General features: G+C 37.7%; 2 pseudogenes; both read left to right on the top strand.

Moving 5' to 3' along the window:
• The first annotated feature begins 64,432 nt into the window (after positions 1–64,432).
• LOC123583718 lies at positions 64,433–83,870 on the top strand (annotated as a pseudogene).
• Positions 83,871–89,496: 5,626 nt separating this feature from the next.
• On the top strand, positions 89,497–120,937 carry LOC123583717 (annotated as a pseudogene).
• The last annotated feature ends 23,242 nt before the right edge of the window (positions 120,938–144,179 follow it).

Below are 144,179 nucleotides of genomic sequence, written 5' to 3'. Positions count from 1 at the left end.
AAACACTGTCCACAAAAGACAAAGAGAACACATGCTGACAACTAGCCTAAAGGATAAAGTAGCCAGGACAAAACAGCAGAGCACATGCAGCACACATTGAAGATACTCTCTCAAGTGCCAGGCCCTGGGAAACAGGGGATGATACACTGCAGGGCACTACAGGACCTCTTCTTCAAAAGACCATTAACCTCAAGGACAGGAGAAGTAGGTGACTTTCCTAACACATAAAAAGAGGCAGAGACTTAGACGAAATGAGAAGACAGAGGAATTTGTCCCAAAAGAAAGAACAGGACAAGGTCGCAGCCAGAGATCTAAGTGAAACAGATGTAAGTAACATGTATGATAGAGAATTTAAAGTATTGATCATAAAGATATTCACTGGATTTAAAAGAGTGGAAGACATCAGTGAGACCCTTAACACAGAGTTAAGAACATAAAGGGCTCAATAAATGAAATGAGAAACATGCTTGATGGAATGAAAAGCAGGCTGGAAGAAGAAGAGGAACAAATTAATGACCTAGAAAACAAAGCAATGGAAAGTAATTCAAGTGAACAAAAGAGAGAAAAAAGTATTATGCAAAATGAGGACAGCCTTAGGGAACTCAGTGACTCCATCAAACCTACTAACATTTACATTATAGGAGTCCTAGAAGAAGAGAAACAAAGGGGGCAGAAAATTTATTTGAAGAAATAATAGCTGAAAACTTTCCTAATCTGCGTAAGGAAATAGCCAGCCATATTCAGGACGCAAAGAGAACCCCCCCAAAAATCAACAAAAGCAGATCCACACCAAGATATATTGTCATTAAAATGGAAAAAATCTAGTGAGAAAGAAAAAAACTTTTAGAGCTGCAAAAGAAGACAGTTATATAAAAGGAAAACCCCATAATGTTATCAGAGGCTTTTTTAGCAGAAACTTTCTAAGCCAGAAGGGGGTGACATGATATACTCAAAGTGCTGAATGGGAAAAATTTACAACCAAGAATACTGTATCTAGCAGGGCTATCATTCAGGATAGAAGGAGAGATAGAGTTTCCAAGACAAACAAGAGTTCATGATCACTAAACCAGCCCTGCCAGAAAGACTAAAGGGGAGGTCAAATAACACACGCCTAAACAATGAATTGGTCAACCATGAAATAATGAAAGAATTAAAAAGTACATGGAAACAAATGAAAATCAAAACACAACAGTTCAAAACCTTTGGGATGCAGCAAAAGTGGTTCTAAGAGGAAAGTCTATAGCAATATAGTCTACCTCAAGAAGAAAAATATCAAATAAACAACCTAACCTTATACTTAAAGGAGTCAGAAAAAGAACAACAAAACGAAAATCCAGAAAAAGGAAGTAAATAATAAAGATTAGAGCAGAAATAAGTGATACACAAATTTATAAAAATAGATCAATAAAACCAGGATCTCGTCCTTTGAAAAAAAAAAATCACAAAATTGATAAACCTCTAGTGAGACTTATCAAGAAAGAGAAAGGACTTAATAAAATTAAAAAGGAGAGAGGAGAAATAAAAACCAATGTCACAGACATAAAATTACAAGAGAATATTATAAAAACTTATTCATCAACAAATTGGACAACTATATATCAACAAATTGGGCAACAGAGGAAATGGACAAATTCCTAGATATACACAAACTACCAAAAGGTAGAAATAGGAAGACATAGAAAATTTGAATGGACCAATTACCAGAAAAGAAATTGAATCAGTTATCAAAAAACTCCCAACAAACAAAAGTCCAGAATCAGATGGCTTCACAGGCAAATTCTACCAAATAATCAAAGAAAAGTTAATACCTATTCTTCTGAAACTATTCCAAAACATAGAAAAGGAAAGAAAACTTCCAAATTCATTCTATGAGGCCATCATCTCCCTGATATTGAAACCAAAACCAAAACAAACAAACAAAAAAAAGACAACTGCAGGCCAGTATCTCTGATGGAACATAGATGCAAAAATCCTCAACAAAATAATAGCAAGTTGAATCCAATAATACTATAAAGAATCATTCAGAATGATCAAGTGGGATTTATTCCTGGGTTGCAAGGGAGTTCAATATTAGCAAATCAATCAACATGACACATCACATCAGTAAGACAAAGGATAAGAACCATATGGTCATTTCAATAGACACAGAAAAAGCACTTGACAAAGTGCAACACCCATTCATGATAAAAAACCCTCCGGAAAGTAGATTTAAAGGGAACATACCTCAACATAATAAAGGTCATTTGTGAAAAACCCACAGTTAACAAAATTCTTAACGGAGAAAAACTAGAAATTTTTCCATAATGTAAGGAACAAGACAAGGATGTCCACTTTCACCACTTTCATTCAACAGAGTACTGGAAATCCTAGCCGTAGCAATCAGAAAACCAAAAGAAATGAAAGGCATCCAACTTGGCAAGGAAGAAGTAACTTGCAGATGACATGATACCATAGATAGAAAATCCTAAAGACTACACCAAAAACTGCTAGAACTGAATTCAGTAAACTCACAGGTTACAAAATTAATGTCTAGAAATCTGCATTTCTATATACCAATAATAAAGCAGCAGAAAGAAATTAAGAAGCAATCTCATTTACAATTGCACTAAAATTAATAAGATACCTCAGAATAAACCTAATGAAAAAAGGTAGAAGATCTGTACTCTGAAAACTAGAATAGAAAGCACTCACGAAAGAAATTGAAGATGACAAAGAAATAGCAAAACATTCCATGCTCATGGATTGGAAGAACAGATATTGTTAAAATGTCTGTATTATTCAAAGCAATTTACAAATTTAATACCAAAAGTATTTTCATGGTACTAAAATAATTCTAAAAAATTTGTATGGAACCACTGAAGACTATGAATAACCAAAGCAATTTTGTTTTTCTTTTTTTTTCAATATATGAAGTTTATTGTCAAATTGGTTTCCATACAACACCCAGTGCTCATCCCAAAAGGTGCCCTCCTCAATACCCATCACCCATCCTCCCCCCCCTCCTACCCCCCATCAACCCTCAGTTTGTTCTCAGTTTTTAAGAGTCTCTTATGCTTTTAACCAAAGCAATTCTGAAAAAGAAAAGCAAATCTCAAGGCATCACAATTCTGGATTTCAAGCTATTTTTCAAAGCTATATAAAACAGTATGGTACTGGCACAAAATAGACCTAGATCAACAGAACAGAAAACCCAAAAATAAACCTACAATTATACAGTCAATCTTTGACAAAGCAGGAAAGAATATGCAATGGGTAAGGACAACAAATGGTGTTGGGAAACCTGGACAGCAACATGCAAAAGAATGGAACTGGACCACTTTCTTTCACCATACACAAAAATAAATTCAAAATGGATTAAAGACCTAAATATGAAACCTGAAACCATAAAAACCCTAGAAAAGAACACAGTCCATGACTTCTTTGACATTGACCACAGCAATCGGGGTAGATTACCTGAGGCAAGGTAAATAAAAGTGAAAATAAACTATTGGGACTACATCAAAATAAAAATTTCTGCACAGAGAAGGAAACAATCAACAAAACTAAAAGACAACCTACTAAATTGGAGAAGATATTTGCAAATGACATATTGGATAAAGAGTATCCAAAATCTATAAAGAACTTATCAAACTCAATACCCAAAAGAGAATCTAGTTAAAAATTGGGCAGAAGATATGAATAGACTTTTCTCCAAAGATGACACATTAATGGCCAACAGACACATGGAAAGATGCTCATCATCACTTATTGTCATGGAAATGTAAATCAAAGCTACAATGAGATATTATCTCCTACCTGTTAGGATGGCTAAAATCAACAACACAAGAAAAAGTGTTGGAAAGGATGTGGAGAAAAAGGAATCCTTATGCATTGTTGGCGGGAATACAAACTGGTGCAACTCCCGTGGAAAACAGTATGGAGGTTCCTCAAAAAGTTAAAAATAGAACTACCCTGAGATCCAGCAATCACACTACTGGGTATTTACCCAAGGAATACAAAATACACACACACACACACACACACACACACACACACACACACACACACATATATATACATATATACATACACATATGTATATGCACATAATGGAATATAATTCAGCATTTAAAAAGGAACGAAATCTTGCTACTTGCAACAACATGGATGGAGCTACAGAGTATAATGCTAAGTGAAATAAGTCTGTCAGAGAAAGACAAGTACTGTATGATTTCATTCCTATGTGGAATTTAAGAAACAAATGAACCTGGAGTGGGGGAAAGGAAAGCAAAGAAACACACTCTTAACTACAGGGAACAAACTGATGGTTACTAGATGGGAGGTGGGTGAGAGGATAGGTTAAATAGGTGATGGTCTGCACTACGGAGCGCACTTGTAATGAGCACCAGGTAATGTATGGAATTGTTGAATCACTACATTATACACCTGAAACTAATATAATGCTGTGGATTAACGGGAATTAAAATGAAAACTTAAACTTCCATTAGCCTTCAGTTGAGCAAAATTATCTAAAACGACATCTATTTTATAATAAAGTGTTGAATATCTCATGTAACTTACTGAAAATGGTGCTGAAAGCACAAAACAGAATGCTTGTATGGATACCAAAATGGCTGTAATGGGTTGTTCAGCTTCACAGCTGACTGGGAGCTGCAACCTCTCCACCACTGCTCGACATCACAAGAGAGTACTGTACCTTCATATCGCTAGCCCAGGAAAATATCAAAATTCAAAATCTGAAGTATGGTTTCCACTGAATGTGTATTGCTTTCTCATCGTTGTAAAGTTGAAAAATCCAAAGTTGAAGCATAATAAATTGGGGACCATCTATATAATTACCTGCCAAAGAGATGGGTCTTAAAGATTCACTGCTAAGTGACTATATTTTTACTTTTTTTGTATTTCTCTATTTGTCTAACATTTTAATTAGATGCAGTAGGGAAAGGGAATAGAGGAAATGTTTTTATTATCAAAGTTCAGTTACCAGCTTTCCTCTTCATAACTACATAAATAAGGACATTTTAATACTCTAATTAATATCCATTTTTAACTCTATGCCATGTTTTTATTGCCATCCTCTCATTAAAAATCTAATGAACATTAGCATACTGACAAGGATGATAAATGCCAACAATTCATATCCAGTTATTAAAGCTAATGGTTTTCCCATTGGAATGTAATATATGTTTCAGCTTTTTTGCCAAAAGCTCAATGATACTTTTATCTCCAGCCGACCAATTGCACATTTAATTTAATACCTATTAAATGCAAACAGCAACCCAGAAATTACATTAGAGTTGTTACCTGAGCCATCAAGAGCCAGTGAAGATTAGGTAAAGGACTAATACTAGTTGCAGACTGGAAATGATAAACAAATTCCTGCCTCAGCAAAGTGGCTTATTTGAGAAGACAAAATAAGTCATATGACAGACTGTAAGCCCAACAGCAGGACAGATGTTACTGCTTCTTATGCAAAGCTGAGAGAAGTATCATTTTAAACATGCTTGTTTTTAAGAACCTTTTCAATGAGCAAGTCTTACCTCTGAATCCTATTTAGTTTTCCAACAATTACAACATTTTTCTTTGTTACACTAGTTCTCTGATTTGCTAATTTGACACCTTCTTTCAAAAGGAAGGGAATTTTTTTTAATAAAATTAATTAGAAAAGCTGAAGAAATTTATTTGGACCCTTAAGAAAGACTTCCTACCTGAAAAGTAGAAAAGCTTGTTGGACATGATATTAAGAAAGGTGTCAAAGAGTGTATTGGTTACTGACAAAGACATACTGCCTGTCTAAAATCTAGACAATACCACATGTCTATTTGTTCTTCAATATTGTGATGCAGCCATTGGTTTGGCATTTGCATATTGCAAAAAGTATAAAGTGAATTTTTATACTTTTCTTCACAACGCTTTGTTTTCTTTGAAATGAGCAGTATCGGGGCGCCTGGGTGGCGCAGTCGGTTGGGCGTCCGACTTCAGCCAGGTCACGATCTCGCGGTCCGTGAGTTCGAGCCCCGCGTCGGGCTCTGGGCTGATGGCTCAGAGCCTGGAGCCTGTTTCCGATTCTGTGTCTCCCTCTCTCTCTGCCCCTCCCCCGTTCATGCTCTGTCTCTCTCTGTCCCAAAAATAAATAAACGTTGAAAAAAAAACATTTTAAAAAAAAAGAAATGAGCAGTATCATGATCAATAAAGCCTAGATGTCATTTTTGGACTCAGAGTCTAGAAATGTCAAAGAAATTTCAAAATTTTTCTAAATATTTTGAATTGTCTCCTTACTTTATAAATCAATATACACAGCATTAGAATATAAATTCAGGAAAACATAAGACTTGTTTTTATCTTTATAAAATCAATACATTTAAACAAAAATCATTTTCGTAATAAGCATAAGATATTAGTGAAAGACTTAAGATCGCTAAGATTTGAGGTGAGTGAATTTGGAGATGAAGGTTGTTGGGAGAGATAGTCATCTTGGACTCTTGCTTGTTGGCATATCTTGCTGGGTATTCCAAGATTCCAAGGCCCAGACCACTCTTTTACCCAATCCATTACTCACGTTATGTACCTGATTACTTGAAAGCATAAGTAATTTATCCTCTCCCCTGCTCCGACAAAGACTAGCTTACTCTTGCTATAAACCAGAGTGGATTCCCCAAGCTCAGTATTGCTCAACTGCAGCACAAACCTATTATGTGTAGCTCATCTATCACTCCCCATGGAACTTCAGCAGAAGAGCAACCAATACAAATACAATGATGCTCATGTGCCATGAGTAATAAGGTATTTGGTCTCTGACCCAGGAGTCTCATACCTTCAGCCAGCACCTATGAAACATTAACAACCTAACTTCTTACTTCTGAAAAGGGCAAAATCAAATCCAAGATCTGACAAAGTTACTTAAGATAAAGCTAATTAAACTCCCTAAGCATTAGTGTCCCAATATGTAAAAAAGGGCACATGATAATGCCCATCTCAAGTTTTTAAGAGTATTGAATAGTATACCTGTGAGGTCTCTAATACAAAGAAAATGCTCAGCAAATGTTTGCTTTTAAGTATTGCCACATAAAGGACTATTTAAAACCATGTCAAAAGAAGGGGAAGTTCATTCTAGCTATTTACATTGTCCACATTTACCCAAGTGCAACTTCCAGTCCTTAGAAACCTTTTACAGAAATTTAATACTGAATCACACTACACCATCATACTGAATTCTATTTGATCTCATTAGAGTATTTCTTTAATATATGGCTTCATTATAATTTAATGCTATTAAAAATATTTTTAAATGTGTTCTCTATATTCATAAATTATATCAGTATGCAATTTTCTGTTAGATTTTATAAAATAAGAGATTTCTTATTAATTCTATATATTTTAAAAGACTTTGATAAAGACTGGAATTATTTTTTTTACATTTATTTATTTGAGAGAGAGAGAGAGAGAGAGAGAGAGAAAGAGTGCTTGAGCAGGAGAGGGGCAGAGAGAGAGGGAGGAGGAGAATCCCAAGCAGTCTCTGCACCATCAGTACACAGCCCAATGTGGGGATTAAACCCATGAACCGTGAGATCATGACCTGAGCCAAAACCAAGAGTCAGATGCTTAACCAAGTGAGCCACCCAGGTGCCCCTATCTTATTTCTTTAAAATGTGTATTGGGGGAACTCTACATCTTTCTGTGATTCATGCTTTTATGAGGGGATAGTTCTTGCACAGATTTCTCCATTGCCTTCACTATTGTTGCTATTTGTCTGGATTCCTGTGGGGACAAACTGGCAGTAATTTTGCCCACATTCCCTTTCTCACTCCTACTATAGAGGCTAGCAAGGGGACATATTTCCTTTCTATCCTCTTTTGCATTTCAGTGGGGCCATGTTGTCCCAGTTATATTTGAGGCCTGAAAAGAAAACCCAATGTTTGTTATGGTAGATTGAAGATAGACCAAAGAGAACCTCCTCTCACAACACATCCTTATCTACCCTTATTACTGGTCCATTACAGCACATTCAGCCTTACAATCCCACCTTTATTGTCAAAGGAAGCTTCAGGGTAAACAACACCCCCTCCCACGATCAGTTAGGATCTGGTAAAGTCCCCAATCTTTGGTGTGTTAACTGCTTCTCCACCATTCTCTCAGCCTTTGCAAGTCTGACTTGAGTGGTTCACTGTGCTCTTGTGGAAGCCCACTTATTTTGCCTGGTTCTTTCCTTTACCTCTGTTGAATCATAGACAAAATGGAACTTCCTTCAGTCCAAGTCTATCTTCACTATGCTTTCCACAATTTCTTCAAAATCATTTCTCTGTTACAGCACTAACAGCACATATAACCTGCCCCCCACATGCATACATATATGCAGGCTTACATGAATTTTGGTCATTTCAATGAGATTAGGGGAAAATAGTTCCAAGTAATTAGACTGAAACAAATATGTCTACCATATAATTTAACTCAAAAATGGTTAAAGATTAAAGAGGTCAAGAATAACCCTGGGGCAGAGAAAACTGCTAGAAAACTATTATACAAAATTCACACGAGGCAATTGCTATAAAACTAAGGCTATCTCTGATGAGAAAAATACACTGTGGAAGAAGTGACAGGATCTATTATAGGAATGGATTGGATATAGGAAATGATGAAAAAAGAAATTAAAAGTAAGATTATTTCAGTCCTGTAGGAGACTTTAGAAAAAGAGGCAAATATACAGTGGAGGAGGGAAACCCTAAGTGTAAAATACAAGGTAAATAGCGAAGAGTTTTAAGAGTTTTGAGTTTGATATGAATACAGAATCCTAAAAGAGAATATATACCATTGATGGATAGAGATATAGGACCCAACCTTTGAGCTGGTATTGCAGACCTGAGAGAAGTTAACAACCCAGATGTGTTCTCTGAAGTCTCCAGAATAGATCGCTTTTCTGGGAGAGAGAAAGGGAAAGGGGATGGGACCAAGACCTGAGTTCTCATTTGGAATCACAAGGAAAAAGATCAAGAATAGAAGAAACTTGGACCATTTCAAGTATTGGTTTCCACCCTTCCTTTAAGTTATCTTTTGTTGTCCTAACTAAAATACTATCCTCTTCGTTTTAATCCCATTTTTCCACATTGACTCTTTTTTGTTCTGTAATGATATTTATAGCAATTCACAAAAACATCCTTAAATTTCAAGATTTTAGTGATATTTTCTATTGTTATTCAAGTATACATATATCTAAACTGAAATTTTCATCCATTTCCAGTTCCATAACATTCATAAAAATGTTATGAAAAATTCAATGCTAAGGTGTGGTTTTGTTTGTTTTTTTTTTTTTTTTTTTTTTTTTTTTTTTTTTTTTTTTTTTGTCTGTTTTTAGAGAGAGCATGCATGAGCAGGGAAGAGCGGCAGAGGTAGAGAGTTTCAAGCAGGCCCCATGCTCAGGGCAGAACCTGACATGGGCTCAATGCCACGACCCTGTGATCGTGATCTGAGCCAAAATCAAAAGTTGGACATTCAACTGACTGAGCCACCCAAACACCCAACAAAGCTGAGCTTTCAATTAACTATAATCTAGACTACCTACTTCAACATATAATATGTACTATTATCTGGTTTGTGATACTTCGGCCAATTTTGTATCTAATTTTTGATGTTTCTAGCCTAGTCATTTTAATTTATTTAGTAAGTGAAATTTCAGGGGATTATCTACCATACACTTTACTGAAAACCAATACTCCCACATGCTTTTTCTTTATTTAATAACTTCTACATTTGGTCATCCAAATAATTTAAATGCTGGTTTACTCTCTCTATTCTCCTTTCTATCACAAGTCTTCTGACATTGTAAAAGGCAGTAAACACAAGATTATTTTAAATATGATCATGTCCTAATGAAATCAGAAGTAATAAAATCTAATAACAGTATATAAAAAAACAATGAAAATTAGTAAGCAATATAGTTTAAAGAAAACAAGACTATAATGGTAACAGGAAAATATTTAAGTCAGTAGTAAAAATGGATTATTTCATTAACCTAAAAATGATTGTATTTCAAGTTCTTCCCTGAGAATTCTGGTTTGGATGGTTATGTTCAAAGACCCAATATATTTGTAAAATCTGTATGCCTTCAGCAAGAAAAGAACAGAAAAGAGAACATGGCAGCGGAGTGGGTAAAGCATGCTAAGATTATCCTGCTAAATCCAGTGCATAGGATTAAAACACTGTATTTTAAATCTCAAAATCAAGTTACTGCACTTCATAGCAAAGGTTCAAAAGACATCATTAAGCAGGGAAACGCAAATCTTACCAAAGGCAGTATGGGATTAAACTAAAAGTACTAAAAAGCAAGAAATACAATTCTATCTACCAGAGGGAGGATGCCTCCTGAAACAAGGGGTGGAGTGGGAGGGGGGGGCCTGTTGTACTAAATAAAAGTAAACAAAACCGTAAGTTTTATATCAATAACATGGAACATTGTTTTTTATTTTGTTTTTTAAATAAAATTAGATGGATACTTGCTGTTGTGGAGATCTTAGGGAAATAGATCTATAAGCAAACAGAATATGCTAAACATGCATGATCACCTACCTCTACCAACCTCTAATTCTACAGGCCTTTGAAGTGGGTGTAGTCCTTAGAGGGTACCAAAAGTTGGTTTTGTTTTCTCATTTAAAATGGGAATGGGCTCAGCACTATGCTATGCACTGGGCCACAAGGATGCCCTCTTTGAGTGTGGAGTCCAGAGAAGAAAACAGTGAAGCAGTACTGTGTGGCACAACAATGCAACTGTGATACAAGACGCCAAGGAGGTCATTAGAAGTGATGCTCCCTCCAGAGACAAGAGACTGAAAAGGCTTTTTGATTGGGAAGCAAAAGTCCAGGTGAGAAAGGAGAGTTAGAAGGTAGCCAGGTGAAAAAGGGCACAGCCCGTGAAAGTCCAGAAGGAAGAACACACAGAATGCTCAAGGGAATGAAAGGAGTTCAGCATTGCCAGGGAGTAAATGTTATTGGGGAGTAGCATGAAAAGCCCTCAGAAAAAATGGCATTCCTGGGTTTTGTTTGTTTTGTGTTACAGATTTTTTCAAACAATCATAGTCCTCATTTTTGATGAAATGATAAATGCAGTCTTTATTTTTTTATATAATGGGATCTTAGAATATATCCTGAGATATATTATCCTTAGAATATATCCTAAGAAAACAATCAAGTCAACCTGAAAATATATGATTCTGGCAAAAATAAAGTATTTTTTTTTAAATGAACAAAGTGGGTATGTTGGCTATAAGCATGGTTAATCAGAGAGCCCCCACCCACCCCCTTCCAAAAAAACTACCTACACAAGTCCCATCAGAGAACAAGAGAGGGAGGAAGAAAAGCCTACAAATTAAATTTGAATAGTTCATTTTGTAAATGAAACTGGGGAGAAATTTCATAATTTAAATTTGATTTGAATTTATTATATAAAAAGAAATCATATGTATGGATAAAAGTGCCAAAAGAAAAAAAAAGGTAGACACCTAGATAATAGAAGTGGGGGGAAAGTCCTGGGAGGGAAGGATCCAGAGAGAGAGAAAACATGAATATGTTCTCTGGATTAGTATTAACGATGGGTTGTCAGTGATTAGCTACCAAAGGCAGATCATCAGCTCATCTTCTGTTCTTTTCCTATGCCCAAAGTGCTTTTCCTTTATAGTCTGAGTTAATTTTTAAAATGACTCTCTGATAGGAGTTACCATCTCAGTTTTATAAACAAGTAAAATGAGGCTTAGAGAACTTCTAAAACTAGCCCCAGTTACCCAGGCATTTTCTGACCCCTAAGCCTGTATAAGGTACTCATCCCCACTGGAAGAGAACATATCACTGAGAAGAGGGATTAAAGAGATTATCTGAATATCTGGCCTAAATGCTTCTCTATAACATGCCACACAAGGAAGAGAGCATGAATTTTTTATAAACCTTTTGGGGACATCCTTGACTGATTGGTGCAATTTAGCATTCTTTGCTAACACAAGCAAAGACCCGGATTTAATTCTTGCTCAATCCAGTTGTCTTCACAGATCACAAATTCTAACACTGGTCAGCTGTCTTGTACATATATACTGATATTCACAAGGGATGTTGGGTGACAGTAAATGCAAATAAGCCATTTCTTCATCTCAGTCCAAAGTCCACAGGGAGGCCAAAAGCCTCTTTTTGTATAGAGAATTAACTGTGGTGATCATGGTCACCAGTCTCCTTCAGACTCTATCCACGTCCATCATTCTCAATATACCCCCAGAAATTCTGATTCAACTAATCTTGGTGTAGCCCAAGCATTGATTTTTTTTTTTTTTTAATTTCATCATGCTAAAGTGCATCCAGGGTTGAGAACCACAAAAATCAAACCAATCAAGATAATCCCATTTCCACATAGCTTGTGATTGCTTTAGGAAGGGGCAGGAGACTCAACATGGCCCAATTAAACAGAAGAGAAATATTTTAGATCAACTCTGGAAAAACCTTCCTAGCTCTTAAAAATAAAAACCAAAGAAAGATGCATTTCTTCTTCTGGACTTTGTCATGTATGAATTGGTACATGGATCTACAATAAACTTCTTGGGATCCCCAAAAAACAACTATAAGATAAAAATATTGAGGACAAGAAAATGAAGATTAAAGGAAACAAGGGTCACATATTATTAATTTCTGGGATCCATCTTGCCTCTGGACTTCTAATTATGAAAAACAATAAATTCCCTTATTGTTTTAACCCTATTTGAGTCAGGGTTACCTATTACTTGTCCCCCATTACTGATCTAGCTCATGATACTGATAATTATATCTCATATTTGGGTGACAAAACAAGCCTGACAGTATATTAAAAAGTTACTTCAGTTTTTAATATTATTGTTCAAGATTAATTATGTCATTGTTACCAACATTTTGCAGATCATTCAAGTTTAAGAATAAAGACATTTTTTTCTGAGTTTATTCCATTATACCCATCTAGCCTAGCCCAATTCTTAATACTATAATAGCTACAAATTGTTCTAAGAACCTACTAACCATAAGTAATCCTGCTTCTTCCTTATTATCTGTTCAGATAGTCAACAAATGCTTAGTTTTTTATAGATCAGATGCCATGCTTCTGTTGGGATACATATATTTTAAAACATGTTACTTTCTCTGGAAAAGCTCATCGTCTAGTAAGAGAAACAAATTTATGAATAGATAATTATAAAAGCATATGATTAATTTCATCATAGAAACTAAAAAGTTAATTTTTGTATAAGAGCCAAGGCAGGTTTGCAAACAAGCAAAAAAAAAAAAAAAAAAGAGAGACTTATCAGTTCTTACTCTTATGAAATCTCCAAATGTCTCTGCTTTTAAATAACTTCAATAGCTCCTAATAAAATAGGAAAACATAAATTAAAAGTTCAGTGGCCAAGACAAATAAAGGACAAAAATGAAATACCTCAATTGTAGAGTCAGGAGCCTAATTTCAATGGATTTTTTTTTTCTACGTTTATTTTTTTTATTTTTGGGACAGAGAGAGACAGAGCATGAACGGGGGAGGGGCAGAGAGAGAGGGAGACACAGAATCGGAAACAGGCTCCAGGCTCCGAGCCATCAGCCCAGAGCCCGACACGGGGCTCGAACTCACGGGTGAGTTCCTGGCTGAAGATCGGACCTGGCTGAAGTCGGACGCTTAACCGACTGCGCCACCCAGGCACCCCATCAGGAGCCTAATTTCAAAACAAGTACTGAAACTTTGACAGATGGATTTTTTTTTTTTTTTAACATCAGGGGAAGTTGTTCTCGAAACTGAATATTTTGCACAACTGTTTTATTTGAAGCAGAAGGACACTAATGAAATTGCCTTTTCTGAAAGTCATAAATAAGAGCAAAATATCCCTATATCCTTAGGTATCAATTTTCTACATCAGTCATCTCTGTTTTGCTAGCGTTTTTCCCATTCCCTAGTAATCTTGATTTTGCATAATAGGACTTCAGAAACAACTGTCAAAAATACAACTGATTTGATTATACCCAGATTTCTAAGTCCAACTAAACAAGCATTTTATAGAAAAAGTACATTTTATAAAGCTCCAATGTTTTCTTCTATTTTTCTTCTCACACATAATAGGTAAAATACTGACCGTGGGAAAGAACTAATAGACTGTACTTGGTTTTCAGATGCAGATGTTCTTTGATACAATTTTAGATCCTAATATATGAATCCCCAAATCCTCTTGTCAGTTCATGAAAATATTTAATCAGACAATTGAGCCTAAGCAATAAAATGGTGTATGTATTTAGTAGCAATTAATATCCCAATATCTTGCCTAATTTTATATAGTTTTACATGATTAACAAAACAGTATCTTGATTATGCGTGTATTTGGTTATTCTAACCTCAAAAAATACTCTAAAAATTGTAACTTAAATTGATTGGTTGTCATTTCAAAATAATGTTGTATTTGCAAAATGCCTTTTGCCTGAATATGTGTCTTAGTAGTAAATTTGATTATTTAATGTTATCTGGTATTCTTCCAGGAAAAAAAATGGTTAGAAAATTTGATTCTCCAATTAAAAATTATTTTACTGAAATCCTTCTCTTCCTAAAAATCCTAATTCTGAACCTTTAAAAAGACCAAAGAAGATTTATAACCTGGCCCTGATAAGGATGATTTGCAATTATCCCAGCCAATCTTCTGAGTACCTGGATTGATATGCAGGTGTTGAGGAATCTAGCAAGGCTACAAGCTAGACTACTGAAGTTGTCCTAAGTTTCTTTTATCTGGAAGATTCAATTAGGTTTATGACAAATCCATTAAATGCAGGAAATAAACTCCATTCTGGAGCTGTCAAAATAGGAACAGAGGATAAGCTAGTTTAGGGAGCCTTGGGCACACCTGACACTAGTCCAATTTCATTGTCAGGTGATGGTCCCAGGAGTTTTATGGACTCAATCCCTGATTGACAGCTCATTGGTGGACCTTTCAGTGGGGGAATGGTATACTAGAGTTCCAGGGATGATGGGTATAACTCGATCATCAACTCACTACCCCTTTTATACAGTTCTGTAGATTTTCAACTCTACAAACTAAAGATTACCTAATGGCTTCCTTTACACTGGACAGAGACCATGTGTGCTATTAACTTTTATGATAGACACTAGGATTTGCCTTGTATTTGCCTTTAAAGACCCTTGATGTCAACTAATTCATGATTTAAAAGCTTTTGACACTCCACTTTTAGTATTTTCCCATGAAAACTTTTGATATTTTGTGTTATTTTTAAAAATTCTATTTAATAGCCCATGCAACTTTATCTCTGGTAAATAAATCATCTTACACACAGAACTACTTTTTGAAGTACTAAAAATAACTCAGACCTTACCTTTCCAAACACACACACCCACACATACATCTCTGTTTTCAAGAAGTCCCAAGAGTCCAGAATAAGAATCTTAAAATGTTCACTGAAACTGGCTAAAGAATATCTTGTAATTTTTATATTGTTTATGTACTCATACAGGAAATTTATACCAAAAATCAAAGTAGTTTTATAATTTATTATATCTTTCTAATGTCCTTGTGAATTGGTAGAATCACTTCACAGTACTAGAATTATGTTCAAACCACAGTCTTAAGATTTAGATTTTTAAGGAAACCTTCCCCCTACAGCCACTCATAACCCAGGCAGAGGTAAGATTCCTAGTAATTTTCAGCACATTTTGCTGCTGGGATCTCAGTCTCACTCCGCTTTCTTCAGAGTCCTTCCCAACACAATAATTCTCTAATCCACTTCACCACAGGAGCACAGTCCTAGTTGATGCTTTCTGCTTTGGTTTTCATTTCTACCTTCATTTCTGGCAGCTGGAGATGTCTCTTTCTTTAACATTTAGCTATGAATTTAAGGAAATTTCTTCAGAATATTTTATTCATCATTACTAGGATATGAATTCGGAGGACCTTATGTTATTTTTATTAACTTGATTTAAAACAAGAAAAGTCCGTCTTGATATTTTACCATATTGATGCATCACTTAAACAATTGAAAAATAATTTATAAAAAGGAACATGCTTCATTGTGTTGCCTGATATTTTCCCATTTAAACTTTACCTTAGATTCTTTGAAAAAACAAAAAGGCCAAATAGTTCATTATTTAATATTAAAAAGCATCAATATTTTTCAAACATACATAATAACCTAGAAACAAGGTAAAACCCCAAAAAAAAATCCATATTTATCAATGGATTGATTCCTCAGCTTTAGTGGCCCATTTAACTCCCTGATCCTGCATTCTTCCTATCCTACTGCTGAGGTCATGTAGCTCTCATTTTTCACAACTAACCTCTTCACATTCTTGGGGATTTGTTTCCCAACTGAAGGTCTTGACTCTGGTAAATTTCAACACTGGTGCCTCTGAGACCTTCTTTCCTAAACTGCCATCTCCCACTGCACACTCTAATTCCCACTGGCTGTGAGCCTGACAATAGCCCAGGATATGCTTCTGAATCATGGCCTCTGTGATTAGATCACACATCTGCCATCAGATGTCCCAGATACAATACTCCATCCCAATCCCATGCCCACTGATGACTCTTTTTAATTCACTCATGCTGAACCTTTATTTCTGAAATGATTTTTAGGTATAGGCTATCAAGGCCTCATCCCTAGAGAGTGTACACATATGTGTGTACACATATGTACACATATATGTGCTTCACATATATGACCAGCCTCCCTACACTGCCTACCTGGTCTGGCTCACTGATGGCCTCCGCATCCCAAGTAGTGGCATGCACTTCCTCAGGCAAATATCATCATGTCACTTCAAAGCAGGGCACAATTTCTGAATCTGATTTAAATGACATTTCAAAGTTAGCATTGTTCTACAAATATACTTCACAAAACAAAAGGCCGCTACACAAGGGAAAGGCAATTTTCTCAAGCTGAAGGGAAAAGTCCCTTCTCACTGATAAAATTGCTAACATCTAAAACTATTAACTCAAAGGAAAAAAAATAATTAAAGTCAGGGTGAGAAGAATGAGGATTTGTTCCCGGCTCTGCCCCCTTGCTGGCCACGAAAAAAAAAAAAAAAAAAAAAAAATCAAAATTTAACCTCAAAGAATCTCAGTTTTATTACCTGCCTAAGATTCAGCTGGGAAATTTTTAAATAATGCATGTGAAAATAGATGTATAAAAGTTAATGTGTCAAATTAACATAAAGTATGAGATCATCGACACACTTATTACTAGACCTCTTGGGCAGGGAAGAAAATTCATGAAAGATATGCAAAATTTGTTCTAAGAATTTGAAAAGTTGGCCATATTCAACAAAGAATAATCTCACCTCTTTAATAATGGATGAATCCATATACCTTCAAAATTAAGTAAAATGGGAAAGAGTTCATAAACCAGAGATTTTCACATCTACTGCTCATCTGAAATTAGATTAACTTTACCCCAAAATGTGTATTTCTTTCCTCTATACTTTCAAACTATCCCCAGGATAAGGTGTGAGATGTTGGATGGTTAAAATGGGCAATACTCTATGATGAGCTCATATTGTAGAATGAGTGATTAGAAGAAATATTATAGGTGATTTGATCCACCAATCCAACCCAAGTTAAATTTAAATTCTTCTGCAGTTTCAAAGGAGCCTTCAACCTGAACTTGAGCATAGTGAGAGAAAAGTTCTTACTACGACAAAACCACCCCATGCTTTCATTAGCTTGAAATGTACTGCCTAATGCCAAAAATTCTACCATAAAAATCTAATGGAGGGGAAAGAATAGGGAAACAACTGGACAAGAAAACCAGTAATAATATACATTTTTAGGGACAACTGGGTGGCATAGTCAGTTTAGCGTCCAACTTCAGCTCAGGTCATCATCTTACCATTCAGGAGTTCCAGCCTCACATCGGGCTCTATGTTGCAGCTCAGAGCCTGAAGCCTGCTTCAGATTATGTGTCTCCTCTGTCTCTGCCCCTCCCCCGCTCACACTCTCTCTGTCTCTCTGTCAAAAATAAACATTAAAAAAAATTTTTTTAATATATACTTTTAAGTTTTATGGTTGTGTTTATGAAAACAACCCCAACCAAGTATTGCAGAAGCTCAGAAAAGTGATGTAATGATGAAATTAGACAAATGATGAATATTTTTGTTTGGAGAGTGAACGTGCTACAAATGTGATACTTAAAGCAGAACTGAATGTAAAGGAGATTTAAAAAAGAACACTTTAATTGAATCAATAAATTAACAGTTTAAAGAAAAAGCAATTCTAAGCCCTCCCCTGTTAATTTGTTCCAGGTCTCCTTGTCTCCGAGGTAAACATCCTCTGGTTCAAATATTCTTTTTGTGATATGGTTTTGAGTTCTTTGGCTATTTCAGACATCATTCTTTGAACACACTCCAGATTATCTCTGCTATTTAAAATGTGGTACTCAACATTGTAATCAAAACACCTTCAAAGTGGTATAACCAGTCATCTTTGTATTTTCAATCCTACTAGCAACATACTTTGGTTAAGCAGTTTAGGATTGTGTTATTGCTTGTTTATTCATGACTACATACTCCTAACTCATATTGAGCTATCTGGTAATTAAAATTCCTTAATCTTTCTATATTTACTTTTTTATATATCCTACATGCAGCACTCGTTCATTTGAGTTTGGGGATATGTATTAAGGGTCTTAAACATATTCCTGAAAATACTTAAACAAAAGTCCAGTCTTAAAATAACATGGATACTGGGATCGTAGAGGGGGGCAAGGGTATAAGTATGGCCACCTGCCATCAATCAAAATCCTGTCATGCAAAATCTGTTTTCTATTGTCTAGCTTATTCTGCCTAGCTTATCTGATGACTTAGATTTCTATACCCATATCCAAGTAGTTAAAAGCTAACATTTTTGAGCATTTACCAGGTATTAGTGGCTTGATACCCACTTTACATTATGTATCCCATTTAATCTTCACAAGAACCCAATGAAAGATAGTATTGCCATTTCAAAGATGAAGAAATTGTGCCTTATAGAGATTCAGTAACCTGCCTAAGCTTATACACTCTAATAAGTAGTGGAATCAGGATGTGAGCTCAGATAGTCTAAGCCCTAATCACTGTAACTACATATATCATGTTGCTTCTATCATTTAAAAAATGGATATAATAGGCTCAAGGACAGAATTCTAAGATATGCCTTCATGAAAACTGCCTGATGACACTGATACACTGAATAATCCTCTTTGGATATAGTCTTTCAAACATTCATCTAATATTATGAACACTTAGTCATTCACCATCTTTACACAAAGGTAGCTTGAAAGATTTGGCCAGTGTCTTGCTTTAGCCCAAATACACTACTTTGTGCATTCCTCTGACTTACTGATGTAATAACTCCCTCAAAGAAGGGAGCTGGATTACTTTGATGACATTTCTTCTTAATAAACACATACTAGTCTCCAGGTATCATGGCTTCCTTTGTTAGCTATTCACCATTTCTTTAAGTATAAATTCTAAAATCTTACATATTTGCCTAGACCATAGTTTATGGGAAACTTCTTGTCCCTTAAAAATTAAGGAGCATTTACCTATCTTCATTCTTCCAATACTAATCCTATTCTTTGCAATGAAAATTTTTGGAGAGAAGAAAACCTTACACCAGTCTGTTTCAAATTTGTTGTACTTTAAAGCACTAGATGACTGGGAATGTAGCTAATTTTGTGTTATCAGTACATAAAATGTGTATTTTGAAGTAATAAAAAGATGGCAATGAGAACTATAACATTCATATTTGTAAAATAAAGTAATGAAATGTAAATTATTACTACATCTGAATTCATGAAATTCCTTTCTATAAAACCTGTGCTTGAAAGTAAGTGCTTATGGCACACTCCAGCTATTGATTTCTGCAAGTTAATAATTTCTACTAGTGGTATACAATCCCTAGATGGCTGGTAAAACATCTGTCAGCCTATGTCATGTTCCAAACAGTCAGTCAGTGGGTCAATAAAATTTGTGAGTGTCTTTGGTGTGGAGACCATTCTAGAAGATGCAGTGGGGAAATGTAAAGTAAAGAAAGTATGAATCTATTAAGGGACCAATGAATCTCAATGACAGCACTCTGGATGAGAAAATAGAAAGTAAAATTTAGAGCAATTTAATGTTCCTCTTGGAACAGACACAAAGTTTTCCTGAAATGACAAGTTAGTTTAAATCTATATATTCTCACTTACATTTTTCCTGGTAATGGAAAAACATGTTTTAAAAGATGTCATATTTTACTTTAGTGATATATCCTACACCCTTTGGGTTTTAGGCTCTTTCTTCAGGCATAAGGATGTTTACTGAGTAACCAAAGGAGTGGCAAGATGTCTACGAAATCACCCTTTGTGTCATTCCAGCAGAGAAGACAGTGTGGGAGGTACACCCAGGGGAATACAACCAGGCACTCAGCTCAAAAGTAGAGGTAGGAAGAATAAGAAAGGCTACTCTTAAGTAAACATTTGGTAACAGGTTTCTGAGAACCCAAGGGATCATGATCATATTTCAAGAAAACTCTCAGTAAACACAGAAACAAAGATTAAGAACTGCACAGGCTGGTATAAAACAAGAAATAGGAAATTAACAGTGTTTGGACAAAGCAAGGAAAGAAATCCAGATCTTAATAAAATAGATCATTCCCTACGCCAGGTCTGGATAAGTGGTCTGGTTCAGATTGTTCTGAACACAATAGATTAGTCTCTGAACAGAGCCTTGAGAAGGAAAAACTGATGTGAGTCATCAAAATCTTATTAGTAAAGTTATTTCAACACAGCTTTTAAGCTATCTTCATTTTTTAAAAAATCTTCCAGACATAACATAAAAAGACATGAATCAAGTGGCTACTAACAGATATTGTTATTAATACTCTGGGTCCTAACAGAATGTTGCTGGCTTAAGGTTACTTTTTTTCTCTCACTGTGGAAACAGCTCCCAAAACACCAAAAGAAGATTGAATTACCAAGGTATTTTAACTCTTGCACCCTATATGCTTACTACATAAAACCTTAATAATATTTAATTAGTCAGCAGATAATCATAAATATTTTTATATTCTAACTCAGTTTTATGTGACCTCCATTTCCAGATCTCCCAGACTGCATTAAATGCACTTGTTTCAGACCAAGAAGAGCTTCCAAAACAGAACCTCCAATGGAGTGAGCCAAGGAATCTAAGTTTAAAACTATTTTGCTGTCAAACTAGGTTCTGCTATTTACTTGCCTTGTGATCTTGGGCAAGTCTCATTAGTTCTCTAAGCCTCAGCACCCTCAGCCACAAAGCTATGTGCAGAATAGTACCTCGTCCTAAGGCTGCTGGGAGGATGGCAAGAAATCACAATCATCAAGTACACAGCACCATGCCTGCCATCTACTTAGTACAAAGGAAAGGAGTTATAATTAGCAAATGCCACATGGAGTTAATGACAGAAGACAGATCATTTTGGTCCCGCCCCCCAATAATCACCAATCACAATCATTACCAGTTAGATATTATTAAATACCAACCATGCACTAAACAGAGTCCAGGATAGACACCTTACAAATGCCAATATAGTTGCAATGAACTCAGCATTATACCTATTGCACAGAAACAAGCCTCCCAAGTCTTCATAGTTATAGAATGCCAAAGCTGTTCTTTTCACCCAGACATGAGGCTCAAAGTCAGTGGCCTGCCTCTGAATCCCAAAGATGTGTATATATATAAACGTTTTATTATGTAGTAAATAGCCTACATCTTAAAAATGAATGTTTTCCTTCTGAAAAAAAAAATGAGTTTTTCTGAAAGAAACGAGTTTTAAGTTTCCTTAAAACTCTCAAGGGTAAAATTTTTGAGTGTGTGACAACCAATATTAAAATTTTGATTATCTTTTCATACTCTTATTTATAGTCCATGAGAACATCCTGAATAAGAAGTTCACTGGCAAGGCTGTCTTGATTAAGATCTCATGGATAGATGTTATCCTCTGATTTGTTGTGCTTTAAAGCAATAGGCAACTGAGAGTTTAGCTAATTTTGTATCAGCTGTACATAAATGTGTGCTTTGAAATAAAAAGATGGCAAAAACACTCGTGTCTAGATAAAAAACACTTGTTAACAACTGAAATACATTATCTTGGAATTTCTTTCTGAGGCTATTTTTACAAACAAGATCATTTTGGGCCAATAAGTGGGTCAATAATATTTATTGAGCATCTGCTAAATGTGTGTGTCTGGAAGGGCATATTGGTTCCGTACTTTGTAATTAAATTGCAGTCTTAGTGATCCAGGAAAAAAAAAAAGCTTTCTCACTCAATAATTTAACATTTCTTGATATAACTTTATATGGAGTCCTATATTTTTATAATTTACTGTCATTTTCTCTTTTTATCCATTAGGTAGTGAGAAACTCCCACGTTACAATCTTCCACTGTTTTGTTTTTTGGATTTTTTTTTTTTGTAGCATTTGAGCTCAGTACCTTTATTATTTTCAGTAAGTTTTTTAAAATTTATTTTTGTTTTAATCTAAGATTCAAAGTATCTACAGAACAATAAAATGAAATGCCTTTACTGGGCAAATGAAGGCTATTAAACTAAGCAAGTGACTTCTTAGGTCAGTCCTCTCCAGGATAAGGTAAATCCTTCATTCAATTTCATATTTGAATCATTTATATATGAATTTAAAGGCTCTGTATATTACACCTCACTCCTAGTCCCTTCTTTGTCATAAAAATTCTGGTTGAATGACTCCTTGGGTAAAGTGAAGTTCTAGTTTGTTTTTTTCCATTAGCTTCATGGGTTCCAAGAAAGATACGGAATATTGAGTAGGGTTGGAATTAGCTGGAATTTATGAACTGGCATCAAGGACACTACTCAACCATGGGTCCCCAGATGGGAATATCATTAGTTGGGCAGCATAACTTCTCTGGGACATAAGTTGACTGAAGATGGCAAAGAAAAATTCACAATGTAAGTTGACACTACTCCTCTTTGCTACATCTCCTTTACCCAGCTTTCCCCACGGAACACAATGCAGTAGTCAGAGCCTTTTCTCATTGAAGACACAGCTTAAAAACAGGGATGAGAGGGGCACCTGGGTGGCTCAGTCAGTTGGGTGTCCAACTTTTGCTCAGGTCATGATCTCACAATTCCTGGGTTCGAGCCCGTGTCCAGCTCTGTGCTGACAGCTCAGAGCCTGCGTCAGGTCCTGTGTCTCCCTCTCTCTCAAAAATAAACAAACATTAAAAAAAGAAATTTTAATTAAAAACAAAACAAAACAGGGCTGAGAGTGCTGCCTGATGGACCTGCTGTTGTGTAGCCCTGAGGTTTCCTTTTAGCTTTCAGTTTCTTTCATATTAGAAATGAATACTGATGCAACAATCCAGGTGCTACAGCTCTCATTAGAATGTGAGAAAGAGCAGTGGTTTAAAAAAATAAAAATAAAAAAAAAAAAGAGCTTGCATTTGAACTCCTAACCTGACAAATCTTGTTTGCAGAACAAATGGACCTAAGGGAACACAGAGCACCTCCTTGGTCAGGGAGAGCATTTTACCGGTGCCTCTATTCCAGCTTAAAGTCTGACAGTCTATGAAAGGCTTAACAAGGCAACAAACTAACCTTTAGTAATGTTTATACTCTGAAGGTACTTCTGCTAAAGAGGCTTGCTCTGAAACACACAAGATGTTTTACAAATTCAAACTTTGATCCATTCATGTCACAAGTATTTGTTGAGGCACCTAAAGAAGAAGAGAGTGAACTGTGTGAAGCACCACAGGGAAGGAGACAGGGAAATCTCATAGGGAAAGATGGTCATAACCTGGCCTCACAGAACTTACAGTTTTATGTAGAAGACAAATCATCAATACTACAAGTTACAACAATAATATATGATACATTTTATCTTTGGAAGAGAAGTATAAGAGACCATGAGAACATACTGGAAGAATTTAATTTTTATCTCAGCATCAGGGAAAGCTCCCCCAAGAAGTGACCTGAGCTAATCCCTGTGGGATAAGTAGGGGTTACCCAATGTGTACCCTTTTAAGCACAATTTCAGATGCTCTCAACCTCACCCAGCTCTTGTTCCAGCTGCCACAGAGATGACCAGCTCTTGACAGGCTCTGACCAACTTCTCAACCTCAACTGCTTCACCTCAGCCCTGCAAGTTTCAGCTCCCATTCTAGGGCTTCCCTGCTGATCACTTGGAACACACTCTCTGACTATATACATACAACCTGAAGTATGTAGGATTTAAGAGCACATGAGGTGATACTCTGTCCAGTGAAAAAGACCCTATGGACTTTCCTAAAAGGAGTTAGCTTCTCAGAGGGCTGTCTAGTCTTAGTACTTCTGAGCAACCAACCCCCTGAAGAGAGATTTCAGTTCACTTCTTTGTTTGGATCTCCCTCTTTCTTCTCCTTTTCACCCTCATTCCTGCTCCCCTGTGGGGAAGGAAGGAAGCTCATTAGTCTTTGTTTTAGACTAGTTTTCAGGAGAACTTAAGCAAAAATACCCTGATAGAGGAATTACATTCTAGATAGGGACTATAAGTATAAAACTCAGTTCTGAGAGCCCATAATTAAAAACAAAGAGTAGAAGAAAAAGGTGACTAAGCAACTATTTGAGGGGTCAGACACAGAAAGAGCGGATATGTTGGCTGAAAGAGTATAGGCATACACTATCCAATATGGTAGCCTTCAACTACCTGTGGCTATCGGGTACTTGAAGTGTGGTTAGTCCAAACTGACGTTACTTGTATGTGTAAAATACACACAGGATTTCAAAGACTTACTAAAACAAGTTTGTACTATCTTAATTTTTGACATTGGTTACTTATCAAATTGGTAATAAGTTTTATTTAATCCATTATATCTGAAATATTAAAATTTTACCTGTGTTTTAGTTTTTAGATGTGGCCACTAGAAATTTTAAGTTACATATGTGGTTCTCATATTTCTATTGGACAGTGCTGGTTTAGTGCTGGTTCCATTTCTTAAGGAAAATGGAATGCCACATAGATTTAAGTAGGGTAGTAACATAATTAAAGATTTGTCTTTTTGTAATATCACTCTGGCTATAGTACAAAGAATGAATTGGGGAAAAATCTAGATGCAGAGACCAGTGAGAAGACTGCAAAATAATTCAGAAGAAGGGAAGGAGGGAGGGAAGGAAGAAAGGAAGAGAGGAAGGGAGGAAGGAAGAGGAAGGAAGGAAGAGGAAGGAAGGAAGAGAGGAAGGAAGGAAGGAAGGGAGGAAGGGAGGAAGGAAGGGAGGAAGGAAGGAAGAGAGGAAGGAAGGAAGGAAGGGAGGAAGGAAGGAAGGGAGGAAGGAAGGAAGGGAGGAAGGAAGAGAGGAAGGAAGGAAGGAAGGGAGGAAGGAAGGAAGGGAGGAAGGAAGAGAGGAAGGGAGGAAGGAAGAGAGGAAGGGAGGAAGGGAGGAAGGAAGGGAGGAAGGGAGGAAGGGAGGAAGGAAGGGAGGAAGGAAGAGAGGAAGGAAGGAAGGAAGGGAGGAAGGAAGGAAGGGAGGAAGGAAGAGAGGAAGGGAGGAAGGAAGAGAGGAAGGGAGGAAGGGAGGAAGGAAGGGAGGAAGGGAGGAAGGGAGGAAGGAAGGAAGGAAGGGAGGAAGGGAGGAAGGAAGGGAGGAAGGAAGGAAGGGAGGAAGGAAGAGAGGAAGGGAGGAAGGAAGAGAGGAAGGAAGGAAGGACGGAAGGAAGGAAGAGAGGAAGGAAGGAAGGAAGGGAGGAAGGAAGAGAGGAAGGAAGGAAGGAAGGGAGGAAGGAAGGAAGGGAGGAAGGAAGAGAGGAAGGGAGGAAGGAAGAGAGGAAGGGAGGAAGGGAGGAAGGAAGGGAGGAAGGGAGGAAGGGAGGAAGGAAGGGAGGAAGGGAGGAAGGAAGGGAGGAAGGAAGGAAGAGAGGAAGGAAGGAAGAGAGGAAGGAAGGAAGGAAGGGAGGAAGGAAGGGAGGAAGGAAGGAAGGGAGGAAGGAAGAGAGGAAGGGAGGAAGGAAGAGAGGAAGGGAGGAAGGAAGAGAGGAAGGAAGGAAGGACGGAAGGAAGGGAGGAAGGGAGGAAGGGAGGAAGGAAGAGAGGAAGAGAGGAAGAGAGGAAGAGAGGAAGGAAGGGAGGAAGAGAGGAAGGGAGGAAGAGAGGAAGGGAGGAAGGGAGGAAGAGAGGAAGGAAGGAAGGGAGGAAGAGAGGAAGGGAGGAAGGGAGGAAGGCAGGAAGGGAGGAAGAGAGGAAGGCAGGAAGGGAGGAAGGGAGAAAGGGAGGAAGGGAGGAAGGGAGGAAGGGAGGAAGAGAGGAAGGAAGGAAGGGAGGAAGAGAGGAAGAGAGGGAGGGAGGAAGGGAGGGAGGGAGGGAGGGAGGGAGGGAGGGAGGAAGGAAGGAAGGAAGGAAGGAAGGAAGGAAGGAAGGAAGGAAGGAAGGAAGGAAGCGAGACGGGAGGGCGAGACGGGAGGGCGAGACGGGAGGGCGAGACGGGAGGGCGAGACGGGAGGGCGAGACGGGAGGGCGAGACGGGAGGGCGAGACGGGAGGGCGAGACGGGAGGGCGAGACGGGAGGGCGAGACGGGAAGAAGAAGAAAAGGAAGGAAAAGAGGAAGGGAGGGAGGGAGAGGGAGGGAAGAATTTTGTCCTGGACTAAAAGTGGTGGCAGTGAGATTAGATTCACGAAACAGAACTGACAGGAATTGATGAAAAACTGGATACAGGAGTAAAATAAATGCCAAGTATTTTACAGTGGATTTGGTGTGTGCAACTGGGCTGATGGTAGCATTATACAATTATAGAATAGTGAAGGAGAGAAAAGCCAAGCATGATTTCACATTTAGAAATGTTAATTTTGAGATGACTAGGGAACATCAAATGAAGATGTTCAGCAAGCAGGTTATCAGGTCTGGAGGAGCTCAAAAGATTGTCTTGAGCTAGAGATCTAGTATTGCAAATTGTTTACATTGTAATTGAAACAATGGGAGTAGATAGGATTTTCTACAGACAGAATATAGAGGAGGAGAAAAAAAGACATACAACCTCCTCATGAGAACTGAAACCCGACTGTCCGTCAAGGCAGTATTTTTCCTTCGTAGTGACTTCAAGGGGAAGCTGTTTATTCTCATACATCCCTTATTCCTTGAGGTCCAACAGTGATTCAGAATCACCCATGTGCCTTATTTCCACTTTTAGACTATTTTATTAAAACTTTTGTTCTCCTGAGGCTCACATTTTTTTATTTAACATACCTTATTTCTCCTCATTGCTATCATCTACCTCACCTCCTAGACCTCCCCCTCATTTACTGAAGAGTTTTCAGGTAGGTGTTATTTAGCAAATCTCATTTCCATCCCAGCTCATATGATCCTGAGAGACTTTAAGGTATAGCACTATGACCACTTGGTTTCTTGACCACCTCATCTTTAACAATATCGCAGCAACTCATTCTCATAAGCACACCGTGAATCTGGCTATCACCTCAGAAATAATGCATTAAAGATTTTACTTTCCAACTACAGTTTTCTACATTTCTTTCTGCAAAGCTACCTCTCCCCTTGATCACATTAGCACTTCTGTCTTGTTCTGCCTTCTCCACTTCTCATCCCCTTCCTTATCCTGCTTATATGCCATCATTTCAATGCCCCTAACCTCAACTTTTTCCTTCCTCAAACCTGTCTTGTGAAAACTCACACCTTCATGAGCCCAAATATGGGCCTCTTGCTGCCAGCCCCAAGGAACCTGTGTACTATGGGCAGAAACCACTGAACTAATCATAGGGCAGATTGATGGCTCTATATATTTGTGGCCATCAACTCACCTGAGCCCTCAATGTTGCCTTTAAATAGGACTACTGTCTTTAGGTAATATTTTCCCCATTGTCCGAGAGATATTTCAAACTCTCTCCAGTGTCCTGAAATCTACCTCACCCTTCATTTCTCAAATGATCTCCTGCTCTTCTTCACAGAAAAATTATGGCCATATAGACACTCCCTTGACTTCACATCATAAAACAAAACCTAAGAACATTCACACAGCGACCAGAGGAGAGACACTCTGTTCCTCCCAGATAAGACCCACCCCTCCACATATACTCTTGCTCCTCCAACCTTTTCCAGAACTCATACTATAAATACTTCCTTTGATGTTCTATATCAGCCCTCTATGCCTTTCTAATCAACCTGTCAGGTGCCTTAAGCATCAAGTTCCTCACATCTTAAAACCCTTAAAACCCTTCCTCTTAATTCTCAAATAATCATCTTTATTTCTTCATTTTTTCCCCTTTTAAGTTTCCATTTATATATTTTGAGAAAGAGAAAGAGAGAGAGAAAGTGCACAGGGGAGGGGCAGAGAAAGAATCCCAAGTAGGCTCTGTGCTGTTGGTGCAGAGCCAAACATACGGAGATGTGACATGCCTGTCACAAATACAGGAGATACCATTTTAGTTATGTCACGCTTGTGCACCTTCTTATTGCATGTAATTGTGGTGTTTTCTGTTTTATTGTTTAACAAATTACTTATCTGTGTTTATTAAGTACACATATTCCATGGTATAATGTATTCAGATTACTTTTTTTAGTTCATGTATTTATTTTGAGAGAAAGAGAGAGCACATTATTATAAGCAGGAGGAGGGCAGAGAGAGAGAGAGAGAGAGAGAGAGAGAGAGAGACAATCCCAAGCAGACTCCCTGCTGTCAGCACAGAGTCCAATGTGGGGCTCGAACTCACAAACCATGAGATCATGACCTGAGCCAAAATCAAGAGTTGGACGCTGAACCAACTTAGCCACCCAGGCGTCCCTATTTCTTCATTTTTAATTTGAAAAATTATATTCACTGTTTAGAGTTGCTATATCCATTTCTCCTATTAATTTCTAACCCACAACCTGGCTTATGTCCTGAACACTCCAAAACACTGTATGAACACTTGCTGCCCTCCACATGGGTATGTTATCTTCAAACTTGAGATCCTTTGATCTGATTGCCTTTGTCACCATGTCCATTTTCATTGTATTGTATTTTTCACTAAATGTATAATTTTATCACTTCTTTAGCTTTTACTTATCTAATGATCAGCAGCAAGTATAGGGTTACCCATGTCCAAAGAAAACAAAGTTAAAGGCATTTTTTCCAGCCAGTGTTGCAATTTCTGCTACCAGTCTCCTGTACTAGATCTCCAGGTGAAACCCTGAACAACAATTCCAGCCAATGAAAAAGGTGCCAGTTAAATTAAAAACCACTGAGCTGAGTAACTCTGAAGAACCAGAAAACAAATCCATCTTTCCCAGAATAGTGATAAGCCTAGCCTAAAGGCTAGATTTTTTTCAAGATTTTTTTTCTCTAGTTTCAACAGCTCTTTATGATGACAGACCTCTTTTACTATTTAGTCTTAAATTTGCCAGGTATTTAACATTCACCGATGACCTAAGTGAAAGTAGCAGTAGGAAATTTCTCCTAAGTAGAAGGCCCCCTAGAAAAAAATCCCCCTTTGTTAAACAGCTCTAAAACTCTCATTGTTAAGATGAGGTATTACTAGAGTCACTTTTTCTGGATTCCCTTTGTCATCAGCCCTCTACAGTATAATACCATGTGCAATGAATTAGTCTCTCATTCTGCTCGAAGGAACTACCCTAACAGAAACACTAGTCCAGGGGCACCTGGGTGGCTCAGTCAGTTAAGTGTTCAATTCTTGATTTTGGCTCAGGTCATAATCTCAGAGACCTGGGACTGAGCCCCACATTGGGCTCTGCACTGAGCATGGAGCCTGCTTAAGATTCTCTCTCCTTCTCTCTGCCCCTCTCCCCTGCTAGCATTCTCTTTTTCAAAATAAATAGACAAACTATAGGGGCACCTGGGTAGCTCAGTCGGTTAAGCATCCATGTTTGGCTCAGGTCATGATCTCACAGTTTGTGAATACAAGCTCTGTGTCAGGCTCTGTGCTGACAGCTCAGGGCCTAAGGCCTCCTTCGGATTGTGTATCTGTATCTCTCTCTCTCTCTCTCTCTCTGCCCCTCCCATGTTCACATGTTCTCACTCTCTCTCTCAAAAATAAACATTAAAAATTTAAAAAAAAAAATAAGCTTTCAAGAAATACTAGTCCATCTTATTTAAAATATTACCATCATTCCTGTTTGGTGACTCTTAAACCAGGTATATATGGAGAATCTCTTAAATTGTTGTTTGTTTGTTGTTGTTTTAAAGGATGTGAGTTTATTTTTATTTTTTTAAGTAATCTCTATACCCAGCGTGGGACTCAAACTCATGACCCCAAGATCGAGGGTCACAGGCTCTTCTGACTGAACCAGCCAAATGCCCCTCCTAAGGACGTTTTTAAAATGTTGATAACTAGGGCCTACGTCTAAATATTTTATTTCAGTGGGTCTTGAAGTCTGAGTTGTATGTAGTCTACAAAGCTTCCCAAGGGATTTGTTTTAAGTGTTGGATGATCGTATCTGAATGCTTCGAGTATGCAAGGTACAGTGAAAAGCTTTATACACCTTGTCCTTACTTATTCTTCACAGAAACTTTGCAGGAGAGGATGTTGATTTATTACACAAGATGCATTTTCCACCCTTTTTTTCAAGCAAAGCTGATTTTGCACAGGTATTCACCCATCTCCAGAGCCATATAGTAGGGTTCTCACTGATCTAGCTGATCGTCATGGGGTTGCCAATATGTTGTTCTGATTTTTGAGACGCAAGAGAAAATCAGCTAAGAGTCTTGAGGTAAAGGGGCTTCCCCCCTTAAGAAACAAATATAGGTGATTTGTTCTCCCTCTGAAGGTTATCATGTCTACCTATAACAGCCACAGCTATCAGGAGGTCAAGAGGAAAGAGTGCCTGAAGGCAAAGTTCACACAATAAGGATGGCAGAATGGAAAAGTGTGTTATTAACCAGGTTCTTTGTTTCAAGCAACATAAACAAATGAACCAACTCTGGCTCATTTAAGGACAAAGATAATTTGTCAAAATCATTCACAGTCTGGAAAATTAGGCTCATAGCTATACAACTAGCAACAAAATACCAAATCCTACACAGCAGAACTGGTGCGTGAGTAAGCTGCTGCTGCTGCTGCTGCTGTTGTCACCCAGAAGCTCTGGCTGCAGTTATCACCACTGCCAGGCTGGCCCTCCATCTGCAACCGCTACCCCTGGCTTCTATCACAGATTCTAAAGAAAGACATGGATGGGGCGCCTGGGTGGTGCAGTTGGTTAAGCATCCAACTTCAGCTCAGGTCATGATTTCATGGCTCATGATTCCCAGCTCCACGTCAGGCTCAGTGCTGACAGCACAGAGCCTGGAGCCTGCTTCAGATTCTGTGTCTCCCTCTCTCTCTCTCTCTGCCCCTCCCCTTCTCACACTCTGTCTTTCTCTCTCTCTCTCAAAAGTAAACCAACATTAAAAAAAAAAAAAAAAAAGGCATGTTGCCTCTACTTAGCCAAGTCTAGGGCTTAGGACTGTAGCCCAGCAGAAAGAAATGTTTGGAAGGCAACTAACTGGGACTTTTCAGCTTTGCTTTGAGGTAGGTTTTGCCCCCATCAAGAATACATAAGATGCTAAATTCCTGGAAACACAGCAAAGAGGTTCAGATGCTGGGAAGAAGGGGGAAAAAAAAAAAAAACAGATTACACACTATAGGTGAAAAGAAGCTGGGTCCTAGGAGTGTTTTTAAATCACAACAGAAGAGGTCATTATACCATTCTATTTTTACCTACATTCAAAAATTTGTAAAAATGGAAATACATAAATCCATGGCAACGAACCAACCATTGATCCTATTCTCTAGTGTATTAGTGGCTTAGAACAACACAAACTTATTACCTTATTCTGGAGGTCAGAAGTTCTAAAGTCAAGGTGTTAGCATTCCTTCTGTAGGCTTTAGGGGAGAATCCATTTCCAGCTTCTAGAGCCTACCCTGTATTCCCTGGCTCATGCTCTGGTTCCTGCCGTGGTATGGCTCTGTCCTTTACTTCCATTGTCACCTCTCCTTCTCAAACTCCAACCTTCCCACTTCCCTCTTATGAGAACTCCTGTGATTATACTGGGCCCACCTAGATAATTCAGGATAATGTTACCATCTCAAGATTATTAACTTAATCACATCTTCAAGCTCTTTTACAACATTTTCCAAATTCTGAAGATTAGTACTGGACATCATTAGGGGCCATTATTCAGCCTACCGTACCTGATAATACCACTAATTGTGTCATTCTTACCTAAATCAACATATCATTTGAGGATCTGGATCCTCTAAGTAACAGTCATCCTTTTTCAATTTCACTTTGTCTAATAATAGTACCAGGAGAAACAAACAACACACTCAAATAGGAAAATTTGAGGAAAGTTTAACAAAAGGACTATTCATGAAGGTATGGCAGGGAGCAGAGAATTACAAGACAGAATGCAATGCCCAAGGACTAGTACAGCAGGTTGCTATCTACCCTCTTAGGCCTGAAGGTGACCAGTTATGAGACCTGAGGCAAAGACATGCTAATGGGAGAGCTATTGGCAGAAGGTGTCCTGATATTGAGTAATGCAACCAGTGCCTTTGACCTAAATGACCAAGGGAAAAAGAACTTTAACATTCCTTGGCCCTGGGAGACCTGGATACCAGAAAATGTCATAGACTTTAGGTTCTTTTTCCCACTGGCCATTTACCTCACTTAGTGTTGACTTTTGGACTTTCGTCTCTTAAGTGACCTGAGAGGAGTCCAGAGGTCAGCAGTCTCCCAATACCCTCTTTCATTTTCCTTAGTACCACATAATTCCATTTTATTTCCTATGGGAAAAACATTAGTGAAATCCTTAAAGCAGATATAAAGTAAGGTTGGTGGTTTGAATATGGTGACTATGCATTATATAATATTATTCAAAACCCATCACTGTAACCTCATTCTGGCTTATCTAGAAATTGAAGAAACTTGGGGCGCCTGGGTGGCTCAGTCGGTTAAGCGTCCGACTTCAGCTCAGGTCATGATCTCACAGTTCGTGAGTTCAAGTGCCCCCGTCGGGCTCTGTGCTGACAGCTTGGAGCCTGGAGCCTGCTTCGGGTTCTGTGCCTCCTCCTCTCTCTGCCCCTCCCCTGCTCACGCTCTGTCTCTGTCTCTCAATGATAAATAAAACATTAAAAAAATAAAAAAAAAAGAAATTGAAGAAACTTAAAGCCAGGAGAAAGCAAAGACATCATGCTGTCCAATGCACTATTTTAGACCTAGATAACCAGGGACCCAAGAGAGTACAGTTTTTTAGTGCATGACCATGCTTTCTAACACTCTGTCCTTCCCATTATACCAGAACAAGGTAAGCCTTGTCTTATCCCTGTCAGCATCTTTGCATTTTGTCACTGGGTTACATTGAAGGACAAGAAGGATATTGAATATAAGGCCATGAGAAAATCACTGACAAGCACAACTTTAGACAAATATAGATACCAAGCAGAAGACCACATTTTACTCATTACATTTTCAATGACTATTGCTCAGAATAATCTTCCAGGTCTATCACTGAATTCCTCAACTGCCATTTGACAGTTTATTTGCACCTTGCTGAACGATTCTCAAGAGACATGTAGGATACACTTTCAGCCCCCTTGGATTTTTCTTTTAAAACAGTGAATATTGCCTGTTCAAAAGCCCTATCGATTAAATACAAGAACACTTATAGAAGTGATTTCTAAACCCCCTTCTTCCTAGAAGGCTTTCAAGTGAAATGTTAAGCAAATCAAGAGAAAGAGCTCTAGAATGAAGTAACAGGGCCCTATATCTAAACATTGCCTTTTTTCAGTCCAGCATGCTCTGAACACTGACTCACAGAGCCAGATTTTAAGTATAGATTTATTCGCTTTCCAGAAAATCTTCCCACATTGTAAGCCATGAATGCCTTAGAATTTAAAAAGCAAATTATAATCACATGGCTTTGTTTAGGCTACTTTGTTATTTGCTTACCACTGCCTTTCTAATTTCTTTATTAAATCAATAGGATCTAGGAGTGAATAGAGTTTTATTTCAGTAAAAATAAACTATTTTTGTGGCATCATAAAAAAAAGCTAATCATTACTTGTTTTCTCGATGCAGCCCATAATTTGCTCAGATTAATAAAGGAACACTTAGAAATTGATTATAAAGTCACATAATTAGCAAGATATGAAAAGGGACATCAACGTATTTATAATATATATCAATATGTTCTTCTAAATAAATAATCTGAGGGTGTGTGTGTGGCTCAGTTAAGCATCCAACTCTTGATTTTGGCTCAGGTCATGATTGCATGGTTTGTGAGTTCAAGTCCCACATCAGGCTCTGCATTGACAGCATGGAGTCTGCTTAGGATTCTCTCTCTCCCTCTCTCTTACCCTTCCCTACTCACACTTCTGTATGCTCTCGGTCTCTCTCAAAATAAATCAATAAACTTTAAAAGATAAATAATTTAAATACATTAAATAAATTAAAATTAAATAAATTAAAATTAAAATAAATAAATTAAATACATCATAGAATATATGTATTTAACACAGGTAAGTAATTTCTTAAACTATAAAACAGAAAATGCTACAATTTACATACGATAAGATGCACAAGCATGACATAACTAAAATGGTTTCATAACTTGTTAATCTCCTGTATTGTGAAAGGCGTGTCAAATCTCAACACTTTTTTTTTCCTCTTTTGGAAATTTGGTGGGGAAGACAGAGACCACCCTTTATTCCTATTGCCTTCTTTATGTAAACATACTGATACTCTATGATTCACTCTATGATTATGGAAATTCACTGCAGGATTATGGAAATACAAATTACCTTTTGCAAAAAAAAAAAAAAAAAAAGGAAAAGCCTTAACATTTACTTAATAAAATATCATGAGCCAGACATTAATGGTACTGAAGATTAAAAAAAATAAGACATGATTCCTGCTTTACTATTACAAGGACCCATTTGAAGTTGTAACTGAAAATAACAGGTTATGAAAGCACTGGAGAATCACCTTTGGGTAAAGATGGACTCAATGCTCATGTTCTAAGTTGGGAAATTACCAAAAGATCTCCCATTTCACAGAACAATACTATTAGATTTACTTTTTAAAAGACTTACATGTCATACATATAGATTCTACTAATGTTAAGAATTTTTGTTCCTCTAGAGAATATCTATGAATTTTATTTCATTAATCCTCATAACCAATATGTGAATTAGGTTCACATTTGGAATAAACAAATGGAGTAAAAAAAAATTAAGTGATCTCAAGTCACACAGCTAACAGCCTAGCTAGGTCTTCAAATAAATATGAATTCCATGGTGCCCGTGCACCTCACAGACACACCTGTTGAAGACAGGCCTCGGTGTGGACATCCAGAGGAGCTGTGGAAGTCAGTCATGAAGCCTTAGATTTAAAACTAAGTAATAGGGTTTAGATTTCCTTCGTCCACTTTATTCTTGAGATATGAATAAGCAGATTCTTTTCAATGGTCTATTTAAGGGCTTTCATGATACACAAATTCTGGTACTTTCAGGACAGCTGTAACATATGATCATGTATGTACTTTCCAGAAAGAGTTTTGGTTTTGAAGAAAGCCATTTACTTTAATGAGAGTTCTATGGGAGCAGATACATTTCTGTGGCACATATTTATTATCTCCAGTGCCTAGAACTTTGGTACTCACTGAATCAGTAGATAAAATTCCAAATAACAATTCAAATATGGGGAAACAAAAGTAATTACAAAAAAGAGGAGAGTAGTAACTGAATATAAACTACTAGATGTTTAATGAGGCAGGCAATCATCTAGCAATCTATAAACTTCCTGTATGTGCAGAGCAAATCATTTTTTCACTGCAGAAAAAACTGTCAAATCCAAAATAAGTGGTTACTGATAAAAATACATGCTTCTTGAATGCCTTCAAGTTATGACACTTCTGTAGATAAAAGTATTCCTTTAAAATAGGGCTCCTTAAAGAAGTGGTTGGAACCAGAGCTGGGGCAGGAAAAAGTATAAAATGAGCCTAGAGCATCTTCTGATACCTGAACATAAGGAAATGGTTAAAGGGTGGGAAAAAATGGGGAAATGTCAAGAAGGTACAAGAGCTGACCTGAAAGGTCACAATGGCCAATGTTGGAACAATTTCAGCAAAAATGTAAATAATAATAATACTGAATCTAAAGAATGAGTAGTCACAAGTCCAAACTGATTTAAATAAATGAGTAAATGAACAGACAGCTATTGGTTAAGAACAATTCCAATTAATAAGTGTACTCAAAAAAATGCACCATTACAACACCACAAAAATTGTAAAAATTGCTGCAGGCAAGATCCATTGATGAATGCTAAAATTAGTTGGTGAAAGATTAAGGGGAAGCATGATATTTGCATAGCCTTAAATTTTCTCACCCCAAATACTTATTAAAAAGCAAAACACACTAACCTTACAATACACACAGAGGAACCTCGTAGACACCACCTTAATCAGATTAACAAGGTTAACTCCCCAATAATAAGACATACAAATATCACATATCCCCTGATACATTGTTCTGAGAAAGGCATTTTACTTTTGTATTATTCTTCCCCAAATCCATAACCTGCACCTAACTAGGAGAAAACATCACAAAAATCCAGTTGAGGCACTTCTACAAAACACCAGACCAGTACTCTCCTAAAGGGTCAAGGTTAGAGGGGGGGTCCAACATGGCAGAGAAGTAGGAGGAACTGAAGTTCCCTCATCCCTCACAGAAGTGTTGAGGCCAAAGGACTTTGAATTCCAAGAGTCCAGACTGCAGAGTGATAAAGACGTCTCTAGGGACCGCAAACTGGGAGAGATAAAACAGGCCACATAGGCACGGATGGGAGGGATCCCCTTCTGCAGAGAGACAAAAGGAAGAGAAAGAGAGGCTGGGAAGGAATAGGACTGTATCTGTACAAGAGAAAAACCACGGATGGGGATAGAGAAAGATCCAATCTCTAACTGTGGGGCTTTCTCCAGACTGGGTCCGGCTGTCCAGTTCACACACCTGGGGAGGAGGGGAGCCAGTCCCAGACTCAATAATTAGTTCAGAGGTGCAGTCTGCAGTGGGAGAAAGCAATCCCCTCCCTAGAGGAAAAAAGGCAAAAGGTATATAACCATTCGAAGGACAAAGACTGCCTGTACCCACCAGCCAGAGAACATATATCGGTGGTACAGAGACGTACTTCCCTGGATCCAGGGTACATGGCGTGGGACCCTTTAACATATGAAGGGTTTTTGTTTTTTTTTTTTTTTTTTTTTAACGTTTATTTATTTTTGAGACAGAGAGAGACAGAGCATGAACAGGGGAGGGGCAGAGAGAGAGGGAGACACAGAATCTGAACAGGCTCCAGGCTCTGAGCTGTCAGCACAGAGCCCGACGCGGGGCTTGAACTCACGAACCGTGAGATCATTACCTGAGCCGAAGTCCGACGCCCAACCGACCAAGCCACCCAGGCGCCCCAACATATGAAGGTTTAAATCCCAGCCAAGCATCAGGGAGGTGCAGGAGTCGGCAGAGTGGGACAGACTATACACGTGGCACTGTGAGGAGGCACGGAGCAGCTCTTCCCTGGAACCCAGTCACACCGATCGGGACCCTTTAAGACATCAGGGTTTAAATCCCAGCCAAGTGCCAGGGAGGTGTGGGAGTCAGCAGAGAGGGACAAACTGCCTTATTCGCGCCCACGGCACTGTGAGGTGAGCCTGAACAGAGTGGTTTGGGACACCCAGTCCATGGAGGAGAGACTGGGGTGTCGCCATTTTTCTCCCCATCACCAACAAGGTGGGACCTGAGGGAACAGACAGTGGACCCACAGTGGAGGCAGGACCCGCCTGCACCAAACCACGCCCCTCCACACCTGGTAACTGCACATCTACAGGAACGGGATTGATGCTGACAAACCAGACAGCCGGTCCTACAGACGAGTGCTGCCACCGGTTCCAAGTCACCCACCAGTTTTGCAGTTCCTGATTTAATTCTTGGACAATTCTTATTACATATATTTGTTTTTCTTCCTTTTCTCCTTATTTCTTCTCTCCTCTAGTGTGGTTATTATGGTTGTTGGTTTGTTTAAGCATACATATTTAATTTATTCTCTTTATACCTGTCTTGTATCTCCTTCTTAATTTCCCTCCTTCTCCCTCCCTCCCTCCCTCTATCTGGATTAAGACATAGAGTTCCTCTACCTAGCCAATTTTCTTTTCTTTTTCCCCACCCTGTCATTTCTCCCTTTGCATGGGATAGGACCTCTTCCATCAACAATGCCCCCATCCCATTGTTTGGCTATAGCTGATTTTTTTGTTTTGTTTTGTTTTGTTTTGTTTTTCTGTTTGTTTGTTTTCTTTTCCAGGGCTACTTCAACAAACAAATCAAAGCACATCTGGTGGAGGGTCCAAAACATTACTACGAGTAGGGAAATAAAGCAACCAGAGTCACAACAACAGAGTACAAGTAACACACTCCAAAAAACACCTCTTGCAGGCCAGGCCCTGGACACTGTATGAGCCCTCTTAAAATAGTAGTACTTAAAGGTGCAGGGTACATAACAAGCTTTTAAAACACAAGGGACAGAAAACGAGCCAAAATGATAAAAACGGAAGAATTATCCTCAAAAGAAATTCCAGGAAGAGATGACAGCTAAAGAATTAATCAAAACAGATATAAACAATATAACTGAACAAGAATTTAGAATAATAGTCATAAGATTAATCGCTGGACTTGAAAAAAGCATAGATGACAGTAAAGAATCTATTGCTGCAGAGATCAAGGAACTAAAACACAGTCATGACGAATTAAAAAGTGCTAAAAATGAGGTGCAAAATAAACTAGAGGCAGTAACAGTGAGGGCTGAAGAGGCAGAGGGGAGAGTAAGTGAAACAAGATAAAAATTTGGAAAAAGATGAAGGTGAGAAAAAGAGATAAAAAAAATTCTAGACCACAAGGGGAGAAATAGAGAACTAAGTGATTCAATGAAAAGTAATAATACTCATAACATAGGAGTTCCAGAAGAAGAAAAGAGGAAGGGGCAGAAGGTGTACTTGAAGAAATCATAGCTGAGAACTTCCCCAATCTGGGGAAGGAAACAGACATTGAAATCCAGCAGGCACAGAGAATTCCCTTCAGATGTAACTTGATCTTCTTCACAACATATCATAGTGAAACTGCCAAAATGCAATGATAAAGACAGAATTCTGAAAGCAGCTAGGGATAAAGGAGCTTAATCATGAACTGAAACATGGCAGACCAGAAAGGAGTTGCAGAAAATTTTCAATGTGCTGAATAGGAAAAATATGTAGCCAAAAATCTTTATCCAGCAAGCCTGTCATTCAGAATAGAAGGAGAGATAAAGGTTTTCCCAGACAAAAACTGATGGAGTTCATCACCACTAAGCCAGCCCTACAAGAGATCCTAAAGGGGACTCTGTGAGTATAATGTTGCAAAGACCACAAAATACCAGAGACATCACTACAAGCATGAAACCTACAGATATCACAATGACTCTAAATTGAGATCTTTCAATAATAACATGAATGTAAATGGACTAAATGCTCCAATCAACAGACACAGGGTATCAGAATGGATTGAAAAAAAAAAAAAAAACAAGACCTACCTATTTTCTGTCTACAAGAGACCCAATTTAGACCTGAAGACACTTTTAGATTGATGGTGAGGGGATGGAGAACCACCGATCATGCTACTGGAAATCAAAAGAAAGCTGGAGTAGCCATACTTATATCAGACAAACTAGATTTTTTTTGACAGGGATTTTGTCTATTTTATTCATTGCTACATTATCACAATCTAGAATCAGAATCTAGAATGGTGCCTAGACACAATAGGCAGTTGATTAATAATTTTTGAATGGATAAAATAATGAATAATTTTGAAAGAATCAATGAGTTAGAGCCCCTATACTTATTACATGTTATTATTAAATATATTTTCTTCTGTTTCCCCCCCCCCCCCCCCCACTAAGTCTTCATTTCTAAAAGCTTCATTTTGGCTTCTGGACTACTATATTTCAAATACAATGAAAATAAATCTTTTCTACAAAAAAAAATTGCCCTTTACTGTCTCTCACCAACTCTACTTATTTTAAAGAATATTCCAATGTTAGCCAAAAAAAAAAATTAGTGTATGGGTAATGGCTGATCTGGTATTTTTTTGTTCTGTGTGCTGCTGCCTCAACTCTATGGAAGAGTGAGTTAAATTTTCAAAATATACAAATCAAAAATAAGGGGGCACTTGGGTGCCCCAGTCGGTTAAGACTCCAACTTTTTTTTTTCAATATATGAAGTTTATTGTCAAATTGGTTTCCACACAACACCCAGTGCCCATCCCAAAAGGTGCCCTCCTCAATACCCATCACCCACCCTCCCCTCCTTCGCACCCCCCATCAACCCTCAGTTTGTTCTGTTTTTAAGAGTCTCTTATCCTTTGGCTCTCTCCCACTCTAACCTCTTTTTTTTTCTTCCCCTCCCCCATGGGTTTCTGTTAAGTTTCTCAGGATCCACATAAGAGTGAAAACAAATGGTATCTCTCTTTTTCTGTATGGCTTATTTCACTTAGCATCACACTCTCCAGTTCCATCCATGTTGCTACAAAGGGCCATATTTCATTCTTTCTCATTGCCACATAGTACTCCATTGTGTATATAAACCACAATTTCTTTATCCATTCACCAGTTGATGGACATTTAGGCTCTTTCCATAATTTGGCTATTGTTGAGAGTGCTGCTATAAACATTGGGGTACAAGTGCCCCTATGCATCAGCACTCCTGTATCCCTTGGGTCAATTCCTAGCAGTGCTACTGCTGGGTCATAGGGTAGGTCTATTTTTAATTTTTTGAGGAACCTACACACTGTTTTCCAGAGTGGCTGCACCAATTTGCATTCCCACCAACAGTGCAAGAGGGTTCCCGTAGACAAACTAGATTTTCAACTAAAGGCTGTAACAAGAGATGAAGAAGGACATTATATCACAATTATGGGACCTATCCATCAAGAAGATCTAACAATTATAAATGTCTATTCACCCAATTCAGGAGCACCCAAATATATAAAACAACCACAAACATAAGCAATCTTATTGGTAAAAATGTGGTAATTGCAGGGGACTTTAATACTCCACTTACAACAATGGACAGATCATCTGCACAGAAAATAAATAAAGAAACAATGACCCTGAATGATACACTGGACCAGATGGACTTGACAGATAGATTTAGAATTTTTTATCCTAAAGCAGCAAAATACACATTCTTCTTGAGAATGTGGAACATGGAACATTCTCCAAGATAGGTCACATACTGGATCACAAAACATCCCTCAATAAATATAAAGGAATTGAGAACATATCATGCACAATTTCAGACCACAATGCTATGAAACTTGAAATCAACCACAGGAAAAAGTCTGGAAAACCTCCAGATGCAGGGAGGTAAAAGAACATCCTACTAAAGAATGAATGGGTCAACCAGGCAATTAAAGAAGAAATTTAAAAAATACAGAAACAAATGAAAATGAAAACACAACATTCCAAACACTTTGGGATGCAGCAAAGGCAGTCCTAAGAGTAAAATACATTGCAATCCAGGCCTATCCCAGACAAGAAAAATCCCAAATACAAAATCTAACAGCACACCTAAAGGTACTAGAAGCAGAACAACAAAGAAACCCCAAAGCCAGCAGAAGAAGAGAAATGATAAAGATCAGGGCAGAAATAAACAATATAAAATTCAAATAAAACAGTGGAACAGATCAATGAAACTAAGAGCTGGTTTTTTGAAAAAATAAACAAAATTGATAACTCCCTAGCCAGACTTCTCAAAAAGAAAAAAGAGGATCCAAATATATGAAATCACAAATGAAAGTGGATTTATCACAACCAATCCCTCAGAAATATAAGCAATTATCAGAAAATACTATGAAAAATGATATGCCAACAAACTGGACAACCTAGAACAAATGGACAAATTCCTAGACACCCACTATCAAAACTAAAATGGTAAGAAATAGAAAATTTGAACAGACCCATAACTAGTGAAGAAATGAATCAGTTACCAGAAATCTCCAACAAATAAGAGTCCTGGACCAGATGACTTCGCAGGGGAATTATACCAGATATTTAAAGCAGACTTAATACCTATTCTTCTCAAGCTGTTCCAAAAAACAGAAATGGAAGGAAAAATTCCAGACTCATTCTATCAAGTCAGCATTACCTTGATTTCAAAACCAGAGACACCCCACTAAAAAGGAGAATTACAGGCCAATACCCCTGATAAACATGGATGTGAAAATTTTCAACAAGATATTAGCAAATCAAATTCAAAAGCATATGAAAAGAATTGTTCACCATGATCAAATGGGATTCATTCCTGGGCTACAGGCCTGTTTCAATACTCACAAATCGATCAACGTGATATATCACATTAATAGAAGAAAGGTTAAGAACCATATAGCCCTGTCAATAGATGCAAATAAAAGCATTTGACAAAATACAGCATCCTTTCTTAATAAAAAAAAAACTCAAGAAAGTTGGGATAGAAGAAACATAACTAAATATCATAAAAGCCACATATATGAAAGGCCACAGCTAATATCATCCTCAATGGGGAAAAACTGAAAGCTTTCCCCCTAAGATCAGGTACGTGACAGGGATGTCCACTCTCACCACTGTTGTTTAACATAGTGTTGGAAGTCCTAGCATCAGCAATCAGACAACAAAACAAGGTAAAAGTCATCAAAATTGGCAAAGAAGTCAAACTTTACATGGAAACCCCAAAAGACTCCACCAAAAGGCTGTTAGAACTGATACATGAATTAAGCAAAGTCTCAGGGTACAAAATCAATGTACAGAAATTGGTTGAATTTTTATACACCAATAATGAAGCAACAGGAAGAGAAATCAAGAAACTGATCCCATTTACAATTGCACCAAGAACCATAAAATACCTAGAAATAAACCTAACCAAAGGTATAAAAGATCTGTATGCTGAAAACTATAGAAAACTTATGAAGGAAATTGAAGAAGACACAAATGAAAAAACTTCTATGCTCATGGATTGGAAGAATAAATATTGTTAAAATGTCAATAATACCCAAAGCAATCTACACATTCAATGCAATCCCAATAAAAATTGCACCAGCATTCTTCTCGAAGCTAGGACAAACAATCCTAAAATTTTTAAGGAACCACAAAAGACCCCGAATAGCCAAAGTAACATTGAAGAAGGAAACCAAAGCAGGAGGCATCACAATCCCAGACTTTAGCCTCTACTACAAAGCTGTAATCATCAAGACAGTATGGTATTGGCACAAAGACAGGCCACTGGAATGGAATAGAAAACTTAGAATTAGACCCCCCCAAATGTATGGCCAATGAATCTTTGACAAAGCAGGAAAGAATGTCCAATGGAAAAAAGTCTCTTTAGCAAATGGTGCTGGGAGAACTGGACAGCAACATGCAGAAGAATGAAACTAGACCACTTTCTTACACCACTCACACAAATAAACTCAAAATGGATGAAAGAATTAAATGTGAGACAGGAAACCATCACAGCCCTAGTGGAGAAAGCAGGCAACAAGCTCTGTGACCTCAGCTGCAGCAATTTCTTACTCAACACATCTCCAAAGGCAAGGGAATTAAAAGCAAAAATGAACTATTGGGACCTCATGAAGATAAAAAGCTTCTGCACTGCAAAGGAAACAGTCAACAAACTAAAAGGCAACCAATGGAAGGGAAAAGATATTTGCAAATGACATTGGATAAAGGGTTAGTATCCAAAATCTACAAAGAATTTACCAAACTCAACATCTGAAAAATAATCCAGTGAAGAAATGGGCAAAAGACACGAATAGACATTTTTCCAAAGAAGACATCCAGACGGCCAACAGACACATGAAAAGATGCTCAACATCACTCATCATCAGGGAAATACAAATCAAAACCATACTGAGATAGCACCTCACACCAGTCAGAGTGGCTAAATTAACAACTCAGGAAACAACAGATGTTGGCAAGGATGTGGAGAAATGGGAACCCTCTTGCCCTGTTGGAGGGAATGCAAACTGGTGCAGCCACTCTGGAAAACAGAGTGGAGGTTCCTCAAGGAAAAAAAAAAAAAATACCCTACGACGCAGCAATAGCACTACTAGGAACTTATCCAAAGGATACAGGAGTGCTGATTCACAGGGGTACATGTACCCCAGTGTTTATAGCAGCACTTCCAACAATAGCCAAATTATGGAAAGAGCCTAAATGTCCATCAACTGATGAATGGGTAAAGAAGATGTGGTGTGTGTGTGTGTGTGTGTGTGTGTGTGTGTGTGTGTGTGTGTGTATATAATGGAATACTACTTGGCAATGAGAAAGAATGAAATACGGCCATTTGCAGCAATGCGGATACAGCTGGAAGGTATTATACTGAGTGAAATAGGCCAGTCAGAGAAAGACAGATATCCTATGTTTTCACTCATATGTGGATCTTGAGCAACTTAACATGTTGCTCAAAGACCATGGGAGAAAGGAAGGGGAAAAAAAATAGTTACAGAGAGGGAGGAAGGCAAACCATAAGAGACTCTTAAAAGCAGAGAACAAATTGAGGGTTGATGGGGGATTGGGGTGAGGGGAAAATGGGTGATGGCCATTGAGGAGGGCACATGTTGGAATGAGCACTGGGTATTGTATGTAAGCAATGAAACACAGGAATCTACCCCAAAACCAAGAGCAAACTTTACACACTCTATGTTAGCCAATTTGATAATAAATTATATTAAAAATAAAATAAAATAAAGTGTCAAGACTATGAAAAACAAGGAAAGACAAACTGTCACAGGTCCAAAGCAACTAGAGTTATGACAACTAAATGCAATGTGCGATCCTGAACTGAAATCTGAAACAGAATAAAGACATTAGTGGAAAAATGGGAAATCCAAATGTGTCTATAGTTTACTGATTAGCACATCAATTTATTATTTTAATCAATGCACCATGGTTATATTAAACCTTAATATTGGGAGAAGCTAGTTAAAGGGCAAGTGCAAAATCTGTTTTATCTGTTAAACTGTTACATCTAGAATTAGTTCAAAATAAAAAGTTCTAAAAAAATAATGGCATGAAAAACCTAATTTAGATAGAATGGTTAGAGAAGACCTCCCCTAGAAAATGATGTTTAAACAGACATGAAGCATGAGAAAGTATTAACTTCTCTAATCTGAAATAGCTTTAATAGAATATTTCTTCTCTAATTCCAAAAAAATAATTTATATTCATACGTGATATTAACATTTTAAGTTTCAGATAATTATTACAATAATTGTATTAGGCTTGAAGTGACAGTTTACCAGATTAGAAGTAATATATTTAGAAGGCTGAACTTGTCATGTGTGTGTGAATAAGATAAATGCCTAAGAAACGTAAGAACTTTGGTATTTTCCTAGTGATATATTCAATAATCATATTCAAATACCACATATTACTTTATCTTAAACTCTAGCAACAGGTAGCAGGAATATCACAGTAATTTTAAAATTTATGTAATACAAGGAAAGGAGAACAAGTTCTACCCCAAGTTCCACCCCAAGTTCCAAAGTCATTTCTTTCATTATTCTCTTGGTCCTTTCCATGAAACTATCTTTTCCCACTAGAATAGGACAAATAAGTTTAGACATCTATTGATCAGAAGCACATGCTATAGTCAGATTATTTAGGGATACAGGTTGGTAACAACGGAAGCAATTTGGAAGGTGAGCTAATCCAGTGCTTCTTAATCCCATCTGATCTAACACCTATTGTATCAACTATTTAGTGATAGCCCCTTTATTATTCTAAAATTGAAATGTAATAAAAAGGAGAATAAGGAAATTTAAAATTAAGCATGTATTCCAAAGTGTAGATACTTCAGTACAACTGCAGTAGGAAACACAACAAACGTAGACACAAACTACATAAATCACTGTGACTATCACTGCTACAAATGCAGACTGACATAACAGTTATTAGCAACTGAAATTCCATGAGGAGTATCCTGTAGGAACATCATTTCCTAGATGGTGAACAACCCTCTGAAAATCCCAAAGAAAATGAATTAAAATTCTCTCCTAATATACACACACTGATTCCTGCAAAATATAACATGTGTTAACTTTTGTATTTATATTTCTTAAAACCAAACAGAAAATAATTCATTATACACATAAAATGAGTTAATTTATAGACTCAGAAAATTATAAGCCAGTTTTATTTACCTATATGAATGTTCTCTGTGACATTCAGAAGTCATACTGGATACAGGACAACTTTTTGTTGTGCAGGATCTTTTTATGCATTTCAGAACTTTAGGTCTATCTGATTTCCATCTAATAAATGTGAGTTGAGTTCCCCCAATCATTTTGACAATTAACTAACATCCCCAGAGATTTCTAAAATACCCCTAGGACATCAAAACCACTGACACAGACCAGCACTCATTTAACAGACAAGGAAATAGAGCTTAGAGCTTGTACTTCCCCATGATTACAAAGCTAAAGATCAAACTAATGCTGGAATGACATAAGTCTCTTCTTACTATGCTGTATGTCTTTTACTCTTTTAGTTCTTGGTATTCAAAATATGTAAATCAGAACTTTCCCATGCTCCATCAACACTAAATAACGAAACTGCTGCCTCTCTTCAAAACTTTACCTTCTCCCTCGGGATCCATTAGCTGCAAGAGCCAAAGGCATCCTTTCTAGCATTCCCTGTGAATCAGGCCGACTCTTCTATTCTTTCCCTCCTGTACATTGGCCCCAAGCCAAGCCTGCTAAAATGCCCAGGGAGCCTCACCTCAAACCAGGAAGAAGTTAGGATTACTTCACAGCAAATATCTTTAGCAACTGTATGTGGTCTTTTGTCTACTACAGGAAAAACAGGTCAAGAGTTCTTAGGGTATCTGGTAGCATTCTCCTAGCCCTGTGGTCTTGTGCTCCTTTATCTAACATAATGCAGATTAGTTCTAAATCTGACAAAGTTGAAAAGAGGAGGATAGGAGGAGCTGCAAAGATTGCCTCACAGCTGATAATAACACAAGTTGAAATATCACTTCAGCCATTGACATGAATACAGTTTCAAGGTGCAGCTATCTGAGGCTCTCTTGGTGCACACTGTATTTTTTAAAGTTTATTTATTTATTTTGAGAAAGAGAGAGAGAAAATGAGCACAAGCAGGGGACAGGGAGGGAGAAGGAGAGACAGAATGAATCCCAAGCAGGCTCTGCACCATCAGCACAGAGCTGAATGCAACACTTGAACTCATGACCTGAGCAGAGATCAAGAGTCAGTCGCTTACCGCCTACACCACCCAGGTGCCCCTCAGTACACGCTGCATTTTTGATAATTGGTAAGGCCACAACGAAGGAGGTAATTAGTTCTCCCACTAACCTCATTGATACAAAGGTTTCCCAAAGAACAGGCCTTTGTTATACCAAACAGCTTTTAAAAAGTGGTCTATTGTTGAATAAGAGCAAGCTATTAAACATATCAGGTTTTTTTCTACCATTTTTTGGTATTAAATCACAGTCCTTTATGCATAAAGGAATAAATTCTAGGAAAATGGTCTTAACATTCACATTCTTTGCATTGATAGAATCCCTAAACAAGCTATCAAATTGAAAAGGGCCTTTATCCCAAATGATCTTGTAGACACCCTCAGATAAATTAGACACAAATCCTATCCCACATAATTAAAAATATCTAATTTAAGGTTCATGGGGTTATTTCTGAGATAATGTCTCATGTGAAATGTAATATGCTTCACAGAAATATTTTTGCTATATTTAAAGCCCATCAGAGTTACAACTTGTTAGGGATTCCAGTTAAATGACTCTTAAAATTGAAATTTACTTTTTGTTAAGAAGAATTAATATTCAGTGAGAAGACTCAAAAAGACATTTTGTTCAAAGAATGAGTGCCTCAGAAGGTATTATGGAGTAAGGAAGGAGAAAATTCCTTTTGAAATATGAACCTTTTGACTGAAACAACAAACAGAACACCAGATTCTAGCTTTTGGATTACAATGCATATTGGTACATTTATCAGTTGAAAATTAGGAGAAAATGTTTTTTTTAATTTTTTAACATTTATTTATTTTTGAAAGACAGACAGAGAATGAGTGGGGGAGGGGGAGAGAGAGGAGACACAGAATCTAAAGCAGGCTCCAGGCTCTGAGCTGTCAGCACAGAGCCCGACGCGGGGCTCAAACTCACGAACCACGAGATCATGACCTGAGCAGAAGGTGGACACTCAACTGACTGATCCACCCAAGTGCCCCAGGAGAAAATGCTTTTTAAAAACACACATAATACATCCTTTTATTTTTCCTTTTGTTTTGTATGTTTCTACCATACACATATACACACATACCCCTAAAACAAGCCCAGTATAAGCCCAATCTAATTCTTTATCTCTAAAACAAAGATTCAATAAATAATTTTCATACTGGATAGAAGTATCATCTAGAGGTGGGGCGCCTGGGTGGCTCAGTTAAGTGTCCCACTCTTGATATGGGCTCAGGTCATGATCTCCCTGTTCATGAGATCAAGCCTCACACTGGGCTATGTACTGACAGTTCAGGGCCAGCTTGGGATTCTTTCTCCCGCTGTCTCTATACACCCCTTTCCCACCCACTCACACGTTCTCACTCTCTTTCTCAAAGTAAATAAACATTTTTTAAAACTGTCATCTAGGAATTTAAAATACACTTGGCTATATTCAGTTCTATTCCAGAACCAGATGAACCAAGTACCCAAACCTGAATTCCACCTCTGGTAAGGATCTGGGCTCTCCCCTGTATTCCCATCTACACCTACCACAGCAGTAGCTCTTGGGTCACAACCTGGGATTCATTTTATAACCTGTGAAATGCAAGCTTCTGCCCTGCCTCCCTCCCAAGAAACTGGAAAGGCAAATGAGACACAGCCCCTACCCACATGAAATCCTAATCCTATAGGAGAGATATCCATCCTTTCTGTAGAGTTTATTATTTAATTACTAAGGGGCTTTTGGGAAAAATGAGTAGTGTTAGCAACTAAAACATCTTTAGGCTAATGTAAGCTTCTGTTTATGACCAGCTTTTATTCTTTAATGTTTTTTTTTTTTTCAAACTGACATGTAAATTGGCCAAATTTTATTACAATCATCTGAGATGAATTTGTGTGTGTGTGTGTGTGTGTGTGTGGTTTACCATGAACACATATAGTGCCACTGTTGTAATTCTTTACCTGATACCACTTTGGGTGAAAGCCCAAGAAGAGCTTTCATCCTATTGTCCAACCTGTCTGTGGTGCTCAACAGAATGAATGTTTACCTTTTTTCTATTGAAAACATCTCACTTTCCCCATGTGCTCGCCGCCCCAGTGTGTCTTTGCACCATTGATGAAGTCCAGGAGGGATCATTACATGATGCTCTGGTCCAAAGGTTGATTTGTTAGCTATTACTTGATTCTCTAATGCATCATTTGGCAGAGTTCTTTATGTACCATGCTTGAAGATATCCTGCTAATGAAATTCACCCTCATGTAAAATATCAGAATTAGAAAGACCAACCACTAATTTTATTAATTAGCTATGCCTACAAAATTGTGCTGAGGTGCATACTAACTATGAAATTCCAAACTCAGCTAATTAGGAAAATGTTATCCTTTAAAACGAAAAAATAAGTACCCATAAAGCAGCACTTAGAACAGAAAGCACAATTGGGTTAACTAGAAAATAAATATCACTGTAATCGGGAAAATACACTAATTTTTTTTTAAGAAAAGTCAAGTATAACATGTAGATCCTGAAAAGTGATTTTTTTTTTATTTAAATTTTTTTTTCAACGTTTATTTACTTTTGGGACAGAGAGAGACAGAGCATGAACGGGGGAGGGGCAGAGAGAGAGGGAGACACAGAAGCGGAAACAGGCTCCAGGCTCTGAGCCATCAGCCCAGAGCCTGACGCGGGGCTCGAACTCACGGACCGCGAGATCGTGACCTGGCTGAAGTCAGACGCTTAACCGACTGCGCCACCCAGGCGCCCCTGAAAAGTGATTTTTTAAGAATTATACTGAACTGTGTTCTATTGTTAAATAAGCATTTGTATACCAACTCTGTCAAGTTACTGTAACAATGTAAAACCAGTTAATGAAGCTTCAAAAAAATTGATCTGGGAATATCATAGGAAAGAAAAGAAAGCTGTTTTATTCTACTAAAGCAATTTAGTGACTGTATCTTGATTGTCAAGTCAAAGTTAGTACACATTTCCCTAGAATCTGATTAGCCTGGAGCTCTTTAGGTAAGAACATGAATTTTTTCACTCTTGCTATCAAAATTTTATAGGATAGCTAATAAGAGATTTCAACTCTGCATTTTAATGAAAAGGATGCCCTTGGTTTACCAATATAAGATAAAAATTAGGAGAGATACCAATCTGATGTCTTTTGGTGAAAGCCAGCAGGCTGCATTAGTAGTACTCCAGATAGCTAACTGTTCCACAGATCTAAGGTAAGAAATCATGCAACATATTCTAAAGTTTGTGTAGTTGGTTGGTTGTTTTTTTGACCTGCCCACCTCATCACTCTAAGACAGGAAACCATCTACTCATAGCCACTTTTACTCTTTAAGTTCGTGCATTTCCTTTTCTTATAACATTCCCATCAGGTACCCCAACTCTTCACCTTTTTGGTTCTGCCAGCATTCTACCATTCTCTTCCGAGAAGTTGAGAAATTAAAGATAATAGCCAGTAATAGGTCTGAATAGTTTCCCAAAAGACATTCATAAAGAAAAATGTTTCATAGGTTCACAAAAATGTCAGGAATGAAATGAAATTTAAGCTTATGTAACCCATCCCCTTTAATCACCCTGACCAGGTATCAAACTTCAAAACACTTGCAATGACATACATGATGACTTTTTAATCACAGCCCATCCAATTTTTAGCTGGGAAAATGCAATTCCTATATCTTCTATCCAGTGACCCTAGTTTCTACACTTGGGAATTCTCCCCTAAAGGGTAGGGGAACTTAACTTCATCTTTCTCATCAGGCTTTCAAGTAGTTGAAGACAGCAATCTTATGTATATTTAATATTATTATGCTAACTGTCCATTTCCTTCCATTTTTTTCTGATATGATTGCTAGTGTCTACATCTGAACACCCACCTCTTTGGAAACCACGTAAGATTTAGAATCTGGACTGAGCCAGAGGATAGTAACCTACCATAAATGGCTATGTGTAGGGCAGTTCTGAGTCAAATCCTTGAAGGAGAAATAAGAAGCTTAGTCCAAGATAACCAATACCAATGACAACTCCAGAATTGCAGGAGGATTAAGAAGAATCATAGCCAGGCAGCTATAGGAACAGACTGGAAATACCCATGCATTCAAGTGTTCAATGCTTTCAAGGGTTGGTGGTTCATCTTTATCAAGTAGTTGTTGTGTGAAGGGCTACATCACAATCTGCACGCAAGTTAAAAAGGTGCACATCCCAGGGTGTTCCCAGAAGGCTATAAAGGTACCTTTCATAGCTAATAGCCCAATATCACAAGGGTGACAAATATATATAATTTCCTGGGCTGCAAAGGGTATAAAACATGACAGCACATGAATCAACGAAATATTAACCATTTAAATGCCTTATTAACTTACATTTTATTTTCTGTGACAATGTAAAAATTGCAAAATTTTAAACAAAAACTTAAATAAACTAGAATGCACCCCATACTGAGGAGGTCTACCTTTGACTGTGCCATAGCAACTTTGCAATAGCCCAAACTAGAAGCAACCCACAAGGCCATTAAACAGGAGTGGATGAACAAAAACTGGTATAACCTTACAGTGCAATACTATTCAGGAGAAAAAAAAAATGAACTCGTGGTTGAATCTCAAAAATATCTCCAGCAAGAGAAGATATTGTAGAATTCCAATTATAGGGAAATGCAGAAAGGAATAAACTATAGTGTCAAAAGTGGATCATTGGTTGCCTAAGTTCAGAGTTAGGAAGATGAATTAACTTCACCAGGGCATGAGAGAACGTTTGGGGGTGATTTAAATATTCTATGTATTATGAAGGAAGTTACAGGAGTGGATCCATTTGTCAAAATTCACTGAACTGTATACTTAAAGTGCGTTTTATCATCCAAATTATATCTCATTAAAGTTGATTTAAAAAGAAAAAAAAAAAAAAGGAATCAGAAAACCAGCCAGACAGCTCTTAAACCCCTTACCCATTCAGGGTATAAAAAGCCAAGAGAGAAGATAATGCTATCAAAAAAAGTTTAACAATTTGAATGTTGTGGACCCTAATCTTCCTTAAAAATACATGTAGGGAAAGTGTGTCTTTCCTGGTCTTAAATCTAGTGAAAAAGCTTCCAAAGAACCTCTCAGAAAATCTAATAACTGCTATCTCAGAATGGGAGATAAATGGATTTGATGTCTGACTCACACTTGAGAAATCTAAGGCCAGAAATTTTGATGGCAGAGCAAAGGTGAGGTAGCAAATAGGGGATTTATCCTACCACCTAGAATGCATCGGAATGAATGACTCTGGAGGGTTTTCTGGGAGCTACGTAAAGAGCACTAGAGTGAGGACATTTTAGTTCATGTCTAAGAGAGGAGACTGGAAAGATAAAGCATCCTTGGCAGAAAAGTAGCCAGATGGGAATGGTTGAATTATCAGCGGCTGGAAAAGGTATTGGTTAAGAGGCAAGCTACAATAAAGGGGCACCTTCCCTTGTCAAGATAACTCTAGGTAAGAGGTCTCCAGAAAATGCAGAGTCTCTGAAGAACTCACAAGTCCCACAGTCACACTTTAACACTCACCAAGTTCAGAGAACATGAAGGCAGTTTTTGCAGTACCAGAGAAAGGAAAACTTTACTGCCATTTCTTACATCATCATAAGCCATCCATTCCACTCCAATCCCAGAGGAATCAGAAATCATGGTTAACAGGCAGGAAGATAGAAAATATGATGCATGGAGAAAGAAAAGAATCTGTCCATACACTCCCTTAATAACTCCATGCAGCCAGCCAATACAAAGTTTGAGCTCAAGGGCAGTTTTGACTTTTAAGTCAAGGGTGAAGTTTTGACAACAGTATAGAATTGGGCAATTTAATTTCTCGCCCAGTACAATTTATGTCACATACTAATAACCAGAAAAGTTGAGCACCTTCCTGACTTTCTCAAGAGTTGAAGGAAAATATTCCCAGGGAATGAAATTTAAAAGAGAAAGGAAGATAAAAGTAAAATTTCTACAACAGATTGAATTTTTGTGTCCCCCACCCCATCATGTGTTGATAACTAATCCCTGAAGTGCTGACATTAGGAAGTGGGGGACTTTGGAATGCAATTAGGTCATAAGGGTACATCCCCCATGAATGGGATTAATACCCTTATGAAAGAAGGCCCCAATGATCCCTCACCCCTTCTGTCATATGAGAACACAGTGAAAAGGTCTGTGAACCAGGATGCAACAGCTCACTTGCAAACCTGCCAGCACCTTAATTTTGTAATTCCCAGCCTCCAGAAACATGAGAAATAGACTTCTGTGGTTTTAAGCCTCCTAGTCTATGGTAGTGTGTTATAGGAGCCCAAATAGAGTAAGACAATTGCTTTCTGATTCTATTGCCTGAATTGTACTGGCTCAAAGTAACACTTACACTAATTAGTAGATCCTGTGGTAAGCAGAGGTTGTGCTAGGCAGGGTCACCATGCAACAGAATTTCAGAAGGTCTACACACTGAAACAAAATGTGAAAGCCACCCCTGGAGTTGGCCAGTGGAACAGCCCTGATGCCAAGAGCTTTGCAGACATGATCTCTCAATCTGTGATGGGTTAAAGAGCACAAAGCTAATGTCCTCATTCAACAACTCACAGAGACTAAGCACTGGGTCTCCTGCTTCTCACAGAAGTATTTTGTCAAGTTACTTTGATCTGGTCGTTTTAATGATTTTTTAAGGTTTTTATTTTAATTATTTTGAGAGAGAGACCACAAGCATGAGAGGGGCACAGAGAGAGAATCTCAAACAGGCTCTGCACTGTCAGCAGGGAGCCCAACATAGGGCTCAAACTCATCATCTGTGAGATCATGACCTGAGCTGGAATCAAGAGTTAGATACTTAACAGACTGAACCATCCAGGTGCCCCATCCTGATCATTTCTGCATTCTAAAATTCAAAGGCTTTTTCTCTTCGGCACACAATATTTAGTACCTAGTTGTTGAATAAAGCAATAAGTGAATACATGTAATCAAATGGTATCCAGTTCTAATACCACTGAAGATAAGATTTTCTAGCTCTTCTGACTTTTATTCAACTTTATTTTGAGTTTTACTACCAAATGTGAGTAGTAACAACTACTCAGTGGCTTAAAACAAAGTTATTGACTTAAATGACAGAAAAAGCCTTGATAGTATAGCTTTTAGTCCTTATTTATTAAAACCACCAGGACCAGGTTATTTCTCCCCACTTGCCAAGCTCTGTTTTTGGCTTAGGTCCATTCTCAGACAGCCTCCTCTCTTATAGCAGGGATATGGCTACAAAGTATCCTGTGACATATCCTTTCAAGTCAAAGTCTAGAGACAATATAGAGCCTGCTTCCTTGGTAACTGTTTTTTTTAAGTCCCAGAACTTAGTGTCTATGGATAAAAGGTTAACAAAATAATTTCCCCCAATGCATGCAAATCTGACCATTGGTCAACTGTCTAACTCTACTACCCTGACCATCTGATAATAGTCAAGGGTGAACTATATTGCTAAACAACATTGCCTACCATGAAAGTGATCCTTGATTAGTAAACTGCCTGGGCTTAGAGGAACTGTACATCAACAAAATAGCTGATGAGGTTGCCATGCTTTGGGCTTCCCCGAGTTCAGTGATTCTTAGAGCCAATATTTGCCTTGCAGAGGCCCTGGAAGCTAAGTCTATGGATTTGTTACAAAATATGTTGCTCTTACAGGAAGCATTATTTCATCACTTATGCAGCGTGGCTCTTGTTTTCTTGCACCTGAGCCATACTGCTATATTAGAATGCTGCAAGGACCCTTGCAGAGAAGGAATGTCTAAGGCCACAGGAAAGCTGTGTTTCCTCTCCTACAACCTTCTGAGTAGTCTAGTGTTAGAGGTGATATAAGCAAGTGACTTAAAGTGTTTAACTGAAGACTCCCAGTAGGGATTACAGTGCCCGTCTGTGAAACAATAACTGTGACAAGAGGAATGGGAATGACTGATCGGAATAACCTCAGGTTACATGTTCCAACCATGGAATAAGGGGGTGTTGAGTTGCTTCACTGAAATTACAGGAGCCGAAAGTGAAGCAGGAATGGTTCCACTGAAGCCCAGACTTCTTTACCAAAAATCAGAATAAAATGCCCAGCAGCCAACTCAGTAAATATTTACCACGCAATTGACTTCTTCCCACATAATGCATCAAAGCCCATGGAATTCAAATTCTTGCCTCAACCAAGTGACAAATAATTACCTGTCAGGGACCTAGGAGTATATGTACAATTAATCAAAAAAGTTGTATGTATTAAAATTTCAAATGGTAAAAATCTACAGTAAGTCATTGGTGGCATCTCTTTAGAAATTATCTACAACTAAACTTTGGCCTACTTAATAGGGGGTCCCAAAGGATTCAGCAACTACCAAAATCCCTGATGGCTAAGTTTTTTACTGTTTTCCTTCCAAATTGTTTAAAGTGAAAAAAAATCAAAATTAATTCCCATCCAAGAGGCAGTTAAATACAGTTAAAAGCATAGACTTAGTGAAGAATATACAGGTTTGAAGCCTACTACCTCTAGTTGTTGATTTTGTGTGGTTTAATTAAATCTCTGTTTCTCAATGGGGAAGACATCCACCTCACTAGGTTATTTTGAGAAGTAAATAAGTAAAAGTATAAATAGCACACAATGGTGCCTGGCACAAAGGAAAAAGCAGCAAGCATTTTCAATATTATCCTCATCCCAGGAATTTAAAATTTTGATGTATGTAATCTGCATCTCAACAGAACATTTTTTCCTACTTTATGAGAATGACTACATGTAATAAAAAAAAATTGTGATTTTGGGAAACATAAATAAAGCTTTCTCTTTTGGTGCCTAATCAAACTTGAAAAGATGGTTAATAACACTGGATACACAGGTATATGAATCTAGATAAAGTCTATTATTTGTACAAATATTCCTCTGTTCTAAAATTTAAGGATTTGGTCAGGGGAAGGGTCTCAGGGATCTACCCCTGGTAAATATATCAAGGATCCAGAAAAACTGGGTCTGCAGCTAAGGCCCAGGTCCAATAATGAACCTGAGTCACCCAGGATAGGTTCCATGTCATTTCAGGAAACACTGCAGGGCTTGTTATGTGCTAGGCAGTGTCCTTGAAAAGCTCACAGCCTAGTGTGTGAGAAAGACCCATAAAAAATGCATGCAATGCAATGCACTAAGCGCAATGTGGGGATATGCACTGGGTGTTCTTTCCACAGAGGAGGGGGTTAAAACCTGTGATGTCTTTTAGATTAAATTCACTCCATTCCACTTCAGTAGTTCCTCTGTGCCTGTCTGTAAGAACACATAATGGTGAAATACCAGCCCTTCCCACTTTTCAGACAGGCCCATGTGAGCATCAGTGAGTTAATGTACATTAAATCATTGAGCTTTTCTAAAATAAGTTACTGTAGAAAAACCCAAGAGACTTCACTGAGATGATCACAGCTTCCTGCAGTCTGCTTTTATCTTTATCAAAGGACACTATTTGAGCACAAACATGGCATCACTATTATTTCAGAAGCATAAAGAAGGTGGATGCCACCCAAATACATAATAGCCCACAAAATGAGAACCTACAATCTATTCTGATAAAAGAGAGACTTCCTAACTTTTTTCCTAATGCCAACATGAAGACAAAAGAATTGCCTCTGAAGAATTCTGTAAGGTCTTCATGTTTCTAAAATGGGAGGAAAATAGGGAATAAGGACAGGAATACAAAAGACTTTTAGAACTAGAAGTGAATTTTAAAGATTATCAAACCACCCCCTTTTATTTCAAGAATACCTACAGAGATGAAGCAGCTCACTAAAGTTAATGGAGGATCCAGGAATAGCAATCAAGTCTAAAATTCTCACTATGGAAAGAGATCCACAATTATTTTAAGATCTCTCATTGTATTGATAGTATTGTAGTTTCCACGGCTCCCTATGTAGTATTCATAACAAGTTAAATAACTTTTTGTTTCCAAGACTAGGAATCTACCATTTTTAACAGTGCTTCTCTTTAAAAAAAAAATAGAATTCTAAATTTCAAGAATGCTTACTAACAAAACCTCGTTATCATATCCCATTTTTTAGTTTCATTTGTGAGTGTTAATCATACAGATTTTCTTATGTTCCTCTGGCTAGTAACTTTTTTTTGCCCCTGTTTGATACAGTCTCTATTTTATTACCTTTTACTTTCCTGCTCAATAATTATCCTGAATGTAAACATCAGATGCCTGTTAAATAGTGTCAGCACAAATTTGATGTTAATAATTGTCCTGAGGGAAAGACAACATGAAGAATATCAATATGCTATACACTGTACAATTTCAGGTCTACTTTCTAAAATCCATCACACTGTAGGACTTTGCCAAATGACATAAAATTTGACTCTTTTTTTCTTTCAAACAAAAGTGCTTAAGCTTCTCAAATTACATGATGGTTCACCCCACTAAAAATGCTGAAGGATTTAACTGTTAGAGAGGCACAGCTTGAAATGCATCATAAACTAAAACCATCAGAGTATTCACTATCATATTTTCTTCACTTCCTTTAATGGCAAAAGCTTTTGACACTCAGCAATGTGTTTAGCTGTCTAATGGAAAATAACTAAATGAAAAACAGGAAAATTCACAAGTCACCTTGCAAAGTTACTTCCCTGAACTTGGACTGGAATTCAGTAAAGATAACCACAATATAGATCAAGTATGTTATTTGGGGCTATATTTAATCTACCACCTTCAGAAAGGATTAATTGTTTTCACTTCAGTAAACTTAAAATACTTTTGGTCCATTACCCAGGTAGATGTAAGACAGCGAAGTGCCTCTTCTATTTACTGCTAGCATTATAATAAACATTTTATTGTGCCCATTATCTCAGGCCTATTCCAGTTTTCATTGCTGTGGTGCTTACCATCTCTCCAAAATATTTTACAAGAAGTCTGAACTAGAGAAATGAGCTGAAGCTGCTGAAATTGGAAATCATCATCTTTAATGCTTTCATCAAAAAAAGGTCATTCCATTTTCTCCACATTGGTTTGCAAGTTTGGCATCAGAAACAGAGAAAGCAAGTAGTGGATAATCGAGGGTTGTAAAGTATCCAAACAAGCCTAAGTGAAGGAATAGGGGCACTGGCACGGAGGACACTGGTTAAATAAAGTAGCTTGGGCTTAGCCTGAGAAAGGGAGTAAAATGCCAGGAAGGCAAGCGAGGTGAAGAAAATGCAGGGTGGTTGAAGGGAGGTAAAGCTTGATAAAATTTCAGAATATTTAGTCAGTGAGTAAGTAAGAGAGGTGGAGAGATTTTGGTCAGAGTTTGACATTTCAGAGTCTTAAGATCATACAGAAAGAACACTTCTAGAGGAAGGTAAAGTCAAGTGAAGTGCTAGAGAAGGGGAAAGTAAGACAAAGACAGTGAAGGTCACTGATGTCAAAGGTCACAGAACTATGAGGCCATGTCATGTGTAAGATGGTTATTGCTGGAAGCATTCTCACATTTCTGCATATATATGACTTATGTACTAACTATTCTTTATTCTGGACTATCTTTTTGAGAACTTCTTCATTATGAACAATCTTGGAAGACAGATATAGTATTTCCCTCTGGAGTAAAGGGCAAGATTGGGAACAGCCCATTACAAAAAATTCAGGCACCTTAAAGCTAAGGGTTTCTCTCCTAAAATGGAACTTACTACATATCCAGGCACCATCTGGTTCTCTTTACTACAGAAATTGGGGAAAATACTGATAGTCTGGCTATTACTATTACCGTAAAAACAGTCCTTATTTCTGACTCCATGGTTTCATGTCTTTTATCAACAACCATGAAACTGTATCACATTAACTTGCTAGCTTACAAGGAGGGTAGAATCTCAATCCCTTTCCATTCTTGATAGTTTTGACAGTGAAGATGGAATGTTGACAAACACACAGATCTTTGGAAGGAGAAGGGTAAGGGTATTTAACAAAATCTGAGGAAAGTCTATGGAAATTTATAGTAAACTTGTTCACCAAACTGTATAGTCTATTGGACAAACAGTCCTCCAATACATTGTTTATAAAGGTTCAAAGACAGCTGCCTGAATGGTGCCCTTGTTGTTGCTGTCCTTTGGGTAGGAGGACTTCCTTGCCAAACAATCAGCCTTAGTTCTGCCCCCGTGTAACAGCTAGTATCAAATTTTATACTGGTTCCTTAGGAATCCTGAATCGCTTACAATGGCCAGTACGAATGGTGGGTTACATCCTTGAAAAGATGATATGGAACAAAAACTTGGTGTTTCACTCTTCATGTATGCCAAAATACCAGAGATACACGGAAAGTTGTCTTACAGCAGTCTCCACTTATTTCTACACTACTGGTGGCTTCTGTCACATTAGGACACCACTTCGCCAGTCACTAATTAGTGGCTGAAACCAAATCCATTCAGTTAAACTCTGCATTTAATGAAATCTACTATCAACAGAACTTCAAGAAGTACCAATCTTGACCATGCCCCACTCAGGGTTCCAGACCCAGTCAGCTTAAAAAAAAAAAAAAAAAATGAGAAAAGAAGAAAAGAAAAAAAAAGTCTAATAAAACACCAGAGTGTACCTTAGTTTCCTTTTAAAGTCTCTGTATTGACCTTTATGCTTGCCCCAAGGCACTAATCCGTGTACAGCAGGATGTATTAATGTTTACCCAGACTCTGCCTTAGCCCCATAAGGAAGAGGTCAAGGGCAATTTTATCATCCCAAACAACCCAGACCTGTGAGTTCAGGTTGGTCTGAATGCCTTCCAGGGCCAAGGTGGTATCTTTGACATTAGCTGAAGAGATCAAACAAATTTCTTAACAGCTTTAATTGGATAACTAAAGTTGCAGAGGAAACCTCCCATGACAATGTATAAACAGTAAGTCAGATATCACTTACATATCTCCCCAGAGTAACCAACTGTAGTTTCATTCAAGAGAGACCACTCTTCCTGAAAAAGACAGTGTTTGGGAAGGAAAACACCATCACAGATTTGTTTTACTTGTCCTAGAACATCACAGTGAAATCATCTTTGGTGTAAAGTTTCTTTCACTCAGCATGTTTCTGAGATGCATCCATACTATCATGTATAAGTGTAGCTTGTTATTTTTTATGGCTAATTAGTATTCCATTGGAGGATTATGCTTCAGTTCATCTAGTCTCTTCATGGACATCTATGCTTTTTCCAGTTTCTGGCCATTATACATACTAAAATGTTCGTAGTAGCTTTAAGTCTTTTTGTGAATCGAAGTTTTTATTTCTCCTGGGTAAATACCTAGGAGTAGAATTGCCAGGTGTTAAGCAGGTGTATGTTTAGTTTAAAAGAAATTGGCAGACCTTTTCTCAAAGCAGTTTGCACCATCTCTCTCCTACCAACAGTGTGTGAGTTCTCATTCTCCACATCCTTACCAACATTTAGTATTGTCAAGTCTTTTATTGTGTAGCCATTCTGGTAATTGTGCAATAAGTTATTAATATTTTTGCTCATCATAAAGACTGTTTCTTTCAACTTTCACTGGAATGTTTAGTGACTATAGATAACAATAGCAAAACTAATGGAAAAGTGCTGCTTACACACATAAGCTCTCTCCCCAAACACCATAATTACACACGGTATTCAGAGGAACAGGGTGGGAGGAGAGAACTAGGCAGAAGAATGTTCAAATCCCAGTTTTATAACTTGGTAACTTGGAGATCTTTAACATATGAAAAACTGATTCTTGGGGCGCCTGGGTGGCGCAGTCGGTTAAGCGTCCGACTTCAGCCAGGTCACGATCTCGCGGTCCGGGAGTTCGAGCCCCGCGTCAGGCTCTGGGCTGATGGCTCAGAGCCTGGAGCCTGTTTCCGATTCTGTGTCTCCCTCTCTCTCTGCCCCTCCCCCGTTCATGCTCTGTCTCTCTCTGTCCCAAAAATAAATAAACGTTGAAAAAAAAATTTTTTTTAAAAGAAAAAAAAAAAAAAAAAAAAAAACTGATTCTTGGGTGCCTGGATGGCTCAGTCAGTTAAGCGGCCGACTTCAGCTCAAGTCATGATCTAAGAGTTTATGGGTTTGAGCCCCACTTTGGGCTCTGTGCTGACAGCTCAGAGCCTGGAGCCTGCTTTGGATTCTGTGTCTCCTCTCTCTGCCCCTCCCTGCTTGTGCTCTGTCTCTCTCCATCTCTCAAAAAATGAATAAATGTTAAAAAGAAATTTTTTAATGTAAAAAAAACCCTGATTCTCAGTTTTCTGATAAAGTTGTGGGAAAAAAAATCACCTAAAAACTACGTAAAACATTAAATATAGAATTATAGTTAACACATTGTAGTATGAGGCAGGAATCCATTAGCTATGGCCTTATGAATTTTACTTAACTTTTCAAAGTATGTTTCATTATTTGCAAAATTGGAAAATAAGCTCATTTTGGCATGGTGTCAGGAACATATAATAGTAACCAACATTTCTAGAAAATTTACTATGTAATTGTTTAGCAATTATACCTGGATCATTTCATTCAAACCTCACCACAAGTTCCTTAAGATTATGAGGCAGGTACATTATTGTCTCCATTTTGCAAGGCTTTGAAAGATCTTGTAACTTGCCTCAGTTTTAAGGTTTCCAGACTCTGGAGACTGAATATACTGCCTCCACAACAAATAAATGAAAGCTAATTTTGTTTATTACTATATTGCCAGTTGCTATCTCTATTACTTTTCCTTTCTAATATATTTTAAAAAGCTGAAAGAGTTTCAAAGTCAAATATTAGCCCTTTTGAAAAAAATCATATTTAATATATAAATCTAATACATATAATAAATATATGTAAATATAAGTCTAATATATGTATTAATACAGATTTTTATATATTTATATAATATATATATTTCACCTAATATATATATTTTTAATAAAAAATATATGTTAGGTTTTTTTCCAAAGAGTCAATATTTGAATTCAAAACCCTTTAAGCTTTTTAAACTATATTAGAAAGGAAAAAAAGGGTAGTGAGATAGCAATATATTTTCTATATACAAAATTAGGGTGTTATATATATTAATTATGTTTATTCTCTTATGTATTAAAAAGCTTTTCTGACAACAAGAGGTTTTAAATTGCTTTCTGCTGCCCCTTAGTAACTGATAGCACATATTTCTGAGATAACTGACTTGAATAATAATCAATATTTGTGTTAAACTTCTAGCAGTATCTTTGCCCTAATAGGTCTGCCAGACACAAAGCAAAAAAATACTGTAAGATGAGTAGGTGAAGCAAAAGGTGAAGGTTGCTGAGGGCGTGACATAACTTGGCTGGTAAGCATCATGGCAGCCTGGGGGTCTCTATAATTCCATGAACAGCAAATGGGCCAGTTTTGGGTCAGAAGGGCCTGGGACTACTACTTCCTTAACTGAGTTCCTCAACCTCCCTTTGGAAATACACATGAACAGACCATCAGCTCCTATCCCATGCCCATTATTACTAGACAAGAATGTCATTTTTACCAGAAGGTACTACCCACCATGTGCACTCATCTATGGAATTTCTCATTATATACTATAAAATTGATCACCAAACAGCACCTAAGAAAGTGAAACAAGGGGGAAAATGCACAATCCACTACAGTGCAAAGTCACCTAATCCCTTAAAAAAGAATTGCCAGTTCATTGCTTCTTCTGTAATCCATCAGCAAGGTCTGCAAACTATTTAAGCTCAGTCATGCACAAGTGATTACAGAAAGAGCCATATACAAAATAGGCTTTCATATTAAAAAGGCTATTGGAAAGTTATGTCCCAGCTATCTTCCTGCTTTTTGATGAGGAAAACACTCACACGAAATATCAATCAACAGCTTGAGCCAAATGAAAGAAAACTTGAAATAACCATTTATAAATAAATGAATCCAAGTGGCTGGAGATGAAGTAACTTAAAGTTCCAAGGTCTTTACGTATTAGAGTCTGATCATGTTGTGGCCAATGATAAGAAAGGAGTCACAGACTGCACATCATCATAGAAATGAGGATGTCACTCCAAGGTTAACCTCATTTGAATTTATTTATGATAGTCTTTAATATACAAGGCTAAACCACTTGAGCGTTTTAATTGAGTTAGGAACTTACAAGTAAAAAACATAAGATGGTTCATCACTGAATAGGGAAAACTAATAAAATAAGAAAAGGAGAACAGTTGCTAACAAATTGTGATCGTTACCTTGCCTTTTGAAAAAAAAAAAAAATCACCCTACCTAACAACAGAAATGTCTCTCACTGAACTAAAGCAATGCAATGGTTTAGAAAACATTCACTTATCTGTGATTGAAGCTTCAAGTCAAAGCATATATGGAAAGACATCTTGGAAATATTTTCCATCGTAGCCTCCCTGGGATGAATCACACTGGTGTCCTTTAGGATGCCTTCCTTCAAAGGTTCAACAGATTCATGCTCCAAGGTTAACAAGTAAGACCTGTTTTGTTTCATTCACAATGATTTTTCTATTTCTCATCGAGTTCTTAACATACTTCACTAAGAAGCCTCCACTGGCACTCCAGGTCAGTGCTGCTATAGTTCAGATGGTCCAAATTAGATTAAAGGAATAAAAAAGTAAAAAAAAAAAACAAGTAATACCTTCTAAATGCTGAAATAAAGTATCAATGTCTGGGGTTTGGTGTAAAAGTCATTTTTAAAAAACTATGTTCTAGGATACAGATGTGTATCTACATATATGCTGAACAAATACCAGTTGTTTACCACGGAGACATGGTTGTTTTTGTTTTTTTTTTTTTTTTTTTTGAAGAGTTTCATTGGAGGAATTCTTGTACTGTTCAGAAGGTTTGGATGACTAAATGCTGCCCCCAGTTTATTGGGGATGGATGTCTTACAAGCTCTTTCTACATTTGCCTTTTTTTTTTTTTTAGCTTATTCCATTTAATTTGCAGAGTGCTGACAAATAGACAATGAATCACAATTTCAGGAAGGCAAAGATAAAGAATAATATTCTAAATTAGATAATGTCCAAGCTTGGAAGGCTTATGCAGTAAAGAGTTTTATAGCCACAGGTGATTTTAGCACATGTTGAAATATTGAAGAGGAAATGTTTGTATTTAGCAGATATTTGGAGGAAAGTGAAAAAGTGAATAATATAGATTTTTCAGACTTTTTAGGAATATGTTGCCGTACAGCCTATGTTGCACACTTTCAAAATCTTTCTTTTCTCAAAAAGCTCAAATTTGGCTTTCAAAGTTTTAAACACTATCAACACCAATATCTGACCCATTAGAATCTTGGCATCAGACGTTCCATCATCATAGTCTTGAAGTTCACTTTAAAAACTTTCTATGATTCGCTTTCTGCCCATGGACGCTGCAGAGTAAGCATTGTTAAAGTGTCTCCTCCCACTGCTGTCATGACTAAGTCAGAGTCTCCTAAAGAGTCTGAACAGTTGCAGAAGTTCTTCATTGGAGGTTTGAACTTTGAAACAATGAATGAGAGTCTGGGGCGGGGGGCATTTTGAGCAATGGGGAAGTCTTATGGATGATGTGGTAAAATGAGAGATCCAAACAGCAAGCGGCTCAGAGACTTTGGGTTTGTGATGCGTGTCACTGCAGAGGAGATGGATGCAGCCATGAATGCAAGGCCACAGAATGTGGGTGGAAGAGTTGTAGAACCAAAGAGGACTGTCTCGAGAGAAGATTCTCAAAGACCTGGTGCCCACTTACCTGTGAAAAAGACTTGTTGGTGGCATTAGAGAAGACACTGAAGAACATCTAAGATGATTTTGAACAATATGAGAAAATTGAAGTAATTGAAATCATGACTGACTGAGGCAGTGTCAAAAAGAGAGGCTTTGCTTTTGTAACATTTGATGACCATGACTCCATAGACAAGGCTGTCATTCAAAAATACCATACTGTGAATGGCTGCAACAGTGAAGTAAGGAGAGCTCTATCTAAGCAAGATATGGCCAGTGCTTCATCCAGCTGAAGAGGTCAAAGTGGTTCTAGAAACTTTGATGATGGGTCATGGAGGTGTTTTTGATGTGAATGACAACTTTGGTCATGGAGGAAACTTCAGTTTCGGTGGACAAGGTGGCTTTGGTGGCAGTAGGGATGACCATAATGGATTTGGTAATGATGGAAGCAACTTTGGAGGTGGCAGAAGCCATAATAATTACCAAATAATTTTGGTAATCACAACAATCAAACTTCAAATTTTGGACCCATTGAAAGGAGGAAATTTTGGAGGGAGAAGCTCTGGTCCCTATGGTGGTGGAGGCCAATATTTTGCCAAACCACGAAACCAAGGTGGCTATGGCAGTTCCAGCAGCAGCAGTAGCTATGGCAGTAGCAGAAGGTTTTTTTTTTTTTCACTTAGTAAAATGTGTTTATTTTTTTTTCAATATATGAAATTTATTGTCAAATTGGTTTCCATACAACACCCAATGCTCATCCCAAAAGGTGCCCTCCTCAATACCCATCACCCACCCCCCCTCCCTCCCACCCCCCATCATCTACATTTGCCTTTTTAACAGGAGGCTCATATAAGAAATTAAGTTATTATATGAAGAACAGAATATGAAAGACCATTCAGGCTGCAAATGATGCCACTTTGGATTTGGGTTTGAATTGTGCTAGCTGTAGGACTTTAAACAAGTTACTTAACCTTTCCAGGCCTCAGTTCCTCATCTAAAACAAAAACTCCAGCGCACCTGGGTGGCTCAACTAAGCATTGGACCTCGGCTCAAGTCACAGTCTCATGGTTCATGAGTTTGACCCCCATATTAGGCTTGCTGCTGTCAGTGCAAGGAGTGGGTCTTCTCTCTCTCTCTCTCTGCCCTTCCCCCACTCTCTCTCAAAAATAAACTTTAAAAAAAAAAAATTCCTTTTGTAAATTCCGAAGAGTGAGATAATCAAAGGAGAAGAGTGGTTGGCTCATAGAATACACTCAATAAATCTTAGCTACTATTATTGTTATCATTGTTAGTATTGTTACTTGGGAAAGGAAAAAAGAAATTTTTCATGAAAATCAGATCTGCCAACCAGACAAAAGGTTCTTAAAGAGATATAAAAAATAGGCCAAAAACTTTGAGGCCATTTCTTGTCCTTCAAGACAGCACAAACCTGAAAATTGTGTCCTTCTATTACAGTGTTTATCAAACTTTAATATGCAATAGAATCACCCCCATGATCTTGTTAAAAATGCAGGTTTTGATTCAGTAGGTCTGAATGGGGCTAAAGATGCTGTATTTCTTTTTTTTAATGTTTATTTCAGAGGCAGGGAGGAAAGGAGGCAGAGAGCTAACACGCAGCAAGCAGGGAAGGGGCAGAGAGAGAGGGAGACAGAGAATCCAAAGCAGGCTCCTCACTGTCAGCACAGAGCCTGACTTGAGGCTCGAGCTCACAAGCTGTGAGATCTTGACTTGAGCCAAAGTTGGACACATGATCAACTAAGCCACCCAGGTGCCCCAAGATGCTATCTTTTAATTTCATTTTTCATTTTATGTTTTTAATATGAGATTTATTGTCAAATTGGTTTCCATACAACAGCCAGTGCTCATCCCAAAAGATATGCTCTTCAATACCCATCACTCACCATCCCCTCCCTCCCACCCCCCATCAACCCTCAGTTTGTTCTGTTTTTAAGGGTCTCTTATGCTTTGGCTCTCTCCCACTCTAACCTCTTTTTTTTTTCCCTTCCCCTCCCCCATGGGTTTCTGTTAAGTTTCTCAGGATCCACATAAGAGTGAAAACATATGGTATCTGTCTTTCTCTGTATGGCTTATTTCACTTAGCATAACACTCTCCAGTTCCATCCACGTTGCTACAAAGGGCCATATTTCATTCTTTCTCATTGCCACATAGTACTCCATTGTATATATAAACCACAATTTCTTTATGCATTCATCAGTTGATGGACATTTAGGCTCTTTCCATAATTTGGCTATTGTTGAGAGTGCTGCTATAAACATTGGGGTACAAGTGCCCCTGTGCATCAGTACTCCTGTATCCCTTGGGTAAATTCCTAGCAGTGCTACTGCTGGGTCATAGGGTAGGTCTATTTTTAATTTTTTGAGGAACCTCCACACTGTTTTCCAGAGCAGCTGCACCACTTTGCATTCCCACCAACAGTGCAAGAAGGTTCCTGTTTCTCCACATCCTCGCCAGCATCTATAGTCTCCTGATTTGTTCATTTTGGCCACTCTGACTGGTGTGAGGGGATATCTGAGTGTGGTTTTGATTTGTATTTGCCTGATAAGGAGCGACGTTGAGCATCTTTTCATGTGCCTGTTGGCCATCTGGATGTCTTCTTTAGAGAAGTGTCTATTCATGTTTTCTGCCCATTTCTTCACTGGATTATTTGTTTTTCGGGTGTGGAGTTTGGTGAGCTCTTTATAGATTTTGGATACTAGCCCTTTGTCCGGTATGTCATTTGCAAATATCTTTTCCCATTCCATTGGTTGCCTTTTAGTTTTGCTGATTGTTTCCTTTATTGTGCAGAACGTTTTTATCTTCATGAGGTCCCAATAGTTCATTTTTGCTTTTAATTCCCTTGCCTTTGGGGATGTATCAAGTAAGAAATTGCTATGGCTGAGGTCAGAGAGGTCTTCTCCTGTTTTCTCCTCTAGTGTTTTGATGGTTTCCTGTCTCACATTCAGGTCCTTTATCCATTTTGAGTTTATTTTTGTGAATGGTGTGAGAAAGTGATCTAGTTTCAACCTTCTGCATGTTGCTGTCCAGTTCTCCCAGCACCATTTGTTAAAGAGACTGTTTTTTTCCATTGAATGTTCTTTCCTGCTTTGTCAAAGATTAGTTGGTCATACGTTTGTGGGTCTAGTTCTGGGGTTTCTATTCTATTCCATTGGTCTATATGTCTGTTTTTGTGCCAATACCATGCTGTCTTGATGATGACAGCTTTGTAGTAGAGGCTAAAGTCTGGGATTGTGATGCCTCCTGCTTTGGTCTTCTTCTTCAAAATTCCTTTGGCTATTCGGGGTCTTTTGTGGTTCCATACAAATTTTAGGATTGCTTGTTCTAGCTTCGAGAAGAATGCTGGTACAATTTTGATTGGGATTGCATTGAATGTGTAGATAGCTTTGGGTAGTATTGACATTTTGACAATATTTATTCTTCCAATCCATGAGCACGGAAGGTTTTTCCATTTCTTTATATAAGATGCTATGTTTCTAATGAGCTTCTTGGTGATGCCAATACTGCCAGATCATACTTAGACCAATAATGAAAGTTAAGGCAAGTTCTCTCCTCTCACCTTTGCATACCATCATGTTTCCAGTAGATGATGATGACACTTGAATCCAAGTCTAATCGCTAGACTGGAAGATCTTCAATGTATATCTGAGTGGACCAAAACTTCAGTTTTCTTGTATACCCTTCTTAAATACCATATTCTGATCAAGAACTACTCAAAATGTTTCTCCCTTACCCCATTAAAAATGTGTCCTGAAGTTTCCACATTAAACCATTAGACTGTATTTCCTCCTAAAGGAACTATTTTCCAAAATAACTTATAGCACAGAAAAGCTAGTAATCCTAAACAAAATTGGGTGTTTGGTTTCTAGTTAAAAGGCACAGCTATTTCCCAAATCCTTACCTACTGCTCTAAACCTAAACAGAAATAATTAACCTGCCAGCTTTTCCTGGATTTTACCAAAAAATATAAAACAGCATTTTACAATGTGACAATGTACACATGTATACTGTACAACAGGTTGACATTGACATAACCTATTAATAACATTTAATATACAAATAGAAATGGTTTACTTATTGAGAGAGAAGGTATAGCTTAGTAGTTAAGATTATGAACTCTGGAGCAAGGCTGCCTGGATTCAAGTTTTGACTACACAACTTAGTTCGAGTATTTATAGACCACTACCACAAAATGCCAGCCAGTGACTTATAAGCAACATAAATTTATTTCTCACAATTGAGAAAAAAATGATTTTCATGGCTGAAAGTCATGATGAGTGGGCCAGCACGGTCAGGTAAGAGCCCTCTTCCAGGCTACCGAATTCTCCTTGTAACCCCACATGCCCTTTGGGGGCAAGGAAGTTCTGTGGGGTCTCCTTTATAAAAGCACTAATCCCAGGAATGAGGACTCCACCCTCATTACTTAATCATCTCCCAAAGTCCCCACCTACTAATACCATCATCTTAGGTGGTTAGGATTTCAACATACAACCTTTTTTCGGAGGGGGAAAACCAAGAGGGGAGAGGACACAAATTTTCAGACCATACATAGCAACTACTCATTATATCTATGACAATGACAAAGCTACCGCACTTCTGTGCCTCAGTTTCCCCAACTATAAACTGAAGACAGTAATAGACAGTAATAACCCTAACTCAGAGTTATAAGGATTAAAGTCAATGAGTTAATACGTATCGAGTGCACACTATACTACCTAATAGTAAGTGCTGAGTGTGTTAAGTAATGTTTCTAAAATTGTGACAGCATTTTAATACACAGTGAAGTTTAATAGAATATAAACCTACATCAGTTAATATCTTACTCATTGCAAACTCGATAGTTTTCTATCCTAAAACTTTTCTTCTAGCTTTTCTAGTATCCCAACAGCTTACTTTCTTGTATTTTCCCTTAGCTTCCAGACTTCCATGTTAAAATTCTTTTGAATTTAAAACCTCAGTTCATACAGCCTCATCAAGGCAAAGATTTCATTAAAAGAAGACAGAAATTACTCACTATTCCAGGTTCCTAATGATACCAAATATAGTCATGGGCTTTAATTGTGCTCATAACCAAACATTTAAGAGCTTAAAGCAGAAGGAGGCATTTTATAAACGCATAGTAATTCTTCAAAAGTTCAGGTGTATCGCCAGAAAAGTCTCCAGACTGGAGCTCCACAGAAAGAAGTATCAAGTTATTCAAGCTTGATTATTTGTTTTTGTCCTCCCCAAACTCATGAAAGATTATTGCCCTTCAACATGTCATTGTATAGTCACCTTCCTCTTTAGGCTGAAACCTTTGGGAGTTCTAGAGACCCTAGTAAAGACAGAACCATTTTGCTTTGCCTACATTTAGGCAACTGTACTAATGTGTATCCTGTACATTCCTATGAAATTATAGAAGACTCTAAACATCTATAAAAGCTGTACATCTTGGCTACATTGGGGAAAGAAGACCTCCCATTAAAAAGGTTCATAATCCTCTTCATGTTTTAATCCTCCATTCTCATCAACAACAAAACTCATACTACGGCAAATAGGAGGGATATTACCATGAGAAAGAATACTAAGAAACCATACCCTTCTTCCATGACATTCAGGCCTTGGAAGACCTGCTTGCCTTCTTGCTTCCAGTATCTTGTAGCATCTAGCACTCATGCATGAACAAAGAACAGTGTCCAGGTGGACGAAAGCTTTACTTGACATCTTGAAACAATATTATTTCTCTGATTTCTGCCAAAGACAACATGTCAGAATATGGGAAAGATAGAGACTACGTATTTTAAGAAAGAAGAAAACAATTTCCCTTATAAACCCATATGAAAATGAAGGAATGAGAATTACAGTAGTCTAATCTGTAAGACCAAAAAAATTCTACTCCAGACATATTTGACTTCAGACAACTTGATGTTTAAGAAATCGACTCTGTGTCAACAACACTCAATTTTTTTTAATGAGCTAACTTAAGCCCCACTAACCAGGTACCCAGTTTTTGTTTAATTGTTAGAAGCTGTTACGTTTTCTTATGTGCTTTCAGTTTCCTTTATGTTGAAACCCACAAAATTACTCTAAGACATTAAAGAATCTTTGTTTTCTGTGTTTTGTTCAGGGATAAATAAATCCCAAGTGCCTAGAACATTGCCTGGCTCTACCAGTGAATGAATCCTATTTCCGTCAGTGAAAGTACACTGATGTGCTTATAAACATTCAAGAGTTTGGAGGTAAAGCACATGGCATATTACAAACACAAGGATGAGACAGTATTCTCTCAACTTTCGGAAAAATTATCCTACAAGTGGCTCCAGGGCACACAGGTGAGGTGATAAATAAATAAAATTATTTATTTATTTTATTTAATTACTGATAACAGATATTATAGTCTATGGTCCACCTCACCTTCCCTCCTGAAATGCTGGTTAATATGTTGTAGCATATGAGTTCTGGAATCACACGTGGTTTGAATTCTGGCTTTACAACTCACTATGTGATCTTAAGGAAAACAATTACCTTTAAGAGCCAATTTTCTTATTTGTGGTATCGAGATAATGGTAGTTCCTGTCTTCTAGGACTATCAACAAGAATTCTACTAAATATATACAGACAGAGCTCTTAGTGCCTACACATAAAAAACACTAAACATACATTTGCTGTAATTAATAATAGCTCCCCAGAAGCTACATTAGATGGACCCAAATATTTAACTGGGGTCTCTCTATACTTGGACACAAAAATGGGGAAAACGAAAAGATACCATCTTTTGAGGTATTATCGAATTATAATTACCTTTAAAAAAGGGGCGCCTAGGGGCGCCTGGGTGGCGCAGTCGGTTAAGCGTCCGACTTCAGCCAGGTCACGATCTCACGGTCCGTGAGTTCGAGCCCCGCGTCAGGCTCTGGGCTGATGGCTCAGAGCCTGGAGCCTGTTTCCGATTCTGTGCCTCCCTCTCTCTCTGCCCCTCCCCCGTTCATGCTCTGTCTCTCTCTGTCCCAAAAATAAATAAACGTTGAAAAAAAAAATTAAAATAAAGCTACTTCTTCAACATGCACAACCAAACATAACCAAATAGAGCACATAAACACCACTATTCCCTGGTGCACAAGCATAAAGATTTTATAGGTGAAATTTTCCCACACATAAAACAACAGTTTAGACACAGTACAGTCAACATAACATTCATTACACAACACTGGCAACGTTGACTGGTCTCATAAAATCTTTGCCTGTGTGGATTATCAATTGTATCATCTTCAAAGTTTTATACTTGGCATATCTCACAATCTTATTTCTAGGAGATTCTCTGCCATACCTTGGGTCTTTTCATAGCTGTTAACCAGTAATTTGTCTTTAACTTAAATTCAAATAATCAACTGCCACCATTTCTGTCATTTCAGTATTTTAGCCTACGTTCTTTATTCAGGCCTATAATGATATCAAATACAGAAAATGTGATATAACTACCTTTAAACAGGACTTATTCTTGGGATAGTGTCTGTTAATTTACTAGACTAAATAAAGCCTGAACCCTACTTCTGCATGGCTAACCCTCCTCAGCCTATTTCTAACTTCCCTCAAAAACCTCTCACTGGATACATTTAGACTCTCTGTGTACCCCATCTCCCCCTGGCCCCAGAAGGACTACTGCTCCTACTGCTTCTTAGGAGGATATTTTTTTTTCTTTTTAAAATTTATTTATTTTGAGAGAGACAGGGCGAATGAGTGCGCATGAGCAGGGCAGGGGCAGAGAGAGAATCCTAAGCATGCCTTGCACTCTCAGCATGGAGCCCAATGCAGGCTCAAACTCAGGCATGAGATCATGACTTGGTTCAATTCTCAACTGAAATCAGGAGTTGGCAGCTTAACCAATTGAGCCACTTAGGCACCCTGAGGCATTTTCATTTACCACGAACTAAACAGAGACTTTGTGTTCATTGCCTCATTTATGGTGGAAAGAGAATATATGTTATTTGGCTAAGGGTAACATTATCAATAAATACTGAAGCTGGAATTTTAGACTAATAGATTCCAAAGACCATATTTTATTAGATTAAGACAATATTCTAAAACTTCTACCCAAGTATCTAATCCTGTATAATTAAAAACTGTAAGTCAATATTTTACTCACTTATAGAATTTACATGGGTTTTAGAACCAGTCTGATTAAATGATTTACATTCTTTATTTGCAGGAGAAAGGCAGTGTTCAATTCTGCAATTTCCTGCTATTGGTTTTTCCCCCAGCATTTCAGCAAAATGCTATTTATTCAACTTGAATATGTAAAATTGATATCCTTTACACAGCAACCTTGAGTATCATTATTTGTTTTGGAACATTATGTAACAGAATTGTAAGATGCCATTCAATGTAACACATGTGAATGGAAACAAATTTAGAATAAAATAAAATAAAACTCAGCTTAAACACTGGAATTCATCAATAGTACTACTGATTAAAGAACTAATTTTCACTGTGTTTTTTCACGGTTTTCATTCTTTCCCTTAATACAGTTGACCTTTGAACACAGGTTTGAATTTTATGTGTCCATTTATACACTTTTTATAAATATAGAAAAGTACTCTGAATGTATTTTCTCAGCACTTTCTCTCTAGCTTATTTTAAGAATACAGCAAATAATGCATAAAACTCCACAAAATACATATTAATAAATTGTTATCAGTAAGGCTTCCAATCCTCAGTTATTCAATTTGGGAGGTGAGGGGTCAAAAATTATACATGGATTTTCAACTGTGCAGGAGGTCAGTGCCACAGCCACCACCCCCCCCCCCCACATCATTCAAGGGTCAATTGTATTTCTTACATTCTACGGTAGCAGTTCTAAATATCTGGGATGATGATGAAATCTAAACATCAGAGGAAGGCTATAGACATTCCCTTTAAAAATACACAAAACAAACACATACATATGAATACATACCACCGTGTTTCATATAATTTTAGGGAATGTTTATCAGAATCCTTTTCCCAAGTTTTCAATGAGTTTGTATTGATAGGAAGTAGTAGTATCTAGATTTATGTTATCCATGCAGAAAAATCACACCTGGCTGTAGAGTTTAACAAGATAAATTACTAGCTACTTGAGAAATAACTAGCTTGTAGGCATAAAAAAAAAATAAAAAAAAAAAAAACACCTTATCAACAAGATTACTTCAGCAAATCCCAGGGTCATATATGTGAAATCCCCATGTTACCCCCTTGGAAAGTAGAGCTTCATTATCTATGTCTGAAGAGCTTGTCTTCCAGCTATGACTCCAGAAGTGGATATATAAAAGATGATTTCGAACAGTTGTAAGAGAGATACATACTCAACCCTAAGCTGATACTCATTCCGTTTCATGGAGAAAACAATACTCAAAGGTTTAAACCCAAGGTCATAGCTATATTCCAGAGAATTCAAATGTTGCCCCACTTTCCATACTCTGTGGTTCATAGCTTCAACAGTTGCTTATACCAAAGCTATTACAATTACAGAAAGGTATTTAAAAAGGACCATCAGAACAGGTATGTTTAATCCTTTTGCCTCTCATGCTTAAATTCACATTCTTTTAATTCTCTAAGTTATTTTCTATTAGCTTAATTTACCAAAAGGTGATTTGGGACAAAGAGATGATTAAACTAATCCAGGTTGAAAGAAGGTGATTTAATTATGAGTCATAGAGCCTCGTTCCCACAGAAAAAAAAAATCGGAAAGTAGGTGAACATTTAGATAATTCAAAAATAATTATATACTTCTAGTATATAATGTAAAGTTGATTATCTAATGACCAGTGAGCAAATTAGATTATGCATATGCTAACATTTCTTTTCCTAACCTGAAGTTCTATTTAACTATTTCCATTGATTAATAATATTTCACCAGTAGGATATTTAGAAACCTAGCCATTATCTTCAGAGAAAGCAGGAAAGGGGAAGAAAGAAGTTAAATGGAAACAAATACAACAGCAATTTCTCATGTGGACAGAGTATTTTTTTTAATGTTTATTTATTTTTGAGACAGAGGCAGAGCATGAATGGGGGAGGGTCCGAGAGAGAGGGAGACACAGAATCCGAAGCAGGCTCCAGGCTCTGATCTGTCAGCACAGAGCCCGACGCGGGGCTCGAACCCATGAACTGTGAAATCATGACCTGAGCCGAAGTCGGACGCTTAACCACTGAGCCACCCAGGCACCCCTGGACAGAGTATTCTAATGTACTAACTGGAGACCTAAGAATGGTAACCATCAGCTAAATAAACAATTAAGCTTAAAACCTAACTCTCAGCACAGGTAAAATTATCCCCAAGTTTTGTTGGATTTTGGCCTAGGGGGGTTTCTAATTACTATTTATCAGCTCTATAAATAACACTATTTATTACGACCTTTACTTATGTATATAGATACATTAAAAATTTATAGTCCTATATTTTCACCAAAATTTGCAAAATATCTTGTTTGTAAAACTATGTTGACCTGAGGCAGCCTGTGTCACACCATTAGTGATGACTGAATGTCAGTTGTTCACCTCAGACTGGTTTCCAGATCTTTATCACAGTTTAAAACTTCAGTTTCTTCAAACTACCTCAGCTGATCCTCATTCAGTTTAACTCTAGGTCTTCTACTTCCTCCACTTCATCCTGCTCCCTCTCATCTTCTCACCTCTTTCTTAAATCTTTCACTGGCTACCTAAGCTAATTCTTGACAGAAATGTGGTAGTTCTGTTAATTAGCATTCTCAAAAACACTGTGGTATGGGTGCTCCCCTTGTATTTAAAACACTGCTAGATGTCTTTGTGAGAAATAAAGAGCTCTCATCCATGTTCCATGAAAATTAGATGAGGGAGAGTTCATAAAATTCTGCAAGTTTGGAAGCACTTAAACTGGGACAACTGCACATGGTGATTTTGACCTAAGAAATGTATAGAACAGATTCTACTGGCCTCAGATGAAATGGAGGTTGGGGCCAGATGTGTACAACTGAATCTATTGCCAGTTAAATCAGTTCACCTGGAGAGAGTGGTGAGCCTTAGACCTCTGGAACTGGTATGTAGGTTACTCCTGACTCTGGGCACCAAATATACATTTGTACCATCTCATGAGGGACTAATTATTCAGCAGTGCCCAACCCTCACCCACTTATAGGCAGCCACATCAAGAGTATTGCAGGAATGTTATCTTTACTTTGTTTATTCCATGCCAGAATCTATTTTGTTCAAGGTGAATGTTTGAAAGGAAGTTGTACAAGTTCATAGAGAAGGACACTGCATCTTTCTATTCCGCTCTTTCACTGCCACCCTTATCCACTCTTCAGTCATGCTGTAAAATATGCCAAAACCATGAGGCCCGTTCAATAGACAAGTGGATCCAGACCTATCTTTTTCTGAATGCCTATAATGCACCACAAGACTACAAGACTCATTTCACCTTTACTGCTGCTTGATGAGCTGAAACTCAGGCATGCCAGAACCTTCTGAAAACATGGAAAGCCACAAAGCAGTGTCACCTGGATGAAGGAAAAATGAAAGCCTCCCCAGGTAAGAGAAGCTGGAACTTCAGAGTAGAGCTTAGCACTCTAAAGCTAGAGGAATTTCCCTTCCAGAAAAGACTTATTATAAAACTAATTACCAAAAGTGAAAAAAAAAAAAAAACGAATTTCTAACTTTGCTTTTTACCAGACATGGTAAGAATTTCTAAAAATATACAGAATAAGAAGTAGGAAGCAAAATCAGAAAACTTACAGTAGAAATTTGCTACCCTAGGGCACTGAATTGAGTCTTCAACGGTCTGTGAGGGTAAGAGCATCAGACCTCAAATGGCCTGGAACTTGAGCTCTTGAGCTGTGACCTCAAGAGGATTACTAAGAGTCATCACTCTTCTGAAAAAGATGAAGGTGTAAGGCACAACCAACATAGGAATGGGTACTAATCCTGACAGTGAAGAGCCTTAAGTGTGCAAAGTGCTCATAAAAGCTGAGTGGCATGAGGTAACACATCCAGCCAGAAAAAGAGGGCACAAATAGAAGGGAATACAGTAGTCTTCCCAAAGTGAAAGCCACAGGCTGATTGGTATGCTCTAATGCATCTGAAATTGCATGAATATAGAAATTTCTATGGTTTCATGTTTCCTATTCTGTGTGATTTCATCTACAGTTTTGACTACATACCATATGCTGAAGCCTCCCAAACCTACATGTCAAGCCTGTTTTATGTCTCATTTTCTAACTTGTTTAGCCAGCTGTTCAATATATTCATCATTTCTCTGTCATATCAAACAGTATTTCTGTACCTGATCTCATCACTTTCACCCTGCCCATATCTAAATGCTCCTTAATATTAGTTTGGGTTCTCCAAGAAGCAGATGCTACATAGGGATTAGAGATGCAAGAGCTTTACTGGAAACCCCTGTTAAGAAAAGATGGGCCCAGAGTAGGCAGAAGACCTTTCAGACCACAGTGTAGGTCTGAAAATGTGAAAGGAAAGGATGGAGAAAAAATCGAACAGAAAAAGCCACACACTGCAGTGCAGTTCTGAGAGTCTTAACCAGGCAAAAGGCAATTCCTTGAGCAAAAATTACTGGTAGAAAAGTCCCACACAGGCAGGAAGGGCCTGGATCCAACACAACCATAGTCACCAGGCATTGGCTAGTAGGGGCTTAGTTATCCTTTGCACAGCCAATCCAAAAGGTGCTACATAGTTGGAACCGTCAGTCACTATGTACCTTGTAACAGGTACTCTTAAAGGGACATGGAATGATGCATCTCCCTTGTCTTCACATTTCTTATTTTCTTTTACCTTGTGGTCCTGCCATCCTTCCAATTTACCCTCATTAGGAACCATTAACCATTTAATTCCTCTCCTACCTCCCAAATTCATAAATTTGCTTTTTAAGCATTTCCCAAATCCATCTTCTCTTCTCCATCCCCACTCCATTTAATCCTGTTCAAATTTTCATTCTCTACTGCAACAAATTCTAACTCCTTTACTCATTTTATTCCCCCCGAATCCACCCAACACATAGGTTTGCCAGAGAAATATTCACGCACATTCTTACCAGGGTATATAAGATCCCCACAGCCTAGGACTTCTGCCTTGTCTCCAGCATGGTCTCCAGTCTTCATGATCCAGAGACATTAAATGTTGTTTTGCACCTCCATGTCTTATGCTCTAATTTTTCCTTCTGCCTAGTATTCCTCTCATTTCTCCATTCCTGGCTCATTTCTAAAAATGTTCATTCTTTAAGATTCAGCTCAAGCATGATTTAATCTAGTAAACTTTCCCTGACCACACTGGGTCATATGTATACTCTAAGTTCACATAAAACCCATGCAATTTCTACTTTACATTATAAATATTTGCATCTCGAGCCTCCAAAACACCAAGTTTCTTCAGGGCACTTACTCACTTTGGAGCAAAAGCTTCAAGGTTTATTATTCATCCATATATTCTCTACACCTAGAAAAGTATCAGTATAGGGGGCACCTAGGTGGCTCAGTATGTTAAGCGTCCAACTTTGGCTCAGGTCATGATCTTGCAATCTGAGTTTGAGCCCTGCATGGGATTCTGTGCAGAAAGCTCAGAGCCTGGAGCCTGCTTCAGATTTTGTGTCTCCTTCTCTCTCTGCCCCTTCCCCACTTGCACTCTGTCTCTTTCTCTCTCTCTCTCAAAAATAAAAACTTTTTAAAATTTTTTTAAATAAAATTTTAAAAAATTATATAGGTGCTTAATATATATGGTTAAACAATTTATGGAAAGAGAAAAGGACTGAAAGGAAATCCCTCAAGAACTATTAAACTGCTCAACATTTCCAAATTTCTTTGTCATAGCAAACCAAATTTGTCAAGTGCTATAATTATCTTCTATTTCAACAGTCCTGTAAAGTTCCCACTAGGCATTATATTTCCACTAGGAAATTGAAGATCAGTGAGGTCAAATAAGGTTTTGAGATTTAACCCATCATTTGATTCCAAAGGCTTTTTGTCATCTGTTCCCCTTCATAGTCCAATTTAATTCCAATGACTAAATTCGATGGTAGAGTCAACTCCATGGTATAGTCACCTCCAATTACACTCAAAGGCATTAAGTGCCATACTGGAAAAGTAGGGACTTTAGAATAGACTTGGATTTGCCACTTACTAGCAGTGAGCATTGAGAAAATTATACCAACTTCATAATGTTCATTTATTTTTTCTGGAGAGAAAAAAAAGAGTATACCAGTACCTATTTTGCAGGGATCCTTTTAAGGACCATGGAGAACAGATATATACCACCTAGCATGATGCCTTGTGAGAATTAAACATTTAATATATAGTTGGCAATGGTGGAATGGATAATTTCATCCAGACACAGCAGAGCTACTAATAATCAGAGAAATGGCCCACCACATTATATTCCTGCTCTGTCCCACCCTCAGAGATGGTAACAAAAGACTATAAACAATGAGTCAACAGTCCAGAGGGCAAATTTTAAAAGACAGACTTTTGTAACCATCAATAGGTTCATTAAATCTTTGAAGATAAATATAGCTAAAAACAATTGTCTGAAGATATATTCTTCTGTAATATAATAGGTGTATAGTAGACAATTATAAACCTTTTTTTTTTTCCTGTGCCCCTTGCTCATGGGGAAAATATCTTTTGAAAAAGGTATCTTCTTAGAAATTTGATATTTGGAGTTATCAAAGATACTGCAAAATGGAAGAATCCCCTCGAGTGCATTCTATTCACATAATAAACTAATCATTATTTCAGCCAGGTTATCTGCATATTTCCTGAGAGTATAAGGCTTAAAAAAGGTCTTGTTTCTTGGCGCTTTTCCTTCTTGCAGCAGCCAGTTGCACTGTGAAAACGTAGTCTTTTAGCAATTCATGAAGATGACTAATGAACTCAGGATTCTCACTGTACCCCAATTGTTTATTACCCTATTCCTATGTTCTGTTAGATAAAGAATTTGAAGCCAACTTATTTTAATTTTAACATTTTAATCCAAATCTTGACATCTTCAAAATATTACCAGATCTTTTAAAGCAATTTAAAAATCAATTTGAGAGCAAGTCTACATGGAAAGAGCAAGTCTGGACATGTCCAATTATTCAGTCATTGTTCAAAAATGGAAAGGCAGGCTGATGATACAGACAATTTGTGCAGGTGTGGGAGTATTTTTAATGTTCTACTCTGTGGCAGAAATAAAGTGCAGATTTGGATCCTTCTATGAATATTTCTATCTTAACCTTTTCTGTCCTTTTGTTAAGTAGAAATAAATTATTTACATCTTTGTTAAAGCTTATGAAGAAAGATGAGTAGTGTGATACCCCAAGGATGGCTCATCTACTGTGGTTTTCCTGTTTATAAGATTTGTAAGATGGTTAATTCTGACCTCTTACTGGAAGCATTAAAAAAAAATTGCCCTAAAAATTTCTGCACGCATGCACACTTCCAGACACACACACTTATTCGTTTAAATAATTCATTCCATGTAAAAAAAAAAAAAAAAAAGTTAAATATTTGCTAAAGTGCTGAAGATGTGGTGATGGAATGTTTTCTGCGGCTCATTATGGACCAATTTGTGCTCTATAGAAAGGTTGTCATCAGTAAAGGATGGCCAAAATGACATGACGAAAGTGCTAACAATTAAGAGTAGAGCAGTTTTATTTCTGTATTTTGGTGGTTATCAATTGTTTTAGAGCTTGACTTGCCACCTTGCAATGAAGTATAACTATCATTTCTAAAGCAGAACATTTTGTTCAAAAGAAAAGCTTGTCTTATAGTTGAAGGTGGTAGATCTTTCCAACTGAGTGCTAAAAGGATTCCAGAAGTGACTACCCAGTGGGCATCCAAAGCTTGAGAACTAGCCATCTGCCCATTGATTAAATCACTTTTCTGCCATAGGTTGATTTATGGGCACTAATTTCCAATCATTCTACAGACCTATATCTGAATCAGGTGATTGTACTCTAATTGTCCCTGTTTGAAAAAACTATTTCTGATCATCTCAATCTCATCAGTTTCAGATTAAAAGTGGTCTTCAGACTAAAGAGCCACACTGCCCATAAATGTCACACAAGCCTAACAAAGATTTGATTTGCTGGAATATGTTTACCTTTATTAATATAAAAGATATAAAATTAATGAAGATAATTTTTCTTTTCTGATAGATTTCAGTGAAAATCGGGACTGTAGTATATTTCCCAAGAAAACAATCCTAGATCAATAGAGTTATCAAATATAAGCAGGGAATCTAGACATTTACTATTGAATGAAATCTTTATTTATGTGTCCTAATTATGGCAAAGTCATTTATAGTAAAAAACTCAACTTTACTGAACACCAGGATTACTGATGTATTTTTCTGATGAAAACATCAAATTTAAAAGTCTACAGTGAGGGTAATGGCACTCTTATAGAGTTAAAGTTAAAAATACAATTTATCGAAGAACAAAAGTCCAAGGTGCCTTTTAACATAAGCAAGACCTTAAAACCATTCACTGAGACACAATTAATTCTAAAAACCAGCTTTATTATATCTAGGTAGTAGCATAGTATTTTAGTACTTCTAAAAAGATATTTTATCCAATAAAGCATTGAGATTTTTAATTAAACCAAGTTTAAAGTAGCATTTGGGCCTAAAATAATAAGCATATCTTGGTGGTTTTTTAAAAAAATCTGTTGCCTTTTTATATGTTGTGGATGGTCAACATTTGCAACTGTATGATTTTCTGGTACTCCATAAAAAAGACTGATTTCAGTTTACTACACTTTATGTTCCTTTTAAGACTGATAGTCATGGAGTCATTGTAATAAATTCAGATGATCATAAATTTCTTCCAGGAATTCTATTTTTTATACATTATGGCTTCCTTGGAAGCGATTTTATAATATGGTACTAATCAATATTCCATTGTATAAGGAACTATAGAACCCCAACTCCCAGGATGTAATTATTCAGTTCATAATACAGATTTACCAATAAATATACTTGAAATGATGCTTGGGAACAAAGGACTTTTAGTAACATGAAAAAGACTTAAATTATGCTGAGGCACAGAGAAATATAATGCGGCCTATGTACACACTTCTCTGTCTGAATGCATTTGAGACTACTTTTGAAGTGTTATCTGTAACAAAGATCCCTTTCAACCTAAGAGAAACATTTGGAATGCTGAGAAATGCAAAAATCAGGCAACAGCAACATTGTCACACCATGTACCATGCAAACAGCATGTGGGGACAGAGGTGTTGTGCACAGCACACTTCGTTAGTTTGGTGAATATCAACTCAGAAATTTGAGTAAGCATTATTAGTCAAATAATTGCCACAGACAAAAATGCCCTTCAGTCTATTATGCCCCCTCTTTCCCTTGGCTTTGGGGATGGCTAACTTTGATTTGCCTTTTATCTAATTCAATCTCACCTGAAATGTACAAAAAAAAATCCAACTATATAAAGCACTATGTTAGTCTCCTAGAAAAATTCAATGAAATATCAAAAATAGTCCCCAATTTTATAATACAAATATTTGACTTCCAGCTCCAACACTGAGGAAAGGTTTCACAGGTGAAGAATTAGTAAGACATTTACTTTTTAAGAGTATAAGCCTCTAGACAAGATCTCAAATGGCTGCACATTGGAATCATCTGAAGAACTCAAAAAATACTGCAGTCTAGGCCTTATGCCCAGAAATCCTAACTGATTAACCTAGGAGATTGAAGACTTAAGTTTCCCAAGGTTATTTTACTATTTAGACAATGTTAAAAACAATTACTCTAGGTCCTTCATTTATTTCAGTGGTTCTCAACCAGGGGTGATTTTGTTCCCTACTCCCTGGGGGACATCTGGCAATGTCTGAAGATATTTTTGATTGTTACTACTGGGAGAGTGCTACTTGCAACCATTGAGTAGAGGCCAGAAATGTTGGTGAACATCCTATAATGCACAAGACAGCTCCCACAAAGAATTATCAGATCAAAAATGTCCATAGAGCCAAGGCTAAGAAACCCAATTCATTCATTCAAGAAATATAAGCCAAAGAACCGGACTCTGTGCCAGATGGTGCTAGGTTCTGGGAACTCAGAACTCAGTCAAATTCTGACTTCATCATATAAACTAGCAGTATCTTTGGATAAGTTACAGAACCCTGCTATCCTCAGTTTTCTTATCTATAAAATAAAAAATATCATTTATCTCAAAATGGAAATTGAATTAGTTACAAGTAAAAACATTAGATAGATGCCCAGTACATAGTGGGTACTTAAAACTTTATCATTGTTGTGGTTTTTTTGTGGAAGTATAGAAGTCAGTCAAATACAGAAGGTAATTCCAGGCAAAGGGAATATTGGGTGCAACAATCAAAGGAAGCAATGACATACCATTTTTAAAGAACTACCCAAAGTTCACTATTGCTGGGCATAATGAGTAAGTTGGGGTTTAGCAAATATCAAAGATGGAGAGATAGGTAAGAGTAGTGGACTAGAGGCAAAAACTCTCCAGTTTTTGCCCCTCCCCATTGTATCCACATATTTTGCTAGGTGTATTTGTAATTCCTTACACTGAAAGTCTATTCCTTGTAACTGGGCTAACATTGTGACTTACTTTGGCTAGTGTAAGCCAACAGAAGTAGCAGTTTGCCAGGACTAAGCCTAAGTGTCAGAAAGCCTGTCAGTTTCTACTTCCTCTTCTGGAATTTTGCTCAACAGCCAGAAAACAAGCTCTGACTGACTTTTTGGATAAGGAGACTAGTGACCTGATCACTTTGTCACACCAGCCAAGAGCCAGCCACTGGGCACCTCCAGCTAACCACAGATGCACAAGATCTAGGTGAGGTGAGCTAGGCCTGAGCAAGATCAACAAACACCCCCTGCTGACCTAGTAGAAAATAAATATTTGTTGTTTTAAGTCACTGAATTTTGGCTTGTTCTTGCAGCATTCTTGCAGCAATAGATAACTGCAGTATCCAGACACAGAAATACCCAGATTATGGGATATCATTATAAACCATGACTAGGAGTTTGAACTTTTATTTTGAACCTAATGAAGAATCACTGAATAACTGTTATCAAGAGACATTTAGGAAGAGTTTTAAGAAAAACTATTCTGGCAGCAAGTGACAGAGGGATCAGAGTGGGGCATGCCTAGAGTGGCAACTGGAGATGAAAAGAATTTGATGTCAGAGTTCCCACTGCTGAATCACTGCTAAATAAGAGAATTAAGAGCTATGAAAAATATTTTTAAAATTTTTTTAACACTTATTTATTTTTGAGAGAGAGAGACAGAGCATAAGCAGGGGAGGGGGAGAGAGAGACACACACAGAATCCGAAGCAAGCTCTGGGCTCTGAGCTGTTTGTTAGCACAGTGCCCGACGTGGGGCTCAAACTCACGAACTGCGAGACCATGACCTGAGCTGAAGTCGGAAGCTCAACCAACTGAGCCACCCAGGCGTCCCAAGCTATGAAAAATATTTAATGGAAAAAGTAGATTTTAAAAACTATGATTTATTAAATATTATATTAGTATCCTCCCCCCAAAAATTCTGGAAAGCTATTAAGTTCTCTAAGACTATTTGATGTCCAATTAACCTTGCTTTTATTTTTTATATGTTAAAAGAGTTGATAACATAGACATAGTAGACCCTAATTCAAGCAGAAGTCCGATGGCTATTTTGGAGATGGTATGGAGACACTTCAGTGAATGGGGATAATAACTTCTAAGTTCCATTTCACATCTCCTTTCCTAGGGTTCTGTTGGGAAGGAGAAGTAAAGTATTCGGAACTGCAGTGCACTTTTCTTTGTTTACAGTAGCCTGCCATCACTGCTGCCAGCAAATTTAGAAGACAACCTTTGGTCTCTGGACAAGCAGGACATGAATGACTGAAACCAATGTAAAGCCCTATGTATACCGATATAGAACACCCTAAGATTTATAGATTTACAGGAAAGTCAGACTATGTGACTTCCAAGGTTCTTAGTGAACAAATCAAAATCAAAAACAGAACTAAGGTCTTCAGTGATTTCCACACACTCCCCCCCTCCCCCGCTATTATATACCCATGCCTGGCTCTTGCTTCAATGCTCTACACTTAGCCATGAGATTCTTTTAGTTTTAGAAAATAACCACTTAGCCTTTACCTAAATCATGATGAACGTTTTGTGAGCCCTTTCTATTCTCAGGCAGATCTTTTTCAATTTCATCTCTATTTCACTCTGCTACCCAGGCCAATGCTCACTTTAATCTTAGATTTTTTTCCTCGTCTGTTTATAAGTTTCTCCTGCCTTTGTGCCAATCAAGTTTGCTCAAAATGTGAATCTCCTCCTTTTCCTATCCAATTCCCAAACCTAGCATTCAAAGTCAGTTTCTACATGGAACACAAACCTTAGCCATCTGAGTGCCTTTAAAATTTCAGTATGCAATCAGAAATAATTTCTCCACACATTTGGTCTGTTTCAATGCTTCCAAAATGACTACAATAAATCTGTGAATCATGTATAGAACATATTTTTTTTCCAGACTATAGTTTCTTTTATTACTTTCTAAGTCTTGGATAATTTACCACCCATCCCTTTCAAAGTACCTGCATCTCTCATGGTAGCAAGTGATACAAACGACACAAGCAATACAGCACACATTTCTCCCATGAGGAATGGGCTCCCTTTATGTACCTTCTCATGGATTAAGCTTTTTTTAAAGGGGTTTTTTTTTTTATTTCCTTCTTAAAAAGGGATAAAAACTTTTAAATTCAGACTTCATTGTCTTCAAAGTGAATTTTTGCTCTATATTGGAGCCTACAAAGTAGTTAAAAAAATTAAAGTTTGCAAGACCCAGAAACATTCTTTGCAAGTTAAAAATATAGTAATCAACCTCATTCACAATTAAGATCATGATACAGAGATAGGGATCAATAATATGAAAAATATAGCATAGTTATTGCCTGCCTTTATTTTTTTGTTTTAGTTTTTGTTATGAAAGGAATATATATTCTTCTATATTCACAATACAGAAAAAATTGGGAGGGGAAGAAGATCAAAAAGGCTAATGAAAGAACAACAAGATGGCAGAGTAGGAGGACCCTACATTTGTCTCCTCCCATGAACACAAATAGATAGCTATCAAATCGTCCTAAATACCCTAGAAATAGACCTGAAGACTGACACAACTCCGCAGATAAAGGGAGAGAAAAGGCCACGTCTAGGATGGTAAGAATTTTGGAGACATGTTTTAGGGAAGAAATGGATCATGGATGCTATGGAGGAGAGGGATGTTGGAGAGGGATGGATCCGTGGTCATGGAGACGTGGGGGGGGGCCTGAGGGAGGAGACAGGGGCGGGGGGGGCGGGCCTGAGGGAGGAGACAGGGGCGGGCCTGAGGGAGGAGACGGGGGGCGGGGGGGGGGCGTGAGGGAGGAGACGGGGGGCGGGGGGGGGGCGTGAGGGAGGAGACGGGGGGCGGGGGGGGGCGTGAGGGAGGAGACGGGGGGCGGGGGGGGGCGTGAGGGAGGAGACGGGGGCGGGGGGGGGGCGTGAGGGAGGAGGGGGGGGCATGTAGTCGATGGGGGGGCGTGTAGGATACGGGGGGGGGGGCGTGTAGGAGATGGGGGGGGAAGGGAGGAACACATAGGAGGATGCACAAGGAGAGTGATTCCCCAAAGTCACTGGCTTGGAAAACAAGAGGGGCTGAATTTCCTGAGTTCTTGCAACCAGCAAAGTTTAAAGCCTGATGTTTTAAGGTCAGTGGGCTTGCTGGGATGGAGCCTGGAGGCCACTGCCTTGCTCCTGAAGAGAAAGCAGGCAAACAGCCCTGGGGTAGACAGTATGGAGACAGTACTCAAAGAATGCCTGGGGCAGAAAGGGGAGATTATTAGCTCATCTCAGAAAGTATCCTTAGGAGGCAGTGTTCAGAGAACAAGGAAGCTGACAGTGCCATTTCCTACCCCCACCCCTCAGCATAAACACAGAGCCACCAACAGGAGGCAGCTCAGGGCAGATGCTGGCTGCCTGGCTTGGTTACACCAAGCCGCACACCACTGTGCTCTTACAGGACTGCCCTTCTTGGTCAAGCTTGCCTCAGACCCCGCATGGTGGGCACCTCCCTCAGAATACCAGCACAAATCCCTGCCCACACCATGTCTCCCAACCAGGGAGCTCTGAAGGACTTCAGTTCTGGTGGAGTTGGTGTCAGGTCTCATTTCACAAGCAGACCAGAGCACACCACATCAGGGGAGGGACTAAACACTGCCCATAGCAGCCAAGGATAGAGCATCCAGGACACAACAGCAGAGCACATGCAGCACGTACCAGACACACTCCCTGAAGTGCCAGGCCCTGGACACTACGTGACCTTTTTTTCATAAGGCCATTACATTCAGGAGCAGGAGACAAAACTGGCTTTTGTAACACACAGAAGAAGGCAGAGACTTAGACAAAATGTCAAGATGGAAGAATTCATCTCAAAAGAACAAGGTAAGAGATCTAAGCGAAAAAGATCTAAGCGATAAAGAAATAATCTTAAAAACAGAAAGACAAAAGAAGTCCTTAACAAAGAAAAGCTCATAAGGCTAGCTGGAGATTTATCAACAGAAACTTGGCAAGCCAGAAGGAAGTGGCATGATATAGTCAAAGTGCTGAATGGGAAAAATCTGCAGTCAAGAATGCTCTATCCAGCAAAGCTATCATTCAGAATAGGAGAGATACAGTTTTCCAAACAAAAACTAAAGGAGTTCATTACCACTAAACCAGCCCTGCAAGAAATATTAAAGAGGACTCTGAGTGCAAAGGTGAGACCAAAAGTGACAAAGACAACAGAAGATCAGAGCAAATCTCTAGAAACAATGACAAAACAAATAGTAAAATGGCACTAAAATACATATAACTACTCTGAATGCAAATGGCCTAAACACCAAAGACTTACGGTAGCAGAATGGAACAAAAAACATAACTCATCTATAAGAGACTCATTTTAGACCTAAAGACACCTGTAGATTGAAAGTAAAGGGGTGGAGAAACATTTATCATGCAAATGAATGTCAAAAGAAGTATAAGTAGTAATACTTATATTGGACAAACTAGACTTTTGTTGCTTTTATCCTGCATTGGTATCAGGGTAGTACGGGCCTCATGGAATGATCTTGAATGTGTTCCCTCCAGTACGCTATTTGTCAGATTTTGATAAAGATTGTGATTTTTTTTTTTAAATAAAATTTGCCAATGAAACCATGTGGTCTTGGGCTTTTCTGTGCTGGGAGATTTTTGATTCCTAATTCAACTTTCTGTTACTGTTATTGGTCTAAGATTTCCTACTTCTTGAATTCAAGATCCATGATTCAATCTTGGTAACATTTTTAGTGATTATCTGATTTTTCCCCCTAAATTATCTGATCTGTTATGTAATTGTTTACAGCAATTTTTTTTTTTTTTTGAAAAAAAAAAAACGGCCCTTACTTTCGATGTTTTGTTACTGTTTGTTCTGGTCTCTATTATACTTATGTCTGATTTTCCTTTGTTATTTCCTTCCTCTGCTAAATTTTAGCTTTCTTCTTTTTCTAGTTCCTTGTGGTATAATGTTTATTTTGCAAATACAAGCATTTGTAGCATAAATTTCACTCTAACATGTGCTTTTGTTCTATCCCACAGGTCTTGGAATACTGGTTTTTCTTCTGTTTTGATACATATTTTGATTTGCTATTTCTTATTTGGCCCATTGCCAGTGCAGTAGTGTGTTTAATGTTTACATATTAAGTATTTAATATTTTATTGTAGATTTTCCAACTTCTATTGTTGATCTTTAGTTATGTACCATTGTAACTGGAAAATATAAGTGGTATGATTTTAGTCTTCCTAAATTTGTAATATTTGTTATGTCTCCTTTTATGTGATTTAACCAGGCGATTTGTCTGTGTACCTGAAGAAAATGTGTGTATTCTATTTTTCTTAGATGGGATATACACACACACACACACATATATATATATACACACACATATATATGTATATATGTCTTTTAGAACCATGTATTCTGAAGTATGGTTCAAGTAAAAAAATGTTCTTGTTAAAAGAAAATGACTTCGAGGGGCGCCTGGGTGGCTCAGTTGGTTAAGTGGTCGACTTCAGCTCAGGTCATGATCTCACAGTTTGTGGGCTTGAGCCCCACATCAGGCTCTGTGCTGACAGCTCGGAGCCTGGAGCCTGCTTCAGATTCTGTGCTTCCCTCTCTCTTTTCCTCCCCTGCTTGCACTCTCTCTCTCAAAAATAAAGATTAAAAACAAATATTCAATAACTTTGACAGTGATCATTTAAAATAAAGCATATCGGAGAGGAAGTTAGTGGGGAGACAGGTGAAATAGGTGAAGGGAATTGAGAGTACACTCATGAGTAATGATGTATAGGATTGTTCAATCACTTGTACACCTGAAACTAATAACACTATATATTCATTGTACTGGAATTAAAATAAAAAACTTAAAGAAGCGGGGCACCTGGGTGACTCAATCGGTTGAGCATACGGCTTCAGCTCAGGTCATGATCTTGCGGTTTGTGAGTTCGAGCCCCAGGTCTGGCTTGTGCTGACAGCTCAGAGCCTGGAGCCTGTTTAGGATTCTGTGTCTCCCACTCTCTCTGCTCCTCCCCCGTTCATGCTCGGTCTCTCTCTCTCAAAAATAAACAAACATTAAAAAAATTAGAAAGGCTAATGACAACTACTAACATTACTATGGTTGACCCTTGAACTTCCAGGGGCCAGGGGTGCCAACCCCTGTGCAGTTGAAAATCTACATTTAATAACTTCTGACTCCCCCAAAACTTAAATATTCATAGCCTACCATTACCAGTAATAGTCAATTAACCCACATTTTTATGTTATATTATTTTATTATATACAGTATTCTTAAAGCAAGCTAGAGAAACGATGTGAAGGACATTATAGGAGAAAATACATTAACAGTATTGTTAAAAAAAAATCCATGTGTAGGCAATATACCTTCTATTTCTATTTCTTGCTTCAACAGCCTGTGGATGCAACAGACCCAGGGACACCCCTCCTTCTAGCCTCCAGCTACTCTTCTACTTCCTTTCTAGTCACAACCCTAAGAACCATCTTCCAGCCAACCTCCACCTCTGGAACAATCCAGCACCACTTTTTGAGCTTAGCTTCTTATTGCTAATCAACGATGAGCTCCCAAATTAGTTAGAATTATTCCACCTAAATGGAGGCCATCAACAACCTGATCAACATGAATCTACAGGCCTCTTACACCTACCTTTCTGGGCTCTTATTTCAACTGCAATCATGCAGCTTTTAAGGGTATAGATCACTTCTTTTAGGACCTTCAGGGTATCAAGCATATCTAAGATGCAAAAATCAATGCTGTGGTCATACCCTCTTCCAAGATGTGCAGAGGCTATCCCAAAACCAGTGGGGCAAAACACTGGACATCATGGAAGCTGCCATGGTCCTGGAGAAGAACCTGAACCAGGCTCTTTTGATTTGCATACTCTAGGTTCTGCCCCTGCAGACCCCACCTCTGTGACTTCCTGGAGAACCACTTCCTTGGTGAGGTGAAACTTGTCAAGAAGGTACCTGACTAACCTCCCCAGGATAGTTGGTCCCCCAAGTGGGGCTGAACAAGTATCTCTTCTAACAGCACACCCTCAAGCACAGGTAGGAGCCTCTGGAGCCCAAAAGCAATTGTGGGGCTCTCCCTGGCATCCCCCTGGTTCCAGGGCTTCTTTCAGTATCTGCCTGCAGCTGCTAGACAACTTTTTTTTTTAAAGAACTATCCTGGACCCCCCTTCCCAAAGGGAAACAATAAAGCTTTTTGGTTGGGGGCAGGGGTGGGGCAGATATAGGTGAACCTGCCCAGTTCAAACCTGTATTCAGGAGTGCATGTGATTCGTTTACTAGTCTTTTTTCAATAAATACTTTTATACAATTCACTGTGCTATATATCCAGGTCTAGAACCTTTTACTAAAAATTACAGCCTAAGTATCACCCCATTTTGAGTATAACTTTATTATAACATTTACAGTGTTCTAGGTTCTGTGCTAAGAGTCACACAAGTGGTTAATTTGATCACAGCCACATTTTAAGGTAATCATAATTTTATAAATTAAGGTAATTGCCCTAATTCTAAAAGTAGGGAAATTATGACATCCTGCTAACGTTTTAAAAACATTTTGTAGAACTAGTGCGCTTATTGAAATCTACTCCAAACCTTCTGAACCAAAATCTCAGAAAATAAATTCAGTCAGCACCCCAACTGATTTTTCTGCTCTACAAAAATATGAGCACTGTTGCCCCTTTGTAATATAGCTTAATTTGCCTCATCTACCTATAACCAGTAACAGATTTATTTACATCCTTCATTTTCTCGGTCACTTATTTTGAATCATACTTAGGGGCATTAGAGCAAGGCTTATGCAGGATTAGCTTAGGGGGATTTTCTCAAGAAGGCCATGGGGGAGAAAATGAATTAGTTGACTGTTTCCACCTGAGGTACTTACAAGGTAGGGAAACAGTACTGCATTCCTCCTAGTACAGTTTTTTTTTTTAAGATTTATTTTGAGAGAGCACGCATAAGCTGAGAGAGAGGGAGACAGAGAGAGAGAGAGTCGAGTTGGATGCTTACCAACTGAGCCATCCAGGCACTCCTATAATGTTTTTTACCTCAGCTTCCAGAACAATTTCAAGTTTAGTTGGCTTCCCCCTAAATGCTTTAATTTTTTCTAGTTGCTTCTGCTGCCTATTTTATTTTCATCTTGAGACTTCTCACCAGCCTTTTCACTCATGCCTGAATTTATCAGGAGAGAAGTTGTTTCTTTTACAGATTTAGTAGTTCATGTTTCTGTCCAAGACATGTTCCTTCTGGAGGTCACCCACACCCACCTCATACCTCAATATTTGCTACACTGCCCACATACTGTAGAGGTAGAGTCTGTATACAAATGTCTGAAAGTGATTCTATTTTGTAATGCATATCATCTGAAAGGAGATGGCACACTTAGAACCTCTAGTTTACTTTGGGTGCTAAACAGATCAAATTCAGACTAATGCCCAATAAATCTCATGATAAAATTGAGGTACTGATTTCAGCTCATTTTGGAGGCTATTGCTGATTTGATTTCTACACTAGAACACAGCAGTCTATTTCAGCTCCTTAGGATTTCCTTTTTCTTGTAGAGTTAGGCATGTAATTTCCAAGGGCATAGTCCAAGCCTTGTGATACAGTGTGTCAACACTGACAGTTAACTCAAAAGTAATGGAGTCATTCACTCAATTCTGTGATACCTATCTTCTGAAATGCTCAACTGGGCCATATGGTTATTACCAAATATGTGCAGTATATGGCACTTGTGGTCACAAACTTTAGATCTCTCTCATCTTGATTCTTGATCAAGCAGGGCTTGGACCCACGAACCGTATGACCTGAGCCAAAGTCAGATGCTTAAACAACTGAGCCATGCAGGTGCCCCATTGATTCTTAATTTTGAGTTATCTCTAACTTGAATGAAAAATTTAGTGTAAGTAAAACCTTGGTTTGCAAGCATAATTCGTTCCAGAAACATGCTTGTAATCCAAAGCACTTGTATATCAAAGAGAATCTCAAGAACCATTCAGGTCACATACTATTCATATTGCAAGACACCACTCATTTATCAGGTGAGAATTTATTAGACATGTTTGCTCATCTTGCAAACACTCACTGAACAAGTTACTTACAATCCAAGGTTTTACTGTACTTTCCTTAGAATTATTTCTTGACTAATTTCTTTTCTGAGCCCCTGAATGAGTATAAAACTCCATTGTCCATTTCTTAGTAGTTGTGAGAGGTCTTCAAACTTGTAACTCAAATATTTTCCTAGAATATTACTAATCAATCACTTAGATTTTGCCTAAGATATAAAGAACACTTCCAATATGGAAGACATTTGTTTTATTCAACTATTTTTTGGCTGAGAAAAGTTTTCTTCCATTATGGTTTTTTAATTTTTTTAACATTTATTTATTTTTGAGAGATACAGAGACAGAGTATGAGTGGGGGAAGGGCAGAGAGAGAGGGAGACACAGAATCTGAATCAGGCTCCAGAGGCTCTGAGCTGTCAATGCTTGATATGGGCTCAGGTCATGATCTCATGGTCATGGGATCGAGGTGCACATTGGGCTTTGTGCTGAGCAGAGTCTGCTTTGGGATTCTCACTCTGTCCCTACCCCACTGGCTATCCTCAAAATAACCAACCTTAAAAAAAAAAAATAGAGTTCCAGCTCTAATGTTAAAAATTTAGAAGTGCTAGAATATAAGCATTACAATGTCAAAATAATTATCAAGTAATTGAAAATCTTGGACTTGGAAGCAAGTTTACTAGGCGTTCATTTAGTAATTTTGGATAAATAGAAGATTTACTATTTGTTCTCAGTATGTTAAAGTGTCTAAATTAAATGGCTTAATGGCCATTTAGTTTATCAAACAGAACAATTTGACTTTCATCAAGATCTCTAATTTATGATCTATTTTTGATAAGTATCTATTATAGAATAAATTACTTTATCAATCCAAGAAGAGGTAATTTACTATGTAGGTGAATTTTTAATTCCTGCTGAGAAAATCTAAGTAAAAAATGCCCTTACAAATATTGTCAGTCTTGATATATATAGTTATGAGCTTGGCAGTAAAACAAATTAGCAGAGTCTCTCAGTTCACATCTGCTAACAAGGAGTTTATAGTTCTCAATTTATTTTGCTTTCAAAAAGGAGTAACTTATGAGAGACTATATTTACATCCCTATAATTCTTACTTGTGATCATTTTCTCTGGCACTTAGAGTTATGTAGTAGAAAGTAGTTCAAGACACTCTTTAGAGCTAAAGACAAAACCAGATAGTCAATCCAGTATCCAAATAGTAATTTAAGCTCCTAGATTGGTACTATAATAAAACAAATATTCTGCATAATAGGAAAACCGGTGGTAATAAGGAGTTTAAGTTGACATTGCACAATGGTCTGTCCTTGGTAAGCTACGGCAGAGTTTTTGGAACTTTGCAAAAAACAAAAACACCTAGTTTTGTGAGACACTAATGGCAATGCTACAGAACAAAATACTATCACCATAGCATACTTTCCAGTAGTAAAATATTTAGGGAACACTATATGCTATCCCACACTCAGAATATTACGTTAGAGCTCTGAAAAGTACTACAATACTAATTAAAAAAAAAAAAAAACTTATTGAACTCCATATTTCCTAAACTCACCAATAGGAAGATACTTGTTTTGTCACATATTCAGTAATAACCTAAGGAAAGTTATTCCATGAAACATTCCTTAAGAATCTGTCCAAAGGTGCGTCTGGGTGGCTCAGTCGGTTGGGCATCCAACTTCAGCCTAAGTCATGATCTCACCATTTGTGAGTTTGACAGAGGGACCTAGCCAACCCAGTAAGATATAGTAAAAGGCAGCTATGGGGGGGGGGGGCGGACGATATACCCAGATCTATGCTTTTCTCACTCTCATCACCTATCTTTGGTCCCCTTGGCCAAACACAACCAAAGCTGGGGAGTAAGGGACCACATTAATTCTGTCTATAAAGTTTAGCCTCCTTGTGCACAGAGGATATAAAAAGGTAAATAATATATCTGGATGGGCAAATACCCAGCACAGTAATACTGTATCTGAGGTCTAATAGGTTTTCCTTCCAGGTATCATATTAGTTTCCCCCCCCCGCCACCAAAGATTATTTTGTTGAAACATTTGCCTATCAATATTTACTAAGCGTTTACTACAATAGGAAAACAAAGATCCTGAAGGAGCGGACAGCCACAAGTCATGAGAGAAAAGTAACTATGTGAACTGAAGTGCAATTTAATTAGGACTAAAACATAAGTATGACTCAATTCCTGTAAGTTTACAAGGGAGAAGAGTAACTCTGCTTAGGAAAACCAAAAGGCATTAGAGAGGAAGTGATATTTGAATGAAGTTATGAAGCATGAATAGAAGATTTTCTAGGCAGGGTGGCTGGCAAATCAGGGAATGTATTTCTAACAGAAGGGACAGCATGTACTAGGCAGGGGTGTGTGAAAAGGCAGGCATATTTTTTGCAGGGATTGGTAACAGATGTTTTTTTGTTTGTTTTGTTTTGAGAGACAGAACATGAGCAGGGGTGGGGCAGAGAAAGAGGGAGCAACAGAATCCAAACCAGGCTCCAGACAAGATCATGACCTCAACTGGACGTTCAACAAACTGGCCACCAAGCACCCCTTGTAAGAGGTTCTGAATTGTTTACTTTGCAGGGCATGCTATGGAGCTGTGGTAGGTGAAAATGCAAGCACTGTTTAGATACTTATAATTCTAGGACTCTGGAATTTGTTCTGTACTTTAATTGTTTTCAGTTGATTTTTTAAAAAAAGAAATTACAGATTAGTAGCTTTGTGGACTACAGATGGGGTAATATGGCTCTGATCCCCAACCCCAAGATGAAATTTACTTATTCCATCCTTCTGAGGCTGTGGGTTGCACTGATACCATAGAGAACAACTTTTATGTTTTCGTCTAAGATGATTGCAACATGATCGATTCAGTGCAAGTTTACATGTACTATCCGAAATTGTAGCTGTTCAAACAGTGTAAGAGAACCTGCTAGAAAAGAACAGCCCAAACAGTTCTATTAGTAGGCTCACTTTCTGATAAATATCACTGTAGTTGTGCTAGATAATAACTGGCAAGAGCAAACTATACAAATTTTGCCCTGTATGTTTCATAGGAGTCCTCAGTGCCAATTTTCATAGAAACTTAAATTAATCCTTTCTCCACTGCCTTGTCCAATTAACTGTTCTCCAGTTAACTTTAAAACAAAATAAGATTTCCAATAAGAGACTTTAGGGCACAACCTAACTTTGGGTGGCATTTACAAATTACTTCCCCTTCCGTGCCTGATTATGACCAGATCAAACCGTGAATGAACCATTCTGAATTACAGAATGTAATGAACCAAAGAAATAGAAATGTGCCTGTGGGGATAAAAGTTCATTCTCCTGAGTTCTTTCTAGATTTCTATCCTGTGTGATGTTTCTCAGATCAATGCTTAAAAGAAAATCTCAAAAATAGTAGCAAGTGTTTTATTTTGTCTGAAATATGTTTTTTCCTTAGGCCCCTATTCATTTCTATCTTGGCCACCAAATAGACTAACATGTTAGGGGACCAATATATAACACCTTTTGATAATATTCAAAAAAAATGTGTACCTGAGCACCCTTGACACCTAAAGCCTGTTTGCATTGTAGCTTTGTTTTCTTAGAAGAGATGATTTTTGCCTGAAATAGCCCTTCACCAATCCCCATTTCTGCCCCCTTCCCCCACATTAAGCTCTCACCCTCCCACACCATCCCTATCCTATATGCCTTTGTATTTACCTCATAGCAGTTAGCATATCAATACAACAATTATTTCTCCACCTTTTTCACTCCCTTCCTATACTGTGACTCTTTAATCTCAGGAATTATTTCTAATATACCTTTGTAACCCCAGAAAACAGTTAATGAGTATATGATAAATTGAAGGGACCTTTATCATAAATAGCAACCACTGAAATAATATGCAACTTATTTTTCTAGTCCTAATCATACTGCCAAATTCTTACCCCAAGAAATCAATCATGACTAGCACCACTGAATGAGAACTGGAGTATGAAGCTGAGTTGCTCTAAATCATAATATTTCAGTGATTAGAATAAACTTCACCTCAACCCCAAACTAGTTTGATGCTTATTAGACCCCAAAGTCTCCTCCAAATAGATTTTTAACCTGCCATCCATTTCAACTGTGGTTCTCATTTTCGCTGCCACATCTCTTTGATGTGGCAAGTACTTGAATCTTGTAAGTACTTGCACAGCCCTAAACTTAAAAGATCTTTATTTTTAAAAGTTACAACTTCCAGTTGGAAGTAAATTAACTATAGTAAAAAATGTCTGGACAAAATACAAAAAGGCAATTACCTAAAAATTCTGAGAAGTGGTAAGTACATTAGAAAAGATAACGTAAAGTGACTAGTAGTTTCTAGTAAATCCCCCCTCCTTTACTTATTACATATTGAATTGTGTCCCTCCAAAAAAATATGTCAGGGTCCTAACCCCTAGTACTTAAATGTGACTTTATTTGAATATAGTGTCCTTTCAGAGGTAATCAAGTTAAAATGAAGTCATGAGAGTGGACCTTAATCCAGTAAGACTGATATCCTTCTAAAACAAGAAAATTTGATCACGGAGACATGTGCACAGTAAGAATGCCATGTGAAGATCAGAATTATACTGCCACAACCAAGGAGCTTCCAGAATCTAGGAGAGAGGCCTAAAATAGATCCTACCCTAGTATGGAGGGAATATGGCATCTGGTTCTGCCAACACCCTGATCTCCATTCTATCCTTCAAAGCTGTGACACAAATTTCTGTTTAAATCACTTACTTTATGGTTATTTGTTATGGAAATTCTACAAACTAATATACCATCTTTTCTCTCTCAGCTTTGACCAAAGGATGGCCCCAGTTATGGAAGAATTCAGTGAGCACAGAGAGCAAAAATCTCAGGGAATTCCTTTCTGGAAAGAGAACAAGAAAAGCAGATCCTAGAAGCCAAAGAGTGTAGCAGGGGGGCAGCAGGAGGTGAAGGGAGGTAGGAATTCCTGTAGAGAGATGGAAATAGGAATTTTCTAATTCTGTGATCTAGCAAAAGTTCTCAGCTCACCCCTGATTCATGTGTTACATGCACAACAGAAACCCAGATCACAGCTAAGGTTAAAAGCTGAATAGTACAAAACACAATTTACTTGCTGAAATAAGCCCTGAGTGGCATGCACAGAATTTAGTCAAAACACAGAAGGCTTTGAAAGTTGAACTGACATTGGAAATCCTGCCCACAAAAAGCAATAAACCTATGCTGGCTATAGGTTGATTGCCTCAAAAATTTAAGATGGTTGGGCTGGGGAGGTAGAAATCAACATGATCTGGAGAACTAAAAAACTCATGATGTGACATTCAAAATATTACAATAAAAAGTTACCCAACACGTAACGACAAAAATTTCATCAACTCTCAGTGGAAAAGACCCTCAATTACAATCCCAAAATGACCTAGATGTTGAAATCATCAACCGAGTACTTTAAAGCAGCCTTAGTAACTGTGCTTGTGAAATGTTACCAGATACAGGAGTGAAAAGTAAAATAAATGTTACACATTTGCCTAATATTTTTATCCTAAGTTATTTAAAAGATTTTTTTTTGATGAAAACAAACAAACCTCACACTTTTTCTGGTGGGGTTTTTCAACGTTTATAGCTGTAATATGGCTGACCACTCTAAAATACAGGGAGAAGGATAGGGGTGACTGGCTCAGCTGGTTAAGCCCCTGACTCTTAGTTTCAACTCAGGTCATGATCTTGTAGTCATGGGATCAAGCCCCTCATCAGGCTCTGTGCTGGGCAGGGAGCCTGCTTGGAATTCTCTCTCTCTCCCTACCCCACTTGTGCATCCTCTCAAAATAAATTTAAAAAAATAAGTAAGTAAGATAGAGAAGGATAAAGGGGCCTATGCTACTATAAGATTCTATATTTCACTTAAATAAAATACTAACTCTATATAGACTCTAAAAGATTAGTTGTGTATATTTTATTTCCTAGCATAACTGGTTAAATATGTGAAGCAATAAAGCCAGAGGTTAAAATGCTACACTGAAAAATACTGGAATAACCAAAAGAAGGGGGGAAACTCACAATAGGAACATCAAAGAGAAGAAATGCTAAAATAATGCTTCTAAAGTCTAGCCATACCAATAACTACATTAAATAGAAAAGGTCTAAACATACCAATTACAAGACGTGTCTGGTTGGATTAAAAACATTATATCCATTCCACAAGAAATCCACTTCAAATATGACATAAATAGATTAAAAGTATAAGGAGAGAAAATTCAGCCCTAGATAAAAGCTGGGGTGATTATACTAATAAAAATAGAGTTCAAAATAAAAAAATAAAGAAGGACTTAATGAGAAAATAAGTCTATTCACAAAGACATAATTAGCTTAAATGTGTATTACCTAAAAAATAAGCTTCAAGATACATCTTTTAAAAATGGATAGCAGTGGTCGAATTAACTCACGACTATATGTGCAGAATCCAACAATGCTCTCTCAAAAAATACAGCAAAAACAACAAAAAGCAACAAGGATATAGGAGATTTTAGCAGTGTTATTCACTGACTTGACCCTACTGACATTTTATAGAATATTTCACCAAACAGCCAAATGCACGTTTTCAAGGACACATAAACATTCACCAACATAGATCATAAAAACAAGCCATAAAACAAATCTTAATAAATTTGAATAATTAATGTTCTAGGAAAGTGTGTTCTCTAACACCTGAATCAAAGAGGAAGTCTCAATTAAAAACCATTTTGAATTAAATGAAAATACAACATCCTAAAATTCAGGGGATATAGCCAAATCAGTGCTTAGAAGGATATTTATAGCATTAAATTTATGTATTAAAGAAAAAAAAGGTATCAAGTAGTTGTTCTACCTTAATCTGCCAAAGAAAAACCTTAATAAACCAGAAAAATAAAAGTACAAGGAAATAGGGGAAAAATAAAATTGAAAACAAAAAAGGGGGAAAAATGAAACCTAAAACTGATTCATGGGAAAGGAAATTGACATTCAGCCAAATCAATACAAAAAAAAAAAAAAAGGAAACAAAAATTACAAATATCAGGAATTAAAAAGGAATCATAACTATAGATTCTACAGTCATTCAAAGTATAGTAAAAGTAGACTAAGAAAATACTACAAATATACACCAAATTTGACAACTCAATAAAACATAAGCTCCTTGAAATACACAACTCCCCAAATTCAAGCCAACTAGATAACCTGAGTAGTATGTATATTGGAAACTATGAAACTGATGAAAGAAACCATAGGTCTAAATAAATACAGTGCCATCATCTTCATGAACTGGAACACTTGATACTTTTAAGTAGACTATATTCACCAAGTTGATTTCTACATTTAATAAAATCCTACAACAACAACGTTTAGATATTGACAAGTAAATTCAAAAATTTATATAGAAAAGCAAAAACACTAGAACAGTCGAAACCCCACAGAGAACAAAGGTGGAGAACACATACTAATTTAAAAACTTACTGAAAAGCTACAATGATCAATAGTGCTATATTGGCAAAAACATACATGGTTCAGTTTAATAGTCTAAAAATTCACCCACACAAAAATTGAAGAGAAGCACACAAGCAATTCAATGGGTGAATAACTTTCTCAAAAAATAAATAAGGTGAGAATAAATCTATATATGCAAAAACAAAAAAAACAGGAAAACACAAACAGGAAAAAAAACTTCAATCCACAACTCCAAGTACATGGTAAACCAAAGTTTAAAACCTGTAATTGTGAAACTTCCAAAAATTCTTTGTGATCTTGAGTTAGGTGAAGTATTCTTAGATACATTAAAATCGTGATTCCTTAAAAAAAAAAAAAAAAAAAAAAAAAGGATAAATTTAACTTCATCAAAACTGAAAGTTATGCTCTGTGTAAGACACTGTCAAGAGAATAATAGGAATAAGCCATGAAAGTGGGAGAAAATATTTGCAAGTCACATCTGACCATGGATCTAGAATTGAAGAACTTTCCAAACTCAGTAAGAAAAAAAAAAATGGGCAAAAAACTTGCAGATACTTCCACCTAAGAAGAAATACAGATGGCAAATAAGTACATAGAAAGAAGCTCAACATTAGTCATTAAATAAATGCAAATTAAAACAAGACTGGACTACACACCTACTAGAAAGATGAAATTAAAAAAAAAAAAAAGGTTAGTGTAATACAGAGCTACCAGAATATAGTTTCAGTGAAAACAAAGTGGTAATTTCACTTTAGAAAATGGTTTGTCAATTTCCTATAATGTTAAACATATATAACTTTATGACATGGTGATTACTCTTCCACATATTTACCCGAGAGAAATTAAAACAGTGGTCACATCAAAACCTGTATTCAGAAATGTATCAGAAAATTTTAAAACTTCATGTTTCCCTGATGCCTCAACATCCCCCAAAAAAGGTTGTGAGCATTCCACCCAGGCAAGCAGGTAACACCAGGATAAGACTTGTCCTTGCTGCCACAAGTTCCTCTTCTTGCCCTCCCCTGGCTATGACCTAGTGACAGTCAAGTGCACCAACGAATTCCCTCATACCTTTGCTGGGAACTCCACCCTGAGCCCCAGTAGAGGCATTTGTCCCTGGGTCCTCAACACTCTCAGTTTCCCACTTGCTTCGCTGAACCCATTCCCTAGAAGCTCCTCTGTACGGCCCCTCTATCCCCTCTTCTAGGACCTAGGAATAAAGTAAGCCCTTGATTTTCATATGCCAGGAGTTTAATTTCTGTGACCATGTTAGAATGACCCTTAAAGGCCCCATGAGGGGGCCTTACTGCCCCATTTACAACACAAGAAGTTTATTGCAACTTTCTTCAATCAGTCAAAACTGAAAACAACCCTGTTATCTTTCAGTTGGTGAATGAACACATCAACAATAAAAAGAAATGGACACAACAGCATAGATACATCTGAACTATATTGAGAGAAGCCCGAATCAAAAAGCCTTACACTATAGGCTACTCATTTACAAAACATTCTGGACAAGGTAAAACTGCACAGACAGAACAGATCATTATTGCCAGGGGTTGAGGCAGGAGGAAATGTTTAGTCAATAGGGGCGGCATGAAGAAATAATTTGGGGTAATAAGATTCTTCTGTATCCTGATGGTAGTAAAGACTGTCCCTTTGTTATAATTCTTATAACCGAATACCAAAAAGAATTAAGTCTATTGTGTATTAGTTTTTACAATAAGTTTTTAAAAGCATTTTAAAGTTTTCTGGAGTTTTCTATTGCTCTCAGAAGATGGGTAAAGTATGGAACTACTAGGATGCCAACAATTGGGCTCTCTAAATATTTATGACCTAATGAAAAGACAAATATATTAAGACCCATAAATAGGTTTTTCTTTATTAGGTTTTAACAGCAATTTTTTTTTTGTAGATTAATACTGTTCTTCCCTATCTTAACTCCATTTGGTAAGCCAGGTGGCAAATTCTAGAGCTGTAAACTCTTGGGCTCTTATCTAAAAGCATAATGTTACAAACAAAAAATACTATTGAGATATTGTGATATGTAAAAAATACATATTTGATCACTTATTTGACAGATATAGTTCTTAAATATGTATTTCATCACTCAGATGACAAAGGATAGTTCTCCTATATATTTGGTCTTTGTCCATAGTTCCTGGTTCACAGCTCCAATGACCATTGGAATTTCCTATGATAAGAGCATGAAGTTGTCTTTTGCTAGGTTACGGAGGTGACTTTCGAACCTCACCTAAAGGCAGAAACTGGTTGCCAGGAGGACCCACGATGTGATTAGGGGGTAGAACTTTTAGCCCTACCCCTAAGCCCAGAGAGAGATTAGACTTAGTCAATCATGATTATGTAAGGAATCCTCCATAAAACAGAAAAGGAGGTGGTTCAAAAGAGCTTCCAGAGGTTGGTGAACATACAGAGATGCTGGGAGAGTGGTATTCCTGGAAAGGGCATGGAAGCTCCACACCCTTTCCCCGTATCTTGCCCCATGTATCCCTTCATCTGGCTGTCGATCCATATCTTATTATGTCCCTTAATAAACGAGTAAAGGTAAGTAAGCATTTCAAGTTCTGTGAGCTGCTCTAGCAAATTAATAGAATCCAAGGAAGAGGAAGTTGGAACCTCCAATTTGCAGCCAGTTGGTCAAAAGCACACATAACAACTTGCAGCTTTTAACTTCTGAGGTAGGAGATAGAGGGAAGTCTTGTAAGACTGAGTCCTTAGCTTGTGGAATCTGATGCTAACTCCTGGTAGATAATTCAACTCAATTCTGATACTAACAGACTCCCAGCTGGTGTTTGAGAATTACTTTGTATTGAGGAGGAAAACCCTCCCTACCTTCAGGCTGGAATTGGAAGAAAAACTTATAGAAGTCCAGCTCTATTTCTGAATGAAAGTGTTTTCTGCTTATTCATTCAAAGCTCTAAAGAATTCCCAACTGCTTTCTCTTTTTTCCCCAATTAGTACTGTTTTAGCAAAAGCACTAAAAAGAAGAATGGTGAGTTTCATTTGCTCAAAAGATGAGTCCATTTTCACTCTCCTGTTCCCTTGACATGAAAAGGACAAAGTGGACAGATATGTAGACTTGTACAAAACAAATTCAAGCAGTCTTATTTTAAAAGTTAAAAGGAAGATAGCCACCATCAATTATTTAAGGTATCCAGCTGTTTGCCTTCAACTAACAGCTTGCAAAGTGTTTCCTACAATTAGTGTTTCCTATTGTGTATTATAGTTATCTTATTTGGATAAAAGTATCTTAAAAGTATCTCTATTGGGATGGCAAAAATAGAATAAATTGTGATTCTGGGTCTGGTGTTTCCTAGTTCTCCAGTATTTTGATATTGAGCTGAAGAGCCTTAAAATGTGATGAATGGATGTAAATAAGAGAATCATTTGCACAGTCTGAAAGTTGAAGTCAAAATGTGCACTCTATCACATAAAGATGGAAGGAAGTTAGAAAATACCTGTTTGTTTTGTTATCTGATCATACAGCAATAGGATACTGTACTATGCAGAACTCACATTTTGACTTGCCATAAAATTTCTCCCTAATGGCAATAGACCACATAGTTCAACGGAGAATAGGCTACATGGTCAATATTTATTAAAACTTACTTTCTCCATATCTATATACAGTGATAATGATGGATATATAAGATGAGGCCACTTGTACTCCAGTAAAACCCTGACGTGTGGCTATCAATGGAGTCAAACAACAAAAACAAAAACCCTTGGGTAAAATATAGGCCTCCATTAACACAAAGCTAATGAAATGCAAGATTTATCTAAATCCATCTGTTCTGGCTGCAGTTTGGCACCTCTGATGATTTTCTGTTGCAATTTAAGTATCAGAGGGATTTCAAGGAAGCAGGGATTCCAAGAATATGGTAGTTTAGGGGCCAGGCAGTAGGGGGTGAATTTCAGCCTGAGCCACAGAGAATGGGTCCAGAGACTACTAGGACCCTAACTTCTTTACCACTTTTGAGGAAGGGGATTGCTGAATGCCTGAGGTTTTCCCACAGGATTTCACCTTCCTGTCCATGTTCCCCCCAACCACCCCGCCCTCCACCACCATGTAACTTTAGCCTACCACCCACACCCTCTATCTGCCTTGTCTGAGGTCAGGAGCTGGGCAAAGGATTGGTGCCAGTTGCCAACTGTTTGTGATATTCAAGTTCACATTATTACTATGTTTTCTTATATTTGGAAGACTAAAGAAATGCAAGCTTTTTGAGACACAAATCTTGTAAGTACATAATGCCTAGAAGCTATTGTGGAGATCTTAAACTTCCATGTAAGAACGCCAAATTTTAATCTTCAGAGAACCTACCATGCTGTACTAAGCACTAGAGAGGAATTCAAAGTCTAGCAGAGAAGATCCTCAAATAATTACACACGTATCTTACTGAAATATAGTTGTGACAGTGCTAAAACACAGTGTGTAATGCTTGGTTTTCATCCCCTGTCACAATGTGGATCTTTCTCATATATAGTCAGTCTAAACCCATAAAGCACCTGCAGCTGGGGGAGGGGGGAGGGAATCCTATGGCTTCAGAGATTTTCCAACACCTGTCTTATAAAAGCATAAATGTCCCATGGGTTCAATCGTAGGTATTTGAACACTCCTTCAAGCCTCACTTTTATTTGAGAGCAGATTGCTGCTGTTGAGCAACTATAGCAGGCGATGAAAATACACTCTCTAGCTCTTATGGGCTCCTTCTAAGTTTATTCTTGGAAATGCCTCTCTGCCCCATATAAAATAAAAATGCAGTCTTCTGTTCCAAATAACCTCAGAAATACTGTATTACTCCAATCCTGTAAAGTCTACTATGATCTAGTTTGAGAGTTCATCTAACCCCTAGACTCAGAAGTAAAAAGCCCTTCTCCTAAAAGAAAAAAAAAAAAAGAAGAAGTCTGACAGCTGGGACTTCATTCGAGTTTCTGAACGTGTGCCTAAAGCACATGAGCCCTGGCACATCCACAGAATATCAATATAGCCATTAAATCCAAGAGCTAAAAATTCCACATAGCAACACAGAAAAGGAACCTTCCCAGAGAATATAAGCTCCACAAACACAGGGCTTTGCTAAATTGCTCCCTGAGTTTTGCAAATAAGGTTCTCTGAACTCCAGAACTTTTTTTTAAACACCATCAGTGACTATCTGAATTTCTTTCTTTTCCTTCAGGCATACCAACACATTGAGACAGTGTTACAGTCAACACATCTGTTCAACCAAGGGAAAAACAGCAATTCAGAAAGACATACCTAACCAAAGGAAACGGCATTTTTACGTAATTACCCATGGTTTTGTAATGGTGTAAGTTTTATGATATCCATCTTATAGATTTATATTGCTACATGAGATGTCATTTTGAATTATTGGTAGATTAATAAAACCACAATACCAGATTTAAGTGGAAGGTTTATGAAAAGTGTTTATGACAGGATCAGTCAGGCTTCAGGCAGGATTAAACTTAAACTTTACGGTTTGGGATTGAATTGCTTAATGAACCAATCAGCACTTTATTTTCTGCCTTCAGCCATACATTTTTTAAAATGATTCTCAACCATTAATCATCAGGTTAGACTCCCACAGGTACTAAATATAAACACGTGTGAAACCTAACCCCTCATGAAGGAAGAAAGATCTCAACTTTGTATCTCAAAGGGAAAAAAAGATGGGAGAAAAACATCAGCCTAACTCATTGAACATGTTTGTGTGATTAGAAGCATCATTTTTTCTATGATAAACTTTTAGGACCAAAAACTCAAATTTTGTCATGAGAATGTTCATATCCCCAAAGATAAAATTTGAGTTGCTAGTTGCTCTCTTTAAGGCAGATCAAAAGCAATTAGTAAGATATTCCCTAATCGGCATTTTTAGAAGTACATTGATGGTTTCTGGCAATTGAAGAGCCCAAATGGTAGAAAGGAAGAACACTTTTATTTCAAGTACTGGAAGACCTAGCAAAAGTTTTTAAAAGTACTTACCATACTAAGGAACTTATTAGCCTCCAGAATTCAGAATAGAGGGGGAGTAAGAATAGTTTTTCAACATCTTAAAGAATAATACATGGGGATGACAGAACTATGACATGACTTCTCATTATATGAATTTCAACAAACAATGGGATAAATATTCTAAAGTATGCTGAGGACTCCTTTTAAAGAAACATTTCACAGCAAAACCTTCCTATGTGAAAATGTTTAGCCTATTCCACAGTTGGCTAAACCATTCCTTAAATATTTCAAATGCTGCATGTAGAAAATCATAATTCTCAAAAATTAAAATGTTATAAATCTCAAATAAATATCTTGCAATTAATGGGATGTTTTATTTGTAGAGCATTTTAGTTTTATCAGTGGCTTCACTATACCCTATAGTTTTATTGTCACAAAAGAGGAGAGAAATCTCAAGGTGAAGTGATTCATCCAAGGCCCCAAAGAGATAAGTGGCAGAACTGATATTTGAGCATATTTTTGGACTAGAAAATCTAGCCGGAGTTGTATTATATTCAATATTCCCTACTGTATAGAGCTTATAGATTTGTTACTTGAGAAGTTATGCTTAACCTCAGTCACTAAGTAAATGAATATATACTTTACCTACCTGTATCTTTAGGTGTTAAAAGAAAGCTGGCTTGAGAGTCAAAACAATAAACAAACTCAGATCCTATTACTATAATTTACTCCTTATGGGCAACTCATTTTGCCTTTCTAAACTTGTTTCTGCAAATAAAAGAAAAATCCATGAAATGTAATAAACTTAATGTGCTCTGAGTCTAATGAGTAAGTGTTAAAGATGCTAGAAAAGGACTAAAATCTTAAACCTACATTATTTGTATCTAATTCATCTCCACCTCTTCAAAAGCATCTAATACCACACTTAGTTTACAAATGGTACTTAAATGCTTCTAAGCATGCCAATTTCCACACACAAAAGCATCTAAGCTATTTAATTCTATCAAACAGCTACATGTTTTGAATAACAGTTGAATCCAATTACCATTTTGTTTGAACTACCAATATGAATGTACTGACTACAGTCAATAACATATGTTCTAGTAACAAAAAAGTTGTTCACTTATGTAAAATGTATTAAGAGGCAGAAGGGAAAATCTGGGCCATTCTGAAACTTTAACAATTTTGCTATGGGAGCATTTGTTAAAACACCACCCACCAAAAACTAAAGCCAAAATATGAACCCAAGGTATAAAAATATGAAAACATGAATTCAAGAAGATCTAGAAAGCTGAGGAACAAAAAAATTTGTAATATCCATAGTAGAAAATATTTAAGGGTTTATGTTGTATCAGGCAATCTGCTGAGCCAGTTTCAATCATTATCTCATTAATTCTGTGGGAGTATTATTATAGTTCCTATTTCACAGCTGATGTTTACAGAGCTAAAATGGTTTGTTTATGGCACACAGCTCAAGGACAGAGTTGATGATACCCATTTCTATTCATCACACACTAAAAGAGATGATTCCTTCCCCCTTGCTGTCCCCATTCCTCTACCTCTGAAATACCTTGGTTTTACACCCAACCTTCTCTTCTGAAGAAATTGCTGTATTGTTATATCCTATCCTAGTAAATACCCCCATTACATGCAAGATGTGCATACCCTCATTATATACTACATATATATGCCCAGTATATTATATACTGGATGTATGTTGGATATATACCAGGTGTTTATGCTAGGGGTATGTGTGTGTCCAGTATTATCAGCATTTTTCATACCTCTTTTCTTCATAAAAGATGAGCAGAGTGATAAAAATAAGATTGGCCTTGCCTCAGTCGATATAAATATCCTCATCCCACCAGGCTTTAGGAGAAAAGTAGATGGTGACTCATCATTCTTTAATGAACTGAATACTTAAGTCCCATTTATTAAGTTACACTTTAAGCCAGACACAGGACCAATCCACTTATAGGGAAAGTCTGCATAGACACATCTATTATCCACACTTGCATTCAATTCCTCAAACTGGGAAACCTCTTTCTTACCTGAAGGCCCTTGACTCTGCTGGAAGCCTCTCCAACATCTAGACCTTACTTTAAATATTGCAGCCTCAGAAAAGGTCCTCCCTGACCTTGCCACCCAAAGAATTTCTCCAATTATTTTCTCTTTGAATAATGTTTATTCTCATTGTAACCTTTTAGTTTGGAATTGCTTCAGATATTCACCTCTTCACTTGTTATTGTCCTAGAAGAGATCCTGAAGGACTAAATTTAACATGCTGAACACTATCTCATTCCAAAACAGTCCCAACACTCCATATTGAACACCTTTTCCATTCATCAGTGTCTCCTCTCTCCTCTTTCCCCCTAGTTCCTGGTTACAATCAATCTGTAGTCTGTCTCTATGGGTCTACCTATTCTGGATATTTTATATAAAAAAAAAAAATCATACAACATGTGACTTTTCTTGCCTAGCGTCTTTCACTTAGCATCATGTTTTGGAGGTTCATCCATGTTGCAGTATGCATCAGTACTTTCTTCATTTTATAAATATTCCATTATATGAGTGTACCACATCTGTCTATTTAACCACGGATAGACATTTGTGCTGTTTCTGTTGTTTGGCTATTGTTGTTTTTTAAAATATGTTAGAGACACATATTTAAGTATTTCCAGGTTCACTTCTAGAATATCTAGATTTTGCTTTAAAATACCTCAGCCAAAAAACCCAAAAGTGGATATATATGAAACAAGATTGAAAAGGAGTACAGAGTGGTTAATTACATGATGCTTTCTACATTTATGTGTGATTGAACAACTCCATAAGAGTTTTTTGAAGCTTGGAAAAAGAGTATCTAAATTACACTCTTGTTTTTATAAGATTTATATTCTACTAGTATACCTCTCTTCCTTACTTCCCTCAAAAAATGTCACATGTTGGGGCGCCTGGGTGGCGCAGTCGGTTAAGCGTCCGACTTCAGCCAGGTCACGATCTCGCGGTCCGGGAGTTCGAGCCCCGCGTCAGGCTCTGGGCTGATGGTTCAGAGCCTGGAGCCTGTTTCCGATTCTGTGTCTCCCTCTCTCTCTGCCCCTCCCCCGTTCATGCTCTGTCTCTCTCTGTCCCAAAAATAAATAAACGTTGAAAAAAAAAATTAAAAAAAAAATGTCACATGAACAATGACTGCCATTGCTGGATAGTGGAGGAGAGTAGTCAGGTAAGTGAATAAAATGCTGACTAGAGTCTGTTGGGGAAATAGACTTAAAAACAAAATTTCCTTCCCGCCCATAAAATCCCTCCCAAAAGCAAAAAAAAAGAAAGGAATTGAAATTGAATAATCATTAAGCCAGAATGTGATATGCATTACAGGCAATACACTAAGATTGTAAAGACACATAGAAATTTCACACTCCATATAGTCAAATACATACAACCCACTGCAAGAGAAACAACTAGTCTTCAAAAGGATTTGACCCAACCATTTGGACACATAGTTCATCCCCAGTTCACTTGGTAGTTGGGATGACCATCTGCATTAGCTAACTGGCTCTATCGGAAGGAAAAATTAACTTCTCATAGTTTATGAAAAGATGTAGTTTTACAATTTGGAGGAAGTGACCCACCAAAGTTACTCCTACTACCTCACAGAGCCTGGGAGATAGGAACAATATCCCTCTTGATTATATTTCAAAGATAATTCCCAGGTCTTGGCTGGACACCTCCTTAGTTTTTAAAAGTTTTACGTACTTTTTTAAAATTTAAATCCAAGTTAGTTAACAAATAGTATAGTAATGATTTCAGGAACAGAATTTAGTGATTCATCACTTACACATTTAATACACAGTACTCATCTCAACAAGTGCCCTCCTTACTGCCCATCACCCATTTAGCTCATCCCACACTCCCCTCCCCTCCAGCAATGCTGTTTGTTCTCTATATTTAAGTCTCAAGGTTTGCTTCCCTCTCTGTTTTTAACTTATTTTTCCTTCTCTTCCCCTAGGTTTGTGTGTTGTCTTTCTTAAATTCCACATGAGTGAAATCAATATATTTGCCTTTCTCTGATTAAATTATCTCACTTGGCATCATACATTCTAGTTCCAACATTGTTGCAAATGGCAAGATTTCATTCTTTTTGATCACCAAGTAATATTCCATTGTATATCAATACCACATCTTTATCCATCGATTGACGAATGGATATTTGGCTCTCTAAAATTTGACTATTGTCGGTATTGCTACTATAAATACTGGGGTGAATGTGCCCCTTCAAATCAGCATTTTTGTATCCCTTGGATAAATACCTAGTAGTGTAATTTCTGGATCATAGGGTAATTCTCATTTTTTGAGGAAACTCCATATTCTTTCCCAGGTGGTCGCATCAGTTTAACATTCCTACCAGCAGTGCAAAAGGGTTCCCTTTCTCTGCATCTTCGCCAACATCTGTTTTTTCCTGAGTTGTTGATGTTAACCATTCTGACAGGTGTGAGGTGGTATCTCTTTGTGGTTTTGATTTGTATTTCCCTGATGATGAGTGATGGTGAGCATTTTTTTTCATGTGTCTATTAGCCATCTGGATGTCTTTGGAAAAGTGTCTATTCATGTCTTTTTCCCATTTCTTAACTGGATTATTTGGGGGGTTTTTGTGGGGGGGATAGAGTTTGATAAGTTCTTTATAGATTTTTGGATACTAACCCTTTATTTGACATATGTCATTTGCAAATATTCTCCCATTCCATGGGTTGCCTTTTAGTTTTACTGGTTATTTCCTTTGCTATGCAGAAGCTTTTTAATTTTGAGTTCCCAACAGTCTTTTTGTTTGTTTGCTTCCCTTGCCTCCAGAGTCCTGTCAAGTAAAAAGTTGCTGTGGCCGAGGTAAAGAAGGTTGTTGCTGGTTTTCTCCTCTAGGATTTTGATGGCTTTTTGTCTTATGTTTAGGTCTTTCATTCATTTTGTTTTTGTATATGGTATAAGGAAGTAGTCCAGGTTCATTCTTCTACATGTTGCTGTCCAGTTTTCCCAATACCATTTGCTCAAGAGACCGTCTTTTTTCCATTAGATATCCTTTCCTATTTTGTCAAAGATTAGTTGGCCCTATGTTTGTGGTCCATTTTTGGGTTCTCTATTCCATTGATCTAGTTATCCAGTTTTATGCCAGTACTACACTGTCTTGATGATTACAACTTTTAATACAGCTTGAAGTCCAGAATTGTGATGCCTCCAGCTTTGGTTTTCTTTTTAAGGATTGCTTTGGCTATTTGGGGTCTTTTGTGGTTCCATACAAATTTTAGGATTGTTTGTTCTAGCTCTGTGAAGAATATTGGTGTCATTTTGATAGGTATTGCATTGAATGCGTAGATTGTTTGGGGTAGATTGTTTTGGGTGGATTGCTTTGGGTAGTATTGACATTTTAACAGTATTTGTTCTTCCAATCCATTAGCATGGAACGTTTTTCCATTTCTTTGTGTCTTCAACTTCTTTCATAAGCTTTCTATAATTTTCAGTGCATAGATCTTTTATCTCTTTGGTTAGATTTATTCCTAGGTATTTTAGGGTTTTCAGTAGAACTTTACATACACTTCAAAGTGATATAAGTTCATTCTTTAAGTTTTCTAAGGTAAATGTTTTAGGAAAAGGAGGAAGGGAGAGCTCTTACTTTCAAACAAGGAGAATTAAGCCTATTATTTTTCATTTGTATTTGCCACTATAACCCTTTGTAGAAAAAGACCTGTGAAATCACAGCTTATCTCATTGTAAATCACCACTAGAGTGCTTTCTCTCCAAAATGTGCATTGTCAGCTTATGTTGAAAGACAATGTTCAAGAGTAAGAAGATAAATCTGTAGTTTACATGACATGCATGTGACAAAGTGCAATGAAGCAGATCTTCTCAAATTTTAACATACATTTGAATCACCTGGGATGTCTGGGATGAGGCCTGAGATTCTGTACTTCTAAAAAGCTGAGGTTGATCTACCACACATTAAGTGTCAAGGCTCTAGGTCAGTTATTCTTCAAGCTGAGTCTCTAAACCAGCAGCATCAGCTTCACCTGCTAACTTAGAAATACAAATTCCTAGGCCTAGTTCCAGACTACAGATTCAGAAACTATTCTTAAAGCCCTTTGGATCAATGCTATAATGTGATAACTTCTGGTATAGATCGATGATTCTCATATTTAGATGTACACTGGAATCACCAGCGAAGTTATAAAAAAAAAAAAAAAAAAGAAAGAAAGAAAGAAAAAAGAAAAAAATCCTGACCCCTGTGTCTATTCCCAAGAAATTGATTTAACTGGCATGGAGCAAAGCCCTAAGAATTTTAACATTTCCCCAGTGATTCTAATATGCAGAAAAATTTGAGAACCACTCAACAAGAATCTAAGTTCTACAAAAGCCAGAATCTTTTGGTCATTGCTGAATCCCAAGTGCCTAGGAACAATGGCACTAATTGACATCCCATAAATATTTACTGAATGAATAAAAGGATGAGCAGAAAAACCCCAAGCTACTCTAAAACAGTTTGCTTGATGATATATAGAGAAAATATCACATTTGTCATCTTTCTCTAATAGGAAATCTGTTTTCAGCTCAGAATATAATGTAGGCACGATCTTTCCCAACAAGATATATTTGAATACCCCATTCACCACAGCAATGTTTTAGGGCCAAAAAACAGACTCCAAGTTTGCAGTTTTGAAAAATGAACAAAACCTTAGAACATGAGAACTAAATATAGCTATTAAATATAAAAAAGAAAGCATCAGCTTGGCAAGTTGTAGAGAATATTGAAGGAAACATAATGCTATAATATAGAAACAAAGGCTTGGGACCTGAAACTTTGAATTGCTTTGTAGAGCAGGATAGGATTGTAGATCAAAAAAAAACAATCTTTTGGCCACCCTAATTAAAAGTTCCTGAGTGGAAAAAAATATTGACGTGGAAACCCCATAGCATAGTATTCATAGTTGTATGTAAGCGTGTGCATAGGCAAACTATGTAAAAAAAAATTTTTTTAATGTTTATTTTTGAGGAGGGGGGCAGAGGAAGGGAGGGGGAGGAGTAGAGGAGGGGCAGAGAGAGGAGACACAGAATCTGAAGCAGGCTCCAGGCTCTGAGGTGTCAGCACAGAGCCCATCATGGAGCTAGAATTCACAAACCGTGAGATCATGACCTAAGCTGGAACCAGACACTTAACCAACTGAGCCACCCAGGTGCCCCAAGGCAAACTATTTTATAGGGAAGACTCCATCATACTCCATCTCAAAACAGATTATTACTCCAACATTAACTTTTCACTACATTGTATGTAAAGAACACATGTCAATATTTGTCGGGATACCACAAAAAGCAGGCAAGAAATAGCATACTTTCAAAACAGTCATTTGTTGATTTCAAACCTCTCTGCATAACTCACCACTCTATGTATTGTCCCATCAAGCCATTACAGAATGTGAGCCATTGAATTAAAAGAGCTCCTCTTCCAAATCACAATTTCATGTAGAATGTCTAATATTCAAACCAACAAAGAGTTAACTTTTAGAAGGCTTACTCCATGTTCCCATAATGCTCACAGAATAAAACCTGCCCAAATACAGGGAATCAGCTGTTGAGACCCAGATATTAAGCACAGGAAGTTAATCTCAGAGAAATCAGTGCATTGGGAACAGAAATGAGAAACAGGGACTCATTCTCTTGAAATAGAGTTTAAAATGGCACATTGTATTTTGAGGAACCTCCACACTGTTTTCCAGAGTGGCTGCACCAGTTTGCATGCCAACAGTGCAAGAGGGTTCCCGTTTCTCCACATCCTCTCCAGCATCTATAGTCTCCTGATTTGTTCATTTTAGCCCCTCTGACTGGCATGAGGTGATATCTTTATGTGGTTTTCACTCTTATGTGAATCCTGAGAAAGTTAAAAGACCATGGGGGAGGGGAAGGGGGAAAAAAAAGTTACAGAGAGGGAAGGAGGCAAACCATAAGAGACTCTTAAAAACTGAGAATAAACTGAGGGTTGATGGGGAATGGGAGGGTGGGGAAAGTAGCTGATGGGCATTGAGGAGGGCACCTGTTGGGATGTGCGCTGGGTATTGTATGGAGACCAATTTAACAATAAATTCCATATTTTAAAAAAAAAGTCAAATTCCAGGTCTTAGGATTAAGGAATAAAAGCAGTAAAATAAGCCAAGATAAAAATGCTTAACTACTACACTTACATTTCCTGAATTTCTCTTTATTAAGGGCTCATTGTTCCCAAGGCTAAAGAATGTAGAGACTGAAATTTCCATTTAAAGGTAAGTGGTCCACCTGTGAGGGCCATGCAAAAATAGGAAACCACACAACATATTATCATTTCCATAACTTCAGGGTCATATAAAATAGAAAATAAAAGATCCAAAAGGATCTTTAAGGGAAAATTAAATTGAACAAAACTGGAGGCTGTAAATGGTTCACTGTAAATATATGAGAATTCCTTATACACAGAGGTAATACACTATTTTATCTAAGGCTCAATATTAGGAAAATCCAAAACAACCAGTTACTTTGTCTTGTTTTTCCAAGAAAATAAGCACTTGGGTTTGTTCCCTCCACTTATTGCTACCTTTTGAATGGAGTTTTCTTTGACTTTCTTCATAACTTGATTTACAAAGACTAAATGTGAAGAAGTCACAACTTCTACAATACCCTGAATTTAAAAAACCTATTACAGGGGCGCCTGGGTGGCGCAGTCGGTTAAGCGTCCGACTTCAGCCAGGTCACGATCTCGCGGTCCGTGAGTTCGAGCCCCGCGTCGGGCTCTGGGCTGATGGCTCAGAGCCTGGAGCCTGTTTCCGATTCTGTGTCTCCCTCTCTCTCTGCCCCTCCCCCGTTCATGCTCTGTCTCTCTCTGTCCCAAAAATAAATAAACGTTGAAAAAAAAAATTTTTAAAAACCTATTACAAATAGGTTTATTTTTATTATTATTATTTGTTATAAATTTCTTATTACAAAAAACAAGGAGGTTATTATATGTGCTCTTTGATTCAGAAAGGAAATTCAAATCCAGAGGTTCTGTTTGGAAAAATAGGACCTGACAAAAGCACTTTATAAATGAGCAGCTATATTTGGCAGCCAAGCATCCAAATCAGATTATGGAATAATAGAATGGATTTCCAAGAGAAGCAGAGAGGGAGCAAGATCTGACTTATCACTGTAGGAAAGAGGTTTTCTACACTTGGCCTGATTCAGTGCACCCTCTTTGGTGTGGGAGGCTCCCCGTAAGGGGTGGCCAGCATCCAGAGAACAGAATCTAAGTGCTGGTTGCAGCATAAGCAAGTTACTTGACATTCTGTAGAGTGCTCATGGACATAACAGTAATTCAACCTGTAATATGTGAAAAATTAAAGAATGGAATATTTAAGTTCATCTTTAAAAAACACATATTTCCAGGGATGCCTGGGTGGCTCAGTCAGTTGGGCGTCCGACTTCAGCTCAGGTCATGATCTCGCAGTCCGTGAGTTCAGGCCCCACGTCAGGCTCTGTGCTGACAGCTCAGAGCCTGGAGCCTGTTTCAGATTCTGTGTCTCCCTCTCTCTCTGACCTTCCCCCATTCATGCTCTCTCTCTGTCCAATGAATGAATAAACGTGAAATTTTTTTTTAAAATAAATAAAAAAAACACAAATTGCTTATTCAGAGATATAGTACACAGGTACAATTTTATAAACTCCCAAGAGAGAAAGGATATGGGCATAAGTAACAATCCTGCCCTATGTGTTATTGGCCCCCACCCCAGCCCCTACTTCCCATCTCCAGGAACAGTCTTAACTATAAAAGTAGGGAAAGTTAACATGTTAATACCAGACTCTGAAGAATTCTGCCTACATGCCATAAACTTTTAAACAATTCTACTGAAAAAGTTTCAAATACACCAAGTGAAATGTAAAACCTGTTGCAGATATATTTCCTACCTGTTCATTCTTTATCTTTACTCTAGATAGTGATGTGCCAGCTTAAAAGACACCACCACCACCTGTATGTTTTTCCTAGCCACCCACTCTTCCAGCCAAGAGTGGCAATATAACCAGTTCCAGGCAATAGATTAAAGCAGAAGCCCACTAGGGATTTCTGGAAAAGTCTTGTTTTCCTGAGAGAGGTTTTGCCCCTTCCACCCTGACTCCTCCTTTTCTGGGCAAGAGTGTATTTTTGTGATTGCTGTGGCCTCAGTCCTAAAGTCTTTGAGTGGCACATAATATAGATAGTTCCAGTTCTTCCAATTATGCCACAAACTATTAGAAACAATTCTGATAAAGTTTTCAATACAGAAAGAAAACATAGCAGGGAAAACTTCCCAACATTGAATTTGGCAATGATTAATCTTGTATATGACACCCAGGAGTACAAGCAAAATAGGTAAATTAGACTTCAAAGTTTTTTGTGCTTCAAAGGATACTATCAAGGGAACAGAAAGGCCATACACAGAATATTTAAAAATCTTATCTGATAAAGAGTATTGAGAATAAAGTACTCCCACAATTCAAATTGGAAAACAATCCAGTTTTTAAAAAGGGCAAAAGACTTGGATATATATTTCTCCAAAGATGATATATAAATGGCCAATCAAAACATGGAAAGATGCTTAAAACATTGCTCATCATTAGGACACTGATAATCAAATCAAATAGCACCCATTAAAATGGCTATTGTCCAAACAAAACAAGGGTTGATAAGAATGTAGAGAAATTATAACCCTCTTGTTGGCAAGGATGTAAAATGGCAAGGCCACTAAAAAAACAGTACTGAGATTCTAAAAAATAAATAAATAAATAAATTTTAAGAAGCCTGGAATTACCATATAATCCACTAATTTCATTCTGGGCATGTATCTCAAAGAATTGAATCAGGGACTCAGGCAGATATTTGTATACCAGTGTTCATAGAAACATTCACAAAAACCAAGAAGTAGAAACAACCCCATCCATGTCTATCAACAGATGGATAAAGAAAATGTGATGTATACATACAATGAGATATACCTACCATAGGATCTGATTTAAAAAGTAGGCAGAGCATGTAAGTAGAGATTTTCCAAAGAAGACCTACAGAAGGCCAATAGTCACATAAAAAGGTATTCAACATCACTAATCAGGGAAATGCAAATCAAACCACAAAGAGACATCACCTTAACCCTATTAGAAGGGTTTTTATCAAGAAGATAAGAACTAACATGTTGGCAAGCATGCTGAGAAAAGGGAACACTCATGCACTGTTGGCAGAATGTAAATTGGTATAGCCACTGTAGAAAATGATATGGAGGTTCCCCCCAAAAGAAAAACTAGAACTACCATATGATCTATCAATTCTACCACTCAGCTTTTAGCCAAAGGAAACAAAAACACTAATTTGAAAAGATATAGGCACCCCTATGTTCACTGCAGCATTATTCAGAACAGCCAAGATATGGAAACAATCTAAGTGCCCACTGATGAATGGATAAATATGTGGAACATACACATTAATAGTACTTAGGCATAAAGACCATCTCACTATTTCTGACAACATGGATGGACTGAAGCTAAATGAAGTAAGTCATACAAAGGCAAATACTGTATGGTCTCACTTAAGTGAAATAGAACAAAAAACTCACAGATACAGAAAACAGAATAGTAGCTTCCAGGGGTCGAGGGGGTTTGGGGTGGATGAGATGGGTGATGAGGAGTCAAGAGATATCAACTTCCAGTTACAAAATAAGTCATGGGGATGTAATGTACTGCAAGGTGACTACAGTAAATACTGTATTGCATACTTAGAAGCTGCTAAAAGTCAACCATAAAAATTCCCATCAAGACAAAAATTGTAATTATATATGATTATAGATCATAATTAGACTTATTTTGATAATAATTTCCCAATGTATACAAATGTCAAATTATGTTTTAACACTAATATCAGGTGTACATGCCAATTATACTTCAATAAAACCGGTTAAAATGGTAAATTTTATGTTATGTATATTTTGCCACATTAATTTTTTTTGTTAGTGTCAGACCTTAGTAACCACATAAACAACCAAATTCCATTCTTATTCATGCCCAGGGTCAATAAAAGCTGCAGCAAGCTAGCCTTTTTTTTTTCCTTAACATTTATTTTGAGCAGGAAAGGAACGTAGAGAAAGAGCGAGAGAGGGAATCCCAATCTCTGAGCTGACAATGCAGAGCCTGATATGGGACTTGATCCTATGAAATGTGAGATCATGACCTGAGCTGAAATCAAGAGTCCGACACTTAACCAACTGAGCCAGCCAGACACCCCAAGCTAGCCTCTTAGATTCATGTGGCTTAAATATTGGGTTTTAATGAATACTGGACTCTACTTTGTCTCCTATTCACTCTGAATATGGTTAGTAGGCAACTTTTGGCTCTGGCTTTACATATCAGAGGCAGCTTCACTGTGGACAGATCAATAAATAAGGAATGACAATTGTAAAAGTAGATCAACTTTGTTGGGTAAAGATGAAACTACTGTAAATTCAATAGCCCAAAAATATGTAGTTAAAGAGGACAATTACTGGACTTCAAAAGCACTGTTCCTTTGGAGTCATGTTGATGAAGAAATTAAGGAACACTAGAGCATTATAAAAATGGACTTCTGTCTTACTAGCATATCAGGAACCATAGAAGCATGAAAAAAGAAAAGGTAAAGGGAGAGAGATTGGTTGATTAAACATGAGGAAAAAAAGATTTCCTTAGAACAAAGCCAAAAGTCTAGAAAGATACTAAAGGAAAAGTAATATTGAAGGCATACGGGCAGACATAAAACATAAACACGCACCAGCCCGATCTCAAGAGATGCTATCAGAAAAAGGGAATGGGAGCCTGGGTGGCTCAGTCATTTAAGCATCTAGCTCTGGATTTCAGCTGAGGTCATCATCTCACAGCTTCAAGACTGTGAGCCCCTACATCCGGCTCTGTACTCACAGAGCAGAGTCTGCTTGGGATTCTCCCCTCTCCCTCTTTCCAGCCACAACTCACACACTCTGTCTCAAAATAAATTAACTTAAAATAAAAAAAGAAAAATGGGAGATTTAGTTGTTTCCATATCAGAGATAGTAACTCACAACCAAAAACATTTATCAGGGGGTGACAGGTAGAAGCTCAGCAAAAAGATTAGTCACACGCCTCCGAGTTTGTGAGAGCTAAAAAAAAATAAAATAAAATAAAATAAGTTACAGAAAGTATAAACACATTTGAAAGAAGAACATCGAAAGGATCAGTATAAAATTTTCAAAGAGGGGCACTTCGGTGGCTCAGTCCATTAAGTATATGACTCTTGATTTCAACTCTCGTGATCTCATGGTTTGTGAGTTTGAGCCCCAAATGGGGCTAAGCACTGACAGTGCAGAGCCTATTTGGGATTCTCTGTCTTCTTCCCCCACTTGGGCTCGTGCTCTCTCAAACTTTAAAAAAAATATTTAAAAGAATTATAGGGTGTGCTTTTAGATTATGAACTTCCTCTTGGAAAATGTACAGGAGCTCAGGAATTTAGAAGTCTAATAAAAGGCACACAAGGAGAAATAATAAGAACAGTAAGAGAGGATAATAGATTGGGTCCAAGTATGACTTAGATATTGGTCTAATGGGAGACCATCTTTTGATGGGATTGGTCCAACTCTGGGTGGTGAGGTTTGTTTGAATAATAGATGCTTTTGGCAGACATAAAACCCTTTAATTTCATATTTTGTAGGAGAGACCCCAGAAATGAAAATCTAAAAATTTTAGGAAAAGATACAGAAGATGGCAACAGAGTAGGAGTACCCTAGGCTTGCCTTGTCCCATGAACACGACTAAATAAGTATCAAATAATCCTAAATGTCCCAGAAATAGACCTGAAGACTGACAGAACTGCACAACTAAAGGAAAAGAGGCCACAATGAAGAAAGAAGGAAACCAATGTGATTTAGGGGAGAAATCGATCACAGATGCTGCAGAAAAGAGCCATGGTCTGGAGAAGGAGTTGGGGGGGGGGAGTGAATGCAAAGGAACATACAAGGGAATGCATATGGCAAACATTTCCCCAGAGCCATTGACTTGGAAAATGAGAGGGGCTGCATTTTATGAGTTCTTTCAACCAGTGAAACTTCAAGTCTGACATTTTATTTTTTTTTTTAATTTTTTTTTTTTTAACGTTTATTTATTTTTGGGACAGAGACAGAGCATGAACGGGGGAGGGGCAGAGAGAGAGGGAGACACAGAATCGGAAACAGGCTCCAGGCTCTGAGCCATCAGCCCAGAGCCTGACGCGGGGCTCGAACTCACGGACCGCGAGATCGTGACCTGGCTGAAGTCGGACGCTCAACCGACTGCGCCACCCAGGCGCCCCAAGTCTGACATTTTAAAGGTCAGCAGGCTGCACTAGGATAGAGCCCCGAGGGCAGTGCCCTGCTCCAGGAGAAAAGACAGGCAAAAACTGGAGGGCAGATAGCATGGAGGGCAAAAACTGGAGGGCACACAGTGGGGAGAGTATTCAGTCTTCTCAGAGCATGTACCTGAGAGCAGCATTCTCTGGGAACAAAAGAGCTGGTCACCACCATCTGCCCCTCAGCATAAATACAGGGTCACCTGCAGGAAGCAGTACAGCATTAACATTAGCTGCCTAACTTGCCTATACCAAGCTCCACACCCACTGGATTGGGATTGCCCTTCTCAGTCAAGCTTGCCTCAGTCCCAGCATGGCAGCTCCCCTACCCAGAAGGCTGGCATAAACCTCTGCCCACACCACATCTCCTGACCAGATTGCTCTTCAGGGCCTCAGACCTGGTGGAGGTGTGACAAGTCTCTTTTCACAAGCGCATCAGAGCACACCTGGCCATATTCAGACCAGGAAACAAACACTCCAAGGACAGCCTCTACAGAAGACTGGCCTGAAGGATATAGCAGCCAGAGTTTATTAGCAGTGTGCATGCAATATACACCAGAGACACTCCCTGAAGCACCAGACCCTGGGCACTACATGGTCTCTTCTTCATAAGGCCATTACTTTCAGAAGGAGAGATAAGTAGCTTTTCTAACACACACACACACACACACACACACACACACACACACACACACACGGCAGAGGCTTAAAATGCTAAGACAGAGGAATTCGGATTAAATTAAAGAACAAGACAAGGCCACAGCCCCAGAGACCAAAAGGAAACAGATATAAGTAACCTGCCTGATGGACAACTTAAAGTAACAATCATACAATCATAAGGATACTCACTGGGCTTGAGAAAAAACTACAAAACAGAGAGACCCTTACCACCAGAGATAAGAGTTAAAAAAGAACCATATGAAGAATGCAGTCAACAAGATAGAAATAGGCTTGATGTAATGAACAGCAGGCTAGAACAAGCAGAGGAACAAATTAGCGATCTAGAAGACAAAATAATGGAAAGCCATCAAGCTGGACAAAAAAGAATTATGCAACATGAGAATAGATTTCAGGAACTCAGTGACTCCAAACATATTTGTGTTATACGAGTCCCTGGAGAAGACAGAGAAAGAAGGGGGCAGAAAATTTAGTTGAGGAAATAGCTGAAAATTTCCCTAACCTGGGGAAGGAGACAGACATCCAGATCCAGAAGGCACTCCCATCAAAAATCAACAAAAACAGGCCAACACCAAGACATATTGTAATTAAACTTGCTTAATGGTGATTAAAAAAAATCTTAAAAGGAGAAACAAAAAAGAAGTCCTTAATTTACAAGGGAAAACCCATAAGGCTAGCTAGAGATTTCTCAACAGAAATTTGGCAAGCTAGTAGAGTGGCATGATATACTCCAAGTGCTGAATAGGAAGAATCTGCAGCCAAGAATACTCTATCCAGGAAGGTTATCATTAAGAATAAGTGGAATAAAAGAGTTCATGACCACTAAACCAGCCCCACAAGAAATATTAAAGAGAACTCTGCATGCAAAGGTGAGACCAAAAGTGACAAAGACAGCAAAGGATCAAAGAAAATCTCCAGAAACAATGGTAAAACCAGTAATAGAATAGCACTAAATACATAGATTTACTTTGAAGGTACTTGGACTAAATGCCCCAATCAAAAGACAGAGTGTCAGAATGGATCAAGTAAACAAGGCCCATCTATCTATATGCTGTCTACAAGAGGCTCATTTTAGACCTAAAGACACCAGTAGACTAAAAGTGAGGGGTTGGAGAAACATTTATCAGGGAAATGAACGTCTAAGGAAAGCCAGAGTACCAATACTTAAATCAGACAAACTAGAATTTAAAACAAAGACTAACAAGAGACAAAGAAGGGTGCTATATAATCAAGGGGACAATCTAAGAAGAAGATAGAACAATTGTAAGTATTTATGCACCCAACATGAAACATTCAAATATATAAAACAGTTAACAAAGCAACTAATTGATAATACAAGAATAGTAGGGGGCTTAACATCACACTTACATCAATGAACAGAATCTAACCAGAAAATAAGCAAGGAAACAATGGCGTTGAATGACACCAGATCAAATGGACTTAATAGATATATTCAAAACATTCCATCCTAAAACAGCAGAATACGCACTCAAGTGCACATGGAACATTCTCCAAAACAGATCACATATTAGGCCACAATACCATTCTCAACAAATACAACAAGACTGAAGTCCTACCATGACCCTTTCCTGAAGACAATGTTATGAAACCAGAAATCAATCACAAGAAAAAAAATCTGAAAAGTCCACAAATACATGGAGGTTAAACAATAACATTTAGTGACAACATGCTACTAAAACAATGAATGGGTCAACCAGGAAATAAAGGAAGAAATGATAAAAGTACATGGAGACAAGTAAGAATTAAGTGGTTCAAAACCTTTGGGATGAAGCAAAAGCAGTCCTAAGAAGGAGGTATATAGTAATATAGACCTAGCTCAAGAAGCAAGAAAAATACCAAACAATCTAACCTCATACCTGAAGAAGTTAGAAAAAGAACAAAACAAAAAACCAGCCTAAGGAAGGAAATAACAGCATTTAGAGCACAAATGATATGGAAACTAAAAAAAATTTTTATATATACACACACATATATATATATACACACGCTATATCTATAGATAGATCTATCTATATATCTATATAGACAGATAGATGTATGTATGTATAAGAGAGAGATGAAACCAGGATGTGATTCTTTGAAAAAAAATTAAATGATAAATTTCTAGCCAGACTTATCAAAAAGACAAGAGAAAGGATCCAAATAAATAAAATCACAAATGTGAGAGAAGAAATAGCAACAAACACCATGGATGTGAACAAGAGAGTATTACGAAAAACTATATGCCAACAAATTGGACAACATAGAAGAAATGGATAAGTTCCTAGGAATAAATTACCAAAACTGAAACAGGAAGAAATAGAAAACCTCAACAGACCAATTAGCAGCAAAGAAATTGAATCAGTAATCAAAAACTCCCAACAAAAGTCCAAGACTAAATGGTTCACAGCCAAATTCTCCCACACATTTAAAGAGTTAATACCTATCCCTCTCAACCTATTCCACAAAATTGAAAGTAAAGGAAACTTTCCAACTCAGTCAATGAAACTAGTATTACCCTCAAACCAAAACCAGACAATGACCCCACTAAAAAAGAACTACAGTCCAATATCCCTGATGAACATGGATGCAAAAATTCCCAATAAAATACTAGCCAAGTGAATCCAAAAATACATTAAAAAAATCATTCACCATGATAAAGTAGGATTTATTACGAGGCTTCAGGGTGGTTCAAACTTGCAGTCAACATGCTATACTGCATTAATAAGAGGATAAATACTACATGATCTTTTCAATAGATTCAGAAAAAGCACTGGACAAAGTACAACATCCATTCATGATAAAAAAAAAAAAAACTCAACAAAGTAGGCTTAAAGGGAACATACCTCAACATAATAAAGGCCATATATTTAAAAAAAAGACTTCACAGCTAATATCCTTCTCAATGGGGAAAAAAATGGAGAGTTTTTCCTCTACAGACAGAAACAGGACTGAGATATCCACCCTCACCAATTTTATCCAACATGGTACTGGAAGTTTCAGCCACAGCAATCAGACAACAAAAAGAAATAAAAGGCATTCAAATTGGCAAGGAAGAAGTTAAACTTTCAATACTCGCAGATGACATTATACTATGGGTAGAAAACCCAAATGACTCCTGTAAAAAACTGCTAGAACTGATAAATTCAATAAAGCCACAGGATACAAAATCACCATACAGAAATTCTTTTGCATTTCTATATACCAATAATGAAGCAGCAGAAAGAGAAATCAAGGAATCAATCACATTTACAATCGCACCAAAAACATTAAGATATTTAAGAATAAACCTAACCAGAAATGGTGAAAGACCCATTTCTGAAAACTAAAGAACACTGATGAAAGATAGTGAAGACAACACAAAGAAATAGAAACATCACATGCTCATGGAATGGAAGAATATTGTTAAACTATCTATTACCCAAAACAATCTACACGTTTAACGCAATCCCGATCAAAACACCAACATCTTTCACAGAGATAGAACAAAGAATCCTAACATTTGTATGGAACTACAAAAGACCCCAAATAGCCAAAGCAATTCTGAAAAAGAAAAGCAAAGCTGGAGGCATCTTAATTCCAGACTTCAAAGATTCCAGATTGCAAAGGTGTAAATGATCAAGACAGTATGGTACTGGTACAACATACCTATAGATCAATGGAACAGAAAAGAAAACCTAGAAATGAAACCACAATTATATGGTCAATCTTTGACAAAGCAGAAAAAAGTATCCAATGGAAAAATACAGTCTCTTGAACAAATGGCATTGGGATAATTGGGCAGCAACATGCAAAAGAAAGAAACTAGACCACTTTCTTAAACCATACACAAAAATAAACTCAAAATGGATTAAAGACCTAAATGTGAGACCTGAAACCTTAGAAAGCCTAGACAGGAACACAGGTGATAACTTCTTTCACATCAGTTGTAGAAACTTTTTTCTAAATAGTCTTCTTAGGCAAGGAAAACAAAAGTTTACTATTGAGACTTCATCAGAATAAAAAGCTTCTTAACAGCAAAAAATGAACAGAACTAAAAGACAACCTACATAATAGGAAAAGATATTCACAAGTGGCAAATGTGTAAGGGATAGTATCCAAAATCTAAGAAGAACTTATCAAACTCAACAGCCAAAAAACAAATAGTCCAGTGAAGAAATGGGGGAAAAGACATGAACACTTTTCCAAAGAAGACATCCAGATGGCTAACACACACATGAATAGATCTCCCACATCACTCATCAGGGAAATACAAATCAAAACTATGAGATATCACCTGACCCTTGTCAGAAAGGCTAAGATGAACATCACAAGAAACAACAGGCATTGATAAAGATATTGGAGAGGGGTTGGGAAGGGGAAGGAACCCCCTGGCACTGTTGCTAAGAATGCAAACTGGTAAAGCCACCCTGGAAAACAGTACGGAGGTTCTTCAAAAAGGTAAAATAGAACTACCTATGATCCAGCAATTGTGTTACTACATATTTACCATAAAAAAATTCAAAAACACTATTCAAACGGATACATGCACCCCGATGTTCATAGCATTATCAACAGTAGCCAAATTATGGAAACAGCCCAAGTGTCCATCCATAGATGAATAAAAATGTGGTATATATATGTTCGATACAATATTATCCAGCCATAAAAAATAATCTAATCTTTCCATCTGCAACAACATTAACAGAAAGAGTATTACACTAAGCATAAAAAGCCAGAGAAAGGCAAATACCATGTGATTTCACTCATATGTGGAATTTCAGAAACAAAACAAAGGGGGAAAAAATGGTCTATTCCTTGGCCTACCTCTTTAACTATAGAGAATCACCTGATAGTTACCAGAAGGGAAGCGGGTGGGGGTGGTTTAAATAGGTAATGCTGGGGCACCTGGGTGGCTCAGCCAGTTGGGCGGCCGACTTCGGCTCAGGTCATGATCTCGCGGTCCGTGGGTTCGAGCCCCGCGTCAGGCTCTGTGCTGACGGCTCGGAGCCTGGAGCCTGTATCCGATTCTGTGTCTCCCTCTCTCTCTGACCCTCCCCCGTTCATGCTCTGTCTCTCTCTGTCTCAAAAATAAATAAACGTTAAAAAAAATTAAATAGGTAATGCTAATTAAGGAGTGTACTTATTGTGATGATCACCAGGTATTATACAGAAGTGTTAAAACACTATATTGTACACCTGAAACTATTACATTGTATGTTAACTAAAAGGAATTCAAATAAAAACTTAAAATTAGCAATTAGGTCTCCAATAGGAAATGAGAGGTTACAAAAACAGAGCCTTCTGGCCCCAAAGTGACTCCTGACCCCAAATAAGAAAGCCAGTTAAAATAATTCCCTAAATGGAGATTATTTCCCCCTACTTGGAGTTTGAGTTCACAGACCATGGATTCTTAAAAATTGCAACTGGCACTTTGTGCAGGAAAAAATAAATTTCTCCCTAACTGCCCCCTTTCCCTTATAATATTAAGGGAATTTAGAAGTAAAATAGGCTCAACTGTATCAGAAGCTAGATAGAATTTGTGCTGCGAGATATTTGGTTTTCTAAGTTTTGTGGGAGGAAAGGAACACCATCATATGAGTTGGTAATTTATGATTCTCCACCTATCATGAACTAGGGCCCCAAATTCCCTACACACAGGTTAAAGGGTAGCAGACAAATAATGGACAAAAGAACATATGAGCATAGGCCAAGAAACAACAGAGAAAGAAGGCTTGGGCCTCTGAACCTCTTATCACACATTGAGGCATTCTGGCATCTGGTCCTAGGTTCTGCATCCCAGTGAAGGGACTGCTCTTTGTCCACGAGTCCTTCCTCGTTGTCAGTGGAATATAGAAGCTGCTTGGTACCAAGCAGTTTGGATTTGTGAGGCCATGTATATATAGGAGTTCACTGGCAATACCTAACACCCATCAGCTAGAGGCCTTGGGCCCTTTATCAATCTAGCCTGTCAAAGAAGGAACAATATGTTCTCGTGAGAAGCAAAGTTCAATATAATCTTTCCTGTAAGAAAGGTAATGCTAAGTCCCACATAAGTCCTGATTCAAGCAATTTGGCTCATTGAGCCACATAGATGATGTGAACTTAGGATTCCACTGATTCTTTGATCTCTTTAAAAGTGACACATGGGAGAATGATTCCTCTTCTGATGTTCTGAAAAAGCTACACCCAATCAAGGAGAAGGTAGTTTGGAGTACAGCTGCTAAGACATCTCATCTTCCCATACAAACCCCTCAGCTAGGACTGATCAAATAAACTGGAGAGCATGAAACTTTACTTCCTTTGGAATTGTTAGCCACATCATCAAGAAAAGTTGATTTTAGCTTTCATGAACTTAGCTTGCAATTTTTCCGGCATATACAGACTAACTCCCTTCTCTATTTCTTTCTAAATGTCTGAGCAAGACTTAGATGGTGCTAGTATTTCGCCATTTATTAAAACATTTTGATCAAAACTATTTTTGCATGCATTATATAATCTAAAATGTTTTTACAACAAAGTATTATAGTCAGTTATTCCACTTTAAGTTTCAAATTCTCTCCAAAAGAATTTTGAACAGTAAAGGCTCTTTTATTAGACATAAGCTGTGTATTTATGAAGTCTTCAGTCCCCTTTACTAAGACTTGCTAAGTAGGTCATAACCAGATGTGGTTCCACCATGCACCAATTAGGCTGCAAAAAAGAAGTGTAGGCTAGAGGAGAAAGAAAGTTTGGTAAAATATTTTGGTTGCCTGAATGCAGCTAAATTTCTCCAGCGTCAAATGTTCATGATTTCTAAGCCAGCACTAGATAAGAATAAATTATCTACAAATTGTCTAGATAGTTCTGACTGCACTTCAAAGTCCAATATAAGATTTTCCACAATTTCTCTTTCCTCAATTAAATTTTGTAACACCCATTAAAAATAGCATTTGATCAAGTTATTTAAGAAATGTATATAAACACTGAATGTATTTGTGTATGCCTATGCCCACACATATAGAATATTAGACATACCAATGTTTTCATAAATATAGGGAAAAAGATAAATTTTTATGGTTCTAGCAGTTATGTTCTAAGAAAGTACTTTCTAATCCTTTCTAAAAAAATATGTGAGGGTTATAATTAGTAGTGATCATTCACATTTAAGTATTCATTTTAAGTTCAGTGTGATTATAGTAGTAAACAAATTTTATTTCTTGCAGTATAACTAGGAAGATTTAGACTTAGGTCTTATAAACTTAATTAAATTGATAAGATACTATACTCTCAATACTAGGAAATGCCAATGTTCTGTTAAACTTTCTTGTAAAAAGAGAAAGTCTTTCATTGTTAAATAACAATATGAAGAACAAAGAGCTCATCTAACACATTTTCACTAAGTTTTGGTAAAAGCCTAGAACTGTCAGAAACTATTACCACAAATGGAGCCTGGCATTTCAAAGAAAGAGATTTAATTTGATTTCAAAAGATAAATTGAAATCGAAACCATAGAGATGGTAATCTTGTAATCTTACTGAAACAGAGAAAGTGTCCTTCATAGTAATTATTTTCATTTTTAATGTTTTCTCTTCAAAATGCAGTACACATTATCTGTACACCTAACAAGTGAGAGAAGGGGAATCAGCATGCAAGTTTGAAAATGTTACAGAAATTCACCTGAGCTATTTCAAGAACTGGGAGATAAGTTTTCTTTGAGGTCCCAGAAAGTGTAATTCTAAAGAGAAGGTTTAAATTAAAAATGTTAGGTTCATAACAGATCTAATTCCTCAAAAATTTTCTCCCTTTCCCCCTTACTTTTAGTGATGCTTGTGGGGATTTTTTTTTCCCCTTAAAAGCAACCAACCCCACTGGGGTACTACAGTCACAGTCAAAAGCCAGGGTTATTCTCTGGTGTGGCCGTTCCTTTAACTTGAAGGGGAGACATTCTCATTAAGTGAAGCTTTTCACCATCTTTTCTCCAAGTTTGTTTTGGAAGAGGTCTAGAGAGAAAATAAGAAATTGTTGTCCAAAAGAAGCATGAGGAGGAGAGTACAAACGGTACCTGTGAGGGAAAAGAGTAATTTCATCTGTGACTCTAATGTCAAGAGATTGAAAGTCACCTGTGACTCTAATGTCAAGAGATTGAAAGTAGTGTATTAATTTTTTAAGTTCCCAAAATACCAACTTTTTTTTTATTTCTTGAACTTATGAAGGATATTGAAGAAGACACAAAGAAATGGAAAAACTTCCATGCTCATGGATTGGAAGAATAAATGTTGTTAAAATGTCAGTACTACCCAAAGCAATATACACATTTAATGCAATCCCAATCAAAATTGCACCAGCATTCTTCTCAAAGCTAGAACAAAGTCATAAAATTTGTTTGGAACCACAGAAGACCCCAAATAGCCAAAGCAATCTTAAAGAAAACCAAAATGGGAGGCATCACAATCCCAGACTTTAGCCTCCACTACAAAGCTGTCATCATCAGAACAATACGGTATGGCATAAAAACAGACACACAGACCAATGGAATAGAATAGAGAACCCAGAATTGTACCCACAGAAGTATGGCCAACTAATCTTCGACAAAGCAGGAAAGAGTATCCAATGGAAAAAAGTCTCTTTAGCAAATGGTGCTGGGAGAACTGGACAGCAACATGAAGAATGAAACTAGACCACTTTCTTACACCATATACAAAAATAAACTGAAAATGGATGAAAGACTTAAATGTGAGACAGGAAAACCACTAAATTTTTTTTATGTTTACTTTTGAGGGAGACAGCATAAGCAGGGGACGGGCAGAGAGAGAGAAAGGAGACACAGAAACTGAAGCAGGCTCCAGGCTCTAAGCTGTCAGCACAGAGCCAGAAACAGAGCTTGAACTCATGAATTGCGAGATCTTGACCTGAGCTGAAGTCGGACACAACTGACTGAGCCACCCAGGTCCCCCCAAAATACCAACTTTTGAGATGCAGTTAAAAGGGAGCTCAATACCACCCTATGCCCTGGGCACAGGAAAGCCACTAGAGTTGATAAATTGTCATTTTTCAACTGTTCTAAAATAATATAATTAGCTTTAGACACTCCATATTCAAGTTAACATCTTTAATTTTTTTTTCCTTCTGTCCACTTGGAAAGAATGATGATGTGGGCAAGCTACGGATAGAACATCCTGATGTTTTATTACAGAAGAGACCATGAACAAGTCACTTAAAAGGGAAAGGACATGGTTAGATCAAGGTCATACCCTGTGCTACATTCTATCATGTCCTAAAATTAGAGAATCAAATGATATACTGACTTCATAGTGGTTAGTGGGTTTGAAATTGATAAACTGTAAGACACAGGAAGTACAACAGCATCCGGGGAGAAACACAGTCACAGGAGAGGCATGCAGAAGCACATAACAGGGGGGATGACAAAGATAATTTGCAGATGTGTTGGAGAGAAATGAAACTTCTAACAAAAATCAATGGTATAAAGATTGTTCTGGTAAAACGGAAGTGAATTATGTCCCAAAGGAGTATGGCTCAGGACAAAAACAGTAGGGACACCAAGAAGCTGATCAGCCTAAAGTCAAGATGAATGTGATCCATACTACAGTGATCCATACTCTATGTCCACAGTATGAAAGATCAAGTAGGGAGCAGGCTTTAAATAGCCACCATCTGGTCAATGCCTACCACATGCCAGACATTGTCTGATGTGCTTTATATACATTTTTTCATTTGTTCCTCCAAACTACCCTACAACTTAGACATTATTAGCTCATTTTATGAGGACACTGAAATTTTAACTACTTATGGAATTCATATCAAATAGTGCTATCACTATGTAGACCCAGTGATTCTGATTTCAACACTATCTCCCAGGATACCATGCTACATTTTAGAGGCTAGTACTGCGGCAACATTTTACCTGTACCACGTTACATTTCCACACTTTAAAATTCATTAAGTATATTTCTCCTCTTAAATAAAGTACTTGGATACCATTGGAAAATCAAAATCTATTTTGAGAATTTTTTAAATACCCTTCCATTCAAGGACAAATCTCTTCCCAAGAAGTATTTTAGAAGCATAAAATGTAGAATATTTTTGCTCTTTTTAATAAGTTTTTAAAAACCTGAAATAGTTTTCCTGCTTCTCCTTCTACCCTCCATGACATTTTTAGGGGCCAATCTAAGAGAGACATAAAAAGATAGAACAGATACTTATTTTTCACTATAGTTCCTTGGAAATTTTCCCTAACAAACCATAGTAAATATTCCACATACAGGAAATAAGCAAATATTCCACATAGAGAAAACAAGCATTTCCTGTTATTAGAAAAAAATTTTGAAAACAAGTTTTTCACCAAATATTTTAAAATAAATATATTTGACTTTTTCAATTAGGTTAATGGCAAACATTTTCCTGTAAGTTTATAATTTTGTTCATCTTAGTCAAATTATGAAGTACATGATATGATGAAATCTTTTTATCAAAAATATGGTAGTGGCAACGATGTATTGAAATTAGCAATAGTTCTCAGTCCTTTCTTTTTTTTTTTTTTTTAATTTTTTTTTTCAACGTTTTTATTTATTTTTTTTTGGGACAGAGAGAGACAGAGCATGAACGGGGGAGGGGCAGAGAGAGAGGGAGACACAGAATCCGAAACAGGCTCCAGGCTCTGAGCCATCAGCCCAGAGCCCGACGCGGGGCTCGAACTCACGGACCGTGAGATCGTGACCTGGCTGAAGTTGGACGCTTAACCGACTGCGCCACCCAGGCGCCCCAGTCCTTTCTTAAGGTGTATAACAAACAAGGCACAATTACATATGTTGTATTGATAAATTATATTTGGAAAACCTTCCAGAAATTGAGGAAGGTGAATAGTCCTAATGACTGAATAGCAAATTTTATGAATTGAGGTTTTCTCCCTCCCCCTCAATTCTTGGTTCTCAAAACGGGGGAGGAAAAAAAAAACTGAAGCAAACTTAAATCAGTTGTCAGCCTATTGCCGATTTAGAAGGAACTTGTAATGATGGATCACAGTGTGATTTTTAGCATATAACTTGGAAGTAGGTCATTTGATTTTTTTAATTTCTACATCAGCTAGAGGCCAGTCAAAAAGCAGAAATCAAACTAGATATTTTAAACAGGTTATTTCATACAGGGAATTGGTTTCATTGTTATTAAAGCTATTAGAGCAAAAGAACTTGATGTAACTCAGAAAACTGCAGGAAGCTGCTACAACCTCAAGAGTAGATTTACCAAAGGGAAGAGGTGAATTTGCCAAATCCTAGAGGTTCAGAAGAAGGGCCTCACTGGACTGGTGCATAGATCTTCAGGGAAGAGGGGGTACTCTGCAACCAGTTGGTACCTCTGAGGAGGAACCAACCATGGCAGGGCTGGTTCTGGAGCAACAAAACAAAAACAAAACTAGACTGGCGATTACAGTTAGGGTGACACCAACAAGTACAGAGAAATCATGAATTCCCCTTTTGTCCCTCTTCCTACCATCTAGTATTGGGCTAGAAACCAGCTGGCAGAGGGGTCTGGGAAATTCACTATTCTGAACCCCAGCCCTTGGATCCTCCAGAAAAAGAGGAGAGTGAGTTTAGGAATAAGAAATAGAACATAAAGAGCACATGCTGCTGTAAGTAAACTCTATAACAAAACTATTCTACTTTATATGAGCAAGGTTTCCATGTGTCACACCTATAGAAACAGAAGTTAGTATTCTTTATTCTCTAAGTTATATTCATTTACAGGTACATTAACTAATTAAAGACATTAACTCCTGAAGATGCATTTCCAATAAAATTCTGAATAACCATTATTTACCAGATTGGTCATTTATTTATGCTGCTTTGATCAATTGTGAATAATGGTGACAAGAAGAAAATGTAACATTTAGAATCCTATTACCACTGAAAATTTCATTTTAATTGTATATTCCTTAGGAATTCACTGCAAACAAAATATCAATGAAAGACTTCCAAGCATAAAAGTACATTACCTTAACAAATGATAATAACACCATCCCACCACCTAGGAAAAATGAATGGAATACAAGTTCAAAAAAGGAAATGATGAAAAACTTTTGACTACCAAAGTAAAAACATAACCACTTACATATTTTCAGATTGACTTATCAATGTTATTATATTTCTTAGATACACTTAAAATGTGTATTGGATACATGTAAATTTTGACTAGTCAATATTTATAATATTCTGAATTAAATTTGCAGCTACATAAAACTGTAAAATATTTAGATGTAAGTCTAAAAATATGTGAGAGTATAGTTTTCTGTTTTTAAGTTTTCTTAAAAGGGGGACGTGGCTCAGTCTGTTAAGTGTCTGACTTCGGCTCAGGTCATGATCTTGCAATTCAGAAGTTTGAGCCCTGTGTCAAACTCTGTGCTGACAGCTCAGAGCCTGGAGCCTGCTTTGGATTCTGTGTTTCCTTCTCTCTCTCTGCCCCTCCCTCGCTCGTGCTCCCACTCTCCATCTCTCAGTCTCTCAACATTAAAAAAACTATTTAAATTTTCTTAAGAGGTAAGCAAGCAAAATATTCAAAGACCCCAGAAATAGTGTTTATGTGATTGTTCTGTTTCTGTGCTCCTCCTCTTCTCCTTTTCCAACTTCATGTCCCTCATCTCCCATTCTCCCTAGAGACCATCTTTCCTTTTCTACTCTAATTTCTCCTACTCATTTTGATTTAAAAAAGAAAAAAAAATCTCATTTTGCCTACCTTCCTTATTTTCCTCACCAAAACCGTCAATGGAGTAAGAGATTGTGTCATCTCATCAGTTGAGAAACCTCACCAACATCCTTGGAGTCTCTTCTCACATCAAGGTTTTTGACTTTGCTGATGTGTTTTAATTACAGGAGATACATCCCAAAAGGAGAAAGTAAAATGCTAAGACCTAAGTATTTTAAGTATATGAACACCAATGTCCTTGCAAGACAAGACCTTTTAAACAGCTCCTCCAAAAAAATGAGGCCATGAAATTTAATCCTTCAAGAATGGATTAGTGACTATAAGAATAATCAGGAGAACAAATTGGTTCTATTAAATGACTTGGCAGTTAATTAGCTGGACATCTGCCTAATTCCACTCACCAAAACCTGCAGTATGAGAATTTTCTAAAGAAGCTAGAAAGTTGCAGGATTTTCAGAATTCCCTCACCCAAGAAGCAAACTTACTTCAACAGTTGGTAAATGTTCTTTATAGTAAGAATTTTTTATGTATTAGTCCTTTAACTTGCATTTTTGTCCAGATGATTCCGTGAAATTTCAAACTTAATTATGTTGTAGCAGCCAAATGTTTATCATTACTGTCAACTGCTAATTTCCAAAACTGTTTCCTGGAATAAATTTACTCAGAACTGTGTACTAGAATATAGGCATTTACATCTTTCTTCTTAAATTTTCTTTAATAACAAAAAAGTAAGACCATATTACTACTTTAAAATCCAGGCAGAACTATTCTTTTTCTGCAGGTATCTGCACTTTGAAGCAAGATAACACATCACACTACATCTTGCATACACAGGGTCAGTCTCAAAAATGCATTTTGTGGTAGCACAACAGATAATTTCTTAATCAGATCTTCTTCTCACCTCATGCAAATAGGGACATTAAAAATAAACATCATATGTTTTAATGCTGAGACTACACAATCTTCACCAGAAGGCAAAAGGTAAAATGGTCGTGGGGTCTATAATTCATTTCATTATAATTATATTTCATTGCCTATGGCTTCTCCAATAATTAAAAGCACAGTGTCAGTTCTAAACAAGAGCTATGAAAAAATGTTAGCTGCCTCACAAAAAAAACCATCAAGTTGGATAGGGTAGGAAATACTGTCAAAAGTTAGCTCCTAGAGTTAATACCAGAATATTTGGAGGCATGTATGCACTTCTAAAGTTATAAAATAAAGCTATCTATGCTGAGATTTTCAAATTTTGTCCACTTTAGGTCAAATGGGAATGTAAAAAAATACTTTGTCATGCACATCTCCAGTGGTTAATATTTCAGTATTTGTTGAATTAATAATAGCACAAAAATGTCATGACTTAAGTCAGATTGGTATGCTCTCAGAAGCAAAACACTTCCAAGTGTTTGGAATTGAATCCTTTTCAAGTTAATCTCAGGACCTTGTTTTTATGAGTCCTTATGTTTTTCTCACATTACTTTACCAGTTAAACTTCAATCAATGAGACCCTAATTTTAGGAATCCCAGGGCAGAGATAACCAATAATCCTTTCTTAGTAGCAGCAAGAAAAACTTGGCAAACAGGAATATTCAGAAGAGATTCACCTATCTGAAGAAATGCTAGACACTCAAAACACTGGCAGGAACAAAACTTAAAGTATTTCTGACCCAAAAAAAATGTTTAACTAATGAATCGGGGCACCTGGGTGGCTCAATCAGTTAAGTGTCTGACTTCGGCTCAGGTCATGATCTCACAGTCCGTGAGTTCCAGCCCCGCATCAGGCTCTGTGCTGACAGCTCAGAGCCTAGAGCCTGCTTTGGATTCTGTGTCTCCCTCTCTCTCTGCCACTCCCCTGCTCATGCTCGGTCTCTCTCGGTTTCAAAAATAAATAAAAACATGGGGCGCCTGGGTGGCTCAGTCGGTTAAGCGTCCGACTTCAGCCAGGTCACGATCTCGCGGTCCGTGAGTTCGAGCCCCGCGTCAGGCTCTGGGCTGATGGCTCAGAGCCTGGAGACTGTTTCCGATTCTGTGTCTCCCTCTCTCTCTGCCCCTCCCCCGTTCATGCTCTGTCTCTCTCTGTCTCAAAAATAAATAAACATTTAAAAAAAATTTTTTTTAAAAATAAATAAAAACATTAAATTTTTTTTTAAAAACCTAATGAATCACTTGCTTCCCCCCCCCCCAAAAAAAGTCAAAGGTCACCATACCAAATATCCTGCAAGCAATACATCCTTTTCCCTAGCCATTATTCTTATTCCTTCCCCTCTAACTCATAGAAAGAAAGCATAAACTGTTCAACTTTGTAGCTCACTGAATAGTAAAGGACTAATATGTGTATCTCCTAGACTATTGATTTTTTTCACCTGACCTTTTTGCAAACATCTCACTAAACCATATTCCACACTGAAGTTAGTTTGTTTAAACTCATTTTAACCAGTGTTATCCAATATGGTGGACAAGTAAACTCTCAGTTCAGTGGTTAAGTTTTTAATAATTATCCTTTATTTCAAACTGCTGCATTTTCTGACTTCAGTTGTACACAAGACAATTAGGTTTGGGTTTTAATTAGGTTGCCAAAAGATAATACAAGAATTTATTATATTAAATGCTCTCTTGGTGCTAAACACCTCCAGTAGCCTGTGTTCTCCATGCCCTAGACATACTATATCAGATTTTGCTTGTAAAAAAAATTAGTATCGCCCACCTGTCTTTGAAGGCTGAAGCACATGCTAGGCTATACAAATCCCTCCATTCTCACCCAAGGCACTTATTTACCCAGCTGCTGGAAGTTTCATCTGTTGACTGCTCATACCTCACAGCTGAGACTTTTCCTAGGCACTACCCTCATCCCCGAAGTGTTTCCCTGGACTTCTGGGAAGATGGAATAGAAGGAGGATGCTAAGCTTACTTCTTCTCACAGACACCTCTAGATAACAGTCACATTGATGCAACCCTGAACACCCAAGAAGCGGCAGAACAGACTTTCCACAGTTAAATCAGAGAGGAAGCCACATCAAAAAGGGCAAGAGGAACGGGAACCAACTCCCAGTTAGAATAACCACAAACAGGAGGAACACAAGCACAGAGAAGGTAAAGGAGCAGACCTCACCCCAGATACTGGGACCTGCACTGGAAAGACAAGTCCTCATAACATGTGGCTTTGAAAACCACTGGGGCTTAACTTTGGCACATTTTTATGATCAGCAAGGCTTTAGTATGGGCGAGCTAAAGGGTGAGAAGAAACAGAGTCCTCATCCTTAAAAAGCCAGCATAGCAACCCCACTAAGATACAGCGCGCAAAAAAAAAAAAAAAAAAGCAGTTTGAAAAGTTCCCAAGGTGTGAAGGAATTTTACTTACTCATCTCAAAACATGCACTAGAGAGGCAGGGATCTTCAGACTTCTCCAAGAACAGAAGATTTGGCATGTGCCACCGCCCCCACCTCCCCACACCCAACCAAGATCACGAGACATTTTGTGGCAAGCAGTGCAAATATCCTTCACCAACTTTGCTAGTACTATGCACCCTGCCTCCTCTGCCCCCACATTCTCCTATAAATCCACCCCTTCCAACCCACCCCACTCTGCATGAGTGCCTCCACAACAACTCCTGCTGCAGCACATCCTCCAAACAACCCTGGTGGGGACCAGCACCACTCCAAAGTGACTCCTCCCTAGGGAGACGAGCCACAAACACCAGTTCCACTGCTGATCCAGAAATGCGCTGGAGGAGACATCTGACTGGACTGCCAGCCCCACCTACCAATAAAAGCAACTCAGGGGACAAGGCACAAAGAGCACCCTGGAGGTCAATACTACTGCAGCCCCAGACAGACTGGGGATGGTCTCTGGTTTGACTACAGACTATACCCACCAATGAAAGCCTCTCAGGGGACAACATAGGAAGAGTGCCCTGTAGTTCCATGTGACAACAGCCCCAGAAAACAGGCTAAAGGAAGTTATCTGGTCAAACAGCGGACACTGCCCAACTATAAGCTTACAGTGGCCCCACGCTTGCACCTTAACGGCTTGATGACCAAACCCTACCCACAATAGGCAAAGTGGGCTATTGCATCCAACTGGACTGAAAGCAAACTAGGCTCAGCTACAATAGTAGGGCATACACAGCCGATATAGGGGACACCCCTGAAGCACCTGGTTCTGGTGAACAGGGAACATTGCACTACAAGGCATCACAGGTCCTCCTCCGCATAAGGCCACTACTTTCAAGATCAGGAGACGTAGCTGACTTTCCTATTAGAAACAGACAAAATGAGGAGACAGTTATAGGTCCCAAATGAAGAAAAAGGGCAAAACCACAGCAAAGGAGCTACATGAAATAGATAAGCAATATTCCGGAGAGCTCAAAGTAATGGCCATAAAGATGGACTTGAGAAAACGGTGGAGGATCTGAGAACTTCAAGAGACAGAAAATATATTTTTTTTAACTTTTTTTCAACATTTATTTTTGGTACAGAGAGAGACAGAGCATGAACGGGGGAGGGGCAGAGAGAGAGGGAGACACAGAATCGGAAACAGGCTCCAGGCTCCGAGCCATCAGCCCAGAGCCTGACGCGGGGCTCGAACTCACGGACCGCGAGATCGTGACCTGGCTGAAGTCGGACGCTTAACCGACTGCGCCACCCAGGCGCCCCGAAAATATTTTTAAAATAACCAGAGATAAAGGATAACTGCACTTAAAACTACACTAGAGGTAATCAATAGCATATTAGAAGAGGCATAAAGATGGATTGGTGAGCTGGAAGACAAGGTAATGGAAAGCAACCAAGCTCAACAGCAAAAAAAAAAATAAAAATGAGACTAGGTTAAGGGAACTTCACAACATCAAGTGTAATAACACTCATATTATAAACATCCCAGAAGAAAAAAGGAGGGCAGAAAACTTACTTAAAAAAAAAAATAGCTGAAAACTTCCAGAATCTAGGGAAGGAAACAAATCCAGACCCAAGAGACAGAGAGTCCCCCGACTCCCAGCAACAAACGAGAAACCAAGGAGGTTCAAACCAAGACACATAATTAAAATGGCAAAAAGTAGTATGAAAATTTTAAAAGCAAGAGAAAAGGAAAAACATTATATACAAGAGAAATCCCATAAGGCCCTTTAAGCAGAAATTTTGCAGGCAGAAGGGAAGGTAGGATACCTTCATAGTGCTACAAGGAAAAAGTTCTGCAACCAAGAATACTCTACCCAGCAAGGCTTGCATTCAGGATAGGAGAGATAAAACACTTCCCAGAACACCAAAAGTTAAGAGTTCATGACTACTAAATCAGCCTTGCAAGAGAAGTTAAAATAGAATTCTTTGGGGGGGGGGGGGGGGGAAGGCCATAATCAAGAAAAAAAATTAGGAAAGAAAAAAATTCAGATAAATGCAAACAAATTAATCACTTATAAAACCAGTATGAAAATTAAGCCACAAAGGTAGTAAAATCAATTGTATCTATAAAAATCAGTCAAGGGACACACAACATAAGAGCATGGCATCATATACATCAAACTTCAGCAGGGGGTGCAGAGTAAAAATATTGCGCTTTCAGAATGGGTTCAAACTTAACCAACTTAACATAGAATGCTATATGAATAAGATAATTTGAAACTAATGGTAACCACAAATAAACCAGTAATAGATACGCCAGAAAAAAATAAAATAAAGAGAAGGAATCCAAGCATATCACTAAAGAAAGCTATCAAACCACAAGGGGAGAGAGCAAGAGAAGGAACAGAACTATAAAAACAACCATAAGACAGGGGGGGCCTGGGTGATTCAGTAGGTTAAGCATTGACTTCAGCTCAGGTCACGATATCGTGGTCTAGGAGTTCAAGCCTTGTGTCAGGCTCTCTGCCGACAGCTCAGAGCCTGGAGCCTGCTTTGGATTTTGTGTCTCCCTCCCTGTCTCTCTCTCTCTCTCTCTGCTCCTCTCCTGTTTGTGCTCTGCCTCTCTCCCTCTCCCCCTCCCTCCCTCCCTCTCTCCTTCAAAAATAAACAAGCATTAAAAATTTTTTTTTTTAATAACAAATAGCAGTTACTACTACTATCAATATTTGGGGGCACCTGGGTGGCTCACTTTAAGTGTCCAACTCTTGATCTTGGCTCAGGTCATGATCTCATGGAACACCACATCAAGCTCTGTACTGACAGTGCGGAGCCTTCTTGGGATTCGCTCCCTCTCTGCCCCTCCCCCACTTGCACTCTCTCAAAAACAAACTTTAAAAAAAAAAAAAAAAAAAACAGTATTTTGGATGTAAATGGACTCCCAACAGAGTCCTGCTGCCTACAGAGGACTCACTGCAGACCTAAAGACACATACTGAATGAAAGTGAAGGGTTAGGAAAACACTTAGCATACAAGTGGAAGTGAAAAAGAGCTAGAACACTAAACCTTATATCGGACAAAGACTATCACAACAGACAAAGGACACTACATAATGATACAGGGAACAAGAGAATATAACAAATGTGAATATTTACACGCTCAGTATTGTAGCTCCTAAATACATGAAGTTATTAAGACAAAGAAATTACCAGTAGTACAATAGATAGGGGCTTTAACACCCCACTTTTTTTTTTTAATTTTTTTTAATGTTTATTTATTTCTGAGACAGAGAGAGACAGAGCATGAATGGGGGAGGGGCAGAGAGAGAGGGAGACACAGAATCGGAAGCAGGCTCCAGGCTCTGACCCATCAGCCCAGAGCCCGACGCAGGGCTCGAACTCATGAACCCTGAGATCGTGAGCTGAGCTGAAGTCGGACGCTCAACCAACTGAGCCACCCAGGTTCCCCAGCACCCCACTTTCATCAATAGATCAGACAGAAAAAAAAAAATCAACAAGGAGACCACAGTTTTGAATGAGACACTGGGCCAGATGGATCTAAAAAATATATTCAGAGCATTCCATCAAAAACCAGAATAAACATTTTATAGTGTACATGGAACATTATCCAGCATAGATCACATATTAGGCCACAAGTCTCAAACTCAAAGAGATGGAAGTCATGTCATGTATCCTTTCTGACCACAGTGGCATATAACTGTAAGTCCATCACAAGAAAAAAAAAAAATCTAGAAATAACAAATACATGGAGGCTAAATAACATGTCATGAAACATGTTATCTAAATTGGGAGAAAGGAAATAAGGGCTATTTAGTCCCCTTCCTCAGAAATATAAATAAAGAACAGCCATTTAGTAAGATTTATAGTTTTTCGTTTATAATGGAATTTGTAAGGATTTTGAAAAATTCTGGAACATTTCTCACTTCTCCCTAACATTTATATTGTTCATGGCCTGCTTTCTTAAAGCAGAGGGAATAGAACAGGAGAGGGAAACCTGGGGATTAGATGATGAGCTAACAGATTTAGTTCCAGAGCTTGGTACAAGGAAATCAAGGAAGTAGGGAGGCGTAAGGGAGGAATGAAGGGAGAGAGAGAGGGAGGTAGTCATTATTTATAGTCTACTGTGTGAGATAGCTTATCTTTTGAACACACTATTCATTCAAATAAGACTTTTGAGAACAAAGTATGTACCTACTAATTCACACTGATCTATCTACACCAGCAACATGCTCTGCAAATACTGTATGCTAAATATCTGCATGACTTAAAATGTAACCCTAGAAGTGTATATTTACAGTCTCTAAAACTATCATCAGCTATGCAGCAAATGCATTCTAATAAGCAGACATCTTACATTTTACGATTTTTTTTATCTTTAGCTCATCAGTTAGAAGATGGCATGAAACCCCTTTAAAAGTCCTATCTGGGGTGCCTGGATGGCTCAGTGGGTTGAGCGTGGGACTTCAGGTCATGATCTCGTGGTGAGTTCAAGCCCCACGTCAGGCTCTGTGCTGACAGCTCAGAGCCTGGAGCCTGCTTCTGATTCTGTGTATGTCGCTATTTCTGCCCCTCCTCTGCTCTCTCAAGTAAATAAACATGAAAAAAAAATTTTTTTTAAGTCTTATCAAACTTGGGTTCTTTCTTCTGCTCTAGCAAATCACTCAGATCAGTTAGTGAGTCATCTGAGCATTTGGTTATAACAGATCCTAAAAGTAATTCAGGCATACCAAGCTACCCTCAAAAATTACATATAACTTCCGTTACATAGTTTCTAGATATCAGAGTTGTGCATTAGAGAATCGGTGAGTAACAGATGTCATGTTCAACAGGGGTTGATTAACCAAGGTAATGATTCCTCTATTGAAGTACAACTAAGCTTATAGATGTGAAATTAGCTGCTTCCCCAATTTCTAACTTGCTATGTCAGGGCAAGTGGGCAAAGACAGAAGCATATCCATATACCTCTTCTCTGAGACAATTCTGTCTATATTTGTATTATAAAGTACCAAGTATCTCCTCTTCTGTAATCTATTTTAAAACAAATAGAAACAGATGGTTATCACCATCCAAAGTCAAGGGAAAAAAATTACTAGATTTTGCATTATCACATCCTGAAGTAAATCTCTAGGGAAGATAGCTCATTCACCTAAGTCTGTTTTAATATCATATACCTATTATTTATTACCAGTTTGGGTATTTTATAGCCAAATTCCCCAGGATTCCAGAGGGGAATAAAGAAACCCTAAGCAAGCAATGAAAAATATTAACTTACAATTTCCAGTGAACAGGCTAAAACCTTAATACTTTATTCTTAAACAGTATCTGATCCAAATGGGCATACACACATAGTTTAAATGTATCTCAAATAATATTTTGCCAAAATCCCTAAGTCTTTAAAACACAAAACATTTTTTAATCCACAGAAAAATATGTAGCATTTAGTTGTTTTTTTTTTTAAACGTTTATTTATTTTCGGGACAGAGAGAGACAGAGCATGAACGGGGGAGGGGCAGAGAGAGAGGGAGACACAGAATCGGAAACAGGCTCCAGGTTCTGAGCCATCAGCCCAGAGCCGGACGCGGGGCTCGAACTCACGGACCGCGAGATCGCGACCTGGCTGAAGTGGGACGCTTAACCGACTGCGCCACCCAGGCGCCCATGTAGCATTTAGCTTTTAACTCTTAAGTTTAAGAAAAATTCTAAGATCATCAGAAAGATTTTAGATAGTCACCATTTGAATTCTCCGGGATTTAGAAGGTCACCGTAGCTTATTCATTAAAAACTAAAACAGTTCTAACCCTACTGCATCCCAAAGGCTCAAGTTCACCAAATCACATTTACATCTGGAGGTTTCATTTAATGTTGGCTTATTTATCCTCTAATTTACTGCTATAATCCAGCTTATACAGGTAGTCGGCATAGTAATGCAAGCACTATATTTCAGATTAAGATATTACAAATGATTCCCTTTCTTGGTCTTTGGGGTAGGTATTTATCATTTTGGGGGGATAGGCAACACAAACTCCACTCTGTATTGAATTTTCAAGTGGTTATAATACTGATAGTATAGAGTACTCCACCTCTAACCAAGGAAGTTTAAGGAAGGAGAACATATTTATCCTTGGGATCCAGGATACAGATATGGAAAGTAGGCTCAGCCAACTGGATTATCAGTTACTCTTTCAAGGCATTAGAACCTGCAGAAGGTACGTGAAGACACAGGACAAATCAGAAACAAGTCAAGAGGAGCCTGCAATAGCAAGGGGCCATTACAAGTGGGGCCCAGCCATGGAGGTCCTTCAGTGAACATGCTCCCAGCTGTATCATTTAACACAACTGTACTAGTGGCATAATGTGAAGCAGGTTTGATTTCTGTTGTCTGTAGTCACTGCCTGGTTTTTTTTTTTTTTTTTTTAACGTTTTTAATATTTTTGAGAGAGAGAGACAGAGAGAATAAATGCAAGGAGGGAGACACAGAATCCAAAGCAGGCTCCAGGCTCTGAGCTGTCAGCACAGAGCCTGACGTGGGGCTCAAAATCACGAACCCAGGAGATCATGACCTGAGCTGAAGTCCAGACACTTAACCAACTGAGCCACCCAGGCTGTTTTCTGGAGTTAGGCTCTCCACCTTCCTTTGAAGTCTGAGCTTCCTAATATATTTCAAATAATTATCATTGCAGCTTCAAGTTATCCAGTAAATTTCTGTTACTGGGAACCAAGAACCCTAGTTGACATAGTCTTAGAAAAGGATTTTTAAAAAATCCTTCCATAAGGTCTTTCTTGGACATTGGAGTAATATTAAGGCAATCCCCAAGCATCTTAATGTAATCATGTGGGAATTACAGGCTCTACCCCGTTGGCCTTGGTTGCGTAAATTTCGAGCTCTGGATTTTCTATTTTAAGTATTCACATATTCTTCATTTGATTTGTTTTCTAAAATGAGTTTTTATACTGTAAGAAACATTTCTTCAATTGTTTCCTATTTAAAAGAAAAATACTTAAAATTACTCCTTTTCTCCCCTAGAAATTGTTTCCCAGGTTTCCTGTGAAGTTTTTACACAGTCCTTACTTCCTGGT

Source organism: Leopardus geoffroyi, chromosome B3, assembly GCF_018350155.1.
Source record: "Leopardus geoffroyi isolate Oge1 chromosome B3, O.geoffroyi_Oge1_pat1.0, whole genome shotgun sequence".
Classification (NCBI taxonomy): domain Eukaryota; kingdom Metazoa; phylum Chordata; class Mammalia; order Carnivora; family Felidae; genus Leopardus; species Leopardus geoffroyi.
This window is presented reverse-complemented; position numbering and strand designations above follow the sequence as displayed.